The sequence below is a fragment of the Heteronotia binoei genome, chromosome 2 (assembly GCF_032191835.1).
Source record: "Heteronotia binoei isolate CCM8104 ecotype False Entrance Well chromosome 2, APGP_CSIRO_Hbin_v1, whole genome shotgun sequence".
Classification (NCBI taxonomy): Eukaryota; Metazoa; Chordata; class Lepidosauria; order Squamata; family Gekkonidae; genus Heteronotia; species Heteronotia binoei.
This window is the reverse complement of record NC_083224.1, coordinates 13,869,142-14,011,719: the sequence shown is the minus strand read 5'-3', so window position 1 is coordinate 14,011,719 and position 142,578 is coordinate 13,869,142. Positions and strand designations below refer to the sequence as shown.

The window sequence follows — 142,578 nt, the reverse complement described above, 5'->3', positions numbered from 1 at the left end:
GGCATCTCCAACTAAAAAGGGTCCAGGCAAGTAGGCGTGAAAAACCTCAGCTTGAGACCCTGGAGAGCCGCTGCCAGTCAGAGTAGACAATACTGACTTCGATGGACTCTGATTCAGTATAAGGCAGCTTCATATGTTCATACTATGGAGGTCCAGAGCTTTTTTTTTTAAGCAGGAACGCTGTTCCGGCTGGCTTAGAGCCAGGGGTGTGGCCTAATATGCAAATGAGATCCTGCCGGGCTTTTTCTACAAATGAACCGAGCCGAGGCCTCTCCCTTCCTTCAACCCCAGCTTCCCGAGGTCCGTCCCCAAATCTCCAGGTCTTCGCAAAGGCAACCTCCCCACATCGCGTGGCCGCGGACTTTGCCTTTTAGCAATGGTGTGGCTGGATGCTGGAATCCCCGCTGCGAAGGGCCTGCAAAGCAGCCTGCAGTCTTCTGCACGGGCCCTTCTCAGGCAGTCCCCCCCCCTGAACTCTCTCGAGATTACTCGGGAGCAAAATAGGGTTGCCGATCCCCAGGTGAGGCAGGGAAAAAGGTTACAAGAACCTTGGCAAAACCCAGCCTCCAATAATATACCTAATTAAACATAAGCACATAAGGGAAGCCATGTTGGATCAGGCCAACGGCCCATCCAGTCCAACACTCTGTGTCACACAGTGGCCAAAAAAATTATATATGTATATATATGTGTGTGTGTATATACACATATATATTTGTATATATATACACACACACTGTGGCTAATAGCCACTGATGGACCTGTGCTCCATATTTTTATCTAACCCCCTCTTGAAGCTGGCTATGCCTGTAGCCGCCGCCACCACATCCTGTGGCAGTGAATTCCACATGTTAATCACCCTTTGGGTGAAGAAGTACCTCCTTTTATCCGTTTTAACCCGACTGCTCAGCAATTTCATCGAATGCCCACGAGTTCTTGAATTGTGAGAAAGGGAGAAAAGGACTTCTTTCTTTGCTTTCTCCATCCCATGCATAATCTTGTAAACCTCTATCATGTCACCCCGCAGTCGACGTTTCTCCGTTTAAAACAATTTTATTGGTAACATATGGTAATAAATCTATTTCTTACATCTTTAATAACTTCTTTTATCTATCCCATATATCACTTTCTACTCCCCCCTCCCCCCATTACTTGACCCCCCCCCCCGCCGGTGTTATTTACTTAAAATGCTAATATTTAAAGGTACCGTTAACTATTAAAACAAAAATTTATATTCTTCTTCTTTCTAAAACTTAATCATTATCAAAAATTGTCCAATGTCCTTTTATTTTCCACTCTTTTTCTACATATCTTCTAAACTTCTTCCACTCCATCTTAAAAATTTCTAAATCATAGTCTCTTACTATTTTTGTTAATTTGTCCATTTCACTCCGTGTCATAACTTTTATAATCCAATCCTATTTCTGTGGTATTTTTTCTTGCTTCCACAACTGCGCATATAATGTCCTAGCAGCTGAAAGCAAGTACCAAATTACAGTTCTATCTTTTGGAAATTTTCCATTTGTAATCCCAACAGAAAAGTCTCTGCAACTTTCTTACATTCATATCCCAAGATCTTAGAAATTTCTTGCTGAATCATCTGCCAATACTTTTTTGCTCTTTCACAAGTCCACCACATATGGTAGAAAGAACCTTCATGTTTTTTACATTACGTTTCTCCAAGCTAAAGAGCCCCAAGCATTTATTTACTCCAAATGTTATTTTCAGAAACACTTCTAATATTAAACATTGAATTATGCAGAGATAAATGCAAAAGAAACGTTCAAATCTTCACCCAAAGTCATTCAAAAAAACAAGTCAATGTCCAAATTTTATACCAGGTGGGTGCAGGTAGAAATTCCAGTGGTGAAGTTTTCCACAGAGACCAGCGCGCCAGACGATTTCGTCTGTACAGCAAGGCACACTATGCGGCTGACCATACTGTTTGAAAGCAGTTACAAGCGTCAGCATTCGAATTGCAAAATACTTTTTTGGAAGCGCGAAGCAAATGCGAAACGTGGGATCAAGTACAACCGCATAGCGTATCATCTCTTGTGCCTTGCTGTATAGAGGAAATCGTCCGGGGCACTGGTCTCTGTGGAGAACTTCACCATTGGAGTTTCTACCTGCACCCATCTGATATAAGATTTGGACACTGACTGGTTTTTGGAATGACTTTGGGTGAAGGTTTTGAATGTTCCTTTTGTATTTATTTCTGTAAAATTCAGTGTTTGATATCAGAAGTGTTTTTTGTAAATAGCATTTGTGGTGAATGATTTTGCATATTATTGGAGGGTGGTTTTCGCGGAGGTTCTTGTAACCTTTTCCCCTGCTCCGTTATTCGTGTTGCTCTTTGTTGGTTGCACAATCCCCAAGTGGGGGCAGGGAATCCCCGGTTTGGAGACCCTCCACCCGTCAGAAAGCGGGGTGGGGGGAGGCCACTCCATTATTCCCTATGGAGACCAATTCCCACATAGGGTACAATGCAGAATTGATCTGTGAGTATCTGAGGCTCGGGGGGGGGGGGGAGGGCTGTTTTTCTTTGTAGAGGCGCCAAATTTTCAGCAGAGCATCGGGTGCCTCTCTTCAAAACACCCTCCATGTTTCCAAAAGATTGGGCCAGGGGGTCCAATTCTATGAGCCCCCAAAGAAGGCACCCTAGACTCCATTATTTCGAAATGGAGGGAAGGCATTTAAAAGCTGTGCGTTCCCTTTCCACGCGATAGCCAGAACTCCCCTTGGAGTTCAATCTGCTTGTCACGACCTGGCTCCACCCCCCAAGTCTCCTGGCTCCACCCCCCCCAGGTCCCCAGAGATTTCTTGCATTGGACTTGGCAACCCAAGTGCAAAGCAAACGTGCTCAGCCCGGCGCTGCGCACGTCCCAAGCGGCCCTTTGCTCCGGATTGTAGCAGCTTTGCTGGTGTTGGCCACCAGCCCAGCTCTCTCTCTCCTCCCCCGCCTTTCCCGGGTCCCTCCATTAGGTCCAGCGCCGGGGAGGCCTTGCAAAGAACAACCCGCCCCCGCCTGGCGCCCCTTTTGCAACAGCCTCGAGCCTTTCAGTTTCCTTTCCTTCCCTTCCCCGCTCTGCGATACCTCTTCCCCCACCAGCCTTTAGAAAGAACTACAACTCCCGGCGTGCCTAGCGCGGCAGAACTTCCCGGCCTTGTAGTTCTCTGGGCCGCTCGCCTCCCATTGGCTTGCGGGGCCGAGCTCCGGGCGGGGAACTACGCTTCCCGCCATGCCCCGCGGCGGGGCCCGGGCTTCTGCGAGTCGTCTTCGTTCCCGCACGGGGAACAGCTGATGGAGAAGCGGACAATGGCTGCAGGCGGCGGGGCGGCTGATGCGGGGCGGGGGGCGAAGGCGGGCGAGCTGGGAGGAGACGACAGGTAAGAGAGACCCACCCCGTCCAGTAGGGGAGGGGCAGTGGGGCTGGATCTCGCCCCTCACCGGTTGCAAAGAGGGAGAGAGAGAGGGAGGCGTGGGAATGCACTTGGCTAGCAACGCCTGAGAGGGCGAACGGGGATCGCGCATGTTGCGGCGCTTCTCCCGTGCACCGGAGGGCGACGCGTGCAAAAAAGCACTTCGGAAGAGTTCAGGGTCTCGAATGGGCCGCCCAAAGCTGGCCCGTCAAGCGTTTCGCGGGTAGACTGCTCCTGAGCGTGGAGGTACTACCGCTGATTGGGTTGCCAATCCCCAGGTGGGGGGGCAGCGGATCCCCCGGTTTGGAGGCCCTCCGCCCGCTCCAGGGTCGTCAGAAAGCGGGGTGGAGGGAGGGAAACGTCTGTTGTGCACTCCATGATTCCCTATGGAGATCGATTAGGTATAATGGAGAATTGATCTGCGGGTATCTGGGGCTCTAGGAGAGCTGTTTTTTGAGATAGGGGCACCGGATTTGCAGCATGGCATCCCGTGCCTCTCTCCAAAATACCTTCCAAGTTTCAAAAGGATCGGACCAGGGGGTCCAATTCTGTGAGCCCTCCAAGAAGATGCCCCTAGCCCTCATTATTTCCAAAGGAGGGAAGGCATTTGAAAGGGGTGCGGTCCCTTGCAATGTGAGGACCAGAACTCTCTTCCGAGTTCAATCCTGCTTATCACACCCTTGCTCCTGGCTCCACCCCCAAAGTCCCCAGATATTTCTTGAATTGGACTTGGCAACCCTAGCCACTGAGCTAACGTGGCTTGTTGTTCTTCGGCGTTTCGCATTCGGGGGTAGGCTGCACCTGAGCATAGAGGTTCCCATTGAGCTACTTGATGTTCCTCAGCATTTAGCATTTGGGGGTAAATTTGCTCCATGACTATCATGGTGGCTTGTTGTTCCTTGGTATTTAGCATTTGGGGGTAGACTGCTCCTGAGAGTGGAGGTTCCGTGGAGCTATCATGGCTTGCTGTCCCTCGGCATTTAGCATAGGGGTTGCCGGGTCTGTGTCGGAAAATACCTGGAGATTTGGGGGGGTGGAGCCGGGAGGGGAGGGGTCTCAGCATGACCCAATGCCCTGGAGCCCACCCTTCCAAGCAGCCAGTTTCTCCGGGGAAGCTGATCTCTGCCAGCTGGAGATCAGTTGTAAAAGCAGGTCTCCAGGCTCCACCTGGAGGTTGGTAACTGTAATTCAGCATTTGGGGGTAGATTGCTCCTGAGCCTGGAGGTTCCGCTGCGCTATCGTTGCTTGTTGTTCTTTGGCATTTAGCGTTTGATTTTGATGTATTCCACTTCTAGCCTGCGAACAGGCTCAGTTTGGGGGTAGATCGCTCCTGAGCGTGGAGGTTCCATTGAGCGGTTGATGCTGCACACCCAAGTTGTCCTTTTAAAAAGAAGCGCGGTGACTTTAAGATGGCGGCTGTCCCCCCACGTCGGTGGCGGTGAACTTTGGGTTGCCATCTGATCTGGAAAGAAGCGGCCTCGGTGACATCTGTCCCTTCGACAATAGTTTTGTTGGCTTATTTCATGCACTGTTTAAAATGAATATATGAAATGTGCGCTTGTTTATTTCTGTTCTAGTAGCATGGCAACCCAGGCTAGCCCGGTTTTGTCGGTTCTCAGGAGAGAAGCGGGGTTGGCGCGGGTTAGTCCACGGCTGAGCTTTTTATGTAGCAGGAACTCCTTTGCATATTAGGCCACACACCCCCTGATGTAGCCAATCCTCCAAGAGCTTACAGGGCTCTTCGTCCAGGGCCTCCTGTAAGCTCCAGGAGGATTGGCTACATCGGGGGGGTGTGGCCTAATATGCAAAGGAGTTCTTGCCTCAAAAAAAGCCCTGGTCATTGGATGGGGGATCACCAAGGAAGTCCAGGGTTGCTACGCAGAGGCAGGCAAGGGCAAAGCCACCTCTGTTTCCTCTCGCCTCGAATGCTTTGCTGATGAGGTCAGCATGACTCAATGGCAGTTATTATTATTTGTATTCTGGTTTCCTAAAATAAGCTCAAAGCTGGTTAATCTGTAGAAATATGCAAACAAGACTCTCGGGTGGATGCTGTATTTCCCTGAGCTAACAGCTGTTCTCTGGAGCAGGGGTGGCCAACGATAGCTCTCCAGATGTTTTTTTGCCTACAACTCCCATCAGCCCCAGCCATTGTAGGCAAAAAACATCTGGAGAGCTACCATTGGCCACCCCTGGTCTAGAGCATAGAAACAGAGACCAATTTAGAAGATGATGATGATGATATTGGATTTATATCCTGCTCTACACTCTGAATCTCAGAGCGGTCACAATCTCCTTTATCTCCCTCCCCCTCCCCCACAACAGACATCCTGTGAGGTGGGTGGGGCTGAGAGAGCTCTGACAGAAGCTGCCTTTTCAAGGACCACTCTGCAAGAGCTATGGCTGACCCAAGGCCATTGGGGCTGAGAGAGCTCTGACAGAAGCTGCCCTTTCAAGGACAACCTCTGCCAGAGCTATGGCTAACCCAAGGCTATTCCAGCAGCTGCAAGTGGAGGAGTGGGGAATCAAACCCGATAAGAGTCCGCCTACTTAACCGCTTAACCATTTAAAAGTTGTGAATCCCCAAATGTCTCCTATCCATGAACAATACGTTGTATGAAGGAGGGGGTCGTTTTTTCTCTTCCCTGCTTCTGATCGGTTTAATTCAGTGACCCCAAAATCTGAGATTGAGAAACAGGAGAGAAATCAGAGATGGCCGTCATGTCTTGGCAAGGCATCTTCTGGATAGGAGAGCCCCCCCCCCCCCCCCAGTCTGTTTGGGTGAAGGAAATTAGATCGATTCAAGGGTTGGAACACTTTCCCTATGGAGAAAGGTTAAAATGCTTGGGGCTCTTTAGCTTGGAGAAGCGTGGACTGCGTGTTGACATGATAGAGGTTTACAAGATTATGCATGGGACAGAGAAGGTACAGAAAGAAGGACTTTTCTCCCTTTCTCACAATATGAGAACTCGTGGGCATTCAATGAAATTGCTGAGCAGTCGAATTAGAATGGATAAAAGGAAGTCCTTCTTCACCCAAAGGGTGATTAATACGTGGAATTCACTGCCACGGGAGGTAGTGGCGGCTGCCAGCATAGACAGCTTCAAGAGGGGATTGGATCAACATCTGGAGCAGAGGTCCATCAATGGCTGTTAGCCACAGGGTATTGATGGAACTCTCTGTCTGGGGCAGGGATGCTCTGTATTCTTGGTCCTTGGGGGGGCACAGTGGGAGGGCTTATAGTGTCCTGGCCCCACTGATGGACCTCCTGATGGCACCTGGGTTTTTGGCCACTGTGTGACACAGAGTGTTGGACTGGATGGGCCATTGGCCTGATCCAACATGGCTTCTCTTATGTTCTTATGTGACTCAGAGTGTTGGACTGGATGGGCCATTGGCCTGATCCAACATGGCTTCTCTTATGTTCTTATGTGAGACAAGATACTAGACTAGATGGACCACTGGTCTAATCCAGCAGGTCTCTTCTTATGAAGGCCTTGGGCTCTGTGCCCTGTTGTTGGCCCTCCAGAGGAACTGGTTGGCCACTGTGTGAGGCAGGATGCTGGACTAGATGGACCTCACTGGTCTGATCCAGCAGGGCTCTTCTGAGGTTCTTAACTCTCTGTTTCTGTCTTTTTACTTTCTTATGCTCTTTCCACTCTGCCTATAGTCCACTTAAGGCCATTTTATTCTGCAGCTGGTACAGAGATTTCCAAAGCTCCGCACCCCGGTTCCTAATGCATCTGGGGTGAGTTCTATGTGCTTGTAGTTTTACAGGGGTCTGTCTGGGTTCCGTTGCTTTTGACTGGCTGAAGTTTGGGCGCTTTGTAGGGAGGTGACATCATCCTAACAACACGCAGAAGATTGTGTGCGTGTGAGTGATTTGTTATAACCTTTTATGTCTGACCTTCGGCCCTTGTCTACCTATGAAGCTCCTCATCTGTTGACTGAGGTGCTGAGGCGTCACGGAATGGTCACAAACATTCCAACTTCCTCAAAGGAACTGCTGAAATCCGTGCAGCTGCTGTGGTAGAGAGGAAGAGAGATTTAGTTCAGGGGCACCCTCTCTCACGTAGACCAGGGAGACGAGGGGAATCTCTGCTACTGACATGAAGGAATGCAGAACAGAACAGCTGAGAAGCCAGAATTGCACAGATGGCTTCAAAAGAACGGGGCAGTCTTTGGCTGTGAGCTTCTCTTGGCCGGTTGTCATTTTGTTTTAACTATCTATAAACAGCTGAGATAGGATGGGCTGGGAATCTGAATAAGCGAATTGGAATTCTCAGCGGGGTTCCCCCCCCCCCCCCCCGGCAGCTATCCAATGTTCCTCTTTCTTGGGCCGTGAGTTCCTTCTGTATCCATGCTTTTCATGCTAAAAACCAGGGCCCTTTTTGTAGCAGGAACTCTTTTGCATATTAGGCCACACCCCCTTGATGTAGCCAACCCTCCAAGAGCTTACAGGGCTCTTCGTATAGGACCTACTGTAAACTCCAGGAGGATTGGCTACATCGGGGGGACATGGCCTAATGTGCAAAAGAGTTCCTGCTACAAAAAAAAGCCTTGCTAAAAACAAAGTTCCATTCAAACCTTTGTGGGCTAAAATCGCTGCTTGCTTGCAGGGTGTCAAACTCATTTGTTGTGAGGGCTGGATCTGATATAAATGAGACCTTGTTGGGTCAGGCCGAGCCATGTATGTACCTATTTAAGATTAGGTATAAGTGATATAAACTTTATAAAGCACACAGAAAGACAGACAGACACACAGACACATATAAACTTAAAACATGTTTAAAACATTAGCACTCATTGGTCTTAAAAGTGCTTTCTTTGTATCTCTCCCGTGGGATCCAGGGAACTGGGCAAAGGAAGCTCTGGCTCTTTCCTTCCTCCTCCAGGAGACCGGGAGGGGGAGGAGCCTCAGCCAATAGACGGAAGAGAGGCTTGGCTCAGTAGCTCTGCTGTGCCATTGAGAGAGCCTGGAGAAACAAGCTGTGCCTCCCCCCCACCTTCCTCCCCAAGGGACGAGCCTCAGCCAATGGAAAAAAATAGAGGCTTTGCTCTGTCGCTCCTGGGCGATTGAGCAAGCCTTGCAAAGCAACTGTGATGCAGAAGGAAGCAAGAGAGAAGGAGAAGGAAGCAGATGAGAGCCAGTTGCTCGGGAGCCTGATAGTATCCCTCCGGGGGCCTGATTTGGCCCCTGGCCCACATGTTTGATGCCCCTGGTCTAGGGCCTACCCTGCTCTGGCAGTTAGCAAAAACTTCCCTGTGTCTTCTGAGGCAGCGCAAAGTAAAACAGCCGTCCCTTCTCACAGGCTGGGAATTTAATGCACAGCAGGAGGTTAGCCTTAGAGGAGGCATGGAAACCTGCCAATTCCTGCCTGACCTGTCTACCTTTTCACATGCGCACCAGCAGAATCTCTGCAGAGAATTTCAGTTTGCCTATTCAAATTCCCAGCCCATCCTATCTCAGCTGTTTATAGGCAGTTAAAACCAAAGAGAGCCAGTTTGGTGTAGTGGTTAAGTGTGCGGACTCCTATCTGGGAGAACCAGGTTTGATTCCCCACTCCTCTACTTGCAGCTGCGAGAATGGCCTTGGATCAGCCAGAGCTTTCACAGGAGTTGTCCTTGAAAGGGCAGCTTCTGTCAGAGCTCTCTCAGCCCCACCCACCTCACAGGGTGTCTGTGGGGGGGGGGAGGTAGAGGAGATTGTGACCTCTCTGAGCTTCAGAGTATAGGGCGGGATATAAATCCAATATCATCTTCTTCTTCTAAAGGTTGTGGGGGGAGAAGACATGGGAGATTTATGTCTGAACGATGCTCGTGAGCATGTGGTGAGTTTTCCCATCCCCTCAAAGGGCATAGACTTCACTTTGTGGCTTTATGGGAGAGAGGAGCCGAAATGGGGGCTGATTGGGACGCCAGCCACGCCCGGCTGATCCCCAAGTTCCCGTGTGCTGAAAGCGAGGGCATTGCTCCGCCTCCTTGTTCACATGCAAGGTGAAACGCATGGCTTTTTCTTTCTCTCCCCACCAGCACAAAAGAGCTTACCTCAAACAGCCCAGGGCCTTTTGTTGCAGCAGGAGCTCATTTGCATATTAGGCCACACCCCTCAGATGCAGCCAGTCCTCCAGGAGCTTACAGGGCTCTCAGTACAGGGCCTGCTGAAAGCTCCAGGAGGATTGGCTACATCAGGGGTGTGTGGCCTAATATGCAAAGGCGCTTCTGCTAGAATTCCACCCCTGGGCCACGCCTCTCTGATGTAGCCAATCCTGGAGCTTACAGGGCTTTTAGTACAGGGCCTGCTGAAAGCTCCAGGAGGATTGGCTACATCAGGGGGGTGTGGCCTAATATGCAAAGGCGCTTCTGCTAGAATTCCACCCCTGGGCCACGCCTCTCTGATGTAGCCAATCCTGGAGCTTGCAGGGCTTTTAGTACAGGGCCTGCTGAAAGCTCCAGGAGGATTGGCTACATCAGGGGGGTGTGGCCTAATATGCAAAGGCGCTTCTGCTAGAATTCCACCCCTGGGCCACGCCTCTCTGATGTAGCCAATCCTGGAGCTTGCAGGGCTTTTAGTACAGGGCCTGCTGAAAGCTCCAGGAGGATTGGCTACATCAGGGGGGTGTGGCCTAATATGCAAAGGCGCTTCTGCTAGAATTCCACCCCTGGGCCACACCTCTCTGATGTAGCCAATACTGGAGCTTGCAGGGCTTTTAGTACAGGGCCTGCTGAAAGCTCCAGGAGGATTGGCTACATCAGGGGGGCGTGGCCTAATATGCAAAGGCGCTTCTGCTAGAATTCCACCCCTGGGCCACACCTCTCTGATGTAGCCAATCCTGGAGCTTGCAGGGCTCTTAGTACAGGGCCTGCTGAAAGCTCCAGGAGGATTGGCTACATCAGGGGGGTGTGGCCTAATATGCAAAGGCGCTTCTGCTAGAATTCCACCCCTGGGCCACGCCTCTCTGATGTAGCCAATCCTGGAGCTTGCAGGGTTTTTAGTACAGGGCCTGCTGAAAGCTCCAGGAGGATTGGCTACATCAGGGGGGCGTGGCCTAATATGCAAAGGCGCTTCTGCTAGAATTCCACCCCTGGGCCACACCTCTCTGATGTAGCCAATCCTGGAGCTTGCAGGGCTTTTAGTACAGGGCCTGCTGAAAGCTCCAGGAGGATTGGCTACATCAGGGGGGTGTGGCCTAATATGCAAAGGCGCTTCTGCTAGAATTCCACCCCTGGGCCACACCTCTCTGATGTAGCCAATCCTGGAGCTTGCAGGGCTTTTAGTACAGGGCCTGCTGAAAGCTCCAGGAGGATTGGCTACATCAGGGGGGTGTGGCCTAATATGCAAAGGCGCTTCTGCTAGAATTCCACCCCTGGGCCACGCCTCTCTGATGTAGCCAATCCTGGAGCTTGCAGGGCTTTTAGTACAGGGCCTGCTGAAAGCTCCAGGAGGATTGGCTACATCAGGGGGGTGTGGCCTAATATGCAAAGGCGCTTCTGCTAGAATTCCACCCCTGGGCCACGCCTCTTTGATGTAGCCAATCCTGGAGCTTACAGGGCTTTTAGTACAGGGCCTGCTGAAAGCTCCAGGAGGATTGGCTACATCAGGGGGGTGTGGCCTGATATGCAAAGGCGCTTCTGCTAGAATTCCACCCCTGGGCCACACCTCTCTGATGTAGCCAATCCTGGAGCTTGCAGGGCTTTTAGTACAGGGCCTGCTGAAAGCTCCAGGAGGATTGGCTACATCAGGGGGGCGTGGCCTAATATGCAAAGGCGCTTCTGCTAGAATTCCACCCCTGGGCCACACCTCTCTGATGTAGCCAATCCTGGAGCTTGCAGGGCTTTTAGTACAGGGCCTGCTGAAAGCTCCAGGAGGATTGGCTACATCAGGGGGGTGTGGCCTAATATGCAAAGGCGCTTCTGCTAGAATTCCACCCCTGGTCCACGCCTCTCTGATGTAGCCAATCCTGGAGCTTGCAGGGCTTTTAGTACAGGGCCTGCTGAAAGCTCCAGGAGGATTGGCTACATCAGGGGGTGTGGCCTAATATGCAAAGGCGCTTCTGCTAGAATTCCACCCCTGGGCCACGCCTCTTTGATGTAGCCAATCCTGGAGCTTACAGGGCTTTTAGTACAGGGCCTGCTGAAAGCTCCAGGAGGATTGGCTACATCAGGGGTGTGTGGCCTGATATGCAAAGGCGCTTCTGCTAGAATTCCACCCCTGGGCCATGCCTCTCTGATGTAGCCAATCCTGGAGCTTGCAGGGCTTTTAGTACAGGGCCTGCCTAAAGCTCCAGGAGGATTGGCTACATCAGGGGGGTGTGGCCTAATATGCAAAGGCGCTTCTGCTAGAATTCCACCCCTGGGCCACGCCTCTCTGATGTAGCCAATCCTGGAGCTTGCAGGGCTTTTAGTACAGGGCCTGCTGAAAGCTCCAGGAGGATTGGCTACATCAGGGGGGTGTGGCCTAATATGCAAAGGTGCTTCTGCTAGAATTCCACCCCTGGGCCACGCCTCTTTGATGTAGCCAATCCTGGAGCTTACAGGGCTTTTAGTACAGGGCCTGCTGAAAGCTCCAGGAGGATTGGCTACATCAGGGGTGTGTGGCCTAATATGCAAAGGCGCTTCTGCTAGAATTCCAGCCCTGGGCCACACCTCTCTGATGTAGCCAATCCTGGAGCTTGCAGGGCTCTTAGTACAGGGCCTGCTGAAAGCTCCAGGAGGATGGGCTACATCAGGGGGGTGTGGCCTAATATGCAAAGGCGCTTCTGCTAGAATTCCACCCCTGGGCCACGCCTCTTTGATGTAGCCAATCCTGGAGCTTACAGGGCTTTTAGTACAGGGCCTGCTGAAAGCTCCAGGAGGATTGGCTACATCAGGGGTGTGTGGCCTAATATGCAAAGGCGCTTCTGCTAGAATTCCAGCCCTGGGCCACACCTCTCTGATGTAGCCAATCCTGGAGCTTGCAGGGCTCTTAGTACAGGGCCTGCTGAAAGCTCCAGGAGGATGGGCTACATCAGGGGGGTGTGGCCTAATATGCAAAGGCGCTTCTGCTAGAATTCCACCCCTGGGCCACGCCTCTTTGATGTAGCCAATCCTGGAGCTTACAGGGCTTTTAGTACAGGGCCTGCTGAAAGCTCCAGGAGGATTGGCTACATCAGGGGTGTGTGGCCTGATATGCAAAGGCGCTTCTGCTAGAATTCCACCCCTGGGCCATGCCTCTCTGATGTAGCCAATCCTGGAGCTTGCAGGGCTTTTAGTACAGGGCCTGCTGAAAGCTCCAGGAGGATTGGCTACATCAGGGGTGTGTGGCCTAATATGCAAAGGCGCTTCTGCTAGAATTCCACCCCTGGGCCACGCCTCTCTGATGTAGCCAATCCTGGAGCTTGCAGGGCTTTTAGTACAGGGCCTGCTGAAAGCTCCAGGAGGATTGGCTACATCAGGGGTGTGTGGCCTAATATGCAAAGGCGCTTCTGCTAGAATTCCACCCCTGGGCCACGCCTCTTTGATGTAGCCAATCCTGGAGCTTACAGGGCTTTTAGTACAGGGCCTGCTGAAAGCTCCAGGAGGATGGCTACATCAGGGGTGTGTGGCCTAATATGCAAAGGCGCTTCTGCTAGAATTCCACCCCTGGGCCACACCTCTCTGATGTAGCCAATCCTGGAGCTTGCAGGGCTCTTAGTACAGGGCCTGCTGAAAGCTCCAGGAGGATTGGCTACATCAGGGGGGTGTGGCCTAATATGCAAAGGCGCTTCTGCTAGAATTCCACCCCTGGGCCACGCCTCTTTGATGTAGCCAATCCTGGAGCTTACAGGGCTTTTAGTACAGGGCCTGCTGAAAGCTCCAGGAGGATTGGCTACATCAGGGGTGTGTGGCCTAATATGCAAAGGCGCTTCTGCTAGAATTCCACCCCTGGGCCACACCTCTCTGATGTAGCCAATCCTGGAGCTTGCAGGGCTCTTAGTACAGGGCCTGCTGAAAGCTCCAGGAGGATGGGCTACATCAGGGAGGTGTGACCTAATATGCAGGCCCGGCATGTGGGGTTCTGGCCCCTCAGGCAGAACCCCAACGTGCACTCCCCTCTCCCCAAAACCTTGGGAGCAAACTATTCACGCACCTGCGCAGCGTGATGATGTCACTTACAAATGACATCATCACACTGGGCGCCTTCCTCTGCCCAGTGTGCTCCGAGTTCGGACCACACTGGGCAGGGGACGCAGCGTTCTTTCTTCGCTCAGGGATCAGGGAGCTCCTCCAACCCTTCAGAGCTGTCGCCTAGTTCAGGGGTAGGGTTGCCAAGTCCAGTTCAAGAAATATCTGGGGACTTTGGGGGTAGGGCCAGGAGACTTTGGGGGTGGAGCCAGGAGACATTGGGGCGGAGCCAGAAGCACGGGTGTGACAAGCAGAATTGAACTCCAAGGGAGTTCTGGCCATCACATTTAAAGGGACAGCGCACCTTTTAGAATGCCTTCCTTCCATAGAAAATAATGAAGGATAGGGGCACCTTCTTTTGGGGCTCGTAGAATTGGACCTCCTGGTCCAATACTTTTGAAACTTGGGGGGTATTTTGGGAAGTGGCACTAGATGCTAAACTGAAGATTTGGCACCTCTACCTCAAAAAACAGCCCCCCCCCAGAGCCCCCGACACCCGCGGATCAATTCCCCATCCTTCCTTATGGGAATTGTTCATGGAGGTGCATAATGGCTGTGGGGGTGGGGCTCCCCCCGCCGGCCAGCTGGCTGGGGGAGGGGGGAAGCCTGTAAAACTGGGGGATCCCCCGCTGGGACCTGGGGATCGGGAAGCCGATTCAGGGGTGGCCAACGGTAGCTCTCCAGACGTTTTTTGCCTACAACTCCCATCAGCCCCAGCCAACATGGCCGATGGCTGGGGCTGATGGGAGTTGTAGGCAAAAAAAAAAGTATGGAGAGATGCCGTTGGCCACCCCTGGCCTAGTTCACCGACTCCCACGGGCTGGCCCTGCTAATATGCGAAAGAGTTCCTACTACAAAAAAAGCCCTGAGACCAACGAAAATTTAATTCCGGGTGTAAGCTCTCCCGTGCATGCACACTTCTGCAGATAATACTCACCTTGATGGACGAAGGGTCTGACAGAACATAAGGCAGCTTCATATGTTCGTGAGCAGGGGTCCCCAGCCCCAGGTCTGTGGACCGGTCCCGGTCCGTGACCTGTTAGCAACCGGTCCACGAGTTGTATAATTATTTCATTATATATTACAATGTAGTAGTAATAATAATAAGACGACGACATTGGATTTATATCCTGCCCTCCACTCTGAATTTCAGAGTCTCAGACCCGCTTACAATCACCTGTATCTTCTTCCCCCACAACAGAGACCCCGTGAGGAGGTTGGGTCTGAGAGAGCTCTCACGGCAGCTGCCCTTTCAAGGACAACTCCTACGAGAGCTATGGCTAACCCAAGGCCATTCCAGCAGCTGCAAGTGGAGGAGCGGGGAAGCAAACCCGGTTCTCCCAGATAAGAGTCGGCACACTTAACCACTACACCAAAATAAAGTGCAGAATTGTATCATCTCAAAACTGTCACCCCCCCCTTCCCTGGTCCCTCAGGCTGTGGAAAAATTGTCTTCTACAAAACCGGTCCCTGGTGCCAAAAAGGTTGAGGAGTGCCGTTCATGTGGACTTGGGGTGCTGGCTAGATTTTGAAGAGCTGCCCAGGTGCGTTTTTAAAAGAGACATGAAATAAAAGGATTTGATACGCAACAGGTCAGACTGGTGGTGCGTTTCTCCCCAGAAGGTTAATCCCCGAAAGTGGATCAAATTCCAGGCAAGGTGAAAAGAACTCAGAGGGGAGCAAATTATTGACTGTGGTTTCCACTCTCCTGTCCCTTGTAAGGAGGTTGCGGGTTACCCTCACAACGCTCCTGTGAGGCGGACAGGCTGGTGCGTGCCGCCAGGGTGCCGAAGAACGAGGCTAGCGAGTGCAGAATTCTTATCCTTGAGCGTTTCCGTCTCTGGTTTCTTTTTAAAAAAATAATAATCTGCAAGCGTTAACGAGGCTGCGTTCCAGGCAACGCTCCAAATCCCAGCTGCTCTGCACAATGGGGACAAATTTGCTATTCTTTGTTGTTGTTTGTTTCTCAGCAACAATGCAGGGCAGTTTGAATGGTGGGAAAAAATCGTACGGCGACAGAGAGCAGGTGGCCCCATCCCCTGGGCCAAGGACCGGGACCGGTCCGTAGCCTGTTAGCAGAAAGACTGCAGTTTTATACTCCGAATCAGAGTCTCAGAGCGGCTCAGAATCTCCTGTATCTTCTCCCCCAACAACAGACATCCTGTGAGGTGGGTGGGGCTGAGAGGGCTCTCACAGCAGCTGCCCTTTCAAGGACAGAGAGCGGCCTACAATCTCCTTTCCCTTCCTCCCCCACAACAGACACCCTGTGAGGTGGGTGGGGCTGAGAGGGCTCTCACAGCAGCTGCCCTTTCAAGGGCAACCTCTGCCACAGCTATGGGTGACCCAAGGCCATTCCAGCAGCTGCGAGTGGAGGAGTGGGGAATCAAACCCGGTTCTCCCAGATAAGAGTCGGCACACTTAACCACTACACCAACTGGCTCTCAAGATATTGGATTTATACCCCACCCTCCACTCTGAATCTCAGAGTCGTCACAATCTCCTTTACCTTCCCCCCACCACCACCACACACAACAGGCACCCTGTGATGTGGGTGGGGCTGAGAGGCCTCCGACAGAAGCTGCCCTTTCAAGGACAACTCCTACGAGAGCTGTGGCTGACCCAAGGCCATTCCAGCAGCTGCAAGTGGAGGAGCGGGGAAGCAAACTCGGTTCTCCCAGATAAGAGTCCACACACTTCACTACTACACCAAACTGGCTCTATTGAGTTGTATAATTATTTCATTATGTATTACAGTGTAGTAATAGTAATAAGAAGACGATGACATTGGATTTATATCCTGCCCTGCACCTCAAATCTCAGAGCAGCTCACAATCTCCTTTATCTTCCTCTCCCACAACAGACACACAGTGAGGTGGGTTGGGCTGAGAGAGCTCTGACAGAATCTGCCATTTCAAGAACAACTCCCGCGAGAGCTATGGCTGACCCAAGGCCATTCCAGCAGCAGGAGTGCGGAATCAAACCCATTATCCCTGAAAAGAGTCCGTGCGCTTCACCACTACACCAAACTGGCTTTCATCTAGTGGCTTACAGTCTCCTTTCCTTTCCCCTCCCCGCAACAGGACACCCTGTGAGGTAGGTGGGGCTGAGAGAGCTCTGACAGAAACCGCTCTTGAGAGGAACAGCTCTGTGAGAACTTGTGACTGACTCAAGGTCACATCAGCAGGTGCATGTGGAGGAGTGGGGAATCAAACCTGGTTCTCCCAGCTTAGAGTCCGTGCAATTAACCACTACACCAAACTGGCTCTCTGGAGGAGGGGAAAGAAGAGTTGGTTTTCATACCCCGCTTTCCTCTGCCCTGAGGAGTCTCAAATCAGTTTGCAATTGCTTTTCCTTAAGAACATAAGAGAAGCCCTGTTGGATCAGGCCAATGGCCCATCCAGTCCAACACTCCTGATCCAACAGGGCTTCTCTTATGTTCTTATGTGACACAGATTGTTGGACTGGAGGGGCCACTGGCCTGATCCAACAGGGCTTCTCTTATGTTCTTATGTGACACAGAGTGTTGGACTGGAGGGGCCACTGGCCTGATCCAACAGGGCTTCTCTGATGTTCTTATGTGACACAGAGTGTTGGACTGGAGGGGCCACTGGCCTGATCCAACAGGGCTTCTCTGATGTTCTCATGTGACACGGAGTGTTGGACTGGATGGGCCACTGGCCTGATCCAACAGGGCTTCTCTTATGTTCTTATGTGACACAGAGTGTTGGACTGGATGGGCCATTGGCCTGATCCAACAGGGCTTCTCTTATGTTCTTATGTGACACAGAGTGTTGGACTGGAGGGGCCACTGGCCTGATCCAACAGGGCTTCTCTTATGTTCTTATGTGACACAGAGTGTTGGACTGGAGGGGCCACTGGCCTGATCCAACAGGGCTTCTCTTATGTTCTCATGTGACACAGAGTGTTGGACTGGATGGGCCACTGGCCTGATCCAACAGGGCTTCTCTTATGTTCTTATGTGACACAGAGTGTTGGACTGGATGGGCCATTGGCCTGATCCAGCAGGGCTTCTCTTATGTTCTTATGTGACACAGAGTGTTGGACTGGAGGGTCCATTGGCCTGATCCAACATGGCTTCTCTTATGTTCTTATGTGACTCAGAGTGTTGGACTGGATGGGCCAGTGGCCTGATCCAACATGGCTTCTCTTATATTCTTTGCCCTAAAACAAAGAAATCCATACAGGTAGAAACCTAGATCCCAAGAAGAAAAGTTCTGGACTAGCTTTCTTCTTGACTTTTTTTTTTTTAATTTTGGTACTGGAGAAGCTTTCAGAGATATGTTACCCCTCCCTTTCATCTGTGATGGGACAGCCCAGATACTTCATGGGAGCCAGCTGCATCGCTAGTCTGTAGTGTTCAAAATGACAGCCTTCCTTTCTTTTCAACAGCAGGCCCTCTGTTGTCTTTCGTTCTAGATAAACCGCCTGCGCATTTGTCCCTTTCTTATCTATCGAGACTGAAGTTTCCTTCTTGTCAGGCTCCCGTAAGTCGCAATTTTTGTCTGCGAATGTAAAGTGAGTGGTTTAAACTGGCTTCTTTTTTTTTTGGCAGAAGAAAGGCTTGTTTGTGGTATAAAGTAGGAGTCAAATGGCACCTTGTAAGAGCAACAAAGTTTTATTCCGAATGTAAACTTTCGTGTGCTCCAAGCACACTTCATCAGATGAGGAATCTGGTACAGTGAGCAGAGCTACATATAGCTGGATAGCATGAGCATGGGAAACCAATAAAACAGTAATACGTCAGAATGTGAGAACGTCTGTTTATTGCATAGGAAAGGAAAGGTCCCCTGTGCAAGCACCAGTCGTATCAGACTCTGGGGCGACGTTGCTTTCACAATGTTTTCATAGCAGACTTTTTACGGGGTGGTTTGCCATTGCCTTCCCTAGTCATCTACGCTTTTCCCCCAGCAAGCTGGGTGCTCATTTCACTGACCTCGGAAGGATGGAAGGTTGAGTCAACCTCGAGCCGGCTACCTGAAAACCCAGCTTCCACTGAGGATCGAACTCAGGTCGTGAGCAGAGCTTAGGACTGCAGTACCGCAGCTTTAACGCTCTGCGCCACGCGGCTCTTGCATAAACTTGGGCCAAAAAAGAGGGCATTTCTTTCTCAGAGGTTTTTCCCATCCATCTAATTTGCCTTTTAACATGTAACATACGTATAGTTTGCCATTAGACGAAAAATACATTAAAATATAGTGGAAGATGGGTTTAGTATATGTAATGAGATAAACAGCCAGTATCCCTATCTGAGTACGTCAATACAGCTACAAGAGAAATACATTGGATAGTGTTCTTGTCTACCTAATTTACTATTTAACATGTAAACATCATTCTACTTTGCCATTAGTAAAAAAAGAATACAATAAAATATAGTGAAAATGGGTTAAGTACATGTAATGAGATAAACAGCCAATATCCCTGTTTTGAGTATGTTACTTCCATAAATTATTCTGATAAACACTCTTCTCCGAGTTCCGAGATATTTGAAGGTGGGAAGGGCGGGATATAAATTGAAATAAACTTGAAACTTGATTGCTGCTGGAGTTCTAAGCCACAAGAGGGCAGCATAAGCATCCCTTTGGGCTGAACTCAGAAGTCAGCTGGTTATAAATTCTTAAGGAGAAGACAGAGACAGACGATAACTTAAAACATTAAAGTTCCCATTTCAGTCTGCCCAAATAGTCCTTCGGTGCTCCAGAAAGTGACTGAATTTTGAAGGCAACCTTCCATCGCTCGATATGCGTGAGACTGGTTAGGGAGGGAGAGGGGGACAACCCCCAAAGTCACCTGCTACACTTTGTGGCAGAGTCGGGATTCAGACCTGGGTCTTCTAGACCCTAATCCACCCCTCTAACCCAGAAGTGTAAAGCTTATGGCTTGCGGGTGGGAGAGCTCTTATCCGTCTTTACTGGCCCAAGAGAAACATACAAAACATAAGTAATACACCTAATTAGGGTGTTTGGTGTACAGAAGTTTGGTGTCGTGGTGAAGTGTGCGGACTCTTATCTGGGAGAATTGGGTTTGATTCCCCACTCCTCCACTTGCAGCTGCTGGAATGGCCTTAGGTCAGCCATAGCTCTGGTAGGAGTTGTCCTTGAAAGGGCAGCTGCTGTGAGAGCTCTCTCAGCCCCACCCACCTCACAGGGTGTCTGTTGCGGGGGAAGGAGATAAAGGAGGTTGTGAACCACTCTGAGACTCTTGATTCAGAGAGAAGGGTGGGGTATTGATCTGCGGTCTTCTTTTAGAAAAAAGCCCAGCAGGAACTCTTTTGCATATTAGGCCACACCCTCTGATGTCACCCTTGTTTTTGCACAGGGCTTTTTTTTTTTGTAGGAAAAGCCCAGCAGGAGCTCATTTGCGTATTAGGCCAAACCCCCTGACACCAAGCCAGCCAGAACTGCGTTCCTGCTCAAAAAAGCCTTGTACTGAATTCTTCCCAAGTCTTATCAGCAATATCGTTCTTTCTCAGCCACCTTACTGTATTATCTAGCGAAGCCCTTCCTACGATGATCTGCTTTTCTGAAACCCCCTCCCCTGTTTCGTCTTTTCTCTGCTCAACTTCTCTGATAGAGATTGCTGCTCAGTTGCATCTTCATTGCTGGCTCTCCCTCTCCATCCATCACACAAAATCATTCCCCTTCTCTCTCGCACACGGACCTTTCCCCCCTCTGTCCCCAGCCCAGCCTCCTTGCCTTCTAAAACTGCCTGTCAAGAACTTCGTTTCACAGGGCAGCTGCATTGGGTCTGAAGTCGACCGCTTAGATTTCAGTCCCGTAGCTTGGACGAAGTAAGGTTTGACTCTCAAAAGCTTATCCCTGCAAAATCTTGTTGGTCCATAAATCGGAGTGGCTAAACTTGCTTAACGTAAGAGCCACATATGTTGAGAGCTGCACGACAGGATTGTCAGATGTTCAAGACCCCCAAGACAGGAAGGAAGGAAGATAGATGAGGAAGGAGAGGTGGAAAGAAAGTAACTAAATGCATTCTCCAAGCCACCAGCTGGCTTGGATTGGGGAAGTGTTTTAAAGAGAGAAATGGCTTCTCCAAGCTGGCCAATGGGACAACGGGGGCTCTGAGAGCTGCATAATATCTGTGGAAAAGCCACGTGTGGCTCCCGAGCTGGCGTTTGGCCACCCCTAGTCCGTAAGGTGCTTCTGGACTCAGATCTAGCTGTAAAGAACTACGTTTCCAGTTAACAGCATTTGAAGGCATTCTTTTAGATCCTAGAAACATATACTGCGTTATACTGAGCCATCCCCTTGACAAAATTAGCTAGCTGTCAGTGGCTTTCCAGGGGATCAGGTCTTCCGTATTACTTCCTGCCTGGCCCTTCTAACTGGCGAAGCTGGGGATTGAACCTGGGACTTTCTGCATGCCGAGCAGAGGCTCTTCCAATGAACCAAGGCCCCTCCTACAAGGCGCAACGTTCTGCACCTGAGCCCTAGCATCCGCTCCAAGCTTCCAGGGACAGCTTCACCCAGTGCCTAGCAGGCTGATTGCTCAACCCTGGGCTGGCTAGCCGTCACCCAGTAGCTCTTCGGTCTTGCTGGCCATGAGCCTCGTCTGACGAAGAGAGCTGTGTTTCTCGAGAGCTTATGCTACAATAAAACGCATCTGATGAAGAGAGCTGTGTTTCTCGAAAGGTGATTCTGCAATAAAACCTGTTAGTCTTAACGGCAGGCCTGTAGCTACAGGGAGCCTGGCTGCTCCACCCAAACCCCACTTCCACTTGTACGGCCCCTCCTTTATCTGCCTCTCTCGCTGCCGCCACTCTTCCCCATGCTCTTGCTTCCCCCGTTTCTGCCTCCCCTGCTCTCCCCACCGCCTGTTTTTGCCATCCCCTGCTCTCCCTGAACATAAGAGAAGCCGTGTTGGATCAGGCCAATGGCCCCTCCAGTCCAACACTCTGAGTCACAGAAGAACATAAGAGAAGCCATGTTGGATCAGGCCAATGGCCCATCCAGTCCAACACTCTGAGTCACAGAAGAACATAAGAGGAGCCCTGTTGGATTAGGCCAATGGCCCATCCAGTCCAACACTCTGTGTCACATAAGAACATAAGAGAAGCCATGTTGGATCAGGCCAATGGCCCATCCAGTCCAACACTCTGAGTCACAGAAGAACATAAGAGGAGCCCTGTTGGATTAGGCCAATGGCCCCTCCAGTCCAACGCTCTGTGTCACATAAGAACATAAGAGAAGCCCTGTTGGATCAGGCCAATGGCCCATCCAGTCCAACACTCTGAGTCACAGAAGAACATAAGAGAAGCCCTGTTGGATCAGGCCAATGGCCCATCCAGTCCAACACTCTGAGTCACAGAAGAACATAAGAGAAGCCATGTTGGATCAGGCCAATGGCCCATCCAGTCCAACACTCTGAGTCACAGAAGAACATAAGAGGAGCCCTGTTGGATTAGGCCAATGGCCCCTCCAGTCCAACACTCTGTGTCACATAAGAACATAAGAGAAGCCCTGTTGGATCAGGCCAATGGCCCCTCCAGTCCAACACTCTGTGTCACATAAGAACATAAGAGAAGCCATGTTGGATCAGGCCAGTGGCCCATCCAGTCCAACACTCTGAGTCACAGAAGAACATAAGAGAAGCCCTGTTGGATCAGGCCAATGGCCCATCCAGTCCAACACTCTGTGTCACATAAGAACATAAGAGAAGCCATGTTGGATCAGGCCAGTGGCCCATCCAGTCCAACACTCTGAGTCACAGAAGAACATAAGAGAAGCCCTGTTGGATCAGGCCAATGGCCCATCCAGTCCAACACTCTGTGTCACATAAGAACATAAGAGAAGCCATGTTGGATCAGGCCAATGGCCCATCCAGTCCAACACTCTGAGTCACAGAAGAACATAAGAGAAGCCATGTTGGATCAGGCCAATGGCCCATCCAGTCCAACACTCTGAGTCACAGAAGAACATAAGAGAAGCCCTGTTGGATCAGGCCAATGGCCCCTCCAGTCCAACACTCTGTGTCACATAAGAACAGAAGAGAAGCCATGTTTGATCAGGCCAATGGCCCATCCAGTCCAACACTCTGAGTCACAGAAGAACATAAGAGAAGCCATGTTGGATCAGGCCAATGGCCCATCCAGTCCAACACTCTGAGTCACAGAAGAACATAAGAGAAGCCCTGTTGGATCAGGCCAATGGCCCATCCAGTCCAACACTCTGAGTCACAGAAGAACATAAGAGAAGCCCTGTTGGATCAGGCCAATGGCCCATCCAGTCCAACACTCTGTGTCACATAAGAACATAAGAGAAGCCATGTTGGATCAGGCCAATGGCCCATCCAGTCCAACACTCTGTGTCACATAAGAACATAAGAGAAGCCCTGTTGGATCAGGCCAATGGCCCATCCAGTCCAACACTCTGTGTCACATAGTGGCCAACATTTTTATACACACACACACACACTGTGGCTAATAGCCAGTGATGGACCTCTGCTCCATATTTTTATCTAAACCCCTCTTGAAGGTGGCCATGCTTGTGGCCGCCACCACCTCCTATGGCAGTGAATTCCACATGTTAATCACCCAAAGGGTGAAGAATTTCCTTTTATCCGTTTTAACCTGTCTGCTCAGCAATTTCATCGAATGCCCACGAGTTCTTGTATTGTGGGAAAGGGAGAAAAGTACTTCTTTCTCTACTTTCTCCATCCCGTGCATTATCTTGTAAACCTCTATCATGTCACCCCGCAGTCGACAATACGCTGTGGATAGCCACAGATGGACTTCTGCTCCATATGTTCATCCAATCCCCTCTTGAAGCTGGCTATGCTTGCAGCTGCCGCCACCTCCTATGGCAGTGAATTCCACATGTTAATCACCCAAAGGGTGAAGAATTTCCTTTTATCTGTTTTAACCTGTCTGCTCAGCAATTTCATCGAATGCCCACGAGTTCTTGTATTGTGGGAAAGGGAGAAAAGTACTTCTTTCTCTACTTTCTCCATCCCGTGCATTATCTTGTAAACCTCTATCATGTCACCCCGCAGTCGACAATACGCTGTGGATAGCCACAGATGGACTTCTGCTCCATATGTTCATCCAATCCCCTCTTGAAGCTGGCTATGCTTGTAGCTGCCGCCACCTCCTATGGCAGTGAATTCCACATATTAATCACCCTTTGGGTGAAGAAGGACTTCCTTTTATCCGTTTTAACCTGTCTGCTCTGCTCTCTGCCCCGTTTTCGTTTTCCCCGCTCTCTCTGCTGCTCTCGCCGCCCTGTTTTTGCCTCCGCTGCTCTCGCTACCCTTGCTGCCACCACCTCACTCCTTTTAAATTTCTTTTTTAAACTGTGTGATGTCATTGTGGGCCCCGGGACCCCTCCACCTAAAGTATTATTCCCTGGGGGCCCCCCCACACCTAAAATTTTCTGGCTATGGGCCTGCCTAAAGGTGCTACTATTTTGCAGCAGCCGACTAACGCAGCTAACTCCTCTGAATCTGAGGTCTGGGGAAAGAACCCAAGCCCTTCTTTACGTAAAGGTTTCTTTTTTCCTTTGGGGAAAGCATTTCACGGGTTTTTTTAAAAGGCCGTAGGGAAAACTTATTGTGCTGTTTTTAAATTGGCAGCAGCTCTTTCTCCCTCCCCCCTCCCATTCCTTCTTTGGGTCCGCTGGGGGTTCCAGTGTTTGCAGAGGACGCTTGGATTTGTTTTCCATCACAAGCTTGGGTTCTAAGATTGTGTAACCTCCCCTAGAGGTAAGCACGCAGCTGAGAGAGCAGAGGCCGAGTGCTGGAGAACATATGAACATATGAAGCTGCCTTATACTGAATCAGACCCTGGGTCCATCAAAGTCAGTATTGTCTACTCAGACTGGCAGCGGCTCCCCAGGGTGTCAAGCTGAGGTTTTCCACACCTATTTGCCTGGACCCTTTTTAGTTGGAGATGCTGGGGACAGAACCTGGGACCTTCTGCTTCCCAAGCAGATGCTCTACCACTGAGCCACCGTCCCTCCCCTGCTCTCCAGGGTCTCAAAGCTGAGGTTTTTCACACTTATTTGCCTGGACCCTTTTTAGTTGGAGATGCCGGGGTTTGAACCTGGGACCTTCTGCTTACCAAGCAGATGCTCTACCACTGTTCTTACTTACTGGCATGAGAACGGTGAGCTAAAGTCTGTTGGCTTTTCTGGAGCGGACTCCTGCGGGCCCTTGGATACAGCGCCGTTCCCTCTAATGAGCTGAGCAGTCAGGTTAGAATGGATTAAAGGAAGTCCTTCCTCATCCAAAGGGTGATTAACATGTGGAATTCACTGCCATAGGGTGTGGCGGCTACAAGCATAGACAGCTTCAAGAGGGGATTGGATAAGCATCTGGAGCTGAGGTCCATCAGTGGCTATTAGCCACAGCGTATTGTTGGAACTCTCTGTCTGGGGCAAGTGATGCTCCGTATTCTTGGTGCTTGGGAGGGGCAACAGTGGGAGGGCTTCTGGAGTTCTGGCCCTGCTGGTGGACCTCCTGATGGTGCCTGGTTGTTTTGGCCACTGTGTGACACAGAGTGTTGGACTGGATGGGCCATTGGCCTGATCCAACATGGCTTCTCTTATGTTCTTATATCTGGAGCAGTGATGCTCTGTATTCTTGGTGCTTGGGGGGCACAGTGGGAGGGCTTCTAGTGTCCTGGCCCCAATGGTGGACCTCCTGATGGCACCTGTTTTTTTTAGCCACTGTGTGACACAGCGTGTTGGACTGGGTGGGCCACTGGCCTGATCCAACATGGCTTCTCTTATGTTCTGATGCCTAATTGAAAGAATGCTATTCCTTATCGCAAGCAGCCAGCTGAATCCTGCTTGCGGAAGGATGAGGGGGTTCTTTGTGCAGGAGAGATCTATATGCGTCTGACCCCCGTGAAGGGCACTGTGGAGAAGCGGTATATTAGAACAAAGGTGACGGCACAAGAGGAGGCGTCAAGACTCAGGGGGGGGGTCTTATCAATTGCTGCCACCACTCTAGGTTAAGGGTTCCCCTTGAGAAGGCCCAGAGTCCTGTAGCTTAGGCCAGATAACAGGCGTGAGGACCTGGCAGAGTGAACAACAACAGAAAGGTTTATTTTAAAGTCAGTGCATATCAACAAGGCGCATAAAACAGTAAAAGAGCGATGGGGAAAATAACCAAATGCCCTAACGCATCTGAACTTACTGTCCCTAACTGTCTCAGTCAGACTTGGGCCTACTCACCTTGCCTCACAGGGCAAGGGTCTCTCCCTGGCAGCAGCTCTTCCTCCTAGGAAAAGAACACCCACTTCCTGGGCTTGGCTTTTATATATTCTAGCCCCAGGCCCCACTCCTCTCTGGGCCTGTTTCCCTCCAAAACCCTCGCTACCCAATCAGAGGGACACAGGCTTTCCCCAGTAACTCCTAAGCAGGCTTCCCTGGGGCCTGCAGGCCTCGCTAGGCCCAGGATCATGACAGGAGGCGTTAGAGAGCAGCTCCCGTGTTAAGAACAAAGAGAGGCGTCCCATTCAAGGAGGTAACATGGAAACATGCTTCGAACAATGTGGATAGAGCAAGATGGGTCACCGTGTGAGTCTTTCTGTAGCAGCGGAACAGAGCAAGAGTTCAGGATCGCCTGAAAGGACTAACTTTTGCGAGTCACTGCTCACTTCTCCAGATACAGCAGGGGCTCACAAAAGCTCATCACCTGCCACAGATGTTATAGATTCATAGAATCATCGAGTTGGAAGGGAAGCCCGAGTTGCAAAGGAAGGCCGGTTGAAAACCACAAGGGACAGGGCCTTCTCTGTAATGGCCCCGTCCTGGTGGAACCAGCTGCCGGAAGAGGTAAGGGCCCTGCGGGACCTTGTTCAATTCCGCAGGGCCTGGAAGACAGTCCTCTTCCGGCTGGCTTACAACTAGCCAGCACTGAAACTGAAACTAAGTGGAGATGTAAGACCGCCGTATGTCTTGAATGTTTTAAATATAACTATGTGATTGTTTAGATTTTTAGTAGGTAAACTGTGAATGACTAATTTTTATCCATAATTTATATTTTTATGTTAGATTTTACATGTTGTAAGCCGCCCTGAGCCACCTAGTGGGAAGGGCGGGATATAAATCACAAATAAATAAATAAAAATCAATAAATAAACTTCCAGGGTCATCTCGCCCAACCCCCTGCACAAGGCAGGAAACTCACAGACGCCTCCCCCTAAATTCACAGGATCCTCATTGCTGTCAGATGGCCATCTAGCCTCTGTTTAAAAACCTCCAAGGAAGGAGAGCCCACCACCTCACGAGAAGGAAGCCTGTTCCACTGAGGAGCCGCTCTAACGGTCAGGAAGTTCTTCCTCATGTTGAGCCGGGAAGTCTTTTGATTTAATTTCAACCCACTGGTTCTGGTTCTACCTTCCGGGGTCACAGAAAACAATTCCACACCCTCCTCTATAGGACAGCCCTTCAAGTACTTGAAGATGGGGATCCTATCACCTCTCAGCCGCCTCCTCTCCAGGCTAAACATCCCCAGCTCCTTCAAACTTTCCTCATAGGACTTGGTCTCCAGACCCCTCACCATCTTCGTCGCCCTCCTCTGCACCCATTCCAGCTTGTCTATATCCTTCTGAAAATGTGGTGCCCAAAACTGAACACAAGATTCCAGGTGAGGTCTCACCAGAGCAGAGTAAAGCGAAACCATCACTTCACGTTGTTCATCTTTAAGGTACTACTGGACTCTTGCTCTTTGTAGAGCAGCATCGCACCCTCCCAATGTCTGGGCATGCTGAGTTCCTTGCTCTACATATGGTTCAGCAGTGTGTCATGCCGTAGCGCAGGGGTGGCTTAGAAGCCACCTGTGTCTCTTTCACACATACTGCGTAGCTCTCCAAGCCCCCACTGCGTCATAGGCCGACTTAGAGAAGTTATTTCTCTCTTTAAATCACTTCGCCAAGCCAAGCCAGCTGGCAGCTTGGAGAATGCATTTAACATTGTGTTTTTTAAAAAACAGAAGAGCCCCGTGGTGCAGAGTGCTAAAGCTGCAGTGCTGCAGTCCTAAGCTCTGCTCACGACCTGAGTTCGATCCCCGGCGGAAGCTGAGTTTTCAGGTAGCCGGCTCGAGGTTGACTCAGCCTTCCATCCTTCCGAGGTCGGTCACATGAGTCCCCAGCTTGCTGGGGAGAAAGTGTAGATGACAGGGGAAGGCAATGGCAAACTACCCCGTGGAAACTCTGCCGTGAAAACGTGAAAGCGATGTCACCCCAGAGTCGGAAACGACTGGTGCTTGCACAGGGGACCTTTCCTTTTCCTTTTTAAAAAATAAAAACAAGTTTATTTCAATAAACAGATTAACATTCAGGATCATAATCAAAATTATGATCCAACAAAGTCAGCAATAAACATCCAAATGAACCGCAAGTACAAACAGTGCATAACCAAATTAAAAACAAATTAATTCCAGACCAGTATATTATTTGCAGCTGAACCAAAATTCCCGCAAGAAAAATAATCCAGAAAAGGGGACCACTTAGCTAAAATCGTTGACCTTCGATGTGAAGTATGTCTTCCTTCTAAATTATATGTAATTATGTCCAAAACAAAAGACTCCCAGCATTTGCTTAACCAGGCCACCAATGAAGGAATTGAATTCTGTCTCCAGTGTAATGAAATAGTATACTTAGCCGCATTGAGCGCCAAAGAAATCAACTCCTCCTTTAATTCAGGAAGTCTAAAATCATCCCAAATGTTTAGGAGACAAATTTTAGGGGATAATGAAATCCTTACTCCTGTAATATAAAAAATTTCCATAATGACTTGTGACCAAAATGAAGAAATCAGTAGACATGTCCCCACATATGAAAGTAAACCTCCTTTTCACCACATCCCCTCCAGCACAGAGAAATGAAAACATTAGGAGTGAAGAAGAAGTTGACTGCAGATTTATACCCCGCCCTTTTCTCTGAATCAGAGTCTCAGAGTGGCTTGCAATCTCCTTTATCTTCTCCGCCCGCAACAGACATCCTGTGAGGTGGGTGGGGCTGAGAGAGTTCTCACAGCAGCTGCCCTTTCAATGACAGCTCCGCAAGAGCTATGGCTGACCCAAGGCCATTCCAGCAGCTGCAAGTGGAGGAGTGGGGAATCAAACTCGGTTCTCCCAGATAAGAATCCACACACTTAACCAAACTGACTCTCTGGAGTGGAGTGCGATAACTGGGCAGGTGTCAGATACCACCTAGACAAAACTTTAAAAGCTTGAGCTCTAATATTAAAAGACTTTGTAGAAAATAACATTTAAAGTTAAAGTTGCTTTCTTTCCAGCTGTCCCTTCTTCCCTGTCTATTTGCCTGCCTGCCTTGTGCCTCTCAAACATCTGATGTTTATTCTATGTGACTCTTATGTTAAACATGTTTGGCCACATCTGCCATAGATTCTGCTCTCCAAAGCAGCTGTTTTCTCCAGAGGACCTGATCTCTCTCATCCAGAGATCAGTTGCGATTCTGGGTGATCTCCGGGCCACCTCCTGGAGATTAAGCCAAGCAAGAAACCCCGTGATAAACTAAATCAAATTGTGCAAAGTGCAGTTCTATTAATTAATTCACAACATCCTTACAAAAGTCTCCATCCAAATTCTTAATGATGAAACGGCCTTCTAAAAGTTCGTCCGTTTTACAGAATGCCACATTCTGCCCAATACCGCATGAATTCCGTCCCATTCCACGTGAAGAGAGTCAGTTTGGCATAGTGGTGAAGTGTGCGGACTCTTATCTGGGAGAACTGGGTTTGATTCCCCACTCCTCCACTTGCAGCTGCTGGAATGGCCTTGGGTCAGCCATAGCTGTGGCAGAGGTTGTCCTTGAAATGGCAGCTTCTAGGAGGATTGTGAGGCACTCCAAAGGGATCTGTTGAGGCTGGGTGAATGGGTGTCATTGTGGCAGATGAGGTTCAATGCGGCCAAGTGCAAAGTAATGCACATTGGGGCGAAGAATCCCAGCTACAAATACAAGTTGATGGGGTGTGAACTGGCAGAGACACTGACCAAGAGAGAGATCTTGGGGTCGTGGTAGTTAACTCACTGAAAATGTCAAGACAGTGCGATTGCAATAAAAAAGGCCAACACCATGCTGGGAATTATTAGGAAGGGAACTGAAAACAAATCAGCCAGTATCATAATGCCCCTGTATAAATCGATGGTGCGGTCTCATTTGGAATATTGTGTACAATTCTGGTCACTGCACCTCAAAAAGGATATTATAGCATTGGAAAAAGTGCAGAAAAAGGCAACTAGAATGATTAAAGGTTTGGAACACTTTCCCTATGAAGAAAGGTTAAAACGCTTGGGGCTCTTTAGCTTGGAGAAACGTCGACTGCGGGGTGACATGATAGAGGTTTACAAGATTATGCGTGGGAAGGAGAAAGTAGAGAAAGAAGTCCTTTTTTCCCTTTCTCACAATACAAGAACTCGTGGGCATTCAATGAAATTTCTGAGCAGTCAGGTTAAAATGGATAAAAGGAAGTACTTCTTCACCCAAAGGGTGATTAACATGTGGAATTCACTGCCACAGGAGGTGGTGGCAGCTACAAGCATAGCCAGCTTTAAGAGGGGATTGGATAAAAATATGGAGCGAAGGTCCACCAGTGGCTATTAGCCACAATATATATGTGTATATATATATGTGTGTGTGTATGTGTGTATACACACACACATGTATTGGCCACTGTGTGACACAGAGCATTGGACTGGATGGGCCATTGGCCTGATCCAACATGACTTCTCTTATGTTCTTATGAGAGCTCTCTCAGCCCCACCCGCCTCACAGGGTGTCTGTTGTGGGGGCGGGGGGACATAAAGGAGATTGTGACTGCTCTGAGATTCAGAGTATGGCAGGATATAAATCCAATATGATCTCCTTCTCCTCCTCCTCCTGAGAGAGCCAGTTTGGTGTAGTGGTTAAGTGCACAGCCTCTTATCTGGGAGAACCGGGTTTGATTCCCCACTCCTCCACTTGCAGCTGCTGGAATGGCCTTGGGTCAGCCATAGCTCTCTTATCCGGGAGAACCGGGTTTGATTCCCCACTCCTCCACTTGCAGCTGCTGGAATGGCCTTGGGTCAGCCATAGCTCTCTTATCTGGGAGAACTGGGTTGATTCCCCACTCCTCCACTTGCACCTGCTGGAATGCCCTTGGGTCAGCCGTAGCTCTCTTATCCGGGAGAACCGGGTTTGATTCCCCACTCCTCCACTTGCAGCTGCTGGAATGGCCTTGGGTCAGCCATAGCTCTCTTATCTGGGAGAACTGGGTTGATTCCCCACTCCTCCACTTGCACCTGCTGGAATGCCCTTGGGTCAGCCATAGCTCTCTTATCTGGGAGAACCGGGTTTGATTCCCCACTCCTCCACTTGCACCTGCTGGAATGGCCTTGGGTCAGCCATAGCTATCACCTGGGCCGGATCTGGGGGGAGGGGAGGCATAGGGGGTTGTTTGCCCCGGGCGCCCCCGGAGGGGGGGCGCCAAATTGGGTATGGATTCCATTCTATTCTATGGGCTTATAAGGCAGAATGAGCCCATAAGGTGGTGCCATTTTTTAATTTTGCCCCCCCCCCTTCTAAAAACATGTAGATCCAGTCCTGGCTATCACAGAGGTTGTCCTTGAAAGGGCAGCTTCTGTCAGAGCTCTCTCAGCCCCACCCACCTCACAGGGTGTCTGTTGTGGAGGAAGAAGATAAAGGAGATTGTAAGCCGCTCTGAGTCTCTGATTCAGAGAGAAGGCCGGGGTATAAATCTGCACTCTTCTTCTCTGTGGCCCCTTCCAACTCTATGATTCCATGCCTCCATTGCACCCCGTATTTGAAGAGCCCCGTGGCTCAGTGGGGGAGCACCCCGTTTGCATACCAAAGGGTCGTTGGTTTAATCCCTGCATTCTCTCGTTAAAGGATCTCCGCTGTAGGTGAAGGAATTTTGCAGGTGACTCCGGAGAGCTGGGGAGGGGGTGCCCAGTTACACGGCTGAGAAAGCCCAGGGTGCCCCTTCTCACTTTTCCACTAAGCCCCAGATCCCGTCTGAATGTCAGAAGCAGCTGAGGGTGGCTTCTAGCCAGCTCGAGGGGCTGCTCCCCGGCTGGCTCGTCGCTGTCCAGAGTCGGTGCTATTAATATCAGGTAATGAACATAATCTCTGGGTTAAGCTCTCCTCTTAAGCGTGTTGACTACTCTGGTGTTTTGCGGTCGTGTCTCTTTTTTCCCCTTTCCCCAGGCCGTGGCTTTACACGCCGGCCTTTTCGGCTCTCCGAAACCTCTTGGTTTCCTCCTGGTTATCCGCAAAGAACCCCAGACATAATGGGGAATATTCACACTGGGTGTTCGCTAGAGACCCTGAATGCATCTAGGCAAAGTTGACACGCACACGAGAGTCTAAGCTTGCACCGAACAAAGCACATCCGAAGCCTTTTCCGGTTCCGTCCCAGCCCCCTTTTGCAGCCGGGGGTGGGGAGATGAGCAGATCGCCCCTCAGTTTGGGGGTCCGGATCTCCGGCTGTTGGAGCTTGGGGCCTGAAGGCAGGTGAGTCAATCTAGTGGCCTTTCTTTCTTTCTTTCTTTCTTTCTTTCTTTCTTTCTTTCTTTCTTTCTTTCTTTCTTTCTTTCCTTCCTTCCCTCCCTGTTTCCTTTTCTCTCTCTCTTTCTTTTTCTTTCTTTCTCTCTCTCTCTCCTTCCTTCCTTTCTTTCTTTCTTTCTTTCTTTCTTTCTTTCTTTCTTTCTTTCTTTCTTTCTTTCTTTCTCTCTCTCTCTCTCTTTCGCTCTCTCTCTCTCCCTTCCTTCCTTCCTTCCTTCCTTCCTTCCTTCCTTCCTTCCTTCCTTCCTTCCTTCCTTCCTCTCTCTCTCTCTCTCTCTCTCTCTCTTTTTCTTTCTCTCTCTCGCTCTCTGTCCCTCTTGCTTTTTGTAGGTGAATTCCCAGCTTCCTCACCCGGAGGGACAAAGGCTTAAAAAGCAGAGAGGGGAGCAAGGGCCAGCGATATAAAGGGCTTTCGTTGCACAGATAAAGAGGATTTTGTTTGGGTTGGAGACCTTGGTCTGCCCAGCTGGAGGGCAGAGAGAGCGGGATCCCGCATTATCCCAGAGATGCAGTGTCCTAGATACTGGCTGTTTTTGCAACTCCTGGGGGGGGGGAGTACATGAAGCGGGGGGGGGGGATTTAGAAACAGGAGATCAACTGGGGTCTCCTGAGGATTCCACCACCACCTCACCTTACGGGTTTTAGTTGGGACAGTCCTTTTTGTGATTTGTTTAGCGTTGTCCCGTGGGAATGCAGCTTGTCTGGTAGCGGTGGGAAGTTACAGCGACCCTCTGGTTTTCAAGGCAAGAGGCATTCAGAGCAGTGCCGGAATAGACCCTTTGGAGGCCCCTAGGCGGTCAAAATCTCAGGGCCCCCTCACATATTATCTCAGAGTTGGAGCACCTGACCCACTGATTGTGGCCCCCGCTGCAGGCGCCTTCTCAAAAGGCCCTTTGTCAAAGCTGCAGGGGAGTGGCAGAGAAGCCAACTTGGAGAAAAAAGGTAAAGGTGAAAGCACCAGTCGTTTTTCGACTCTGGGATGACGTTGCTTTCACAACGTTTTCACGGAGGATTGGCGCCCTTGCCAACTGCATGCCTTCCCCCTTCCCTGGACTCCCCTATTGCAGTAGTATAGTCTAAAGCGGTTGGGGAACCTATGTGGTACGGAGGGACTACCTTTTAAAAAGACAAAACATTTATTTAAAACATACACAGGGGTGGCCAACGGTAGCTCTCCAGATGCTTTTTGCCTACAACTCCCATCAGCCCCAGTCAGCATGGCCACCCCTGGCATACAACTATATACAGGCATTTTTTTAAAAAGGTGAACAGAAGACATAAATTAAAGTAGGGGGAAACGCTCCTTCTCTCCCTAATATACAGCTTGCCCTGACCATACCTTCCAAGACTATGGCAGTTTTCCCACTGACCTTACTCCGGAGCGACGTCCCTCTTCACCGCGCAGCGTCTGCGCGGATTTCCCACCAACTGCTGCGCACAACCAGGAAGTGCCGTGGCTTTTGCGTCGCAGATGTAAACCGCTAAAACCCAGTTTACATCTGCGACGCAAAAGCCGTGGCTCTTCCTGGTTGTGCGCAGCAGTTGGTGGGAAATCCGCGCAGATGCTGCGCGGTGAAGAGGGACATCGCTCCGGAGTAAGGTCTGTGGGAAAACGGCCTAAATTCCAACTCGAACTGAACTGACTGACTGTCAGCTTCCCCTGACAACTTTTAACTAAGGACTTCCATGCCCAAAATCTTCGATATAAAACCCAGTTCCCAGCCAGGAACTGGTTTTCCCTCCTGCAGCCTTCTGGGAGATCAGCCTGAAAGACTTCCTGTCTCTAGGAGGCCTCCTCAGAAGTGCTGCTTCCGGACTGGAGGGGTGGGAGGAGGAAGAGACTAGGCCGAAGCCTGACTCCAGTTTGATGGCCTCTTCATGCCAACTCCCAGATAACCATAGACTAAAATGGCGTTTCTCCATAGAGACAGCTCCAATAAAGTTTTACAACTTTCCAATGGAAGGCAACTCCAAACTCTTCTTCCTTCAATATTTTATAACAATCCTCTTGTATAATACATTCACAATGGACAAGAAGTCTCAGCATTTTTTGTAAACCGGCAACAGCTCTAAAAATGCATGTATTCAGGGCTTTTTTTTGAGCAAGAACGCGGTTCCGGCTGGCTTGGTGTCAGGTGTGGCCTAATATGCAAATAAGTTCCTGCTGGGCTTTTTCGACAAAAAGGCCCTATGTGAAACAATGGTGGCGTTAAGGGTGTGGCCTGATATGCAAATGAGTTCCTGTTGGGCTTTCTCTACCAAAAAAAAAAGCCTTGCATGGATTTTTTTATAGAAAGTTGAAATTTTTGCAGGGCTTTTTTTGTAGCAGGAAATCCTTTGCATATTAGGCCACACCCTCCTGATGTAGCCAGTCCTCCTTGAGCTTACAGTAGGCCTTGTAAGAAGAGCCCTGTAAGCTCCTAGAGGATTGGCTACATCAGGGGTGTGTGGCCTAATAGGCAAAGGAGTTCCGGCTAGAAAAAAAAAAGTTAAAAGGGTTGCCAAGTCCAATTCAAGAAATATCTGGGGACTTTGGGGGTGGAGCCAGGAGACTTTTGGGGGTGGAGCCATAAGCAAAGTTGTGACAAGCACAACTGAACTCCAAAGGGAGTTCTGGCCATCACATTTAAAGGATCTGCACACCTTTTAAATGCCTTCTCTACCTTAGAAATAATGAAGGATAGGGGCACCTTCTTTCGGGGCTCATAGAATTGGACCCCCTGGTCCAGTCATTTTGAAATGTGGAGAGCATCTTGAAGAGAGTCATCAGATGCTATGTGGAAAATTTGGTACCTCTACCTCAAAAAACAGTCTCTCCAGAGTCCCAGATACCCCCAGATCAAGTCCTCATTATACCCTATGAGAATCGATCTCCACATAGGGAATAATGAAGTGCCCAGCTGACATTTCCCTCCTTCCCCCCTCCCCTGTTTCTGACGACTCTGAAGGGAGGGATTGGCGTCTCTACTCACTAGCTGCTGAACTTCCAACTTCTTCAATGTAACAGAGCAACCATCCCAAGAGGAAGCCTTTCCAGCAAGCGGAGTCTGAAGCCTCTGGAGTTGGAAAGGCCCATGGGGGCCGTGGAGGCGGGGCTTCCCCCCACCGGCCAGCTGACTGGGAGCGGGAAGGAGCCTGGGAACGCGGAAGAACCCCCACTGGGACCTGGGGATTGGCAAGCCTAGTTAAAAGCATTTAAGGGGGCCCATCATTGGCATATAGCAGGGGTGGCCAGCGGTAGTTCTCCAGATGTTTTTTGCCTACAACTACCATCAGCCCCAGCCAGCATGGCCAATGGCTGGGGCCGATGGGAGTTGTAGGCAAAAAACTTCTGGAGAGCTACCGTTGGCCACCTCTGGCATATAGGGTTGCCAATCTCCACAGACCTCCTGCTATTGCATCTGATCCCCCAGCAACAGAGAGAAGTTCTCTTGGAGAAAATGGCCACTCTGTGAGGTGGGCTCTATCATATTATATCCCGTTGAGGCCCCTCCCTTCCCCACACCCCGCCTTTTCCTGGCTCCGCCCCTGACCGGGAGCAAGCAGCCTTAGCTGCAAAGAAACGTGGAGGATTGACAGAGCTCTGCTGTGCTCCAGCAACGAATACCTTTGGGAGAGAAACAACACCTGCAGCAAGTAAACCAACCCGGATGCAAATTTAAAAAATTTGCAGGTGTGCTTTGATTTTTGCATTGGTTGTTTACTCTGCTTGTATCCTGTTCTTCGTTCACAGAGTGTAGAGCACCTTCCCTTTTCTCTAACACAAAATGAAATGAACAAAGATATGTCTGATGATAAAAAATAAACATGTATATATAGCATTAAATTGGATAAACATACGGAGCAGCGGTTCCTCGATAGCTATTTATTTATTCATTAATCAAATTTCTATCCCACTAACAATAAGTAAAAACAATGTAAAATATTAAAAATCAGAATATGCAATAAAATTATTTCCATACATTTTGTAGTCATTAGCCACAGAGTAGCAGGAGCTCCATGGCGCAGAGTGGTAAAGCTGCAGTACTGCAGCCCGAACTCTCTGCTCATGACCTGAGTTCAATCCCGGTGGAAGCTGGGTTCAGGTAGCCGGCTCAAGGTTGACTCAGCCTTCCATTCTTCGGAGGTCGGTCAAAGGAGCACCCAGTTTGCTGGTGGGGGTGGAATGTAGATGACTGGGGAAGGCAATGGCAAACAACCCCGTAAAAAGTCTGCCGTGAAAACATTGTGATGTGACGTCACCCCAGAGTTGGAAATGACTGGTGCTTGCACGGGGGACTACCTTTACCTTTTTAGCCACAGAGTATTGATGGAACTCTCTGTCTGGGGCAGTGATGCTCTATAGTCTTGGTGCTTTGGGGGGGCAACAGAAGGAGGGTTTCTAGTGTCCTGGCCCCACTGATGGACCTCCTGATGGCACCTGGGTTTTTTGGCCACTGTGTGACAGAGTGTTGGATTGAATGGGCCATTGGCCTCATCCAACATGGCTTCTCTTGTGTTCCTTTGTTAACATAGAAGCAGGTTTGTATACAGCACAGGCTTGTATGCAGTTCATTTCGCTCGACCAGTTGACTTCCAGTTGTCATAGACATTTGCTTCTTTGGAGCCCAGCGATTGTAACTAAGAGAAAAGCCATTCCCAAAGTGGAAAAAATGTCTTGGCTTTCCATTATTTGCTCTAGACTAGGCTGGGAGCTGCAGCCTTAACCACAAAACTGACCCTGAGGTTGCCTGAATACAGTTGAACATAATTTTTAGTAAAAACAATGCTGGAGAAACAGCAGTAGTGACACCACAACCCACACTTAACAGATAAGCCATCTTAACCCAGTATTCCCTTCCGTTCCTTTTAGAGAGCCAGTTTGATGTAGTGGTTAAGTGCGTGAACTCTTACCTGGGAGAACCGGGTTTGATTCCCCACTCCTCCACTTGCACCTGCTGGAATGGCCTTGGGTCAGCCATAGCTCTCGTAGGAGTTGTCCTTGAAAGGGCAGTTGCTGTGAGAGCTCTCCCAACCCCACCCACCTCACAGGGTGTCTGTTGTGGGGGAGGAAGATATAGGAGATTTGGAGCCGCTCTGAGTGGAGGGCGGAATATAAATCCTATGCTGTTTTCTTCTTCCTTTCTTCTTCCTTCTTCCTCTTCCCAGTATCCCCCCCCCTTTTCCTTCTGATTCCTAAAAAGTCCACCAATCAAAGTAAAAAAACCAAAAAACTGAACAAGCCAGTCATATCTGCAATGGCCGATCCAAAACCTTGTTGGGCAAACATACCAACTTTGAGAAAACACTGGGTGGGTATCAAGAAAAGTGCCAGTGGGCATTGTGGTGCCCTTAAGCGTCTTGTGGGGAACCTCTGAATTATAGCTTCAACCTGATTAGCATTGGCTAGAAAAGAAAAGAACAAATAGCCCAAGAAAATGGGTGAAGCTTACGCTCTGTGTGATTGCTGGAGGCGACTGTATTCCGTCAAGAGACACTAACTGAGAAAGGATGGCGCTCTTGAAGAAGAAGACACAAAACTGCTTCTTTGAACATATGAAGCTGCCTTATACTGAATCAGACCTTTGGTCCATCAAAGTCAGTATTGTCTTCTCAGACTGCCAGCGGCTCTCCAGGGTCTCAAGCGGAGGTTTTTCACACCTATTTGCCTGGACCCTTTTTAGTTGGAGATGCATGGGATTGAACCTGGGACCTTCTGCTTCCCAAGTTGGGCTCAGGGATCAGAGCTTCTCCTATTGGGAAGCTTGTCTCTTGTTCAAGAGAAGTCCCATTGGCTAGTGGAAGAAAGGAGGAAAGCACTCTCTATGGGGACCATATTTGTAGAACGCCTGCTTTTGGACTGAAAAGGTTTTTCACCAGTCATGGACTGTAACCACTAATATTTTCTTACTGTTCTACATTATAATATACACATATGTATGTTGTCAATTGCATGGTCTTGTTGTCAATGGCGAGGCTTGCAAGACAATGTTATTTAAGAATATAAGAGGAAGCCATGTTGGACGAGGCCAGTGGCCCATCCAGTCCAACATTCTGTGTCACACAGTGACCCAAAACCCCCAGGTGCCATCAGGAGGTCCATAAGTGGGCCCAGGACACCAGAAGCCCTCCCACTTTGCCTCCTCCCAAGTACCAAGAATGCAGAGCATCACTGCCCCAGACAGAGAGTTCCAACAATACCCTGTGGGTAATAGCCACTGATGGACCTCTGCTCCATATAAGAACAGAAGAGAAGCTATGTTGGATCAGACCAATGGCCCATCCAGTCCAACAGTCTGTGTCACACAGTGGCGAAAAAACCCAGGTGCCATCAGGAGGTCCAGCAGTGGGGCCAGGACACTAGAAGCCCTCCCATTGTGCCCTCCAAGCACCAAGAATACAGAGCATCACTTGCCCCAGACAGAGAGTTCCAACAATAAGCTGTGGCTAATAGCCACTGAGGGACCTCAGCTCCAGATGTTGATCCAATCCCCTCTTGAAGCTGGCTATGTTTGTTTCCGTTAGCTTTTGACTGAATGACAGCCACCGCTGCAGCATTAGACCCAATTGAATGCCCAAGTACACTGAACGCCGTCCTCAGTCATACAGAATCAGCACCAAATTATTTCAGCTGTTTCATATGGTTTCTTTTAATGTTTAATTTCACTGTTTTTATTGTTATTCTGTGATGTCTGTGAGCCGCCCTGAGCCTCCTTTGGCAGGGAGGGGGGTGGGATAGAAATCTAGTAAACGCAACGAAACTGAACTGATCGTTGTTTTTCTCCTGGAAAAGAAAAAAGCAAAACCACGCTGCAAAAGCTGTGTCGAAATGACCCTGGCCGGCTTGGGTGGTGTTTGGAACAGACACCCTCGGGGTGCGTGCATGTGTCGTGCACTATTCCGGAAACGAAGCATTTGAGCATTTTCCTCAGCTGCCTTCTTCATCGGTGTGTGTTTGGGTGGGTGCTGGCCCTGGCGAGCCCTGGGATGCCACCTCGGGGAGATGATCCCTTTGATTGCTTTGGGCAGAGAGCCCGTGAGAACCGCAGCTCTGCTTCTGCAGCAGGTTTGGAAAGGTTACGGGCCGATGGGCCCCCTTCCTCGGGTTTCAAGAACTTGGCAGGGCTGTGCCCGCTTTGAATGGTGTGAGGTGTAGGCCCAGGACACCAGAAGCCCTCCCACTGTGCCTCCCCCCCCAAGTACCAAGAATACAGAGCATCACTGCTCCAGACGCCTAGGCAGGCTCGCCTTCCCATTTGAAAGCAGATTTGCAAGTCCGGGAATCGACTGGGCATAGAGTAAATAACCATTAGCGAACGTTTCAGGGGGTAGCTCTCGAACCGAGGCAAAGGCCTTCTTGTTTCTTTCGCTCACGGGATGTTTTAGAATCCTGTATCCTGAAAAACCCTGATTCGTGTGCAGTGCCGGGTTAAACCCTGCCGAGGCCCCTAGGCAGTCGAAATCTTGAAGAAGACGACGTTGGATTTTTATTCTGCCCTCCACTCAGCGTCTCAGAGTGGCTCATAATCTCCTTTATCTTCCTCCCCCACAACAGACACTCTGTGAGGTAGATGACGATATTGGATTTATATCCCGCCCTCCACTCCGAAGAGTCTCAGAGCGGCTCACAATCTCCTTTCCCTTCCTCCCACACAACAGACACCCTGTGAGGTAGATGAAGACATTGGATTTATATCCCGCCCTCCGCTCCAAAGAGTCTCAGAGCGGCTCACAATCTCCTTTCCCTTCCTCCCCCACAACAGACACCCTGTGAGGTAGATGAAGATATTGGATTTATATCCCGCCCTCCACTCCGAAGAGTCTCAGAGCGGCTCACAATCTCCTTTCCCTTCCTCCCCCACAACAGACACCCTGTGAGGTGGGTGGGGCTGGAGAGGGCTCTCACAGCAGCTGCCCTTTCAAGGACAACCTCTGCCAGAGCTATGGCTGACCCAAGGCCATTCCAGCAGGTGCAAGTGGAGGAGTGGGGAATCAAACCCAGTTCTCCCAGATAAGAGTCCGCACACTTAACCACACTTGGCCTAATTGTTAATCCAGCCCTGTTCATGTGGCTGCTGTCGCCGCAAACATGGCTGCAAACCAGGAGACGATATGTCCCGAAACTGGGAAATAAGAGGAAAAGCAGGAGGGGCGTTTTGGCATCGCAGAGGCAGGCTATAAATAACCTGATCCATGCTATCCTTTGGCATGTTAGCCTGGAGCTGTGCCCGAGAGCTTATCCCTCTGACCAGAAGGCACCCAGCGGTGCCGAGTTTCTGCCACGTGGTTGCCAGACGCGCAAGACCTCTTGGAGGAGGCTTATCTCCTCGGTTCCCAAAGCTGTGCTGGGAGCGATGACAGAGGGGTTGCGTAGCCGACCTTTGCCTGAGCCTCTGGGGACGTAGAGATAGCTGGTCTCCTGCAATGTTCCCCCTAAGCTGTAGAGTCTTGTGAGCAAAAATTCTACTTTGTGAGCTGCTGGTATTAAAGTTGTGAACTACTGACACGAAAGTTGTGAGCTACTGCATCAGTTATTGTGCTCTGGGGCCAATTTTCCTGAGCTAAGACAAAAATGTGTGTTGGAGGTTAAACATCTGTGAGCTATCTCACGATAACTCAGCTTAGAGGGAATATTGATCTCCAGGCTTACAGTTTCCTCTGCAGGGCACCGTGGCATTGCTACTGTTGTTAGCAGTGGATTAGGGTTGAGTAGAGATGTAAAATTTCTGAAAATTTTGAAGCTCGAAAAAAAACACCAGGGTTTTTCCGGGGGGGGGGGGGGACCGGAAATTTTTGGAAAAATTGCAAAAAAAAAAAATGCTGCTTTAGCACTTCTTTTTTCTTTTCCAGATTGAAAGTCATTCTGTTACTTTAGGAACATAAAATAGGACCGTGGACAATTTAACTTGGTGTATCCAAACCATTGTTACAAACAGAATTTACTTTTCAAAGAACATTTATTTGTAATTGTAAGAAACGGAGCAACAGTCTCCTAAACTGTTTGCTGTTTGAACACCTTGTCTTAAAATATTTTATTCATCATGTTAAGAGAAGACGTTCCATAATCAATTTCTTTTCTTTTTTCAATTTTTCCAATTTTTTTGGGGGGGGGGGACCAAAAAAAGGCTTCAACCCCCCCCCCCCCATTTTTTCCCAAATTTTTCCAGTTTTTTTCCAGACCTTCACATCTCTAGGGTTGAGTGTTGCCAAAAGCTATAAGATGATACACACTGTGTGTGTGGTGTGTGTGTATATGGGGGGAGGTGTGTGTGAACATATGAACATATGAAGCTGCCTTATACTGAATCAGACCCTTGGTCCATCAAAGTCAGTATTGTCTTCTCAGACTGGCAGCGGCTCTCCAGGGTCTCAAGCTGAGGTTTTCCATGCCAATTTGCCTGGACCCTTTTTTGGAGATGCCAGGGATTGAACCTGGGACCTTCCGCTTCCCAAGCAGATGATCTACCACTGAGCCACCGTCCCTCCCCATGTGTGTGTGTGAATCCCAACTTTAAGTAGCAGCTGATGGGCATCTATTCTTGTTGAGACTGATCAGGGTCAGCAGCCGGGACCAGGTGACGCTGATGCTACAGCAGCTACACCAGCTACCGATTTACTCCTGAGCCCAATCTGAGGCCTTGGCTTGACCTCGAAAGCCCTACATGGTTTGGGACAAGGATATATGGAGGGCTGTCTTCTCCCATGCGTTTCTGCCCAGGAATTAAGATTGCCCCCCCCCCCCGATCAAAGAGGCTTGTTTGGTGGGTACGCAAGACGGTGCCTTCTTGGTGGCAGCCCCATAATTCTAGAACAGCCTCCCCAGGGAGCTGTACCTGGCCCCCCTTCACTTCCCATCCTTAGGCGACTGTTGAAAACAGCTCTATTTAGAACTGCAGTTGGTTCTTAGCAGTCCTAAGTTGTGATTTTCATGGGGAGGGGCCATGGCTCAGTGGCAGAGCATCTGCTTGGCATGCAGAAGGTCCCAGGTTCAAATACTGGCTTTTCCAGTTAAAAGATCTAACAGGTGTGGCTGTCTGAGACCCCGGAGAGCAGCTGCCAGTCAGAGCAGACAATTGTGACTTTGACGGGCCGGTTTTCTGCTTCAGTATAAGGCAGCTTCACACATTCCTCTCTTCTCTCCTCTTCTTGTCTTGTAGCAACAGCAGCGCAGAATCCTTGGACAGGCTACTGCCCCGGGTGGGCACCACACAGTCGCCACGGAAACGAACCACCAGCCAATGCAAATCGGAGCCCCCCCTCCTGCGGACGAGCAAGAGGACGATCTACACCGCCGGCCGGCCGCCTTGGTACAATGAACACGGCACGCAGTCAAAGGAGGCCTTTGTCATCGGTGAGGGGGCTCGTTGGTGAGGGCACCATTGGGAATGTTCCTTTTTAATTTATATATATATATATATATATATATATATATATATATATATATATTTAATTTTTTTTAAAAAAAAATTGCAGCCCACAGGCAGAAGAAATTTTAAAACTGTAATAACAATGCTGGGAGGTCTACAGTTTGGTGTAGTGGTTAAGTGTGCAGACTCTTATCTGGGAGAACCGGGTTTGATTCCCCGCTCCTCCACTTGCACCTGCTGGCATGGCCTTGGGTCAGCCATAGCCCTGGCAGAGGTTGTCCTTGAAAGGGCAGCTGCTGTGAGAGCCCTCTCCAGCCCCACCCACCTCACAGGGTGTCTGTTGTGGGGGAGGAAGGGAAAGGAGATTGTAGGCCGCTCTCTGTCCTTGAAAGGGCAGCTGCTGGGAGAGCCCTCTCCAGTTCCACCCACCTCACAGGGTGTCTGGTGTGGGGGAGGAAGGGAAAGGAGATTGTAGGCCACTCTCTGTCCTTGAAAGGGCAGCTTCTGGGAGAGCCCTCTCAGCCCCACCCACCTCACAGGGTGCCTGTTGTGAGGGAGGAAGGGAAAGGAGATTTTTAGGCCGTTCTTTGTCCTTGAAAGGACAGCTGCTGCGAGAGCCTTCTCCAGCCCCACCCACCTCACAGGGTGTCTGTTGTGGGGGGCGGGGGGAGAGAAGATATAGGAGATTGTAAGCTGCTCTGAGTCTCTGATTCAGAGAGAAGGGCGGGGTATAAATCTCCAGTTCTTTTTGCTGCAGTTGAAAATCTGTAAAAGGTTTCCAAATATCTAAAATATGCCCATGCTCAATTAATTAATTAACTGTTGTCATGCCTCAGATTCAGCAGGATCTCCCAGGAGCACAGCTCCTGAACCTTTCGGAGGGTTCCCCCTCCTCCTCCCCACCCACCTTGTCCATTGAATAGGAGGTGCAGCTGCATAACAATCCCTGGATTAGGAGAGCGGGCAGCCAGCCAGCCAGCAACCAGGGGCTTTGCCACGCCCCCAGCAGCCCTCATTAACCCCTGGAGAAGCCCACGCCTTTCTATCTCCACTTTTTATGTGATTTTGGGCAGAGGGTGGCTTGCTGGCCTTTTGACTGGAGGGGGGACAACCCAGGAGAGCCCCAGGTGAGCGAGGCCTCCTTGAGCTGGCTGGCTGGATATCTAGCCAGCCCAAGCAGGCCTTGTTTGCCCAGGGCTCTCCTTTCTTGCATCGGGTTGCTTTTGGCTGGGGGGGGGGCATATGCTAATGAGCTCCACCGCCTGTTTTTCTACAAAACAACCCCTGGCTATGGTAGTGTGCGTAGCATAACCAGGAGATCCTAAGAGTGTCTGGCAGCCAGAAGCTCTAGCTCTTTTTGTGTTATGCACCGCTAGGGGGTGAGCTGGATTTGTTCATTGCTAAGGCAAGAGATGTTTCAAGGATGGTTTGCCATTGCTTGCCTTTGCGTCATGATTCATGATCCTGATATTCCATGGAGGTTGCCCATCCAAATACTAGCAAAGGTCTGATCCAGTGGGGCTCTTTTGAAGTTCTTTTCAGTGGAAGGCCTCAGCATCTCTGCCCTGTTGCTGGTCCTCCAGAGGAACTGGCTGTCTACTGTGTGAGAGAGGAGGCTGGACTAGATGGACCCTCGCTGGTCTGATCCAGCAGGGCTCTTTGGATGTTCTTACGAAGGCCTCGGTCTCTCTGCCCTGTTGTTGGCCCTTCAGAGGAACTGGCTGTCCACTGTGTGAGAGAGGAGGCTGGACTAGATGGACCCTCGCTGGTCTGACCCAGCAGGGCTCTTCTGATGTTCTTATGAAGGCCTCGGCCTCTCTGCCCTGTCGTTGGCCCTTCAGAGGAACTGGCTGGCCACTGTATAAGACAGAATGCTGGACTAGATGGACCCTCACTGGTCTGACCCAGCAGGGCTCTTCTGATGTTCTTATGAAGGCCTCGGCCTCTCTGCCCTGTCGTTGGCCCTTCAGAGGAACTGGTTGGCCACTGTGTGAGACAGGAGGCTTGGCTAGATGGACCCTCACTGGTCTGACCCAGCAGGGCTCTTCTGATGTTCTTATGAAGGCCTTGGCCTCTATGCCCTGTTGTTGGCCCTCCAGAGAAACTGGTTGGCCACTGTGTGAGATAGGAGGCTGGACTAGATGGACCCTCACTGGTCTGATCCAGCAGGGCTCTTCTGATGTTCTTATGAAGGCCTTGGCCTCTATGCCCTGTTGTTGGCCCTCCAGAGAAACTGGTTGGCCACTGTGTGAGATAGGCTGGACTAGATGGACCCTCACTGGTCTGATCCAGCAGGGCTCTTCTGATGTTCTTATGAAGGCCTTGGCCTCTATGCCCTGTTGTTGGCCCTCCAGAGAAACCGGTTGGCCACTGTGTGAGATAGGAGGCTGGACTAGATGGACCCTCACTGGTCTGACCCAGCAGGGCTCTTCTGATGTTCTTATGAAGGCCTCAGCCTCTATGCCCTGTTGTTGGCCCTCCAGAGAAACTGGTTGGCCACTGTGTGAGATAGGAGGCTGGACTAGATGGACCCTCACTGGTCTGATCCAGCAGGGCTCTTCTGATATTCTTATATAAGATCCTCAATCCATTGGTTTCCAGTAGCCGGCCACGTATTTCTCCAGCGTCGTAATTGAATGTTCTGTGATATGATGATGCCCCTGTTTAGATGTAGGTTGTGGGCACATTTGGAGTACTTCGTACTGTTCTGGTCAGCAGACCTCAAAAAGGGATGCTACAGAGCTAAAGACAATACAGAAGAGGACAAACGAGGTTGTCAAGCGTATTGGAGCACCTTTCCCTAAATCTTGTCTCCAGTGGTTTACAGCTTCCAGATGTGGAGGTTTCGTTTAGTCCCCGTAGCTAGCAGCCATTGGTAGACCTCTCCTCTCTAAATCCATCTAATTCCCTTTTAAAACCACCTATGCCCACATCAATCAGTACATCTTCTGGCAACAAATTCCTTAAGTTAGTCAAAGAAATACTTCCTTTTGTCTCTGCTGAATCTACTGTACATTTTCTTCCTCGGGTGCCGCTGAGTTCTAGTGTCACAGAAGAGAAAGAAAACTTTCTCTTATCCAGTCTCTCTAACCCCAGGGATGTCAAACATGTGGCCCAGGGGCCAAATGAGACCCCCCCCCCGGAGGGAGCAACTGGCCACCGTCTGCTTCCTTCTCCCTCTCTCTTGCTTCCTTCTGCATCACAGCTTGCTTTGCCAGGCTTGCTCAGTCGCACAGGAGCTACAGTTTCCTGGATCCTATGGGAATATACAGAGAAAGCACCTTTAAGACCAAGTGCTAATGTTTTAAGCATGTTTTAATTTTTTTTGTAAAAAAAAATTTAATTGTGTTCGTCTGTGTCCTTTATAAAGTTTATATCTCTGCTACCTAATCTTAAAAAGGGACACATAAGGCCCGGCCCGACAAGATCTCATTTATGTCAGATCCGGCCCTCATGACAAATGAGACCTCTTTAAGCTAATATGCTCTGCAGAGACTCTAATAGAAGACATTGTTCTTTGTTCCCCAGACTACTTTAGGCCTAGAAAATCCATAGAAAAGGGCACTACATACTTTAAGGCGAGTTATGCAGATATAATACTTTGAATGTAATGGTTTAGTTATAACTGTTAAGGCAAGTTAGTGCGAAGGAGTTTTATGATCAGGATTAGTGCAATTCTGTTTGGCACTCTGCCCATGTTCTAGAGCAGGGGTGGCCAACGGTAGCTCTCCAGAGGTTTTTTTTTTGCCTACAACTCCCATCAGCCCCAGCCAGCATGGCCACTGGCTGGGGCTGATGGGAGTTGTAGGCAAAAAAAAAAAATCTGGAGAGCTACCGCTGGCCACCCTTGTTCTAGAGCAATTCTGAATTGCTGCCCTAAAGGGTTCACCATAAATGAGCTGCAGCTTGTTGGCACTCTCTACCACCAGTGCTAAGGACTGTTATTGCTGGTTGTATCCTCAGAAGAAGGGAAAGGCATAAGAACATAAGAGAAGCCATGTTGGATCAGGCCAATGGCCTATCCAGTCCAACACTCTGTGTCACACAGTGGCATATATATATATATATATATATTTATAAAGAGAGAGAGAGAGTGAATTCCACATGTTAATCCCCCTTTGGGTGAAGAAGTACTTCCTTTTATCCGTTTTAACCCGACTGCTCAGCAATTTCATCGAATGCCCACGAGTTCTTGTATTGTGAGAAAGGGAGAAAAGGACTTCTTTCTCTACCTTCTCCATCCCATGCATTATCTTGTAAACCTCTATCATGCCACCCCGCAGTCGACGTTTCTCCAAGCTAAAGAACCCCAAGCGTTTTAACCTTTCTTCATAGGGAAGGTGTTCCAACCCTTTAATCATTCTAGCTGCCCTTTTCTGGACTTTTTCCAATGCTATAATATCCTTTTTGAGGTGCGGTGACCAGAATTGCACACAGTACTCCAAATGAGACCGCACCATCGGTTTATACAAGGCCAAGAAACGCTGACGTTTGTAGGGCCAATAAACCCCCAATCCAGAAGCAAACCTCTGGCTATGAACATCAGAACAAAGACATGAATTGCTCCCTGCCAGTGAAGAAATACGTAAAGATCAGCTGGATTCCCTGGTCTGAACTTTCTCCCCTGTTCCTTTTCAGGTCTCGGAGGAGGCAGCGCCTCTGGGAAGACCACTGTGGCCAGAATGATCATAGAGGCTCTGGATGTCCCCTGGGTGGTTCTCCTTTCTATGGACTCCTTCTACAAGGTGGGGGAAAGAGACGGGGCTTGGAATAAGGGCCTGGCATCCTACCCTTGAAGCATTCTTTTTTGTTGTTGTTCATTTGAAAGACTAAAATACAAAATGGGAGTCTCATCTAATAACGTTCCAGTCATGTCGGTTTAAGCAGAACATCAGTATAAGCAGAGATAGAAAGCCATGTTGCTTCTGGTCTGTAGCATGGAATTCACTACCACAGGAGGTGGTGGCGGCTACAAGCATAGCCAGCTTCAAGCGGGGATTGGATAAGCATATGGAGCAGAGGTCCATCAGTGACTATTAGCCACAGGGTATAGATAGAACTCTCTGTCTGGGTCAGTGATGCTGTGTTTTCTTGGTGCTTGGGGGGCCACAGTGGGAGGGCTTCTAGTGTCCTGGCCCCACTGGTGGACCTCCTGATGGCACCAAGAGTACAGAGCATTACTGCCCCCAGTGGGGCCAGGACTCTAGAAGCCCTCCCACTGTGGCCCCCCGCCCAAAGCACCAAGAATACAGAGCAGCACTGCCTCAGACATAAGGAGCAGTGATGCTCTGTATTCTTGGTGCTGGGGGGGGGGCACAGTGGGAGGGCTTCTGGTGTCCTGGCCCCACTGATGGACCTCCTGATGGCACGTGGGTTTTTTTGGCCACTGTGTGACACAGTGTTGGACTGGATGGGCGGTTGCCTTGATCCAACATGGCTTCTCTTATGTTCTTATGGAACTCTCCGTCTGGGGCAGTGGTGCTCTGTATTCTTGGTGCTGGGTGGGGCAACAGTGGGAGGGCTTCTAGTGTCCTGGCCCCACTGATTGACCTCCTGATGGCACCTGGATTTTTTTTGGCCACTGTGTGATACAGAGTGTTGGACTGGGTGGGCCATTGGCCTGATCCAACATGGCTTCTCTTATGTCCTTATGTCTGAGGCAGTGATGCTCTGTATTCTTGGTGCTTTGGGGGGGCACTGTGGGAGGGCTTCTAGTGTCCTGGCCCCACTGGTGAACCTCCTGATGGCACCAGGGGGTTTTTGGCCACTGTGTGACACAGAGTGTTGGACTGGATGGGCCATTGGCCTGACCCAACATGGCTTCTCTTATGTTATGTCTGGGGGCAGTGATGCTCTGTATTCTTGGTGCTGGGGGGGCCACAGTGGGAGGGCTTCTAGTGTTCTGGCCCCACTGGTGGACCTCCTAATGGCACCTGGGTTTTTTGGCCACTGTGAGACACAGAGTGTTGGACTGGATGAGACATTGGCCTGATCCAACATGGCTTCTCTCATGTTCTTATGTCTGGGGCAGTGATGCTCTGTATTCTTAGTGCTTGTGGGGGGGCAACAGTGGGAGGTCTTCTAGTGTCCTGGCCCCACTGGTGGACCTCCTGATGGCATCTGGGGTTTTTTGGCCACTGTGTGACACAGAGTGTTGGAGTGGATGGGCCATTGGCTTGATCCAGCATGGCTTCTTGTATGTTTTCTTATGTTCTTTATGTAGCTCCATGTGGTCATGTCTGTCTGTGTGTGTCTCTCTCTCTCAGGTGCTGACGAAAGAGCAGCAAGAACAAGCCGCCAGCAACGACTACAACTTCGACCACCCGGATGCCTTTGATTTTGACCTCATCATCTCCACTCTGAAGAAGCTCAAGCAGGGCAAAAGCATCAAGATCCCCATCTACGACTTCACCACCCACAGTCGCAAGAAAGAATGGGTGAGCGAACCGACCGAGCCCCGCTCGGAGGTTTCACAGGACTGGGAAAGGCCCCGCTGGGAGACGGAGTCCAGTGAGAAAAGGCTGAAGGAGCCCAACAGGGTTGGAGTCCAGGAATACCTTCAAGGCCAACAAAGTTTTATTGAGAATGGAAGCTTTTGTGTGCTAAAAGCACACTTTGTCGGACAATGAAATGGGGTACAGTGAGTCGAGTTACATATAGCTGAGGAGTGGTTGTTAAGCGCACAAAATAGTGTGAAGCAGGGCATTTTTTGTCGCAGGAACACCTTTGCATATTAGGCCACACCTCCCCGATGTAGCCAATCCTCCCAAGAGCTTACAGGGCTCTTCGTACAGGGCCTTATTGTAAGCTCTTGGAGGATTGGCTACATCAGGGGGGGGCGTGGCCTAATATGCAAAGGAGTTCCTGCTACAAAAAAAAAGTCTTGCCGATATCAAAACGACAGCGAGTCAGGCTGAGGGCATGAGTGCGAGGAATATCAAGCGACTCCTCCCCAAATCGTGTGGAAGAAATCCTTGCCCACTGGTACGTCACACCTAAAAAGTGATCGGTGGGGAAGTGGTTAGTTTTGTTCATTGTTGGTGGCACTGCCTTGAAGGTGACATCTTTTTAAAACCGTGACCAACCAAAAAATACTACCCATATAGTAGGACAATGAATCGGATATATTCAGACTTCCACACCTGTTTATAACCACAACTCCAATCCACAACTTCAGTATTTCAATTAAGCTGCTTCTTACTCTCCCTATATTGATATATTATGTATTGTTCGATCGCTTGTCTGACATAGATGTCAGCCGGGCTTTTCTGTGTAGCAGGAACTCCTTTGCAGATTAGGCCACACACCCCTGATGTAGCCACTCCTCCAAGAGCTTATAGGGTTCTTTGTACAGGGCCTATTGTAAGCTCCAGGAGGATTGGCTGCCTCGGCAAGGGGATGGCCTAATATGCAAAGGTAGTTCCTGCTACAAAGAAAGCCCTGGTGTGAAGTTAGAATCCAATGGCAAGATAGTGAAATTCGTTAAATTTCAGTTTGTTAATTTCACTATCTTGCCACTGGGTTCTAAGTTTATACTATTTGCCAAACTTAACCACTACTCACAAACTATATAGATATAACACTGCCAGTTTGGTGTAGTGGTTAAGTGTGTGGATTCTTATCTGGGAGAACTGGGTTTGATTCCCCACTCCTCCACTTGCAGCTGCTGGAATGGCCTTGGGTCAGCCATAGCTCTCTTATCTGGGAGAACCGGGTTTGATTCCCCACTCCTCCACTTGCACCTGCTGGAATGGCCTTGGGTCAGCCATAGCTCTCTTATCTGGGAGAACCGGGTTTGATTCCCCACTCCTCTACTTGCACCTCCTGGAATGGCCTTGGGTCAGCCATAGCTCTCTTATCTGGGAGAACCGGGTTTGATTCCCCACTCCTCCACTTGCACCTGCTGGAATGGCCTTGGGTCAGCCATAGCTCTCTTATCTGGGAGAACCGGGTTTGATCCCCCACTCCTCCACTTGCAGCTGCTGGAACGGCCTTGGGTCAGCCAGAGCTCTTGCAGGAGTTGTCCTTGAAAGGGCAGCTGCTGTGAGAGCCCTCTCCAGCCCCACCCACCTCACAGAATGTCTGTTGTGGGGGAGGAAGGTAAAGGAGATTGTGAGCCGCTCTGAGACTCTGATTCAGAAAGAAGGGCAGGGTATAAACCTGCTGTCTTCTTCTTCCCCACTGCCCCCACTTGCACCTGCTGGAATGGCCTTGGGTCAGCCGAAGATCTTGCAGGAGTTGTCCTCGAAAAGGCAGCTTCTGTCAGAGCTCTCTCAGCCCCACCTACCTCACAGGGTGTCTGTTGTGGGAGGAGGAAGATAAAGGAGATTTTAGGCCGCTCTCTGTCCTGGAAAGGGCAGATGCTGTGAGAGCCCTTTCCAGCCCCACCCACCTCACAGGGTGTTTGTTGTGGGGGGAGGAAGATAAAGGAGATTGTAGGCCGCTCTCTGTCCTTGAAAGGGCAGCTGCTGGGAGAGCACTCTCAGCCCCACCCACCTCACAGGGTGTCTGTTGTGGGGGAGGAAGGGAAAGGAGATTGTAGGCCGCTCTCTGTCCTTGAAAGGGCAGCTGCTGGGAGAGCCCTCTCAGCCCCACCCACCTCACAGGGTGTCTGTTGTGGGGGAGGAAGGGAAAGGAGATTGTAGGCCGCTCTCTGTCCTCGAAGGGCAGCTGCTGTGAGAGCCCTCTCCAGCCCCACCCACCTCACAGGGTGTCTGTTGTGGGGGAGGAAGGGAAAGGAGATTGTAGGCCGCTCTCTGTCCTCGAAGGGCAGCTGCTGTGAGAGCCCTCTCCAGCCCCACCCACCTCACAGGGTGTCTGTTGTGGGGGGAGAAGATATAGGAGATTGTAAACCGCTCTGAGTCTGATTCAGAGAGAAGGGCGGGGTATAAATCTGCAGTCTTCTTCTGCTGCTCACTGTACATTTCATTGTCTGAGGCAGTGTGCTTTTTACATTCTGAATAAAACTGTGCTGGTCTTCAAGGTGCCACCAGACTCCAGCTTTGTTCTGTTGCTTCCGCCCAACACGGCTGCGCACCTGGATCTGTCCGCATGCTGCAGGAGCTGCCTGTGTTTGGCCTGCAGAGAGGCCTGAGCAGGGACAGATCGAGATGGGGAGTCGCGTTAGGCTGTCTGTGGGAAACTCACAAAAGCTCCTACCCCAGCCCCAGATTTTGATAGACTTTCAGGTGTTAGTGGACTCTTGCTTTTTTTAAATTTGAAAAATCACAAATTAAAATCAAGAAAGCGGGAGTCCACCAACACCTGAAAGTCTAACAAAATTGGGGCCGGGTAAGGAACTTTCCTTAGTCATGGCTCACTTATTTCGATAGGTCAAAATGGGTCACCGTGTTAGTCTCTCTGTAGAAGCAGAAGAGAACAAAAGCCCAGTAGCACCTTCAGAGCCAGTTTGGTGTAGTGGTGAAGTGAGCGGACTCTTACCTGGGAGAACCGGGTTTGATTCCTCACTCTTCCACTTGCACCTGCTGGAAGGGCCTTGGGTCAGCCAGAGCTCTCGTAGGAGTTGTCCTCGAAAGGGCAGCTTCTGTCAGAGCTCTCTCAGCCCCACCCACCTCAAAGGGTGTCTGTTGTGGGGGAGGAAGATAAAGGAGATTGTGAGTCGCTCTGAGACTCTGTCCTCAAAAGGGCAGCTTCTGTCAGAGCTCTCTCAGTCCCACCCACCTCACAGGGTGTCTGTTGTGGGAGAGGAAGATAAAGGAGATTGTGAGTCGCTCTGAGACTCCGATTCAGAGAGAAGGGCAGGGTATAAACCTGCTGTCGTCTTCTTCCGCACTGCCCCACTTGCACCTGCTGGAATGGCCTTGGGTCAGCCATAGCTCTTGTAGGAGTTGACCTTGATAGTGCAGCTTGTAGAAGAGCTCTCTCAGCCCCACCCACCTCAAAGGGTGTCTGTTGTGGGGGAGGAAGATAAAGGAGATTGTGAGTCGCTCTGAGACTCTGTCCTCGAAAGGGCAGCTTCTGTCAGAGCTCTCTCAGCCCCACCCACCTCACAGGATGTCGGTTGTGGGGGAAGGAGATAAAGGAGATTGTAAGCCATTCTGAGACTCTGATTCAGAGAGAAGGGCGGGGTATAAATCTGCAGTCTTCTCCTTCAAAACTAACAACATTTGTGGCAGGGAGTAGCTTTTGTGAGTCACTGCCCACATCTTCAAATACAGCTGGAATGTCTCTTTCTCTCTCCCCCCCACCCCAACTTTTCTCTCTCGCTTCCAGAAAACTCTTTATGGCGCCAACGTAATTATCTTTGAAGGCATCATGGCATTTTCGGATAAGGAGCTTCTGAAGGTAAGAGAGGATTTCTGTCCTCGCTGGAGCAGCTGACACCCCAACAATGAAACGCAGAGTAGAATTCCCGCAAAGACGCGTCTCAGCTTCAGACCTAAGGAGCAGGGCTGTAGCTAGTCTAATGCAGCAAGGACCTCCTGGGTTCTTTAAAAACTCACACAAGACAGCCAGCATGGTATAGAGCAGGGGTGTCAAACATGAAATCCAGGGGGCTGAATCAGGCCCCCAAAGGGCTCCTATCAGGCCCCCGAGCAACTGGCTGTCATCTGCTTCCTTCTCCCTCTCTCTTGCTTCCTTCTGCTTCACAGCTTGCTTTGCAAGGCTTGCTCAATAGCACAGGAGCTACAGAGCAAAGCCTCTCTTTTCTCCATTGGCTGAGGCTCCTCCCCCTCTTGGTCCCCTGGGGAGGGAGGGAAAGAGCCAGAGCTTCCTTTGCCCAGCTCCCTGGATCCCAGGGGAGAAATACAATGAAATCACCTTTAAGACCAACAAGTGCTAATGGTTTAAGCATGTTTTATTTTTAGGGTTTTTTTTAAAAAAATCTTCAGTCGTGTTTCTCTGTGTCCTTTTAAAAGTTCATCTCTCTGCTAGCTAGTCTTAAATAGGTACACACATGACCTCCTTCTTATGTTCTGTTGTTGGTTGTTTGGAGGACTTGGCTGGTCACTGTGTGAGGCAGCATTGTGGACTAGATGCACCTCTGGTCTGATCCAGCAGGGCTCTTCTGATGTTCTTATGAAGGTCTCAGCCTCTCTGCCCTGTTGTGGGCCCTCCAGAGGAACTGGTTGGCCACTGTGTGAGACAGGAAGCTGGACTGGATGGACCCCCACTGGTCTGATCCAGCAAGGCTCTTCTGATGTTCTTATGAAGGCCTCAGCCTCTCTGCCCTGTTGTTGGCCCTTCAGAGGAACTGGCTGGCCACCGTGTGAGACAGGAGGCTGGACTAGATGGACCCTCCCTGGGCTGACCCAGCAGGGCTCTTCTGATGTTCTTATGAAGGCCTTGGCCTCAGTGCCCTGTTGTTGGCCCTCCAGAGGAACTGGTTGGCCACAGTGTGAGGAGGCTGGACTAGATGGACCCTCATTGGTCTGATCCAGCAGGGCTCTTCTGAGGTTCTCATGAAGGCCTCAGCCTCTCTGCCCTGTTGTTGGCCCTTCAGAGGAACTGGCTGGCCACCGTGTGAGACAGGAGGCTGGACTAGATGGACCCTCACTGGTCTGATCCAGCAGGGCTCTTCTGATGTTCTTATGACGACCACAGCCTCCATGCCCTGTTGTTGGGCCTCCTGAGGAACAGGCTGGCCAGTGCATTAGATAGGATGCCGGATTAGATGGACCCTCACTGGTCTGTTTCAGCAGGGCTCTTTATGTTCTTCATTTCTTATGTTCCTTTTTCAAATGGCGCAAGTGTGCCCTCCAGTGGCTATTGAAGGAACGTAAGATCTTGAGGAATTTTCAGTAGATCTGAAAAAGAGATCTTTGCTTCTCCCCCCAACCATCACCACACACTGGACAGCAAAGGGTGGGACGCCTGAACATTTTAGTCACAAGTCTACCCTTTCATGTATAATTTAGGGCAGTTTAAGTGTTTTGGGTGCAGTAGATGGAGAACAAAGACGTGTGGAGCGGAATCCTGCCCCACCTTACCTTATGCCTTATTGCCTTATTGTAATGCCTTATTGAATGTTGTTAGCCGCCCTGAGCCTGCCCAGGTGGGGAGGGCAGGATAAAAATTAAAATTTAATAATAATAATTACTGTGGCTCACTCCATGGTTCAGGCAGGCTGGCAAAACTTGTAGACTTTTCCAGGGCATGGAGGCCTTAATCCTTCAGGAGGACTTCATTCACGGCACAGGGAGCAGCCTTTTTGCGTTGCCGATGATGCTGCCGTTAGCTTAAAAACATAAGAGAAGCCATGTTGGATCAGGCCAGTGTCCCATCCAGTCCAACACTCTGTGTCACATAAGAACATAAGAGAAGCCATGTTGGATCAGGCCAGTGGCCCCTCCAGTCCAACACTCTGTGTCACATAAGAACATAAGAGAAGCTATGTTGGATCAGGCCAGTGGCCCCTCCAGTCCAACACTCTGTGTCACATAAGAACATAAGAGAAGCCATGTTGGATCAGGCCAGTGGCCCCTCCAGTCCAACGCTCTGTGTCACACAGGGGCCAAAACCCAGGTGCCTCAGGAGATCCACCAGGAGAGCCAGAACTCCAGAAGCTCTCCCACTCTTGTCCCCCCCCAGAAAAAACACCAAGAATACAGAGCATCACTGCCCCAGACATAAGAACATAAGAGAAGCCATGATGGATTAGGCCAATGGCCCATCCAGTCCACACTGTGTCACACAGTGGCCTCAATGCAGGGGCCATCAGGGCCGTAAGAACCTAAGAGAAGCCGTGTTGGATCAGGCCAGTGACCCATCCAGTCCAACACTTCGTGTCACACAGTGGCTGAAACCCAGGTGCCATCAGGAGGTCCACCAGCAGGGCTAGAACTCCAGAAGCTCTCCCACTGTGGCCCCCCAAGCACCAAGAATACAGAGCATCACTACCCAAGATGTAGTGTTCCATCTATATCTTGTGGCTAGGAGCCACTGATGGACCTCTGCTCCATATGTTTCTCCAATCCCCTCTTGAAGCTTTCTGTGCTTATAGCTGCCACCCCTTCTTGCCGTAGTGAATTCCGCCTGTTAGTTACTCTTGATTGACCGTCCAGTCACAAGAATTCCATTTCAGCATGGAATATTGTTGGAGACCAGCAATAATGTGTGGTGTATTTGTTGCTCAGGGGTCTGCCCTACATTATGGTTTCTTCTGGATATATTTTAAACACACTTTTTTTTTTCTTTTGCAAATTTAATTGCTGGCGTTGCTTTATCAAGCAGGGGAAGAGAGCGAGGCGGTTTCCTCCAGCCGGAAAACTGGCAGAGGAGGAAAGAGTTCAAACTTTTATGTTCTCTTCCTCGATAAAGGGATGCAGGGGGCTCAATTTGCAAAAGATGAAAATGGTTGCTTAAAATAACACACGGACAAACCCATATTCGCCACCAGAGGGCGTAGTGATGTCCGAAGGAATTAGCAGCTTTTAAAGGGAATTAGACAGTCATGGAGTCTACCAGTGGCTGCTAGCTGTGGTGACTGAGGGGAACTTCCTCATTCAGAGGCATTAATCCCCTGAATCCATAAGCAGGAGGCAACATCAGGGGAAGGCCTTGGGCTCTAGACCCTGTTGTTGGACCTTCAGAGGAACTGGTTGGCCACTGGGAGATGGGAGGCTGGATTAAATGGACTATTGGTCTGATCCAGCAGGGCTCTTCTGGTGTTCTTATGAAGGCCTCGGCCTCTCTGCCCTGTTGTTGGCCCTCCAGAGGAACTGGTTGGCCACTGTGTGAGACAGAATGCTGGACTAGATGGACCCTCACTGGTTTGACCCAGCAGGGCTCTTCTGATGTTCTTGTGAAGGCTTCAACCTCTCTGTGCTGTTGTGGCCCTGCAGAGAAACTGGTTTGCCACTTTGTAAGGTGGGATGCTGAACTAGATGGACCCTCACAGGTCTGATCCACCAAGGCTCTTCAGAAGTTCGTGGCCTTTCTGCCCTGTTGTGGGACCTCCAGAGGAACTGGTTGGCCACTGTGTAGGACAGGATGCTGGACTAGATGGACCACTGGTGTGATCCAGCAGGGCTCTTCTGATGTTCTTATGAAGGCCTCAGTCTCTGTGCCCTGTTGTTGGCCCTCCAGAGGAACTGGTTGGCTTCTGTGTGAGACATGAGGCTGGACTAGATGAATCCTCACTGGTCTGATCCAGCAAGGCTCTTCAGAAGTTCTTATGAAGGCCTCGGCCTCTGTGCCCTGTTGTTGGCCCTCCAGAGGAACTGGTTGGCTTCTGTGTGAGACATGAGGCTGGACTAGATGAATCCTCACTGGTCTGATCCAGCAAGGCTCTTCAGAAGTTCTTATGAAGGCCTCGGCCTCTGTGCCCTGTTGTTGGCCCTTCAGAGGAACTGGTTGGCCACTGTGTGAGACATGAGGCTGGACTAGATGAATCCTCACTGGTCTGATCCAGCAAGGCTCTTCAGAAGTTCTTATGAAGGCCTCTGCCTCTGTGCCCTGTTGTTGGTCCTCCGGAGGAACTGGACATCCACTGTGTGAGACAGGATGCTTGACTAGATGGACCACTGGTCTGATCCAACAGGGCTTTTCTGTGGATGTTCTGTTGAACAAGACACCTTTTAATCTGAACAGCCAATCAGAATCCCTGCAAGTCATATCTGTCCCTGCCTGTTTTCTAAAAACCCTTGGCAGGCACCAGGAAACGTATGGGCGGGGAGGGTCTCCATGTTGGAGATCCTGTAAGACGTTTTCTGGCTGTTTGTGTCCTGTTGCAGCTTCTGGATATGAAGATATTTGTCGACACCGATTCCGACATCCGTTTGGTTCGGCGCCTCCGTAGGGACATCAGCGAGCGCGGCCGGGAGATCGAAGGTGTCATCAAGCAGTACAACAAGTTTGTGAAGCCGGCCTTCGATCAGTACATCCAGCCCACCATGCGCCTGGCTGACATCGTCGTCCCGCGCGGTAGGTGCCAGGTTCGAGACCCGACCTGTTCGACAGCTGCCTGCTCAGGCTGGAAATCTCCGGCAAGTAACTTGCCAGGAGCACGGCTCTTAAAGGAATCGCTCGTCGCGTTGGACCAAGGTGCTGGCGGATGGTTTCAATTTAATTTAAATGACATTTTTTTCAATTTATAACCCGCCCTATCCAGCAAGCGGGCTCTGGGCAGTTGGCAACGTTACGACACCTTACAAAACATCAAACAAACCACATCCAAACTAGCTAATCTCATAATTACAGAATGAACAATAAAAAAAAACCTTGATCCACATCATTGGCAACAAGTCATAGACCACATATAAACTGGTAGCATTCAGCATAACGAGCATAAGGCTCGTTCCTTGTCCTGACCTGGGTGTCCCAGGCTAAACTCATCTCATCAGGTCTCAGAAGCTAAGCAGGGACAGTCCTGGTCAGTACTTGGATGGGAGGCCACCAAGGAAGTCCAGGCTTGCTTCGCAGAGGCAGGCAAGGACAAACCACCTCTGTTCCTTGTCCTGACCTGGGTGTCCCAGGCTAAACTCATCTCATCAGGTCTCAGAAGCTAAGCAGGGACAGTCCTGGTCAGTACTTGGATGGGAGGCCACCAAGGAAGTCCAGGCTTGCTTCGCAGAGGCAGGCAAGGACAAACCACCTCTGTTCCTTGTCCTGACCTGGGTGTCCCAGGCTAAACTCATCTCATCAGGTCTCAGAAGCTAAGCAGGGACAGTCCTGGTCAGTACTTGGATGGGAGGCCACCAAGGAAGTCCAGGCTTGCTTCGCAGAGGCAGGCAAGGACAAACCACCTCTGTTCCTTGTCCTGACCTGGGTGTCCCAGGCTAAACTCATCTCATCAGGTCTCAGAAGCTAAGCAGGGACAGTCCTGGTCAGTACTTGGATGGGAGGCCACCAACCAAGAAAGTCCAGGACAACTTGTTGTGCAGAGGCAGTCAATAGCAAACAACCTCTGTCCACCTGCCCTGACCTGGATGTCTTGGGCTGGCCTGATCTCATCACATCTCACGAGCTAAGCAGGGTTGACCCTGGTTAGTACTTGGACCACCAAGGTTACTACGCAGAGGCAGGCAAGGGTAAAAACCACCTGTTTGTCTCTTGCCTTCAAACGCCTATGGGATCGACAGAAGTCAATGGCAGCTTGGAGGCACTTTCCACCAAGGTTTGCACCGTTAATCTAAAAATTTCCTGCTAAACGGAGGACAGTGTTGGTTAGTTCCATATGGGAGACGTTGATGGAAACGTCAGGAGTGTGTCCTGCATAATGGGCTGAAGTTCAACAGATAAAGACACACACACACACACACACCCAGTTTGGCATAGTGGTTAAGTGCGCAGACTCTTATCTGGAAGAACTGGGTTTGGTTCCCCACGCCTCCACTAGCACCTGCTGGAATGGCCTTGGGTCAGCCATAACTCTCGTAGGAGTTGTTCTTGAAAGGGCAGCTGCTGTAAGAGCTCTCTCAGCCCCACCTACCTCACAGGCAACGTTCCCTCTAAGCTGCAGAGTCTTATGAGCAAGAATCCTACTTCGTGAGCTACTGGCATTAAAGTTGTGAGTTACTGCATAAATTATTGTGACCTGGGGCCATTTTTCCTGAGCTAAGACAAAAATGTGTGAGCTAGAGGCTAAAAATCTGTGAGCTAGCTCACGCTAACTCACCTTAGAGGGAACACTGCTCACAGGGTGTCTGTTGTGTGCATGGGTGGGGGGGGGGAAGGTAAAGGAGATTGTGACCACTCTGAGACTCTGAGATTCAGAGTATAGGGCGGGATATAAATCCAGTTGCTCAAATGCTTTTTAAATTATTAAATGTGTATATAAAGAACAGTTGCGGACAGAGAGCGCACATGCCCGCCAAGTTAAACAACATTAAACTCGGCGGCATGCATAAAAGATGAGTGACATCATTAATTCGTTTAAGCAACACCGGTCCCCAAAGAAATGCTTGTAGAGCAAAGGAAAAGGATCAAAAGACATTGTATCAAGCAAACAGCATTCGATCGTCCCGGTGAGGGGGGGGGGGGCAATAGTGTCTACTGGCCAAACATGCAAAGGGGGGGGGGTCTCTTTCCAGACCATCTGTCAGCTTCTCTGAATGGGTTTCCCCACCACCACCCCTCAGAAATTCAACAGGTGCAGCATTGCCGTTGAATGGAAGTACAGAAAAAGGAGTGTGAGAGAGCCAGTGGTCGTCCTTCACATGTGACTCAGTGATGTTATCAGTGCAGGAGGGGGGGGGGGTTGCCAGAAAGTTAGCCTCACCCAGGGGGTCAGACAGTAAGCCCTGCCTCCTTGGAAACGTCTTTGTGTCGTTAAAGGACAAAAAGGAAAGAAAAAAAACCCTGCAGTTGTCAATGCTTGTAACTTGAGGCATGAGCGGTTTTTGTTACCGCCTAAGAGCTGGATTCGAGTGCAGCAGCCTCTTAGAAACCAACTTTATTTTTGGGGGGCGTAAACTTTCCAGAATCAGAGCTCCCTTCATCAGATGTTGCGTGTATGTGTGTGGGGCAACCTCATCAGGTTTTCAAGGCAGGAGACCAACAGGTGGTTTGCCGTTGCCTGCCTCGGCATAGCAACCTTAGACTTCCAGAGAGCCAGTTTGGTGTAGTGGTGAAGTGTGCCGACTCTTATCTGGGAGAACTGGGTTTGATTCCCCACTCCTCCACTTGCACCTGCTGGAATGGCCTTGGGTCAGCCATAGCTCTGGCAGAGGTTGTCCTTGAAAGGGCAGCTGCTGTGAGAGCCCTCTCAGCCCCACCCACCTCACAGGGTTTCTGTTGTGGGGGAGGAAGGGAAAGGAGATTGTAGGCCGCTCTCTGTCCTTGAAAGGGCAGCTGCTGGGAGAGCCCTCTCCAGCCCCACCCACCTCACAGGGTGTCTGTTGTGGGGGAGGAAGGGAAAGGAGATTGTAGGCCACTCTCTGTCCTTGAAAGGGCAGCTGCTGGGAGAGCCCTCTCAGCCCCACCCAACTCACAGGGTGTCTGTTGTGGGGGAGGAAGGGAAAGGAGATTGTAGGCCGCTCTCTGTCCTTGAAAGGGCAGCTGCTGTGAGAGCCCTCTCCAGCCCCACCTACCTCACAGGGTGTCTGTTGTAGGGGAGGAAGGGAAAGGAGATTGTAGGCCGCTCTCTGTCCTTGAAAGGGCAGCTGCTGGGAGAGCCCTCTCCAGCCCCACCCACCTCACAGAGTGTCTGTTGTGGGGGAGGAAGGGAAAGGAGATTGTAGGCCATTCTGTGTCCTTGAAAGGGCAGCTTCCAGGAGAGCTCTCTCAGCCCCACCTACCTCACAGGGTGTCTGTTGTGGGGGAGGAAGGTGAAGGAGATTCAGAATATAGGGTGGGATATAAATCCAATATCATCATCATAATCATCTTCTTCATCATCTTCTTCTCCTCCTCCTCCTTTTCCTCCTCCTCTTACTCCTCCTTTTCCTCCTCCTCCTCCTCCTCCTCCTTTCCCGTCTCCTCCTCCTTCTCCTCCTTCTCCTCCTTTTCCGTCTCCTTCTCCTCCTCCTCTTTCTCCTCCTTTTCCTCCTTTCTCCTCCTCTTCCTCCTCCTCCGCCTCCTCAGTGGTCTCCCATCCAAATACTAATCAGGCCCAACCCTGCTTGGCTTCCAAAATATGATAAGATCAGGCTAGCCTGGGCTTTCTAGATCAGGGGCATTCCAGTGGTGCTTCCGGTCTCAGAGGCTGGCAGGGCGCACCCCAAATGGCTCTCTGGGTCCCTGTTAATTTTGCTCCATTCCAAAGAAGAAAGGTTTCCACCCGCATCCATGGAAATCCTGAGGCAATGGCAAACTGGAGCAGGCATCACCAGGGATGTATGTGGGGTGGGGGGGGAGTAGTTATGATTTTTCTGCGTTATGCAAGGGGTTGGACTAGATGACCCTGGAGGATCCCTTCCACCTCTTTGATTCTGTGAACACTTTTGAAACTGCAGAAGCAATAAAAACCAATAGAGTCATGCCTTAACTTGCAAATGCTGGGGAAGGATCTGGGCCCTGCATATTCATTCTGCTGCTTTGTATTCATTCTGCTGTCGGTGGGGCGAGGCCATGGCCCAGTGGTAGAGCATCTGCTTGGGACATCGAAGGTACCAGGTTCAATCCCTGGCATAAGTTACCTGGCCTCAGATATCGGGTTCAGTCCCTGGCATTCCCAGTTAAAAGACCCATTGGGTTATGGGCCCAGAGTGAATATACAAGATCTGGTAACAAGGTGATGCAAAAGAACCTCTACCCAAAACCCTGGAGAGCTGCTTGTACCCATTTCTGCTTGTATCTGATGAAGGGAGATTTCACTCTCGAAAGCGCATTCCCGGGAAATGTTGTGGGTCTTTAAGGTCCAGCTGGACACGAATCTGGCTCTTCTACCTGCAGACCAGCATGGGTACCCACCAGAAACACACGCATGTGTATGTCTACTACTACTAGCAGGAAAAAGGCATCAATTCTTCCATTTTCTCTTCCCCTCTCGCTGTCAGACCCAGAGCCAAGGAAAAGACAGTTGAAGTTCAAGATCTTTATTCCAGCTTCTTGGGCATACAAACGTGTTGTCGGAACTGACCTCTCTGTCAGTTCCCCCAACTTATAAACGTTTGCCTTGATTCAAGCCAAAGTGCGCCAAGCAAAAGCGGGGGTTTTGTGTGGGGTTTTTGCAAAGCTATCATCACTGCAGGTGCTCGCTATCAGTCCATGGTTTGCATCTCCTCCAGCTTGTGCCCTTGGTGACCTAGCAACTAGCCAATTCCCAGACATGCCATCCTCCCTCCAGATAAGCAACAAGTTACAGTTATATCAAAGGCATAACAAGTGCAGCATAGCATTTTGCAGCACAGCCTAGCATTGTACAATTGAATACACATGACAAGAGGAACAAGATGGAGTGACTCTTGACACTCACTCTCCTTTTTGCTGCAGGTAGTGGAAATACCGTCGCTATTGACTTGATCGTCCAGCATGTGCACAGCCAACTAGAAGAGGTGAGAGCGCCACTGGGGGTGGGGCCACCGTGCCTGGGAGACCACTTCGGTTGGGGCAGGGCGGGAGAGCTGAATTGCAAAAAGGAGCCTGACTTTTGTGCCTGGGGTGCGCTGAGCCTCATGAAACCCCTTTGCCTCCTTCCTGGGAGAGTGACTCTAGTTCCAGGACTTTTTTTGAGCAGGAATGCACAGGAACACAGTCCCGGCTGGCTTGGTGTCAGAGGGTGTGGCCTAATATGCAAATGAGTTCCTGCTGGGCTTTTTCTACAAAAAAAGCTCTGCGTGAAATAATGGTTTATGTCAGGGGTGTGGCCTATTATACAAATTAGTCTCTGCTGGGCTTTTTCTAACAAAAAAAGCTCTGTATGAAAAATGATGTCAGGGGCGTGGCCTAATATGCAAATAAGTTCCTGCTGGGCTTTTTCTACCAAAAAAAAAGCATCCTGTCTAGTTCCATTCATTGCTCTCCTGTGAGAAAGAAGCCAGCCTGCGTAGTGGGTAGAAAGTCAGCACCTGCGAGTACCACATTCAGGTCCCCAGCCTGCCAGGGAAGCTTGTTGGGTGACCTTGGGACTCTCAGCCCTGCCTACCTCACAGGGTTGTCGTGAGGATAAAGTGGAGGAAAGGAGAATGACGTTAGCCGCTTTGGTTCCCCATTAAGGAGAAAGGCAGGGTATAAATGGAGGCTAAGTCTACCAATGGCTCCTAGGCATGGACTGACATACCTGACTTGGCATGGAACCTCCAGAGCCAGGAGACAACATCAGGGAAGGACCCTGGCCCTCTATGCCTTGTTGCTGGCCCTTCGCAGGAACTGGTTGGCCACTTTGTGAGATGGAAGGCTGGACTAGATGGACCCTCATTGGTCTGATCCAGCAGGGCTCTTCTGATGTTCTTATGAAGGCCTCAACCTTTGTTCCCTGTTGTTGGCTCTTCAGAAGAACTGGCTCTCCATTGTGGTAGACAGGAGGCTGGACTAGATGGACCCTCACTGGTCTGCTCAAAAAGGGCTCTTCAGATGTTCTTATGAAGGCCTCGGCCTCTCTGCCCTGTTGTGGACCCTCCAGAGGAACTGGTTGGCCACTGTGTGAGACAGAATGCAAGACTAGGTGGTCCCTCTCTGGTCTGATCCAGCAGGGCTCTTCTGATGTTCTTATGAAGGCCTCAGCCTTTGTTCCCTGTTGTTGGCTCTTCAGAAGAACTGGCTCTCCACTGTGGGAGACAGGAGGCTGGACTAGATGGACCCTCACTGGTCTGATCAAAAAGGGCTCTTCAGATGTTCTTGTGAAGGCCTTGGCCTCTCTGCCCTGTTGTTGGCCCTCCAGAGGAACTGGCTGGCTGCTGTGTGAGACAGGATGCTGTACTGGATGGGATAGATGGTCTGATCCAAAAGGGCTTTTATCATGATCTTAAAGGGAACAGGGCACCCTGGGAGACCAAAGAAAACTATCCCTAATTGTTTTAGGTCCCTTCTGCAGCTAGTGTGGTGCATTCACAAGGTTCTGAGTTCAGGTCACTGCTCAGCTGCAAAGTTCTCCTGTGGTATGGGCATTAATGCTAAACTGATGTTGGGTCTTCTGCTTCTGCTTTGGTTTTGGTAAGATTGCCTCACCCCTCTCCCAGTTCCCAAACTTATTAGTCCTTGAGATCTTGCCAGATAATGTCTTAAGAAAAGAGAAATGCTTGAGAGAAGGGAGGGGCCGTGGCTCAGTGGTAGAGCATCTTCTTGGTATGCCAAAAGTCCCAGGTTCAATTCCCAACATCTCCAGTTAAAACAACCAGACAGTGAAGTGGAAGACCTCTGCCTGAGACCCTGGAGAGCCACTGCCAATTGAAGTAGACCAGGGGTGGCCATACATTGGCTCTTTCACACGTTGCCTGACTCTCAAAGCCCCCACTGCCCTGTTGGCTGGCTTGGAGAAGGCATTTGTCTCTTTAAATCACTTCTCCAAGCCAAGCCAGCCAGCAGCTTGGAGAATGCAGTTAAAGTTACTTTCTTTCCACTCCTTCCTTCCTTCCTTCCTTCCTTCCTTCCTTCCTTCCTTCCTTCCTTCCTTCCTTCCTTCCTTCCTTCCTTCCTTCCTTCCTTCCTTCCTTCTTTCCTTCCTTCCTTCCTTCCTTCCTTCCTTCCTTCCTTCCTTCCTTCCTTCCTTCCTTCCTTCCTTCCTTCCTTCCTTCCTTCCTTCCTTCCTTCCTTCTTTCCTTCCCTCCCTCCCTCCCTCCCTTCCTGTTTGGTGTAGCAGTTAAGTGCACGGACTCTTATCTGGGAAAACTGGGTTTGATTCCCCACTCCTGCACTTGCACCGGCTGGAATGGCCTTGGTTCAGCCATAGTTCTTGTAGGAGTTGTCCTTGAAAGGGCAGCTGCTGTAAGAACTCTCTCAGCCCCACCTATTTCATAAGGTGTCTGTTGTGGGGTGGGGAAGGTAAAGGAGATTGTGACCGCTCTGAGACTCTGAGATTCAGAGTATAAAAAGGTAAAGGTAGTCCTCTGTGCAAGCACCAGTCGTTTTCGACTCTGGGGTGACGTTGCTTTCACAACGTTTTCACGGCAAACTTTTTGCGGGGTGGTTTGCCATTGCCTTCCCCAGTCACCTACACTTTCCCCCCCAGCAAGCTTGGGACTCATTTGACCGACCTTGGAAGGATGGAAGGCTGAGTCAACCTGGAGCTGGCTACCTGAACCAGCTTCCACTGGGATCAAACCTAGGTCGTGAGCAGAGGGCTCCAACTGCAGTAACTGCAGATTTACCACTCTGCGCCACAGGGTATAGGGAGGCATGTACATCCAATATCATCATCTTCTCCTTCCTTCCTTCCCTCCCTCCCATCTTGTGGCTCTCAAACATCTGACATTTACTCTTTGTGGCTCTTACATTAAGCAAATTTGGCCATCCCTGGACGATGCTGACCTTAATTAACCAAGGGTCTGCTTCAGTGTTTAAAAAGGTCAAGGTAGTCCCCTGCGCAAGCACCAGTCGTTTCTGACTCTGGGGTGACGTTGCATCACAACGTTTTCACGGCAGACTTTTTACAGGGTGGTTTGCCCTTGCCTTCCCCAGTCATCTACACTTTCCCCCGAGCAAGCTGGGGACTCATTTTACCGACCTCGAAAGGATGGAAGGCTGAGTCAACCTTGAGCCGGTGACCTGAACCCAGCTTCCAGCAGAATGGAACTCAGGTCGTGAGCAGAGAGCTCGGATTGCAGTACTGCAGCTTTGCCGCTCTGCGCTACGGGGCTCTTTCAGTGTTAGGCAGCTTCATATTTCAAAGTGTAGCCTTGTGGTAGTTCTCAAAGCATACTGTGGTCCTGAAGAACTGTAGAAGACTCGAAAGGTGGAGTTTATAGCTCGTGGCGCATGATGCAGGGCCAGATCACACACTGCGAATAAGCTCCCCTCCAAAAAATTTTTGTTTCCATTTAAAAAAAAAAAAAACAAAACAGACATGCAAGGCCCTGATTCATCTTGGGACCACAATGTAGTGGTACAGGGGTTAACCACTTCTGTTCCTGATCTGAAATGTAATTGTGGCCTTTTCTGCATTCTCATTTCCCGTGTTTCTCTCTTTTTTGTGTGTGTTCTCTTCTGCACATGTTTTATGAACATATGAAGCTGCCTTCTACTGAATCAAACCCTCGGTCCATCAAAGTCAGTATTGTCTACTCAGACTGGCAGCGGCTCCCCAGGGTTTCAAGCTGCGGTTTTTCACGCCTACTTGCCTGGACCCTTTTTAGTTGGAGATGCCGGGGATTGAACCTGGGACCTTCTGCTTACCTAGCAGATGCTCTACCCCTGAGCCACCGTCCCTCCCCTGCTCTCCAGGGTCTCAAGCTGCGGTTTTTCACGCCTACTTGCCTGGACCCTTTTTAGTTGGAGATGCCGGGGATTGAACCTGGGACCTTCTGCTTACCTAGCAGATGCTCTACCCCTGAGCCACCGTCCCTCCCCTGCTCTCCAGGGTCTCAAGCTGAGGTTTTTCACACCCACTTGCCTGGACTCTTTTTAGTTGGAGATGCCGGGGATTGAACCTGGGACCTTCTGCTTACCAAGCAGATGCTCTACCACTGAGCCACCGTCCCTCCCCTGCCCTCCAGGGTCTCAAGCTGAGGTTTTTCACACCTACTTGCCTGGACTCTTTTTAGTTGGAGATGCCGGGGATTGAACCTGGGACCTTCTGCTTACCAAGCAGATGCTCTACCACTGAGCCACCGTCCCTCCCCTGCCCTCCAGGGTCTCAAGCTGCGGTTTTTCACGCCTACTTGCTTGGACTCTTTTTAGTTGGAGATGCTGGGGATTGAACCTGGGACCTTCTGGTTACCAAGCAGATGCTCTACCACTGAGCCACCATCCCTCCCCTGCTCTCCAGGGTCTCAAGCTGAGGTTTTTCACGCCTACTTGCCTGGACCCTTTTTAGTTGGAGATACTGGGGATTGAACCTGGGACCTTCTGCTTATCAAGCAGATGCTCTGCCACTGAGCCACCGTCTTTCCCCTGCTCTCCAGGGTCTCAAGCTGCGGTTTTTCACGCCTACTTGCTTGGACTCTTTTTAGTTGGAGATGCCGGGGATTGAACCTGGGACCTTCTGGTTACCTAGCAGATGCTCTACCACTGAGCCACCATCCCTCCCCTGCTCTCCAGGGTCTCAAGCTGAGGTTTTTCACGCCTACTTGCCTGGACCCTTTTTAGTTGGAGATGCCGGGGATTGAACCTGGGACCTTCTGCTTATCAAGCAGATGCTCTACCACTGAGCCACCTTCCCTCCCCTGCTCTCCAGGGTCTCAAGCTGAGGTTTATCACACCAATTTGCTTGGACCCCTTTTAGTTGGAGATGCCGGGGATTGAACCTGGGACCTTCTGGTTACCTAGCAGATGCTCTACCACTGAGCCACCGTCCCTCCCCTGCTCTCCAGGGTCTCAAGCTGAGGTTTTTCACGCCTACTTGCCTGGACCCTTTTTAGTTGGAGATGCCGGGGATTGAACCTGGGACCTTCTGCTTATCAAGCAGATGCTCTACCACTGAGCCACCATCTCTCCCCTGCTCTCCAGGGTCTCAAGCTGAGGTTTTTCACGCCTACTTGCCTGGACCCTTTTTAGTTGGAGATGCCGGGGATTGAACCTGGGACCTTCTGCTTATCAAGCAGATGCTCTACCACTGAGCCACCGTCTCTCCCCTGCTCTCTAGGGTCTCAACTGCGTTTTTTCACGCCTACTTGCTTGGACTCTTTTTAGTTGGAGATGCCGGGGATTGAACCTGGGACCTTCCTGCTTACCAAACAGGTCCTCTACCACTGAGCCATCATCCCTCTAGTCCCTCCCTCTAGTGGCTGCTTTGATATTACACTGTCCATGTCTTATATTCGGGGTGGAATTCTAGCAGGAGCTCCTTTGCATATTAGGCCACACACCCCTGATGTAGCCAATCCTTCAAGAGCTTATAAAAAAGAGCTTTGTAATCTCCAGGAGGATTGGCTACATCACGGGTGTGTGGCCTAATATGCAAAGGAGCTCCTGCTAGAATTCCACCCCTGCTGATATTAAAAAGCGCAATTCAAATCGGTTGGAGAAATGCCGGACATAAACCAGTGGGATATAAGATTGATTACTAGAGGGTGCAAACATGGTGCAGAACAGGGGAGGGGGAACTCTGGAGAAACAGGAACTTACAAGGGAGGAAAAAGGAGAATGCCGAAAAGCTCAATATAACTTCAAGTCTTGAAAAGGTACTTGCGTGCAGTGTTCCCTCTAAGCCGAGCTAGAGTGAGCTACCTCACAGATTTTTTTAGCCTCTGGCTCATGCATTTTTGTCTCAGCTCAAGAAAAACGGCCCCAGAGCAAACTAAGTAGAATTTTTGCTCACCAGACTCCACAGCTTAGAGGAAACATTGCTTGTACGCTACACGCACAAAACTTAGAAAGCAGTGGAAGAAAAGGTGCTAGCTCCATCCACTGGCTATGAATCCAGGGGGAAAAAATATCCTGTTGTTTTTTTTCCTCCCCCCCACCCCCACGTTTGCCTCTTGCTGCCTGCTGGTGTTGCCTCCTTTTTAATGCTGGCTGCACGGTGTCTTCGTGTTGCCGCGGCAGCGGTGAACTCAGTGTCAGGTAAGGGCCTAACTCTCTCCTCTCTCTGAGACATCCAAGGCATTTGGAACAACCGGGGCTGCTGTTGCAGGGAAGAAAACTATGGGGGTGCAGCAGGGGTTATTTTGTAGAAAAATAGGTAGTGGAGCTCGTTAGCACCAGCCAAAAGCAACCTGACACAAGAAAGGAGAGCCCCGGGCGAGCGAAGCCTGCTTGGGCTAGCTGGAGATCCAGCAGGGGCAGGGAACGTTGGCTCTCCAGATGTTTTTTGCCTACAACTCCCATCAGCCCCAGCGACTGGCCATGCTGGCTGGGGCTGATGGGAGTCGTAGGCAAAAAACATCTGGAGAGCCAACGTTCCTTACTCCTGAGCTAGCCCAAGCAGGCCATGCTCACCAGGGGGTCTCTTTGGCCGCCCCTCCCCCCCACAGTCAAAAGGCCAGCAAGCCACCCCACCTGCTGCCCAAAATCACATGTGGAGAAAGGGCGGTGTGGGCTTCTCCAGGGGTTAATGAGGGCTGCTGGGGGTGTGGCAAAGCTCCTGGTGGCTGGCTGGCTGCCCGATCTCCTAATCCAGGGATTGTTATGCAGCTGCACGTACTATTCAATGGACAAGGAAGGCGGGGGAACCCTCAGTAAGGTTCAGGAGCTGCGCTTCTGTGAGCTCCTGAATTCAAGGCCTGGGGTGCAATAATCAGCAGGGAGTTAGGGACCCATCGGGCAAAAGGAAAGAGACAAGCAATTCCACCCCCCCCCCCTCTGCTTATTGTGACTAAGAGCCAAGATACTCAGTAGTAACCAAAAGAAGAAAATAATTCAAAGTGTACACAAATACAAAAAGGGGATCTCTTTGGCTGTCATTTGGGGCTGTAATTGAACAGTCACCGAGTGACCCCAAACTATCAAAAGGTCAGCAGTATTTATACCCTATTGACACTACAGACTATATAGGAGGATGCAGAGGTAGAATCTAACAGTCTTAACGGTCAGGAAGTACTTCCTAAGGTTGAGCCGGAAACTCTTGATTTAATTTCAACCCATTAGGGCCAGAACCAAGGGGTTGAAATTAAATCAAAAGAGTTTCCGGCTCAACATTAGGAAGAACTTCCTGACCGTTAGAGCGGTTCCTCAGTGGAACAGGTTTCCTCGGGAGGTGGTGGGCTCTCCTTCCTTGGGGGGTTTTAAACAGAGGCTAGATGGCCCTCTGACAGTGATGAGGATCCTGTGAATTTAGGGGGAGGTCTTTGTGAGTTTCCTGCATTGTGCAGGGGGTTGGACTAGATCACCCTGGAGGTCCCTTCCAACACTAAGATTCTATGAATTCTAGCAGGAGCTCCTTTGCGTATTAGGCGACACACCCCTGATGTAGCCAATCCTCCAAGAGCTTACAAAAAAGAGCCTTGTAAGCTCCAGGAGGATTGGCTACATCGGGGCGGGGGGGGAGTGGCCTAATATGCAAAGGCGCTTCTGCTAGAATTCCATCCCTGGTTAGATGTCAAATGACAAAACAACAGAAGCAGATAAAAACCAGACCCCTCACCTTTTAACAGCATCGACAGGCCCCCCCCTAACAACGCACAAGGTCAGAAGGTCCCGGTCAGACTTATCGCAAGGTATAACTGTTGTGTCTTGGGAATGGTGCATGGTATCTCCTGGAATGCAGGGTGGAATTCTAGCAGGAGCTCCTTTGCATATTAGGCCACCCCCCCCAATGTAGCCAATCCGCCAAGAGCTTACAAAAAAGAGCCTTAGAACAAAGCAGTAGGCAAGTGGCACCTTTAAGACCAACAGTTTTATTCAGAATGTAAGCTTTTGTATGCTCTAAGCAGACTTCATCAGATGCTTACGTTCTGAATAAAACTTAGTTGGTCTTAAAGGTGCCACTTGTCTACTGCTGTGTTGTGTTGCTTCAGACCAACACGGCTGCCCGCTTGGATCAATCCAAAAAGAGCCCTGTAAACTCCAGGAGGATTGGCTACATCAGGGGGGTGTGGCCTAATATGCAAAGGCGCTTCTGCTAGAATTCCACCCCTGGGCCACGCCTCTCTGATGTAGCCAATCCTGGAGCTTGCAGGGCTTTTAGTACAGGGCCTGCTGAAAGCTCCAGGAGGATTGGCTACATCAGGGGGGGTGTGGCCTAATATGCAAAGGCGCTTCTGCTAGAATTCCACCCCTGGGCCACGCCTCTCTGATGTAGCCAATCCTGGAGCTTGCAGGGCTTTTAGTACAGGGCCTGCTGAAAGCTCCAGGAGGATTGGCTACATCAGGGGGGTGTGGCCTAATATGCAAAGGCGCTTCTGCTAGAATTCCACCCCTGGGCCACGCCTCTCTGATGTAGCCAATCCTGGAGCTTGCAAGGCTTTTAGTACAGGGCCTGCTGAAAGCTCCAGGAGGATTGGCTACATCAGGGGGGTGTGGCCTAATATGCAAAGGCGCTTCTGCTAGAATTCCACCCCTGGGCCACGCCTCTCTGATGTAGCCAATCCTGGAGCTTGCAGGGCTTTTAGTACAGGGCCTGCTGAAAGCTCCAGGAGGATTGGCTACATCAGGGGTGTGTGGCCTAATATGCAAAGGCGCTTCTGCTAGAATTCCACCCCTGGGCCACGCCTCTCTGATGTAGCCAATCCTGGAGCTTGCAGGGCTTTTAGTACAGGGCCTGCTGAAAGCTCCAGGAGGATTGGCTACATCAGGGGGGGTGTGGCCTAATATGCAAAGGCGCTTCTGCTAGAATTCCACCCCTGGGCCACGCCTCTCTGATGTAGCCAATCCTGGAGCTTGCAGGGCTTTTAGTACAGGGCCTGCTGAAAGCTCCAGGAGGATTGGCTACATCAGGGGGGTGTGGCCTAATATGCAAAGGCGCTTCTGCTAGAATTCCACCCCTGGGCCACGCCTCTCTGATGTAGCCAATCCTGGAGCTTGCAAGGCTTTTAGTACAGGGCCTGCTGAAAGCTCCAGGAGGATTGGCTACATCAGGGGGGTGTGGCCTAATATGCAAAGGCGCTTCTGCTAGAATTCCACCCCTGGGCCACGCCTCTCTGATGTAGCCAATCCTGGAGCTTGCAGGGCTTTTAGTACAGGGCCTGCTGAAAGCTCCAGGAGGATTGGCTACATCAGGGGGGTGTGGTCTAATATGCAAAGGCACTTCTGCTAGAATTCCACCCCTGGGCCACGCCTCTCTGATGTAGCCAGTCCTGGAGCTTGCAGGGCTTTTAGTACAGGGCCTGCTGAAAGCTCCAGGAGGATTGGCTACATCAGGGGTGTGTGGCCTAATATGCAAAGGCGCTTCTGCTAGAATTCCACCCCTGGGCCACGCCTCTCTGATGTAGCCAGTCCTGGAGCTTGCAGGGCTCTTAGTACAGGGCCTGCTGAAAGCTCCAGGAGGATTGGCTACATCAGGGGGGTGTGGCCTAATATGCAAAGGCGCTTCTGCTAGAATTCCACCCCTGGGCCACGCCTCTCTGATGTAGCCAATCCTGGAGCTTGCAGGGCTTTTAGTACAGGGCCTGCTGAAAGCTCCAGGAGGATTGGCTACATCAGGGGGTGTGTGGCCTAATATGCAAAGGAGCTCCTGTTAGAATTCCACCCCTGCTGGAATGTAAACTAAAGTTCAAGACCTGAGGCACTCATATACTGGAGACTCAACTCCGCATCTAGGCCGCAGGGGTTGATGGGAAAGAACCAGAGTCTTGCTTGTATACAAAGACACCTGTAATGTCAATAGGAATACGTGGGTTTCCCGTCTCCTTTCCAAATTCCGCCACAGCTGCTAAACCAATGAGAAACCTTGTGTTTCTCTTCCCTCCTGCTGCTGGCCGTTGAACCTCTCTGTCCAGCTTGCTGCTTCCTTTTACAAACGGCAGCTGATTTCCTTGGGGAGACGAGTTCTGTACCCAACGCCAGTGTTCTTTGCAGCAATGGAGGGCAGTAGAGAGTGGCACGCGGGACAGCGTTTGCACAAGGTCTCCATCTTATCCTCGGTTTAAGCCCTTTGCATACAATGGGGTGGTCTTGACCAATGAGCGTAAGAATACGGAATCATACTATGATAGAGGTTGAAGGGAATCCCCCCAAGGTCATCTAGTCCAACCCTCTGCGCAATGCAGGAAATTCACAAACACCTCCCCCTAAGTTCACCGGATCCGCATTGCTGTCAGATGCCCATCTAGCCTCTGTTTAAAAACCTCCAAGGAAGGAGAGCCCACCACCTCCCAAGGAGGAAGCCTGTTCCACTGAGGAACCGCTCTAACTGTCAGGAAGTTCTTCCTAATGTTGAACCGGAAACTCTTCTGATTTAACCTCAACCCATTGGTTCTGGTCCTACCTTCTGGGGTGACAGAAAACATTCTACACCATCCTCTATAGGACAGCCCTTCAAGGACTTGAAGGTGGTGATCATATCACCACTCAGCCACCTCCTCTCCAGGCTAAACATCCCCAGCTCCTTCAACCTTTCTTCATGGGACTCGGTCTCCAGACCCCTCACCATCTTCATCACCCTCCTCTGGACCCGTTTCAGCTTGTCTATATCCTTCTTAAAATGTGGTGCCCAAAACTGAGCACAGTGCTCCAGGTGAGGTCTTACCAGAGCAGAGTAAAGTGATACCATCACTTCACGTGATCCAGACACTATACTTCTGTTAATACAGACCACAATTGCACTTTGGGAGCTCAGTCCCTTTTGGTTTTGATTTGAATCAGGCCAGAATCAGAAAAATATTTCAGATTGCTTGGGCACTAGAATCACGTTGTGTCTGAAAGTGCCCCCGGTGCAGAGATCAAGAATGTATTTTTGATTCCTACCTTTGTAGCATGATCCAGACACTATACTTCTGTTAATACAGACCACAATTGCATTTTGGGAGCTCAGTCCCTTTTGGTTTTGATTTGAATCAGGCCAGAATCAGAAAAAATATTTCAGATTGCTTGGGCACTAGAATCACGTTCTGTCTGAAAGTGCCCCCGGTGCAGAGATCAAGAATGTATTTTTGATTCCTAGCTTTGTAGCATCATACTTTTAACTTTCGAACAACCAAAAGCCAGGGAAGATATTACAAGGGTAAATGTGAAGCAGAGGTCCAGCAGTGGCTATTAGCCACAGAGTATTGTTGGAATTCACTGTCCGGGGCAGTGATGCTCTGGGTTCTTGGTGCTTGGAGGGGCACAGTGGGAGGGCTTCTAGTGTCCTGGCCCCACTGATAGAGCTCCTGATGGCACCTGGGGTTTTTTTTGGCCACTGTGTGACACAGAGTGTTGGACTGAATGGGCCATTGGCCTGATCCAATATGGCTTCTCTTATGTTCTCCCACTTCCCCCCCCCCCCCCAGCCTGGTTCTAGAACCACAAAACAGTCCATATGGGTTAATGCCAGTCAGGAATAGGGCATTTGCAGGTTAAATCGGAGAGGAATTAAGCCCCCTTTTCCCAGCCAACCAGGGCTTTTTTGTAGCAGGAACTCCTTTGCATATTAGGCCACGCACCCCTGATGTAGCTAATCCTCCAAGAGCTTACAGGGCTCTTAATACAGGTCCTACTGTAAGCCCCTGGGGGATTGGCTACATCAGGGAGGATGTGGCCTAATATGCAAAGGAGTCCCTGCTCCAAAAAAAGACTTGCTGCCCACCAAGATCTCCTCATAGACAGCCCGCTGCTTCTATTCTCTTTGCAAATATGGGGTTAGGAACTCGATTCCTGCAGTGGGAAAAACGAACCAGTCGTTTAGGTTCTGGACTGTTACTCTTTTCTGCTGCCGCAGACAGACTAACACATCGACCCATCTTGATAGATCACTCGTTGAGCAGTAAGAGCTAGGGGGAAAGTGGGAGGGCTTCTAGCCCCACTTGTGGACCTAATGGCACTTGGAGGGTTTTTTGGCCACTGTGTGACACAGAGTGTTGGACTGGATGGGCCATTGGCCTGATCCAACATGGCTTCTCTTATGTTCTTATGTGGCACAGAGTGTTGGACTGGATGGGCCCTTGACCTGATCCAACATGGCTTCTTTTATGTTATGTCTGGGGGCAGCAATGCTCTGTATTCTTGGTCCTTGGAGGGGGCACAGTGGGAGGGCTTCTAGTGTCCTGTCCCCACTGGTGGACCTCCTGATGGCACCTGGTTGTTTTGGCCACTGTGAGACACAGAGTGTTGGACTGGATGGCCCATTGGCCTGATCCAACATGGCATCTCTTATGTTCTTATGAGGTGGGGGGGGGGGGCTTGCTTTCCAGGCCTTGTTTGGCGAAACAATTGAAAACTTCCAGTTTTATACTCGCAAGCCACCATATTTTAATCAACTATTGCCATTAAATTCTACAAACAATTTGTGACCTTTTGTGATTTCTTACAGTTCTGTCAGTCAAATTGTAAACCGTATCTATTCGTCCTTAATTACCTACAAGGTGAAAGAAGGAAAAGGAAAGGGAAAAAAATAGCAAGCGGAATAATTAGAAACAAGAAAAAAGAAAAATATAAGGGGGAAATTTTTTTAGTCTGTCATACTGGCTTATTTACTACCAAAAGCTAGGATAACTTCACAATGCCACCATGTAACTATCTATATGGATAAAAGTAAGTTCCGAGCTTAAACATAAAGAGCACATCTCTGAAGTTATAAAGCACAACAATTGAGAACTTCCAAGGGATTGGAGCCGATTGAACCAAAGAGACCTTTTTGAACCCGCTATGGAAACCCTTCAAAGTTGAGCCCGCCACATGCTAGAAATAGATCCCTTCCGGGTGTCTCTGGGACGTCTTTCCCCACCCCTCGCAAGCCTTGATGGTTTCAAGACACCCTCAAAATAGCTGAGCTCCTAGCCTGGCTTTGACAAGACCAGGCCTCATTCGAGGCAGCCTCTGTCTCCCGTTTGAAATGCCTTGGCTGGTATCTTGCTTTTGCACCTCCCATCTGCTTCCTGTCAGATTTTTTTTTATTATTATTAAAAAAAAAATCGGTGACATTTTGTCATACCTTTTTAAAGAGACTTCACCCTCTTTTTTTTCTTGCTTTCTCTTTGAAGCGTTTGGTTCACTGGGGGGAGAGGGGAGGAGGAGGGAAGAGCGAAATCGGGTTTGCAAAAGTGAGACTTTTGGAAACCAAAGAAAGGCGAGGACAGAATTTTCCACTGCTGGTCAACGTTAACAGGAAGCCTCATGTGGCTGCGATAGCTGGGGGGGAGGGGGTCGGGGGCCAGAGGACCGGAAGCGAAGACAGCAAGAAAGAGGTTCTGTCCACAATTGTGAAAGGGCGGTTTTCATTTCATTTTCAGAATGGTTGGTTTCCTCCCTCCTCCCGAGTGACGAAGGTTTCAGGCAGCTCGCAGAAACTTTTGTGGTTACGGGTTTTCAAAAGCTTTCGCCTCAGGAAATCTGCCTATAAATGACCAGGCTGTTCTGCCATTTAGAGAGCTCTGGAGCCTTGAAGAGGCTTTATCCAGGGATGGCTTTCAAAGGAGGACTGGACGCATTTGTGGGGCTTCTAGCCGCGGTGACTGAGGGGAACCTGCGCAGCGAGAGGCAGTCAACCTCTGAATCCTTGAGGCAGGAGGCAACATCAGGGGAAGGCCTAGCTCTCTATGCGCCAACATTGGCTTTCCAGAGGGACAGGTTGGGCGATGTGTAAGAAAGGATGCTGGACTAGATGAACCACTAGTCTGATCCAGCAGGGCTCTTCTGATGTTCTTAAGAAGGCCTCAGCTTCTATGCCCTGTTGTTGGCCCTCCAGGGGACCTAGTTGGCCACTGTGTGAGACAGGAGGCTGGACTAGATGGACCCTCACTGGTCTGATCCAGCAGGGCTCTTCTGATGTTCTTATGAAGGCCTCAGCCTCTCTGCCTTGCTGTTGGCCCTCCAGAGGAACTGACTGGCCATTGTGTGAGGCAGGATGCTGGACTAGATGGACCCTCACTGGCCTGATCCAGGAGGGCTCTTCTGACGTTCTTATGAAGGCCTCAGCCTCTGCCCTGTTGTAGGCCCTTCAGAGGAACTGGTTGGCCACTGTGTGAGACAGGATGCTGGACTAGATGGACCCTCACTGGTCTGATCCAGCAGAGCTCTTCTGATGTTCTTATGAAGGCCTCAGCCTCTCTGCCCTGCTGTTGGCCCTCCAGAGGAACTGACTGGCCATTGTGTGAGGCAGGATGCTGGACTAGATGGACCCTCACTGGCCTGATCCAGGAGGGCTCTTCTGTTGTTCTTATGAAGGCCTCAGCCTCTGCCCTGTTGTTGGCCCTCCAGAGGAACTGGTTGGCCGCTGAATGAGACAGGATGCTGGACTAGATGGACCCCTGGCCTGATCCAGCAGAGCTCTTCTATCTGACGAGGGGAAATTGCGTAAGATAATTTCTTCCCTCGCTGCAAATGAGAATTCTCTGTTCTGAGCAACTTTTCATAGCCCTCGCAGAGGCTGATAGAAAGTATTTTGCTCAAGACAGACTTCCTAGGAGGAGAGAAGAAAGGCGACAGCTCCAGATAACATTACCGAGGGAAGTGAGACATACCCAAGTGGCTTGTAGTAATACCCACGAGACAGTGAATTTCCCCCATCTCCTGTTGATTTTACTGGGGTTGTGCAGACCTGTGCCCATGTGTTATTTAGGAAAAGGGAGGGGGGAAATTGCCATCTGAATATCCCACCACCGGGGCTTGTTTTGTAGCAGGAACTCCTTTGCATATTAGGCCACACCCTCCCTGATGTAGCCAATCCTCCTGGAGTTTACAGTAGGCCCTGTACTCACAGCCCTGTAAGCTCTTGGAGGATTGGCTACATCAGGGTGTGTGTGGCCCAAGGATGGAATTCTAGCAGAAGCTCCTTTGCATATTAGGCCACACCTCCCTGATGTAGCCAATCCTCTTGGAGCTTACAGTAGGCCCTGTACTCACAGCCCTGTAAGCTCTTGGAGGATTGGCTACATCAGGGGCGTGTGGCCTAATATGCAAAGGAGTTCCTGCTACAAAAATAAGCCCTCCCCACCATTAGGGGTTGCCCAGCCTTCAGGTGGGGCCTGGAGATCTCTCGGGATTACAACTGTCACCTGGCAACAGTGAAGTCATTCCCAGTTTCTGCTCCCAAATTTCCAGGACTTTCCCAATCTGGAACTGTCAACCCTAGCGAGGTTCTAAAGTTCTCGGGCCACCTGTGGGATAGCCCCTCTCTTATAATTGTGCTCCAGGGTGCCTGTCTTTCTTCCTCTGTGTAACAAAACACATTTCATGTTCTGTTTTTTTTATTTCGATTTTTTTTCTCCCCCCTCCCCTCCTTGGATGCCTTTGTGTGGGTGTCTGTTTCCTGCCTGGCCTCATCCCCGACCGAACCCCCCACCCCGTCCCCATCCGGCGAACAGAGGAAGCTACGCTGGGATATGTGAGGAGAAACGGCGATCCCTTTTGGTTTGGCTTGCCTACTAAATCGTGTGAGCTTTTGCCAGGTGGCCGGCCTCCGGGTCGGGCCTCGAGATAGAAGTTCAGGCCTTTCTTTGTAACAGGAACTCCTTTGCATATTAGGCCACGCCTCTCTGATGTAGCCAATCCTCCGTGAGCTTACAGTAGGCCCTGCAATAAGAGCCCTGTAAACTCTTGGAGGATTGGCTATAGAAGAGGGGTGTGGCCTAATATGCAAAGGAGTTCCTGCTACGAAAAAAAAGACCTGCAGGAGGTTATAAGATTATGTGTGGGGTGGGGAGAGTTGACCAAGAGAACTTCTTCTTCCTCTCCCAATATACTAGAACTCGAGAATATTATATGAAGCTGATGGGCAGTTGGTTCAGGGTGGACAAAAGGAAATACCACTTTACACAGAGAGTGCGTAAAAAGTGGAATTCTCTGCCAGAGGATCTTGTGATGGCCACAGGAAAAAGCAGCTTTAAAAGGGGATTAGATAGATTCATGGAGGATGTCTATAAATGGCTATTAGCCATGGGGCCTAAGAAGAACGTCCACATTTAAAGGCACTGATCCTCTGAATTCCAGAGCCAGGAGGCAACATCAGGGGAAGGCCTCAGCTTCTGTGCCCTGTTGCTGGCCCTCCAGAGGAACTGGATGGCCACTGTGTGAGATGGAATACTGGACTAGAATCATAGAGTTGGAAGGGTCATTTAGTCCAACCCCCCCTGTAGAATGCAGGCAATTCACAAGTTCCTCCCTCCCAGACCCCCAGGGACCCCTGTCCCATGTCCGGAAGATGGCAAAAAGCTTCCAGGATCCCTGGCCAAGTTGGCCTGGAGAAAAATTGCTGACTGTAGCATTTCCTTGGGCGTGTAAGAAAGGGCCCTGAGATCGAAGCACTGATGCAGCCCTTCTTGCCCTCCTTCTCACGATCTGCCTAAGTTCACAGAATCAGCTGTCTTGGGCGTGACGTTCTCGTGTTCTTAACACTGCTTGAGTCCGAACACCAGAAGCTAGAAGGGACTTTCTCTGCCTGAAGGGGGTCTTCATTCTCCATTCTCTTGAGGGGTGGGGGGCGGAGCCCCAGCGAACAAGACGCTTCCAAGCTAGCAGGATGAGACCATCTTTTACCTGTCTCCAGGCCAACATGGGGCACCTTTCTCACCTCTAAGAAAGGGGTACGGATGGATTATTGAAAAAGAGGAAGACGAAATGCAGCATCCCTGTCTGGACCCTTTTTGGGGAGAGGGGGGGATCCTTGAAAATCTGGTTTATACATTAGAAACCTCCCAAGGCAGAGCAACCCCTTTGCCTTCACCGTGGGGAGGGGACCCAGTGTGGGGTAGCAATCAGTGCCAAGAGAGTGTTCAGGAGAACCAGGTTCGAATCCCTGCTCTGTCACCGAAGCTTGCTGAGCGAGCTTGGGCCAGTCCCGCAGCCTAACCTGCCTCACAGGGTTGTCGTGCAAGTAAGACGGAGGAGAGGAGAACGACCTTCCCAGGCTGGAGAAAGGCCAGGCTGAAACGGAGCAAACAAAGATACAAGAAGACCAATTTCCCACTCGCCTTAAGCCGCCCTCACGCTCCTCTTCTCTGTCGGATTTCACTACCTGCTCCGGGACCGCAACTCGCTCTGCCTCTTTTTTTTTTTTTTTTTTTTTACGTTTAACCATGTTTATTACACCCAAGTGCAGACACGAATACAGCAAGAAAAAACACAAATACTTACAAATACATACAATACATATACATACACATTCCATACATCCTGCAGCTACCTCCAAACTCCCTCCACCCCGCAAACATACTCCCAAACATCCCGGGTACGAACAGAGATTTATTTATAATGTTTCTATTATTCCAATATTAGTCCTTTACTTTTTACCCAACAGTATATTGGTTCCCAGGTCTCTTTACATTTTTGTAAGTTGCCTTCACGTAATCTTGTAGTCATTAAATCCGACTCCACAGCTTCCATAAGTTTAACAATAAATTCTTCCCTAGAAGGAATTTGAGGCGTCTTCCAGTATTTAGCAAATAATATTCTTGCAACAGTAACAATATACATTAGTACCTTAATCGTTTTTGGTGGGAAATTCTCTCTACAGACATTCAGAAGAAATAGTTCTGGAGAATGGTGTAACTTAATTTTTAAAATTTTTTGGGTCCAAATATTAATTGACACCCAGTATTTTTTAGCAAACTCACAATTCCACCAGATATGGAACAATGATCCTTTAGTCTTTTTACATTTCCAACATTTGTTGGAGTAGTTGGGATATATTTTCGCTAGGCGGTCAGGTGTTAAGTACCAACGGTAAATCATTTTGTATAAATTTTCCTTGAACAGAGCCGATGTAGTTAATTTTACATTTCTGCCTCTTTCGCGCAGCAAACAGGATCCTCTTAAAACCAGTTTCTCTTCGCCGCACGGAAAAGGCGAAGCGAGTTGCAGCCCTGGGGCAAACAGTGTGAAATCCGACGGAAGCCCCGCGGAGAAGAGGAGCGGCATAAGGCGAGGGGGAAATCGGTTGAAGTCTCCAAGCCTGCAGGCCGTGCTCTGCTTCGTTGTGGCTGCTGGCATAGCAGAACGGAAATCTCCTGCCCTCGCTCAAATGCCAACCGAGAAACAGCGTCGGCCTCTGAATCACGCGCTGTGTCTCCCACGCAGCTACAGCCCCGTAGCCAGGGCTTTTTATTGTAGCAGGAATTCCTTTGCCTATTAGGGCACAGCCCTCTGATGTAGCCAATCCTCCAAGTGCTTACAGGGCTCTTACCGCCGTGCCTACTGTAAGCTCCAGGGGGATTGGCTACGTCAGGGAGGTGTGGCCTAACATGCAAATGAATTCCTGCTACCAAAAAAAAGAGACCTGCCCGGAGCTATTTGGTGTGAGCGAATTTTAGGTCTACTGAGTTTAGGTCAAAGAGGGCAGAATCCAGCAGGCGCACCCGGCGCAATCCAATCAGGGCTTCCGGTTCTGCGCAGTCCCCGGATGAGATGGGGGCAGAAATAGGCAGAAACTGCCATCAAGTGGCGGCTGGCTCATGATCAACCCCGCAGGGATTTCAAGGCAAGAAGATATTGGATTTATATCCCACCCTCCACTCTGAAGAGTCTCAGAGCGGCTCCCTTCCTCCCCCACAACAGACACCCTGTGAGGTGGGTGGGGCTGAGAGGGCTCTCCCAGCAGCTGCCCTTTCAAGGACAGAGAGTGGCCTACAATCTCCTTTCCCTTCCTCCCCCACAACAGACACCCTGTGAGGTGGGTGGGGCTGAGAGGGCTCTCACAGCAGCTGCCCTTTCAAGGACAGTCTCAGTGCAGCTTACAATCTCCTTTCCCTTCATTCCCCACAACAGACACCCTGTGAGGTAGGTTTGGTTGAGAAAGCTCTCCCAGAAGCTGCCCTTTCATGGACAACCTCTGCGAGAGCTATGGCTGGCCCAAGGCCATTCCAGCAGTTGCAAGTGGAGGAGCGGGGAATCAAACCTGGTTCTCCCAGATAAGAGTCTGCCCTTTCCTGGACAACCTCTGCGAGAGCTATGGCTGACCCAAGGCCATTCCAGCAGCTGCAAGTGGAGGAGCGGGGAATCAAACCTGGTTTTCCCAAATAAGAGTCTGCCCTTTCCTGGACAACCTCTGCGAGAGCTATGGCTGACCCAAGGCCATTCCAGCAGCTGCAAGTGGAAGAGCGGGGAATCAAACCTGGTTCTCCCAGATAAGAGTCTGCCCTTTCCTGGACAACCTCTGTGAGAGCTATGGCTGACCCAAGGCCATTCCAGCAGCTGCAAGTGGAAGAGCGGGGAATCAAACCTGGTTCTCCCAGATAAGAGTCTGCCCTTTCATGGACAACCTCTGCGATAGCTATGGCTGACCCAAGGCCATTCCAGCAGCTGCAAGTGGAAGAGTGGGGAATCAAACCTGGTTCTCCCAGATAAGAGTCTGCCCTTTCATGGACAACCTCTGCGAGAGCTATGGCTGACCCAAGGCCATTCCAGCAGCTGCAAGTGGAGGAGCGGGGAATCAAACCCGGTTCTCCCAGATAAGAGTCCGTGCACTTAACCACTACACCAAGTGGAGCAGAGGTGGTTTCCCGTTGCCTGCCCCTGCGTAGCAATCCCAGACTTCCTGGATGGTCTCCCATCCAAGTACTGAGCCTGCTTAGCTTCCAAAACTTGGAGCCACAGAGATTGCAATCAGGAAACGACAAGGAAATACCCTCGGTGTACAAAACAATATCGAAATGTTATTCAAGCGATTCCCTTTTTCTTTTTTTTGCAATGCAATATTACAACGGAAAGGAAAGGTCCCCTGTGCGAGCACCAGTCGTTTCCGACTCTGGGGTGAGGTTGCTTTCACAACGTTTTCACGGCAGACTTTTTTAACGGGGTGGTTTGCCGTTGCCTTCCCCAGTCCTCTACGCTTTTCCCCTAGCAAGCTGGGGACTCATTTGACCGACCTCGGAAGGATGGAAGGCTGAGTCAACCTCAGGCCAGCTACCTGAATCCAGCTTCTGCCGGGATCGAACTCAGGTCGTGAGCAGAGAGTTCAGACCACAGTACTCGCAGTACTGCTGTTTTACCACTCTGTGCCACGGGGCCGCTGTAATATATTACAATGACTACAGTACAAATTTACAAAACGGCAAAAATACCGTCCTGAGCGCAGAACTCCGCTACTGTCCATAGAAGAATTTATGCAGTATTCCCTCAGAGTCCAACAATGATACCAGATACCATTTTTGCCTATAGGTGCAGTAGTTTGGCGGTCCAATCTCGTTTCGGAGCTAGATCATCCTCCTTCTGGGACCATCCTTTTTTGCCTATAGGTGCAGTAGTTTGGCGGTGCCTTAATGCATTCCAATCTGCTGCGTTCCAGGCTTTCTCGAATGTCTTTTCCTATTGTGGAACGCCGCTGCCATTTTCCCATCTGCCAGCTATTAGTCGCCTAACGAAAACCGAGATTGGACCACTGTTGTATTGCAGTCATTGTAATATTGTATCGTAAAAAAGGAATCACTTTAATAATATTTTTATATTGTTTTGTACGCAGGGAGTATTTTCTTGTCGTTTCCTGGTTTCCAAAACTGGCTGGTTTTGCCAAGATCAGACTGGGGTGGACCATTCACATCAGGGCGGATGAGCGGTGGCGATTTGCCCTTGCCTGGCTCTGCGTAGCAACCCTGAACTTCCTTGGTGGTCTCCCACCCGGGCTGGCCGTGCTTAGCTTCCAAGATCTGACAAGATCAGGCTAGCCTGGGATATCCAGGTCAGATAAGATAAGATTTTTTTAAAAAAAGGTATAGATAGTCCCCTGTGCAAGCACCAGCCGTTTCCGACTCTGGAGCGACGTTGCATCACGTTTTCACGGCAGACTTTTGACGGGGTGGTTTGCCATTGCCTTCCCCAGTCCTCTACACTTTCCCCCCAGCGAGCTGGGGACTCATTTGACCGACCTTGGAAGGATGGAAGGCTGAGTCAACCTCAAGCCGGCGACCTGAACCCAGCTTCCGCCGGGATCAAACTCAGGTCTTGAGCAGAGAGTTCAGACCGCAGTACTGCAGCTTTACCACTCTGCACCACGGGGCTCTTAAGATAAGATAGCAAAATTCAATTGGGGGTCCCACCTTCCCAGACCTCGCCCTGACTTCTCCACCCTGTGTATAGAATCACAGCGCTGCAGAAGGGTTTCCATGCAAGTCTTATTAGATGCAGGGATATGTGTATATAATATTCAGAGAGAGCTAGCTGCATTTCTAGAGTCTGATGGTCAAGGCTTTTTTTCGTAGCAGGGACTTATTTGCATATTAGGCCACACCTCCTTGATGCAGCCAATCATCCAAGAGCTTACAGTAGGCCCTGTAAGCTCTTGGAGGATTGGCTGCATAGGAGGGGGGTGGCCTAATATGCAAAGGAGTTCCTGCTTCGAAAAAAAGCCCTACTGACAGCCAATGGGGGAGCAGCATTGAGGGAGGGGAGTGTGACAGACAGGCGACAGAACAAACCAGCTTGTAGAGTTTCTGAGACCCGGATCCGGCTCAGTCACTCTTCCATAAGCGTAGGTCTTTCAAGCAAGGCTATGTGAGTTCCTGGCTAATCCACATTATTTTGATCTGCTTGTGTTCTCTCTCTCTCTCTCTCTCTCTCTTTTTTAGTGTGCGTATGTGTTTTTAACCACAGGCATAGCATACTAAGCTGGCTTTTGTCTTATTAACATTCCCCGTTTGCTCATCCCCTCGGCGTTTTCTTGCACGTGTGATTCGGGCCGCAGCGAAAAGTCTCTTCGAAGCTCTCCCTCCGTCCCAACCAACCACACAGAAACCTGACAAGGGAAGGTCTGGGCAGTTTTTATTTTTAACAAAACGCGTCATCGAGACGTGACTCATCCCCAAACTTTGTGGCCGTCAACTTTAGCCAGGCTAGGGAGGCCGTGCATGCGGGGGGGGGGCGGCCTGCCCTCTTTTATCTGAAGCCGTGAGCAGTGACGAAAACTACCCCGCCACAGATTTTGTTAGCCTTTCAGATGCTGCTGGAGTCTTGCTCTTTTCTACGGCTACAGACTTGACAACCCAGCTTGATCTGTCCTTTTTCAGAAAGAGATGTCTTCTGTCACACACACACCCCCCCCTCCAAGCCTGCCCCACTAGCTTTGAAGGATGGGCTCTAGGGCATTGGATTAGAGAGCCAGTTTGGTGTAGTGGTTAAGGGCGCAGACTCTTATCTGGGAGAACCGGGCTTGATTCCCCCCTCCTCCACTTGCACCTGCTGGAATGGCCTTGGGTCAGCCATAGCTCTGGCAGAGTTTGTCCTTGAAAGGGCAGCTTCTGTCAGAGCTCTCTTAGCCCCACCTTCCTCACAGGGTGTCTGTTGTGGGGGAAGGAGATGAAGGAGATTGTAAGCCGCTCTGAGTCTCTGATTCAGAGAGAAGGGCGGGGTATAAATCTGCAGTCGTCTCCTCCTCCTCACAGCCGAGATAGCACTACAGGTTATGAGCCACAGCCGCTGTGCAGGGGAGGCTATGGTGTTCTATCCTGCTTGCTCCCCTCTCCAAGCCCCGCCCTTCCCAAGCCCCGCCCTCTCCAGGCTCCACCCCCCCCCCAATCTCCAGGGAATCCTGATTTGGTGTGAGTTCGCCCGTCAAATGTTTTGAATATGATCAAAGGTCTGTGTGGTTTGTTTGGATGAGAAATCCACCCCACTGCCCCTGGGGGATCTTTGGTTTCTTTTCCTCGGTTGTGGGGGGTGGGGGAATGGCAGGGTCTCGATGAACTCTTAACCCAGGTTTGCTCTCCTGTTTCCCAGGGCTGCCTTGGCCTCTGCCCACCAGTGCCATCCCCTCCCCAAGACCCTCAGCGTGCTGAAGAACACCCCCCAGGTCAGGGGCATGCACACAATCATCAGGTGAGTTCCCCACTCCACAGCACTGTTGGGGGGGGGAGACCAGTGGCTTTATCAGCTCCCTGGTCCCCTGTCTTTTCAGCACTTGGAGCTGGGAGATAATTCTGTTATTAAATCATTTTTAACAGGCATTTTAACGACAGTGAGGCTGCGATCGCACATGCTAAGTAATGCAGATTCAATGCACTTTCCAGCTGGATTTTACTGTGCAAACTGGCAAAATCCAGTTTGAAAGTGCGTTGAAAATGGATTGAAACTGTATTATTTCGCACGTGTGATCGCAGCCAGGGTCTCTCTCAGCATCTATCTGCGCTATAGTTATGAATTTTCAACCAGGAATAAGTTAATTAAAGAACAGGCAAGCCACCCGAGGAGGCTGCCTACTACATCTCTGTATGACTTCCTGCTCGCAGCTCTTTAAAATCAATTTCTATTTGGTGATGGAAGAGATTCTGCCTTTTTTTCAGTTCACTGTGAGTGTGGACTCAACGCAGAGGCACAGGAGGAGGCTCCGTGTTGCCACTCTGCATGAGTCACTGCTCTGGGCTTGCCTCCTTAAAATCGACCTCCATTTGAGGGCGGGGAAAACTCTGCCTGCAGGAAGCGTGTTTGGGTCATTTGCTCACCTCAGAGTCCTGGGAGGAGGTTCCGTGTCACATGTACCACAGAACTTGTCTGTGGTACGTTACATGTATCACATGGCTAGACATTCATTAAAATTATAGAGGGCCCAGACTTTGGGGTCTGTACCGTTTCAGAATGCAAGGAAGCCGCACATTCTTGAATTATTCCCTATATTGGGGGGGGGGGGGGGTTAACCTCAGTACATAGAAGAGTAGCTCATCAGGGTGAGGACTAGGCGATATAGAGAGAGGAAGGAAGGAAGGAAGGAAGGAAGGAAGGAAGGAAGGAAGGAAGGAAGGAAGGAAGGAAGGAAGGAAGGAAGGAAGGAAGGAAGATGAACCTGAAATGTGATTCCCTCACAGTATGAACTTTGAAACGATGGAAGCCAAGAAGAACTTTAATATATCTTAAAGCTCAATTGTGGTCCAAATCTTTGGGAATCTTTCCTGTTGGGGAATTAAAAAACTATGGCTTTTCCATATTCTAATTTTCCTCGCTCATGTATTCCTGTCGCTTCAGGGTTTTGTTTTTCCCCCTGTTCCTCACATGTTTTGCTCCCTCTAGTGGCCAATCTAATATTACACCGCTTTGTGTCTGCCATATCTCTCTGCAGATTTTTGTTGTTGTATTTGTGTGTGGGTATATGCATGCATGGAAATCGTGGCTGACTTCTGACAACCCCCAGTGGGGCTTGGATGTTTTAGAGAGGTGGCTTGCTTGCCTGCCTCCACGTCCCAGCCCCGGTATTCCTTGAAGGTCTCCCATCCAAGTACTTGCCAGGGTCAGCCCAGTTTAGCTTCCAAGATCTGGTAAGATGGGGCTTGCCTGGGCTGTCTCCCTGTAAGTTTAAACTGCAAGTATTTATGACAGTTCAATATTGGAGAGCAGCGGTGCCCAACCTTTTTGGCACCAGGGACCGGTTTTGTGGAAGACAGTGTTTCCACGGACCGGGGGAGGGGGGATGGTTTCAGGATGATACAATTGTACACTTTATTTCTATTAATTTGAGGTTCGATCCTGGCGGAAGTTGGGTTCAGGTAGCTGGCTCAGGTTGACTCAGCCTTCCGTCCTTCCGAGGTCAGTCAAATGAGTCCCCAGCTTGCTGGGGGGAAAGTGTAGATAACTGGGGAAGGCAATGGCAAACCACCCCGTAAAAAGTGCCGTGAAAACGTTGTGAAAGCAACATCACCCCAGAGTTGGAAACAACTGGTGCTTGCACAGGGGACTACCTTAACCTTTTTAGTGGTTAAGTGTGCGGACTCTTATGTGGGAGAACCGGGTTTGATTCCCCCACTCCTCCACTTGCAGCTGCTGGAATGGGCTTGGGTCAGCCATAGCTCTCGCAGAGCTGTCCTTGAAAAGACAGTTTCTGTGAGAGCTCTCTCAACCCTGCTAATCTCACAGGGTGTCTGTTGTGGGGGAGGAAGGCAAAGGAGATTGTGAGCCACTCTGAGATTCAGAGCGAAGGGTGGGATATAAATCCAATGTCGTCGTCTTCTTACTGTTATTATTATTACAACATTGTAACATATAATGAAATAATTATACAACTCTCAGCCCAGTTGCTAGCAGGCTACGGACCGGTACCAGTCCACCAACCAGGGGTTGGGGACCCCTGCACTAGAGGGAATAAAGCATGTGTAGAATAGGAAAACCAAACAAACTGTAGCTCGGGAGCCACATGTGGCTCTTTCACACATATTGTGTGGCTCTCTAAGCCCTTACCGCCCCATCGGCCAGCTTGGAGAAGGTGCTTGTCTCTTTAAATCATTTCTCCGAGCGAAGCCAACTGGCAGCTCGGAGAATGCATCTAAAGTTAAAGTTGCTTTCTTTCCACCTCTTCCTCCCTCCCCCCGTCTTCCTTCCAGCTCCCAAACATCTGATGTTCATGACTTGCGGCTCTCAAACCTCTGATGTTTATTCTGTGTGGCTCTTAAGTTAAGCAAGTTTGGCCACCCTTGGTCTAGGCTCTTGCAAACCAATCTGGCTACAGTGGACAGATCCAAGATGGTTTGCTTGTCCTGGTGGGACAATTTGTGGATGTTATCAAAGGGGGGGGGGGGCTTCTGCAGTCCTCGTTTCTCTGTTGTGGCCTCAGACCCCTTTCTTCCATCCACCACCCCTAAGAGCTGTCATTTCTCCCTTGGGGGGAAAAAACCAGATCATGCACATTTCTCGCCCACCCCGTTTATCCTTTTCTAGGAACAAGGAGACCAGCCGAGACGAGTTTATCTTCTATTCCAAGCGCCTGATGCGACTGCTGATTGAACACGCCTTGTCGTTTCTGCCGTTCCAGGTCAGTTCTTTGAAGAGGGCTGAGCAGAAGGTTGTTTTTGCAGCTGTCTTAATCAGTGGACAGATCCAAGCGGTACTGTAGTACTGTGGTTTGAACTCTCTGCTCACGACCTGAGTTCGATTCCGGCGGAAGCTGGGTTTTCAGGTAGCCGGCTCAAGGTTGACTCAGCCTTCCATCCTTCTGAGGTCAGTAAAATGAGTACCCAGCTTGCTGAGGGGAAAGCGTAAAAGACTGGGGAAGGCAATGGCAAGGAAAGGAGAGGTCCCCTGTGCAAGTACCAGTCGTTTCCGACTCTGGGGTGACGTTGCTTTCATGTTTTCACGGCAGACTTTTTACAGGGTGGTTTGCCCTTGCCTTCCCCAGTCATCTACACTTCCCCCCCACCAGCAAGCTGGGTACTCATTTGACCGACCTCGGAAGGATGGAAGGCTGAGTCAACCTCGAGCTGGCTATCTGAAAACCCAGCTTCCACCAGGGATCGAACTCAGGTCGTGAGCAGAGCTTAGGACTGCAGTACTGCAGCTTTAACACTCTGCGCCATGGGGCAAACCACCCCGTAAAAAAGTCTGCTGTGAAGACATTGTGAAAGCAACGTCACCCCAGAGTCGGAAACGACTGGTGCTTGCACAGGGGTCCTTTCCTTTTCCTAATCAGGATTGGAAGAGCCCCCTCTGCTTCTTTGTAGCTGTGAATGGTCCTCGAAAAGAAAGAATTAAATGGGGGCTTTGCCATTCGTTATTCGCCCATTACGGTTTTTGAACTGAATATTCTCCTCAGCTCTAGCCGAATAGTGGAAGGAGTACAAGAGGCAGTGTTTTTTTTTTCTTAAAATTATGTTTAAGTGTTTGCGTTGAGTTATTTAATCATTTTAAATGCATTTTTTGTGATTAATTTCTAATTTTTTTAAAAAAAAAGATGGTGTACAGAAGGAAAAGAAAAGGAAAAGTATAAATTTATGAATAATTTTCAAATATTATGAACAGTCAGGGTGGAATTCTAACAATTAGGCCACACACCCCGATGTAGCCAATTCTCCAAGAGCTTACAAAAAAGACCCTTGTGAGCTCTTGGAGGATTGGCTACATCAGGGGGTGTGGCCTAATATGCAAAGGAGCTCCTTCTAAAATCCCACCCCCGTGAATAGTTATTTATAAGTAAAAGCAAGTAAAATCAAATTTCGTTGTGTGTAATTTAAAAAAAAATTCAAAAAATCTAAATGCATTTTTAATTGTTCATTTTGGTTCCTCGCCCTGGGGACCCTGATCAAGTGAAAAGGGGACATAATTTTTTTAAATAATAATAATAAGTGATTCCTGGATGGAGAGGCTGGGTTGCCTTTCTTGAATTTTCAGACTGGGAGAGGGAAAGGATTTGGTTGCTGTGCAGTAATGCTTTTCAAGGCCCAGGGCAAATATTCTGTATGCATCCTTTAGGCTGCAATCCTAAGAACGTTTTCTTGGGAGTAAGCCCCACTGAATAAAATAGGACTTCCTCCTGAGTAGACTCGCTTAAGATTGCTCCCTTAATGTGTCATGAAAGAGCCAAGTTGGAGTCCAGTGACACCTTTAAGACCAATAAAGTTGAATCGCGGCTATAAGCTTTTGTGTGCATGCACGCTTCTTCAGGGACCAAAAATGTGTATGCACATGAAAGCTTATACCTTGAATAAACTCTGTTGGTCTTAAAGGTGCCACTGGAATCCAACGTCGTTCTGTTCTTTCAGACCAACACGGCCACTCCACCTGAAACTCTCTTAATGCATCATGGCATAGGTTTAGCTTCAGTTCTGTTTTTAGATTTCTGGTTGGTTCTACAACCTGAATCCTCTTGGGTTGTTTAATGAACCCCCCCACCACCACCCCCGGTGATTGCATTGACCTGCTCTGTGTAATCCCTTTTGATTCCTAAATGCGAAAGGTGGATTATAAATGGCGTAAATCAGGGGTGGCCAACGGTAGATCTCCGGATGTCTTTTGCCTACAACTCCCATCAGCCCCAGCCATTGGCCATGCTGGCTGGAGCTGATGGGAGTTGTAGGCAAAAAAAACCTCTGGAGAGCTACCGTTGGCCACCCCCAGCATAAATAAATAAATAATCCCTGACGAATATCAAACAACACTGAGAAGAAGTGAATATTACAGAAGTGAATGGACTGGCATGCCTTCGTTCATTTTGCGTCATTTATTTGGTGCCTGCAAGTTATATCCCATATTGGCCCAACTTTTAGAGACTTCTGATGATTTTTAAGGTGCTTTTTTTTATTATTATTGATAATTCTGATTCGGAAATAACTGAATTAGTAGCAAAGTTTCTTTATGGCTCTATGGCTGCTCATCCCGATAAGTTTTTACTATGTTTTTTGCCTACAACTCCCATCAGCCCCAGCCATTGGCCATGCTGGCTGGGGCTGATGGGAGTTGTAGGCAAAAAAAACCCTAGTAAAACCGATCAGGTTTTACTATGTTGCGACTTTGTTTTTATCTTGTAATCCTAATTTTATTCTGTATGGATCTTCTACTCTCCTAATCTGTAACCTGGCCGACCCTCTATTTTCTATTTTTTATATATGCCAATAAAGGCTTAAGCTTAAGCCAACCTTTAATGGCATATAAAACAATAAAGGCTTGTCTTGCGGAAGCGCAGAGAGCTCTGGGGAGCAATAAAGTTTTACCCGCAGCAACACGTTCATGTTTGGACGATCTCTTGTGGCTTTCTCTCTCTAGAGCTGCACGGTTCAGACCCCGCAAGGCCATGACTACGAAGGGCGAACGTACAGTGGGAAGCAAGTAAGTCCAGAGGAGGGCAGCCAATACGATGAGGGGGCTGGAGCACCTTCCCTATGAAGGAAGGCTGAAGACTCTCTGGGACTTCTTAGTTTAGAAAAGACACGATAGAGGTTTATAAAATTATGCATGGGGCGGAGAGAGTTGACAAAGAGATTTTTCTCTCTCTCCCCCAGAATACTGAGAGCCAGTTTGGTGTAGCGGTGAAGTGTGCAGACTCTTACCTGGGAGAACCGGACTTGATTCCCCACTCCTCTGCTTGCAGCTTCTGGAATGGCCTTGGGTTAGCCATAGTCCTCGCAGAGTTGTCCTTGAAAGAGCAGCTTCTGTCAGAGCTCTCTCAGCCCCACCTACCTCACAGGGTTTCTGTTGTGGGGGGAGAAGATAAAGGAGATTGTAAGCCGCTCTCTCTGATTCAGAGATAAGGGCGGGATATAAATCTGCAGTCTTCTTCTCGCTCTCGAGGGTGTCCAACGAAGGTGATAAGTGGTAGATTTAGTACGGACGAAAGGAAGTACTTTTATGCAATTAGTGGAAAGGTACTGATTGGATATATAGGAAAAAAATTTACAATAAGAGTAGTCCATCAGAGGAATGGGCTGACTCTGGAAATGGTGAACTCCCTCCCACTGGCCATCTTCAAGCAGCAGCTGGACAAACAATTGTCAGGGATACTTCAGGCTGATTCTGCATTGAGGGCGGATGGTTTGGACTAGATGCCCTCTATGGTTTCTTCCAACTCTATGATTCCACGATTAACGTGTGGAATTCCCCGCCAGAGCGTGTTGTGATGGCGACAGTATATACAGCTTTAAAAGGGGGCTAGGCAGATTCATGGAGGACAGGTCCATCGATAGATACGAGGCAGAACTTCTTCACACACACACAAAAATGTTTCATTACATAGAATGTCGTGGCGGACCGGTCCTGCTTCTGTTAGCTGTCCCCGGCCCTGCCCACCCCTTCCTGGTATGCTGACCTGAGGGGGCAGTTCCACTCTGCTGCCTCAGGATATTCGCTGCCACCACTGTCCCTCTCTGGGCTCTGGTTAGGTGGGACAGCCTCCTAACCCTCTGGACTCAGTAGGAACCCTGCTCGGGGCTTCCAAGGGATCTTTGGGGCTCCCCTGGAGAGTTGGCAACCAGTGGCTGTGCCCTTTCTCTCCACCCTAGGGACTCCCCAACCCACTCCTAATGTTCCAAGCGATTGGGGGAGCTAGGTGGTACAGAGGGACTCTACTTTTAAACAGTCAAAATATTTATTTAAAGTATTTAACTATGTACAGGCATTTCAAAAAATGGACAGAAGGAATAAATCAAAGCAGGGAAAAAACGCTCCTTCTCTCCCTGACCTTCCTGTGACAGTTGCCAGAATGACTAACTGAACTGAACTCCTGACTTCCCGCCCAAAATTTCCTATATAAAAATTCAGTTCCTGCCCAGAAACTGGTTTACCTCTCTTGCAGCATTTTGGGAGACAGGCCTGAAGGACTTCCTGTCTCTCTAGGAGGCTCCCCCCAGAATTTCTGGTTCCAGACAGGAGGGGAGAGGGGGCCAAAGCCTGCCTAGAGTTTAATAGACTCCTCCAGCCAACTCCCAGTGAAATACAGTCCTATAATGGCGTTTTTCTACACGTTATTTTATTTTTATTGTTTAAAACACGTGTAATGATAACCCAATTTAATTTTTTTTAAAAAAATAGTTATAGTGAATTCACCTCTATATGGTGACATCTTCAAAGGCTTCTTCTACAGAACCGTGACCAAACTGGAGATGACTCGTTTAAGACAGATGGGCAAATACATCCATGGAATCAAACTGGAGAGCCAGTTTGGTGTAGTGGTTGTGTGTGGACTCTTATCTGGGAGAACTGGGTTTGATTCCCCACTCCTTCACTTGCAGCTGCTGGAATGGCCTTGGGTCAGCCAGAGCTCTGGCAGAGGTTGTCCTTGAAAGGGCAGCTGCTGTGAGAGCCCTCTCAGCCCCACTTACCTCACTGGGTGTCTGTTGTGGGGGAGGAAGAGAAAGGAGATTGTAGGCCGCTCTCTGTCCTTGAAAGGGCAGCTGCTGTGAGAGCCCTCTCCAGCCCACCCACCTTGCAGGGTGTCTGTTATGGGGGAGGAAGAGAAAGGAGATTGTAGGCCGCTCTCTGTCCTTGAAAGGGCAGCTGCTGTGAGAGCCCTCTCCAGCCCCACCCACCTCACAGGATGTCTGTTGTGGGGGAGGAAGAGAAAGGAGATTGTAGGCCGCTCTCTGTCCTTGAAAGGGCAGCTGCTGGGAGAGCCCTCTCCAGCCCACCCACCTTGCAGGGTGTCTGTTATGGGGGAGGAAGGTAAAAGAGATTGTGAGCCATTCTGAGACTCTTCGGAGTGGAGGGCGGGCTATAAATCCAATATCTATCAACTGATGGACAAAGATGTTTGGCAGCCCACTGCACGCATGAGTCTTGGACCCTCATTTAGAGTGCAAAAAACTCAAATTGGGACTTATTTCTCAGATTACAAAATCTGCCCTACCTGGTTGCTCAGAAACAGCTTTTACTCGCCCCAGGTGACCAGGCAGATGGAACGTTTGTAAGCCCTGTTTTAAGGCTTGAGAATGACAGGATGGGAGTAGATTGAACGAATCCGGATGTTGTTTCTCAGCGGCACGTTTTCTCTTCTAGATTACTGGCGTGTCCATCTTGAGGGCCGGAGAAACCATGGAGCCTGCCCTCAGAGCTGTCTGCAAGGACGTCCGGATCGGTACCATCCTAATCCAGACAAACCGTTACACAGGAGAGCCAGAGGTACTGGGGCAGAGACTTAAGAACATAAGAGAAGCCATGTTGGATCAGGCCAACGGCCCATCCAGTCCAACACTCTGTGTCACAGAAGAACATAAGAGAAGCCATGTTGGATCAGGCCAACGGCCCATCCAGTCCAACACTCTGTGTCACAGAAGAACATAAGAGAAGCCATGTTGGATCAGGCCAACGGCCCATCCAGTCCAACACTCTGTGTCACAGAAGAACATAAGAGGAGCCATGCTGGATCAGGCCAGTGGCCCATCCAGTCCAACACTCTGTGTCACAGAAGAACATAAGAGAAGCCATGTTGGATCAGGCCAACGGCCCATCCAGTCCAACACTCTGTGTCACAGAAGAACATAAGAGAAGCCATGTTGGATCAGGCCAACGGCCCATCCAGTCCAACACTCTGTGTCACATAAGAGAAGCCATGTTGGATCAGGCCAATGGCCCATCCAGTCCAACACTCTGAGTCACATAAGAGGAGCCCTGATGGATCAGGCCAATGGCCCATCCAGTCCAACACTCTGTGTCGCATAAGAACATAAGAGAAGCCCTGTTGGATCAGGCCAACGGCCCATACAGTCCAACACTCTGTGTCACAGAAGAACATAAGAGAAGCCATGTTGGATCAGGCCAACGGCCCATCCAGTCCAACACTCTGTGTCACATAAGGACATAAGAGAAGCCATGTTAGATCAGACCAGTGGCCCCTCCAGTCCAACACTCTATGTCACATAAGAACATAAGAGGAGCCATGCTGGATCAGGCCAGTGGCCCATCCAGTCCAACACTTTGTGTCACAGAAGAACATAAGAGAAGCCATGTTGGATCAGGCCAATGGCCCATCCAGTCCAACACTGGGTCACACAGTGGCCCCAAAAAATTTCCCCCTTTCTGGGTCTGCTGTAGTGATACTTAAGAGTGCAATATTGCAGAGCAGTTAGAGCCTTATTTCCTGATGTTTTCTGATAGTGGGAGGAGAGCAATACTATTTAATAGATATCGCTTAATGGGTTTTGCCAACCTGACCATTGTTTCCAACCAGGGAGCCAGTGTGGTGTAGTGGTTAAGTGCGCAGACTCTTATCTAGGAGAACTGGGTTTGATTCCCCACTCCTCCACTTGCAGCTGCTGGAATGGCCTTGGGTCAGCCATAGCTCTGGCAGAGGTTGTCCTCTCAGCCCCACCCACTTCACAGGGTGTCTGCTGTGGAGGAAGAAGGTAAAGGAGATTGTGAGCAGCTCTGAGACCTCGTTTTTTTGTGTCTTCCGAAAGCCATTGTGGTGTAGTGGCTAATAGTGTCGGAGCCGGTTTGGTGTAGTGGTTAAGAGCGGTGGATTCTAATCTGGAAGAACCAGGTTCGATTCCCCACTCCTCCACATGAAGCCAGCTGGGTGATCTTGGGTCCACTACAGTTCTCTCAGAGCTCTCTCAGCCCCATCTGCCTCACCAGGGTGTCTGTTGCGGGGAGAGGAAGGGAAAGGAGATTGTAAGTCACTCTGAGACTCCTTCGGGTAGTGAAGGACAGGGTATAAAACTAAATCCTTCTCTTCCTGGGAAACCCAGGTTTGAATCCCCACTTGTGCCATGGAATCTGTTGGGTGGCCTTGGGCCTGTCACAATCTCTCAGCCTGGCCTACCTTACAGGATTGCAGTGAGCAGAAAATGAAGGAGAGAACAGTGTCAATCTGCTTCAGGTCCCCACTGGGGAGAAAGACAGGTTAAAAATAAATTTAAAATAAATAAATCTCATTTATTTAGGACATTTATATGCCTGTCTTTTTCCTGAGCCTCCCAGAACCCAGGCAACGCTGGTCATCACCCAGTGGCCATGAGTTCTGCAGGTTAACTTCTATTCTGGGAATGAGCAGATTGGCAGGACGGTTTCCCCGCTAGCCGTTTTGCAAGCTCTCTTCTCTTTCTCGTCCAGCTCCACTACCTGAGGCTCCCGAAGGACATCAGCGAAGATCACGTGATCTTGATGGACTGCACCGTCTCCACGGGCGCAGCGGCCATGATGGCTGTGAGGGTGTTGTTGGTAAGAGGGGGAGCCAACGAGTCCCTTTCCCTTTGTCATGATCTGTGCTGTGTGGTGAGACAGAGGGAGCCTGTGAGGCCTGTGTCGCAGTAGAAAGAGACATCCTACAATCCCCAGAATGCTTGACACTGGTTTCAGCCAATCAGCATTCAAGTAGGCTCTGAGGGGAACTGTTTAAAAGCTCTCTCAGGAGACTAACACTGTTCTTTCCTCCTGAGAGGCCAAGCAGGAAGGAAGGCTGCTGTTAGGAGGAAAGACCCTCACTCTTAGGGAAAGAGTGAGCAGGCTGAGGCCTAGTGGCTTAATAGACTAAGGACAGTGAAGTCTAGTCATGTTAGGAACTTTATGTTTATTTTCCTTCACCCATGTAGTGCTGCCAAGCCCCTGGTCTGGGCGGGGAATCTCCTGCCTGGGAGGTTCTCAACCCGCCGGCCCCTGCGTTGCTGGCATGATGACGTCACCCAGAAGTGAAGTCATCAAAATGGCAGCGCCCGTGCAGGGCCGCTCTAGGCGTTTCCGAGAAAACTATGGTTTCTCCCGGACGCTCTAGCCATTTGGGAAGTAAAACTCCGTGGTAGGTACCATAAAGTTTTAACCTCCCAAATAGCTAGAGTGTCCGGGGAAAAACCATAGAGTTTTCCTGGAAACGCCTAGAGCGGCCCCTGCAGAGGCGCCACCATTTGTTGATGTCACTTCTGGGTGACATCATTCCGTCACATGCGCATTGCGCACGTGAATGTCCCCCGCCGAGGGATGAAGAGGACTTGGCAACTCTACACCCATGTTACTATAGTTTTAAAGCATGTTATCTGTTTACTTTCCCTTTATTGATTTTCCTGCTTAAAATAAACCTTTTTTGTTATTCTTTGTTACTCTGCCTGGTCTACATGCCTGTTTTCTTGGGCAAAGCAAGGGATCTGAAGGGCTTGGGAGGGGACTCTGAGCCTTCCCAGGGGACCCTCATTCCAGAGCGGTGGCAGCGTCAGGTGGCAGCGCTATCTGGATCATGACACCCTTACAGCTGGAGTCCTCAGCATGGCGCCCATGGGTGCAAGGGCATCCTCCATCTCTTTTCTTGGTGCTCATGGGTTTTTATAGGAAGTGGGTGGGGCCAGGTAGACCTCTGGCCCAGCAATGTTTTTTGATTGGCTGTGCAGATTTTAAAAAAATGTCGGTTTGGCAGCAACGGCCACCCCAGCACAAGGATCTTCACTGTGTGGCTGAAGGCAAGCTGCAGCAGCCAATATAGGGATTCTAAACTATCAGGAAATACCAACATTTTTCGGGTTTGGTGCGAGAGAACCAGTTTGGTGTAGTGGTTAAGTGCGCGGACTCTTATGTGGGAGAACAGGGTTTGATTCCCCACTCTTCCACTTGCAGATGCTGAAATGGCCTTGGGTTAGCCATTGCTATTGCAGGAGCTGTCCTTGAAAGGGCAGCTTCTGGGAGAGCTCTCTCAGCCCCACCCACCTCGCAGGGTGTCTGTTGTGGGGGGGGGGGAAGAAGGTAAAGGAGATTGTGAGCCGCTCTGAGACTCTGAGCGGCGGGCGGAATATAAATCCAATGTCGTCGTCTTTTTCTTCTTATTATTCCTCTTATTCTTCTTTTTCCTCTTCTTTTTTCTTCCTCTTCTTCCTTCTTCTACTTCTACTTAAGTGTTCCTTCTTCTACTTCTACTTAAGTGTGTGGACTCTTATCTGGGAGAACCGGGTTTGATTCCCCACTCCTCCACTTGCACCTGCTGGAATGGCCTTGGGTCAGCCATAGCTCTGGCAGAGGTTGTCCTTGAAAGGGCAGCTGCTGTGAGAGCCCTCTCCAGCCCCACCCACCTCACAGGGTGTCTGTTGTGGGGGAGGAAGGTAAAGGAGATTGTGAGCCGCTCTGAGACTCTTCGGAGTGGAGGGCGGGATATAAATCCAATATCTTCTTCTTCTTCTTCTTAAGTTCAAAATACCCAAACTCAAAAAGAATTTTTTGTTTGTGTGTGTGTGTGTATCCCCCTGCTTATATCCCTTCCTCCTCCTAGGACCATGATGTCCCAGAAGACAAGATCTTCCTTCTGTCCCTCCTGATGGCCGAGATGGGCGTCCATTCTGTGGCTTATGCTTTCCCTCAGGTGAAGATCATCACGACGGCTGTAGACAAGAAAGTGAACGATCTCTTCCGCATCATCCCTGGCATTGGTAAGTAACAGGCCTCCGGAGGACTTCCCTGGCCGAGATGGGAGGATTTTTTTTATTCATATTTCAAAGATGTTATTAAATAATAAAGGCATTTACAAAATAAATGGAAACATACAGGACCTGTGAAACTCATGCAAGAATAACACATCGCATCATGAAAAGCCGGTGGTCTAAACCAGGGGTGTCAAACATGCGGCCCGGAGGCCAAATCAGGCCCCCAGAGGGCTCCTATCGGGCCCTCGAGCAACTGTCTGTCATCTGCTTCCTTCTCCCTCTCTCTTGCTCCCTTCTGCATCACAGCTTGCTTTGCCAGGCTTGCTCAATCTCACAGAAGCTGCAGAGCAAAGCCTCTGTTTTCTTCGCTGGCTGAGGCTTCTCCCTTGGAGAGGAAGGGGCGGAGGGATAGCTTGCTTTGCCAGGCTCTCTCAATCGCACAGCAGAGCTACTGAGCCAAGCCTCTCTTCCTTCTATTGGCTGAGGCTCCTCCCCCTCCTGGTCCCCTGGGGAAGGAAGGAAAGAGCCACAGCTTCCTTTGCCCACTTCCCTGGATCCCATGGGAGAAAAACAAAGAAACCACCTTTAAGACCAATGAGTATTAATGTTTTAAGCATGTTTTTAAAAAAACCTTAAATTGTGTTTATCTGTGTCCTTTATACAGTTTATGTCTGCTACCTAATCTTAAATAGGTACATACAAGGCTTTTTTTTTTGTAGCAGGAACTCCTTTGCGTATTAGGCCACATATCCTTGATTTAGCCAATCCTTCAGGAGCTTACAGGGCTCTTAGTACAGGGCCAACTGTAAGCTCCAGGAGGATTGGCTACATCAGGGGTGCATGGCCTAATATGCAAAGGAGCTCCTGCTACAAAGAAAGCCCTGGGTACATACATGGCCCAGTCTGACATGACCTGGTCCGGCCCAGTATAGCCTCGCCCGACAAAGTCTCCGTTATGTCAGATTCAGCCCTCATAACAAATGAGTTTGACACCCCTGGTCTAAATGTTCAAAACGTTTATAATAGTGCTATTTTCCATAAAGACTTAAATATATGCTCAGTTGGCTTTACTGAATAGATAGAAAATTGATTTTAAAAAATAAAAGAATCAGCATCCTGAGTCATCCTAAGCCTGGAAAGACATAGAAACATAAGAGAAGCCATGTTGGATCAGGCCAATGGCCCCTCCAGTCCAACACTCTGTGTCACATAAGAACATAAGAGAAGCCATGTTGAATCAGGCCAGTGGCCCATCCAGTCCAACACTCTGTGTCACATAAGAACATAAGAGAAGCCATGTTGAATCAGGCCAGTGGCCCCTCCAGTCCAACACTTTGTGTCACATAAGAGAAGCCATGTTGGATCAGGCCAATGGCCCCTCCAGTCCAACACTCTGTGTCACATAAGAGAAGCCCTGTTGGATCAGGCCAATGGCCCATCCAGTCCAACACTCTGTGTCACATAAGAACATAAGAGAAACCCTGTTGGATCAGGCCAGTGGCCCATCTAGTCCAACACTCTGTGTCACATAAGAACATAAGAGGAGCCATGTTGGATCAGGCCAATGGCCCATCCAGTCCAACACTCTGTGTCACATAAGAACATAAGAGAAGCCATGTTGGATCGGGCCAATGGCACATCCAATCCAACACTCTGTCACATAAGAACATAAGAGAAGCCCTGTTGGATCAGGCCAATGGCCCCTCCAGTCCAACACTCTGTGTCACATAAGAGAAGCCCTGTTGGATCAGGCCAATGGCCCATCCAGTCCAACACTCTGTGTCACATAAGAACATAAGAGAAGCCCTGTTGGATCAGGCCAGTGGCCCATCCAGTCCAACACTCTGTGTCACATAAGAACATAAGAGGAGCCATGTTGGATCAGGCCAGTGGCCCCTCCAGTCCAACACTCTGTATCACAGAAGAACATAAGAGAAGCCATGTTGGATCAGGCCAATGGCCCATCCAGTCCAACACTGTGTCACATAAGAACATAAGAGAAGCCCTGTTGGATCAGGCCAGTGGCCCATCCAGTCCAACACTCTGTGTCACAGAAGAACATAAGAGAAGCCATGCTGGATCAGGCCAGTGGCCCCTCCAGTCCAACACTTTGTGTCACATAAGAACATAAGAGGAGCCATGTTGGATCAAGCCAGTGGCCCCTCCAGTCCAACACTCTGTGTCACATAAGAACATAAGTTAAGCCATGTTGGATCAGGTTAGTGTCCCATCCAGTCCAACATTCTGTATCACACAGTGGCCAATACAAACACACACACATATATATACACACACACATACACACGCACTGTGACTAACAGCCACTGATGGACCTCTGCTTCCATCCAATATGGAAACAAAAGGAAACAAAATTTAAAAGAAAAGAAGAAAAAGAAACAAGTAAAGGGAGTGAGAATGAAGTATGTTAAGAAGAGAAGAGAAAACAGGAAATTATCAGGAGAGAAACTTATGATACATCATGTCTGTGAGTGAAATGTCATGGGTTGCCATATCATTCAGAAGCGGATACAATTTTTCCATCAAAGAGGTAGTTCTTGGCAATACGCCCTCTGTAGAGTTTTGTGAGCAAAAATGCTGCTTTGTGAGCTCCTGGCTTGAAAGTTGTGAGCGACTTCATAAATTAGTGTGCTCCGGGGGTCATCCTTCCTGAGTGAAGACAAGAATGTGTGAGCCAGAGGCTAGAAAACTGAGCTAGCTCACACAACCTCAATGTAGAGGGAACACTGGTTCTGGGATAGATTTCAGTTGAAGCCTATTGGTCAGCAATCTTTTCTGCAAGAAATTGATCCCAGATTTAATGGGGCATTTTGAGTTGATCACACACGAACCACATGAAGTTGCCTTTTACTGAATCAGACCATTGGTCATCAAAGTCAATATTGTCTGCTCAGACTGGCAGCTGCTCTCCAGGGTCTCTGGCAGAGGTTTTTCCCATCACCCTCCTGCCTGGTCCTTTTAACCAGAGATGCCAGGAATTGAACCTGGGACCTTCTGCATGCCAAGCAGAGGCTCTACCAGTGAGCCACAGTTCCTGCCCACAGCTCTCCAGAGTCTAAGGCTGAGGTCTTTCCCATCACCTGTCTGGTCCGTTTTTAACTGGAGATGCCGGGGATTGAACCTGGGACCTCGTGCATGCCAAGCAGCTGCTCTCCCGCTGAGCCACAGTCCCTCCCCACTTGGGATGAGTATGAGGAAAGGGCAGATGCGGCTGTGATCAAGAACCAGGCTTCTGATGGGTTTTACTCACTCACTCTCTCTCCCAGAGCTCCAGTTTGGTGTAATGGTTAAGTGCGTGGACTCTTATCTGGGAGAACTGCGTTTGATTCCCCACTCCTCCACTCACACCTGCTGGAATGGCCTTGGGTTAGCCATAGCTTTCATAGAAGTTGTCCTTGAAAGGGCAGCTTCTGGGGTAGCTCTCTCAGCTCCACCCACCTCACGAGGTGTCTGTTGTGGGGGAGCCGCACTGCGACTCTGATTCAGAGAGAAGGATGGGGTAGAAATCTGCGGTCGTCTCTTTCCTCCTTCCCTCCCTCCCTGCTGGAATGGCCTTGGGTTTGCTGTAGCTCTTGTAGGAGTTGTCCTTGAAAGGGCAGCTTCTGGGAGAGCTCTCTCAGCCCCACCCACCTCACAGGGTGTCTGTTGTGGGGGGAGGAGATAAAGGAGATTGTGAGCCGCACTGAGACTCTGATTCAGAGAGAAGGATGGGGTAGAAATCTGCGGTCGTCTCTTTCCTCCTTCCCTCCCTCCCTGCTGGAATGGCCTTGGGTTTGCCATAGCTCTTGTAGGAGTTGTCCTTGAAAGGGCAGCTTCTGGGAGAGCTCTCTCAGCCCCACCCACCTCACAGGGTGTCTGTTGTGGGGGGAGGAGATTGTGAGCCGCACTGAGACTCTGATTCAGAGAGAAGGATGGGGTAGAAATCTGCGGTCGTCTCTTTCCTCCTTCCCTCCCTCCCTGCTGGAATGGCCTTGGGTTTGCTGTAGCTCTTGTAGGAGTTGTCCTTGAAAGGGCAGCTTCTGGGAGAGCTCTCTCAGCCCCACCCACCTCACAGGGTGTCTGTTGTGGGGGGAGGAGATAAAGGAGATTGTGAGCCGCACTGAGACTCTGATTCAGAGAGAAGGATGGGGTAGAAATCTGCGGTCGTCTCTTTCCTCCTTCCCTCCCTCCCTGCTGGAATGGCCTTGGGTTTGCCATAGCTCTTGTAGGAGTTGTCCTTGAAAGGGCAGCTTCTGGGAGAGCTCTCTCAGCCCCACCCACCTCACAGGGTGTCTGTTGTGGGGGGAGGAGATTGTGAGCCGCACTGAGACTCTGATTCAGAGAGAAGGATGGGGTAGAAATCTGCGGTCGTCTCTTTCCTCCTTCCCTCCCTCCCTGCTGGAATGGCCTTGGGTTTGCCATAGCTCTTGTAGGAGTTGTCCTTGAAAGGGCAGCTTCTGGGAGAGCTCTCTCAGCCCCACCCACCTCACAGGGTGTCTGTTGTGGGGGGAGGAGATAAAGGAGATTGTGAGCCGCACTGAGACTCTGATTCAGAGAGAAGGGGTGTAAATCTGCGGTCTTTTTCCTCACCCTTTTAGGAAACTTTGGAGACCGCTATTTTGGCACAGACGCCCCTCCGGACTGGAGCGACGAGGAAGACGTCTTGGATGCTTAGCCGCCTCCTCTTCTGTTGAGGAGCCACTGTGAAGGAAAGGATGCAACTGCGCCTGACCCCCACTCTCCCCGCAACCCCCCAAGCAAAGAGTCTCTCAGCAGAATCCTCGTTCTCTGATGCCCTTGAGGCCTAAGATGTATTTTGTAAGAGAGAAGGAGAGAGATTGTGTCCTCTCCGCCTTTGCACATGCACACGAGCGTTTCTGAGTCTAGAGCAAATTTTATTTTAATTTAAAAGTTTTACTATAACTTATTTTACTAAAAAAAAATAATAATAAAGTTTCAACTGAGTTTCATGTACACGGTGTGGAGTGCTTATCTTTTAGCCCCAAAGTGTTGTCAGCCTTGGTTGGCATGTGGCCGAAGCCACATCTTTCCCTCCTCCAGTTTAGTGTAGCAGAACAAAATAGGAGTCAAGCGGCACCTTTAAGACCAACCAAGTTTTATTGGGAACGTAAGCTTTCGTGTGCTCCTTAAGCGCACTTCGTCAGACGAGGAATCCGGTACAGTCATTGAATCTTAAATTTGTACCATTTTGCATTCTAAACCACTGCCTACCAGATAATTTTACTATACCGCCTTTGGATCTTAAATTTGTACCAGTTTGCATTCCGAGCCACTGATTACCAGCTATGTGTGGCTTTGCTCACTGTACCAGATTCCTCGTCTGATGAAGTGTGCTTAGAGAGCACATGAAAGCTTACGTTCTAAATAAAATTAAGTTGGTCTTAAAGGTGAAATTTGATTCCTGTTTTGTTCCACTACTTCAGACAGACACGGCTGCCCCCTTGAATAAAACTCTGTTGGTCTTAAAGGTGCCCTTGACTCCTGTTTTGTTCTGCTACTTCAGACCAACACGGCTGACTACTTGGATCAGTTTAGTGTAGTGGTGAAGTGTGCGGACTCTTACCAGGGAGAACCGGGTTTGATTCCCCACTCCTCCACATGGCACCTGCTGATGTGACCTTGAGTCAGCCACAAGTTCGCACAGAGCTGTTCTGCTCGAGTGTGCCTTAGAATGCAATCAAGCGCACACATGGCCCACACTTTGGGGCAGAGACTTTGTAGCAGGGCAGACGAGCTGTTTATCAGGGAAGTAAAAAAAGGGGAAGGTTGTCCCCTGTGCAAGCACCAAGGCATTACTGACCCCTGGAGTGGTGATGTTTTCTCGGCGGACATTTACGGGATGGATTGCCTTATTTATAATCTGATATTGCCCCTGCCTTCCCCAGTCAACTACACTTTCCCTGCAGCAAGCTGGATACTCATTTTACCAACTTCAGAAGGATGGAAGACAGAATCAACCTTGAGCCGGCTACCTGAACCCAGCTTCTGCTGGAATCGAACTTAGGTCGTGAGCAGAGCTTGGACTGCTATACTGCAGTTTACCACTCTGTACCACAGGGCCCCTGTCCGGGAGGTATGACCCCCTTACTCAGCAACATGATTTCTGCCATGCGCTGGAAGTGACATCATGTCAGGGTGACACTCTGGTATTGGAGTGAAAACTCTGTGGTAGATGCCATTTTTTTACCATGGAGTTTTTGCCACAGGACTGGATTAATAATTAGGCCACGTAGGCACCTTAGGTGAAACTTGACTCCTGTTTTGTTCCACTATTTCAGACCAACACGGCTGCCCACTTGAATAAAACTGTTGGTCTTAAAGGTGCCACTTGACTCCTGTTTTGTTCCACTACTTCAGACCACATGGCTGCCCACTTGCATAAAACTCTGTTGGTCTTAAAGGTCTTAACCGCTACACTAAAGCACCAGCTTTCCCCCCTGCTTGTAACCCTCCCAGCCCGCATGAGCATCCAGCAACTAAGCCGCTCTTTGCCCCATTTGCCCGGTGCAGCTGCTGCTGGCGTTGTCGCCAAGTTTGCCTCTCTCTGCCTCTCCCCCGGAACTTTGTCAAAGAGGCTTTTGTAGGCTTGCCAGTCCCCAGGTCCCAGCGGGGGTTCTCCCAGCTTTCCCAGGCTCCTTCCCGCCTCCAGTCAGCTGGCCGGCAGGGGGAAGCCCCGCCCCCACAGCGATCATGTGCCTTCCCCCCTCCGGAGGCTTCAGTCTCTACTTGAGAAAGCCTTCCTCTTGGGATGGTGTGTCTGCGTCTTTAAGGCTGAAGGGGAGCGGGGGGAGGAGGCAGAACAACATGGCTGTGAAAGGAGCCCAGACCCTCCGTTTGTTGCACAATCCTTGCAGAGGTCGTTTGCATAGTGTGAAGGTAAACTTGAACCTTTGGTTGGCCTGTTTGATTCCAAGTGAAAAACTTGGAAGTTCAGCAACTCATGAGTAGAGGTGCCAATCCCCAGGTGGAGGCAGGAGAGCCCCAGTTTGGAGGCCCTCCAAAGCTTCAGGGTCGTCAGAAAAGGGGGACCGTAGGGTATAATAGAGAATTAATCCTGAGGTATCTGCGGCTCTGGAGGGGCGGTTTTTTGAGTTAGAGGTACCAAATTTTCAGCGTAGCATCTGATGAGTCTCCTCAAAATGCTCTCCCAAGTTTCAAAAACATTGCACCAGGGGGTCCAATTCTATGAGCCCCAGAAGAAGGTGCCTCTATCCTTCATTGTTTCTAATGAAGGGAAGGCATTTTAAAGGTATGTGGTCCCCTTAAATGTGATGGCCAGAACTTCCTTTGGAGTTCAATAATTCTTGTCACACCCTTGTCTCCTGGCTTCACCCCCAAAGTCCCCAAATACTTCTTGAATTGGACTTGGCAACCCTAGGCTTTTGAGAAAGGGTCTGCTGGCTGCAGTGGGGGTCTCAGGCAGTGGGGTGGGCGCTGCAACTCAGATAATTTGCAAGGCCCCCCACCCCGAGATTTTGACTGCCTAGGGGCCTCCACAGGGTTTAATCCAGCACTGTTTTGCCCTAATACCAGAGCATCTCCATAAGAGTGCAACATAATGATGTCACTTTTTGGTACATGCTGGAAGTGATGTTGCCACATGACGGGTGACATAGCCTGAGCATCCCACCTGTTCCTGGTAAGCCCGCCCCCAACTCCTCCACCGATCACCAGGAGGAAACAAACAACCTTTGAACATAACATAAGAGAAGCCATGTTGGATCAGGCCAATGGCCCATCCAGTCCAACACTCTGTGTCACATAAGAACATAAGAGGAGCCCTGTTGGATCAGGCCAATGGCCCCTCCAGTCCAACGCTCTGTGTCACATAAGAACATAAGAGAAGCCCTGTTGGGTCAGGCCAATGGCCCCTCCAGTCCAACACTCTGTGTCACATAAGAACATAAGAGAAGCCCTGTTGGGTCAGGCCAGTGGCCCATCAAGTCCAACACTCTGAGTCACATAAGAACATAAGAGAAGCCCTGTTGGATCAGGCCAGTGGCCCCTCCAGTCCAACACTCTGTGTCACATAAGAACATAAGAGAAGCCCTGTTGGATCAGGCCAGTAGCCCATCCAGTCCAACACTCTGTGTCACACAGTAGCCAAAAATTTAGGTCCCTACCTAAGGGACCGCCTCTCCCCATATGTGCCCCAGAGAGCACTGAGATCTAGCTCTCAGAACTTACTAACAATCCCTGGGCCAAGAGATGCTAGGTTGAAGGCTACTAGGGAGCAGGCCTTCTCAGTGATGGCCCCTCGTTGGTGGAACCACCTTCCAGAGATGGTGCGAGCCCTGCGGGACCTGAACCAGTTCCGCAGGGCTTGCAAAACATTTCTTTTCCAGCTTGCCTTCGAGATGGAACCCGATTAATCTGACGTATGCACATCTAGCCATAAGAACATAAGAGAAGCCATGTTAGATCAGGCCAATGGCCCATCCAGTCCAACATTCTGTGTCACACAGCGGCCAAATATATATATATATATATATATATATATATATATATATATATATATATATATATATATATATATATATATATATACACACACACACACACACACACACACTGTGGCTAATAGCCACTGATGGACCTCTGCTCCATATTTTTATCTAACCCCTTCTTGAAGGTGGCTATGCTTGTGGACGCCACCACCTCCTGTGGCAGTGAATTCCACATGTTAATCACCCTTTGGGTGAAGAAGTACTTCCTTTTATCCGTTTTAACCTGTCTGCTCAGCAATTTCATCGAATGCCCACGAGTTCTTGTATTGTGAGAAAGGGAGAAAAGTACTTCTTTCTCTACTTTCTCCATCCCATGCATTATCTTGTAAACTTCTATCATGTCACCCCTCAGTCGACGTTTCTCCAAGCTAAAGAGCCCTAAGCGTTTCAACCTTTCTTCATAGGGAAGGTGTTCCAGCCCTTTAATCATTTTAGTTGCCCTTTTCTGAACTTTCTCCAATGCTATAATATCCTTTTTGAGGTGCGGCGACCAGAACTGCACACAGTACTCCAAATGAGACCGCACCATCGATTTATACAGAGGCATTATGATACTGGCTGATTTGTTTTCAATTCCCTTCCTAATAATTCCCAGCATGGCGTTGGCCTTTTTTATTGCAAACGCACACTGTCTTGACATTTTCAGTGAATTATCTACCATGACCCCAAGATCTCTCTCTTGGTCTGTCTCTGCCAGTTCACACCCCATCAACTTGTATTTGTAGCTGGGATTCTTGGCCCCAATGTGCATTACTTTGCACTTGGCCACATTGAACCGCATCTGCCACGTTGACGCCCACTCACCCAGCCTCAACAGATCCCTTTGGAGTTCCTCACAATCCTCTCTGGTTCTCACCACCCTGAACAATTTAGTGTCATCTGCAAATTTGGCCACTTCACTGCTCACTCCCAACTCTAAATCATTTATGAACAAGTTAAAGAGGATGGGACCCAGTACCGAGCCCTGCGGCACCCCACTGCTTACCGTCCTCCACTGCGAAGACTGCCCATTTATACTCACTCTCTGCTTCCTATTACTCAGCCAGTTTTTGATCCACAAGAGGACCTGTCCTTTTACTCCATGACTCTCAAGCTTTCTAAGGAGCCTTTGATGAGGAACTTTATCAAAAGCTTTCTGGAAGTCAAGGTAAACAACATCTATAGGGTCTCCTTTGTCCACATGTTTGTTCACCCCCTCAAAGAAATGTAACAGGTTAGTGAGGCAAGATCTTCCCTTGCAGAACCCATGCTGGGGAAGATCTTGCCTCACTAACCTGTTACATTTCTTTGAGGGGGTGAACAAACATGTGGACAAAGGAGACCCTATAGATGTTGTTTACCTTGACTTCCAGAAAGCTTTTGATAAAGTTCCTCATCAAAGGCTCCTTAGAAAGCTTGAGAGTCATGGAGTAAAAGGACAGGTCCTCTTGTGGATATTATGATCACAGTATTTTAGCACCCATTTTATATATTGTATCTATTTAATTAATTTATTATACAACTGATATATCAAAATTGTTTACATTGTTTTATATGAATCATGGGATTTCCATGTCTGTTAGCCGCCCTGAGCCCGCTTCGGCGGGGGAGGGCGGGATATAAAAATGAAGTTATTATTATTATTATACACACATATATATACATATATACACACTGTGGCTAATAGCCACTGATGGACCTCTCCTCCATATTTTTATCTAACCCCCTCTTGAAGCTGACTATGCCTGTAGCCGCCGCCACCTCCTGCGACAGTGAATTCCACTTGTTAACCCTTGCTTCCAATAAAAAAGGCCAACGTCATGCTGGGAATTATTAGGAAGGGAATTGAAAACAAATCAGCCAGTGTCATAATGCCCCTGTATAAATCGATGGTGCGGTCTCATTTGGAGTACTGTGTGCAATTCTGGTCACCGCACCTTAAAAAGGATATTACAGCATTAGGAAAAGTCCAGAAAAGGGATTCTAGAATGATTCAAGGTTTGGAACACTTTCCCTATGAAGAAAGGTTAAAACGCTTGGGGCTCTTTAGCTTGGAGAAATGTCAACTGCGGGGTGACATGATAGAGGGTTACAAGATTATGCATGGGATGGAGAAAGTGGAGAAAAAAGTCCTTTTCTCCCTTTCTCGCAATATAAGAACTCGTGAGCTTTCGATGAAATTGCTGAGCAGTCAGGTTAGAATGGATAAAGGGAAGTACTTCTTCACCCAAAGGGTGATTAACATGTGGAATTCACTGCCACAGGAGGTGGCGGCGGCTACAAGCATAGTCAGCTTCAAGAGGGAATTGGATAAAAATATGGAGCAGAGGTCCATCAGTGGCTATTAGTCACAGTATATTATTGGAACTGTCTGGGACAGTGATGCTCTGTATTCTTGGTGCTTTTGGGGGGCAAAATGGAAGGGCTTCTAGACTCCCTTGTGAACCTTCTGATGGCACTTGCGGGGGGGGGGGGTTGGCCATTGTGTGACACAGAGAGTTGGACTGGATGGGCCATTGGCCTGATCCAACATGGCTTCTCTTATGTTCTGTTGTCTTATGAATTCTGGACCAATTCAGCTATAGGAATGACGGCAGAAACACAGCTTGGTGTACAGCAGATCTTGCAGATAAACTGTAACAGACGTTTGAATGATTCATCCACCACCTCTAGCAAGACCCCAATTCCATACAATAATTGGGAAACTGCCTTTGAACTGAATACCTGAATGGCACCTGGTACATAATTGCCATCTCAGATGAAGAAGAATCGAGTAATTGCATTGCTGGTGAATCCAGCTTTTTTGATAGCGCTAAAAGATGGACCATCCAGCTTAAATTTGATTGGAAGATGACTCCCCCCCCCCCCCATCCATACCTGAATTGCTTTACTTGCTGCATTGGTTGTCCATTTATGTACCCCCGATATACTGATAGGGTATGGGATTTAGCAAACATTATACTATTTTGGTTTTGCATATTTATGACTAGACCTTCTTTAACACAGTATTTTGCAAATGCTTTTAATAGTTTACATAAACCAAGCAGAGTGTGTGATAATAGATGTATTATCATCTGCATACAGCAAAAAGTGGCAATTTCCTATCCCAGTTTAATCACAATGTAAAACTACCAATAGGGTTTTTTTTTAAGGGGGGGTACTAATTGAATCCTGTTTGGAATGAAAACATCTCAGCTGCCTCAAAGACTAAGAGTGAGGGAGGAAAAAACACCTCCATAGGAAGGTTGTTCCATAATTATGGGTGTGAAGAAAAGCATTTTTTATTAGTTATTGTAGATTTTACGGGCTGTATGGCTGTGGTCTTGGCATTGTAGAACCTGACGTTTCGCCAGCAGCTGTGACTGGCATCCTCAGAGCTCTAACACAGAGCTCTAGAGTTTTCTCTGTGTCAAAGTGAGAAGAAGATGGTAGGCAGGTAATTTATATCTACTCAGAAAGGTGGGGTAGGGTGGAATCATTATCTTGTAGGATTTTCCCAGGCTGTGATATGCTAAAAGAGTAACTTTCCTGAGGAGGTTCTTTTGCATATGGCTTGGCTGTTGAAATTCTAATCTTAGCAAAAAACCTTAAAGAACAAAGCAGATAATGACTCAGCCCTTCCCCAACTCTGGAAGTCATGGCGACCCCTGGTGACTGATCCCTACTGGGGGCATGGATGATATTCGGGGAGGTGGTTGAATAAAGCCTGCCCTGCCCTCCCAACTGCTGGTATTCCAAGGAGGTCTCCCATCCAACCACTTGCCAGAGTCAAACCTGCTTAGCTTCTGAGATCTGATGAGATCAGGCTTGCCTGGGCTATCCAAGTCGGTGCTGAAACCTAGAATTACAATTGATTTTCAGATGACAGAGATCTGGAAAAAATGGTTGCTTTGGAGGGTGACCTCTATGGCATTCTACCCTACTTGAGGTTCCAGTCTTCTCCAAGCTCTGCCTTTCTCAGGCTGCAGCCCCAAATCTCCAGGGATTTTCCAACCTGGAGGTTTACAAGATTATGCACGGGATAGAGAAGGTAGAGAAAGAAGTCTTTTTCTCCCTTTCTCACAATACAAGAACTCGTGGGCACTCAATGAAATTGCTGAGCAGTCAAGTTAGAATAGATAAAAGGAAGTCCTTCTTCACCCAAAGGGTGATTAGCATGTAGAATTCACTGTCACAGGAGGTGGCGGCGGCTACAGGCATAGCCAGCTTCAAGAAGGGAATTGCAGAAACATCTGGAGCAGAGGTCCATCACTGGCTATTAGCCACAAGGTATAGATGGAACACTGTCTGGGGGCAAGTGATGCTCTGTATTCTTGTTGCTTGAGGGGGGGTGGGGCACAGTGGGAGGGCTTCTAGTGTCCTGGCCCCACTGGTGGACCTCCTGACAGCATATTGTTGGAACTCCGTCTGGGAAATCTAAAGAAGAAGCAAGAAAATATTGGTTGAAACTACGTATTTGGCTAGATACTCAAGACTCTTAAGATCCTTTGGTGCGAACTTATATTTCCTTTCCCCTGTGCTTTTTTTATTATATGACTGCCTTTGCTGGAAATCTCAACTTGAATAGGCACTTCGACAAGAAGACTTACATTATGAATGTATTAAAATGTTGATGATCTAAAGTTAAGAGAGAATAATAGGTGACAATATACGTATGCTATGAAAGTACGTTAGATGCAGACCTGTATTTCTGAGGAAGTATATTACACGCAGACTAAGATATCTGTAACTATTACTTTCTGCTCCCTCTCACCCTTTATCCCCAACCTTTAGAAAACCAATAAAACTTTAAAAACAGGAACTCTGTCTGGGGCAAGTGATACTCTGTATACTTGGTGCTTGGAAGGGGCAACAGTGTGAGGACTTTTAGTGTCCTGGCCCCACTGATGGACCTCTTGATGCGTTTTTTGACCACTGTGTGACACAGACTGTTGGACTGGAGGAGCCATTGGCCTGATCCAACATGACTTCTCTTATGTTCTTATGTCTGGGGGCAGTGATGCTCAGTATTCTTGGTGCTTGCGAGGGGCAACTGTGGGAGAGCTTCTAGTATCCTGGCCCCATTGGTGGACCTCCTGATGGCACCTGGGTTTTTTGGCCACTGTGTGACACAGTGTTGGACTGGATGGACCATTGGCCTGATCCAACATGGCTTCTCTTATGTTCTTATGTGACTCAGAGTGTTGGACTGGAGGGGCCACTGGCCTGATCCAACATGGCTTCTCTTATGTTCTTATGTGACACAGAGTGTTGGACTGGATGGGCCACTGGCCTGATCCAACATGGCTTCTCTTATGTTCTTATGTGACTCAGAGTGTTGGACTGGAGGGGCCACTGGCCTGATCCAACATGGCTTCTCTTATGTTCTTCTGTGACACAGAGTGTTGGACTGGAGGAGCCATTGGCCTGATCCAACATGGCTTCTCTTATATTCTTATGTTCAGCCCAGCCTGCCAAAGCACGCGCTCGACCACTACGCAATGACAGCACAGAAGAGACAACTGCTTCTAGCGCCAAATTCACTCTGTGTTGCTTGCCCCGCTACCGCTGTCCGTTGCCGCCTTTCAACCTTGACATTTAGAACCTACCTGCAGCGGCTGCATTGCAAGAAGTGTGTGGGTGGACGGTTAACCCCGCCCAGTCTCTGGCCGCATGAGAGGAGCATGCCCTGGGTTTGCCCCACCAACCGGTGGCCAGAAAACAACGGTGTCTTGGCAATGAGATTAGCAACTAACCAAAGATAATAATCTGGGACCCAAGGAGCACAACTCTTCTATAAATAGCTCAAGAGAGAGAGAGAATTTTTCCTGAGTAAACACTTCTGAAGCACATCAGCCAGTATGGCAAGTAGCCCCGTAGTTAAGAGGCACAGGGGAAGGGGGCCACTGGGGGGCTGTAGAAGGGAGGGCCATGGAGGTGAGAGCCAGAAGCTGGAGAGGCTCCCTCCCCCCTCCAGTCTGATTTAAATTGCATGTAAGCTCCGATCTCCCTTCTACCTTTCCTGGAGCTCAGCTTGCAGTGATCAACTTCCAGTTCCAGAGTTCCAAAGAAGGCTGATTTGTATCTCTGCGCTCCCTCCCCTTTTCCCTGCTTTCCTGGGCCCTTCCCCAACCAGGAGCAGCAGGGAACAGGCGCGGCTTGTACATGCTGACTGGGGGAGACGTGAACTGGCCGCCCTCCTCCCTCCCTCCCCACCTTGCAGCCTGTGCAATCTAGGGGCCTCTCCTCCCACCCACCCAAGAACTTACTGTTCAGGCTCATGGTGGAAAACAAGGCAGCATATGGAACCCCCAGCTCTTCGTGGCCAGACTAAGGGCAGCTGGGAGCCGGGGGTGGGGCTGGCTGCCTACCCAGTTTTCAGAATCTGCCCACCCACTAGGATTGCCAAGTCTCCCGCATTCTCCAGAGGGGGACTTTCACAGGTGCTAGATGCAATGACATCACCCGGAAGTGACATCATCGCGCCGGTGACGTCACGCGCGGCCACTCTAGGCATTTCTTGGGAAACTGTATGGTTTTCCTGGACGCTCTAGTCATTAGGGAGGAGAAAACTCTATGGTACCTATTGTGCCATAGAGTTTTCCCTCCCAAATGATGGTCTGTTCTTAGGGTTGCCAAGTCCAATTCAAGAAATATCTGGGAACTTTGGGGGTAGAGCCAGGAGACTTTGGGGGTGGAGCCAGGAGCAAGGTTGTGACAAGCATAATTGAACTCCAAAGAGAGTTCTGGCCATCACATTTAAAGGGGCCGCACACCTTTAAATGCTGTCCCTCCACTGGAAATAATGAAGGATAGGGGCACCTTCTTTGGGGGCTCGTAGAATTGGACCCCTTCGTCCAATCTTTTGAAAATTGGAGGGTGATTTGAGGAGAGGCATTGGATGCTATGCTGCAAATTTGGTGCCTTTACCCCCAGAGCTTTGGGGTCATCAGAACACGGGGGGGGGGGGATGTCTGCTGAGCACTCCATTATTTCCTATGGAAGATTCCCATAGGGTAAAATGGAGAATTTATCTGCTTGTATCTGGGGCTCTAAGGGAGCTTTTTTTTGAGGTAGAGGCACCAAATTTTCCATATAGCATCCAGTGCTTCTCCACAAACTACCCTCCAGGTTTCAAAAGGATTGGACCAGGGGGTCCAATTCTATGATCCCCCAAAGGACCCTGTCCTTCATTATTTCCAGTGGAGGGAAGGCATTTAAAAGGTGTGCGGCCCCTCGAAATGTGATAGCCAGATTATGCTTGTCACAACCTTGCTCCTGACTCCATCCCCGACGTCTCCTGGCTCCACCCCCAAAGTTTCCTGGCTCCACCCTCAAAATCCCCAGATATTTCTTGAATTAGACTTGGCAACCCTTGGCTTGCTCCTTAATTTCACTCCAGGCCCTCCTGAGCTGCTACATCTCTGCACTGAGCAGGCCGACTTCCTGCCCAGCCAGCGCCAGGAAGAAATCTAGCCACAAGCGGCACAAGCCGCAGCTCGAAAGAGGGCCTCTGAGAGCCTAAAAATAGACCCACCCTGAGCCACAGGTCTGAAACCCGAGAACAATATCAGTTTGACCATCTCTATTGTTCACAGAGGTGAAAGCTGGAGTTTTTACAGTTGGGCCAAAAATATATTTTTGCGCTTCCCAGAAAATGGTCCTTTCATGATGGAGAACAGACCACTGGTTGTCTTCAAAGAGTTAGGGTTACCAAATCAAGGCTGCCAATCTCCAGGTGAGGGCAGGGGATCCCCCCGTTTGGAGGCCCTCCCCCTACTTCAGGGTCATCAGAAAGCGGGGGGGGGGATGTCTGATCCGTGGGTATCTGGGACTCTGGAGGGAGTTTTTCTTTGAGGTAGGGACACCAAATTTTCAGCATAGTATCTGGTACCTCTCCTCAAAACACCCTCCAAAGTTCCAAAAGATTGGACCAGGGAGTCCAATTCTATGAGCTCCCAAAGAAGGTGCCCCTATCTTTCATTATTTCCCATGGAAGGAAGGCATTTAAAAGGCGTGGAGCCCCTTTCAGTGTGACGGCCAGAACTCCCTTTGGAGTTAAGAACATAAGAACATAAGAGAAGCCATGTTGGATCAGGCCAATGGCCCATCCAGTCCAACACTCTGTGTCACAGAAGAACATAAGAGAAGCCATGTTGGATCAGGCCAACGGCCCATCCAGTCCAACACTCTGTGTCACAGAAGAACATAAGAGAAGCCATGTTGGATCAGGCCAACGGCCCATCCAGTCCAACACTCTGTGTCACAGAAGAACATAAGAGAAGCCATGTTGGATCTGGCCAACGGCCCATCCAGTCCAACACTCTGTATCACACAGTGGCCAATAATTTATATATATATATATATATATATATATATATATATATATATATATATATATATATATATACATATACATACACACACACTGAGGCTAATAGCTACTGATGGACCTCTGCTCCATATTTTTATCTAACTCCCTCTTGAAGCTGGCTATGCTTGTAGCTGCCATCACCTCTTGTGGCAGTGAATTCCACATGTTAATCACCCAAAGGGTGAAGTACCTCCTTTTATCTGTTCTAACCCGACTGCTCAGCAATTTCATTGAATGCCCACGAGTTCTTGTATTGGGAGAAAGGGAGAACAGTACCAATGATGCTTGTCACAACCTTGCTCCTGGCTCCACCCCCAATGTCTCCTGGCTCCACCCCCAAAGTCCCCAGATGTTTCTTGAAGTGGACTTGGCAACCCTAAGAACAGACCACCGGTTGTTTTCAAAGACTGAACTCGGGTTAGGGTTACCAAGGGGGAGCCGAGAGATCTCCTGGAATGACAGCTGATCTCCAGGAAGGGATGTCTATCTCCAGGTGGGGCTTTTTTTTCCGTAGCAGGAACTCCTTTGCATATTAGACCACACCTCCTTGATGTAGCCAATCCTCTAAAAGCTTAGAGGGCTCTTAGAAGAAGACCTACTGTAAGCTGCAGGAGGATTGGCTACATCAGGGGTGTGTGGTCTAATATTTGAAGGAGTTCCAGCTACAAAATAAAAGCCCTGGACCTGGGGATCCCCAGGAAGTACAGCACATTTCCAGGCTACAGAGACCAGTTTCCCTGGAGAAAATGGCTGCTTTGGAAGGTGGACTCTATGGCATTGAACTCCACTCAGGTCTTCCGAAGCCCTGCCTTTCCCAGACTCCACCCTCAAATCTCTGGGAATTTCCCAACCCAGAGTTGGCAACCCTAACTCAGCTGGTTGGGGACTCTCCAAGGAGGCAATGCATTATCCTTAGGTTGCCAACTTTTTTTCTGGAAGAGCTCCTCTGCACTTAGAAGCCCTGCAGGATGCAGTAAAAACACCAGCAGCCTTTCACCAAACTGCATTCTTACGGCAGGGAAAGCTCTTATCTGCTGAACTGAATTCCCCTCCAAAAGTTGTTGATGGGAGACAAACTGCACCAGAAATTGAGAGAAGGCCCTGATTTTCTTTCCAGCTTGGTTTCCACTTTCTAGGGCAGTCACTTTTTTTCTTTTAAATTGTTCTTGCTGCGCTGCATCTTTTAAAGCAGTGAAGTTAGTCCAAAGGGCAGAGAGACTGTGGATTCCAGACACGCTTCTTATTCCATATGTTCTTGTGCCTTTAATACATCTCTCCCTGAGAGTTTGAAGCAAGGAATGAGAAATAAATTAATTCACTAACCAAAGACTGTTCTGACTCCAAATATCCTTCCTTGAAGGAGGCTGCCTATCATATCTCTGTATGAGTCTGGGATCCTGGTTTTGGGGGGGGGGCGTTGTTTGTCATCTGGGCATGGAGCAGGGACCATTGTTGGTGGGGGGGATGTATTTGTGAAGTTCCTGCCTTGTGCAAGGGGTTGGATTAGATCGGGGGTGGCCAGCGGTAGCTCTCCAGATGTTTTTTGCCCACAACTCCCTCCAGCCCCAGCCAGCATGGCCAATGGCTGGGGCTGATGGGAGTTGCAGGCAAAAAATATCCGGAGAGCTACCGTTGGCCATCCCTAGACTAAATGACCCTAGAGGTCCCTATCAACTCTATAATTCTATCTCCTTGGTGACCTTAGAATCATTCTTTGCTTACCATCCCTGGCTTTTTCCAAAAGAAGATGGTTCCTTCTTGGGACCATTCTTATTATGACGGCTTTCTGTACTACCTCCTCTATGAGGTGTCGTGTTTTTGCCGTCCTTTTCCGTCAAACAAGCACTTTGTGCGTTGATATTCAGTTTTTTAAAAGGAGAACGGTCCCCGATGTCGAGGGAGTGAGTTGGCACCACCAGAGTTGAATAGCTGCCAACGAAGACTGAAATTATGAGGGTGGGTGAGTGTTTTCCCCTGAAACGGCATCCCTCAGTCAGTGAGAAAGGCTAAGTTCCTTTCAGTCATGCAAGGCCTCGGAGCCTTGCCAGCCCAACGGAAAAGAGAGCGGATGAGAACCCCGAGATTACGGAACAACTGCTTTGAAAGAGAGAGAGAGAGAGAGAGAGAGAGAGAGAGAGAGAGAGAAGACACACCTTTTTCAAAGTCAAAGGCCCTTCCGCAGCCTGGCTTGTCCAGGAGTGTCATGGAAATTTCACCACAGCCGTTTGTACGAGCAAACAGGAAACCCGTCGCTGTGGCGAGAGGCGAGAGTCGCTCTGAGTTCTTGAAGGCCCATAAAAACCAGTGAAATGGACTCAAGGGGAAGACGTCAGGAGAAGAATTGATCTGAGGAAGGAGCCCGTCAGGGACCTGTTGAGGGAGCTGGTGGTCTTTTCCACCCCAGGTAAGGAGCGCCAACCTTGAATTTAAACTGCTCTTTCTGCATGTGCTTCAAATGCCCCATATTTCCATTCGTTGTACGAAGTTTGCTCCGTAAAAGAAGAGTTCTGGTGGGCAGACCCCAAGATGGATCTAGCTCAATGTCCTGTTTCCAACAGCGAGCAGCCAGATGCCTCCCGGAACCTGCAACAGGCCTCTCCTGTGGCTTGCCTTCCAGCCAATTGGGTGGTATACTGCCCTTGGAGATGGAGGCTCCATTAAGCCATTGTGCCCAATAGCCATCCATAGACCTATCTGTCTAGTATATTTTATCCTGCCCCTTTTCCAGAGAACTCAGACTGGCATTTGTGGTTCATCCTTCCAGTGCTGGATTAAACCCTATGGAGGACTCTAGGTAGTCAAAATCTTGCGGGGGGGGGGGGGGTTCCCTTCCAAATTATCTCAGAGTCAGAGCACCTGCTCTGTATGGATCCCCCATCCCTATTCGGGGACTCTAACTACTTTCTCACTCTTAGCTTTCCCATTATCTATTAGGGGAGGGACGGTGGCTTAGCGGCAGAGCATCTGCTTGGTAAGCAGAAGGTCCCAGGTCCAATCCCCGGCATCTCCAACTAAAAAGGGTCCAGGCAAGTAGGTGTGAAAAACCTCAGCTTGAGACCCTGGAGAGCATGGGAGGGACGGTGGCTCAGTGGTGGAGCATCTGCTTGGTAAGCAGAAGGTCCCAGGTCCAATCCCCGGCATCTCCAACTAAAAAGGGTCCAGGCAAGTAGGAGTGAAAAACCTCAGCTTGAGACCCTGGAGAGCAGGGGAGGGACGGTGGCACAGTGGTGGAGCATCTGCTTGGTAAGCAGAAGGTCCCAGGTCCAATCCCCGGCATCTCCAACTAAAAAGGGTCCAGGCAAGTAGGTGTGAAAAACCTCAGCTCGAGACCCTGGAGGGCAGGGGAGGGACGGTGGCTCAGTGGTGGAGCATCTGCTTGGTAAGCAGAAGGTCCCAGGTTCAATCCCCGGCATCTCCAACTAAAAAGGGTCCAGGCAAGTAGGTGTGAAAAACCTCAGCTTGAGACCCTGGAGGGCAGGGGAGGGACGGTGGCTCAGTGGTGGAGCATCTGCAAGGTAAGCAGAAGGTCCCAGGTTCAATCTCCGGCAACTCCAACTGAAAAGGGTCCAAGCAAATAGGCTTGAAAAACCTCAGCCTGAGACCCTGGGGAGCCGCTGCCAGTCTGAGTAGACAATACTGACTTTGATGGACCAAGAGTCTGATTCAGTGCAAGGCAGCTTCATATGTTCAATGGGTTTTAAAAATAATATCCCACCTCTCTCAGCTAGAGACTTCCAGATAAGAAGATCTTGTGAGTCAATCCATTGTCTTGGAACCCGTCAACACTTTCCGCTGACGGAAGCGGGTGGAAGTTGAGCAGAACTTCTTTGCTTCTGTTTTCCATCCTTCTGCGACCCCTCCTTAAGTGTTGTTCTGGGGTACAGGGGATCCCCCCAGGACAATAGCGGGGGAGCTGGCCTGCAGCGAGAAAACGGAATCAGCAAAACCTTCTCCCCGCTTCCCGCAGTGGAAATCCTCCACGAGGTCTGACCCAAGAAAATCGAAGCAAATCATCAAAAGAAGACATAGCCCAGTAAGACAGGTGAAGGGGATCAATTCCCAAATTAGAAGAACAATAGGACTGTAGATTTATACCTTGCTCTTCTCTCTGAATCAGAGTCTCGGAGGGGCTTACAATTTCCTCACGGCTTGAATACCAGCAACTCACAAAGCAGAATTGCTGCCCACAAGACTCTGCAGCTTAGAGGGAACAGTGGATCAGAGCCAGGTTTTATTACGACAATTACAATTCAAGAAGCATTTGAAGGTAGATGCTGAGCTGATATAATTGAGGACACCTTCTGGTGATGTCAGGGGTGTGCCAATGAGCTCTGGCACCTCTTTTTCTACGAATTGATCCCTGCAGGCGGTTGATAACATCCTTGCGTTTTATTTGCTCACCTCTTTGAGAACAGCCTGACATACGGAAATGTAGCCGTTGAAGTTTTTCCATTCGCTTCATTCTCATTGCAGGAAAAGCTAAGTCAACCTTTTATGCTTCTTGCATGCCAGACTACTTACTACGAAATTATAGAATAAATAAATCTTGTGACCACCACTGCTATGTGTAAAGATTGGAAATGGCTACAAATTTTGCTATAATGTGAACCCAAGCAGTCCGTAGAAATCACAAGCAACGTTCCCTCTAAGCTGAGTTAGCATTAGTGTAAATAAATAAATGATTCAAAAGAGGTTGGATTTGAGACCATTAGCACCGTAGAGCAACAAATTTTTCAGGATATAAGCTTCTGAGACTATCTGATAAAGGGAATTTTGACTCTTGAAAGATTATGTTAGGCTCTAGGGTGGGACGGTGGCTCAGAGGTAGAACATCTGCTTGGTAAGCAGAAGGTCCCTCCCAGGTTCAATCCCCAGCAGCTTCAACTAAAAAGAGTCCAGGCAAGTAGGCGTGAAAAACCTCAGCTTGAGACCCTGGAGAGCAGGGGAGGGATGGTGGCTCAGTGGTGGAGCATCTGCTTGGTAAGCAGAAGGTCCCAGGTTCAGTCCCCGGCATCTCCAGCTAAAAAGGGTCCAGGCAAGTAGGCGTGAAAAACCTCAGCTTGAGACCCTGGAGAGCAGGGGAGGGATGGTGGCTCAGTGGTAGAGCATCTGCTAGGTAAGCAGAAGGTCCCAGGTTCAATCCCCGGCATCTCCAAAAAAGGTTCCATGCAAATAGGTGTGAAAAACCTCAGCTCGAGACCCTGGAGAGCCACTGCCAGTCTGAGTAGACAATACTGACTTTGATGGACTGAAGGTCTGGTTCAGTAGAAGGCAGCTTCACGAGCTCATGTGTACTGGACTGAAATGCAGCTCTATCTCTGTACAATAACACGACTAACCCCCAGGGGTTAATTATAAACAGGGGTAGAATTCTAGCAGGAGCGTCTTTGCATATTAGGCCACACACCCCTGATGTAGCCAATCCTCCAAGAGCTTACGAGGTTCTTTTTTGTAAGCTCTTGGAGGATTGGCTGCATCAGGGGTGTGTGGCCTAATATGCAAAGATGCACCTGCTAGAATTCCACCCCTGCTAACCTCTGAAACATTCAGAAGCAATGTACTAATTTAAGCTCAGTAATAAAGGGGAGGGGGGCGGAACCCAGTAAGAAAAAAAGCCCAGGAAAAAAACCCCCAGTAATAAAGGGAAAAAATCCATGAAGACTAATCAAGGCAGGGGAAATAACTCAGTAAATGGGAAATAACTCTGATTCAGAGGGAAGGGCAAGGTATAAACTCAGTAAACTCAGCATTGAGGGAGGGGGAATGTTTTTTTCCTTGGATGCCTAGAAGTTCAGCACTAGGGGAAGGGAATTCCAGAATCTTAGTCCAGTGATGGTAAAAGTCCCATTTCTGGTGCTGTTATATCAGAGCATGAGTAACAACCTAAAACGGCATTAAATTGCAGCTCCATTCCCCACCTTTGCAAAGTATCATGAATCACTCACTTTCTCAGTCCAGTTTTGAGTCCCTAAGTACTCTTATGAGAACTTGAGATCGATGCATGAGAAAGAACTGGCTGTTCACTGCACTGGGTGGAAATTCAGTTCTGGGTTTTGGCCAACGCTAACCTGGAAAGTTTCAGAGGACGTCAGTATTTCTGAAGGAAAAATGCAACAGGCAAAGCTATTGGGGGTACAACAGTACATTCTTATAAAGCTCCAATTCCTTGGATAGAATTGGGGAGTGGATTCAAGGGAACAATGTTACTACTAAGGAACAAGCAGAAGAGAAATTAGGAGCTAATATCAATTGGTATCAATACCTTAAAGTTCAGAATATGGTCCATAAGAACATAAGGGAAGCCATGCTGGATCAGGCCAGTGGCCCATCCAGTCCAACACTCTGTGTCACACAGTGGCCAATATATGTGTGCGCGTACACATACACACATATATATACTGTGGCTAATAGCCACTGATGGACCTCTGCTCCATATTTTTATCCAATCCCCTCTTAAAGCTGGCTATGCTTGCAACCGCCACCACCTCCTGTGGCAGTGAATTCCACATGTTAATCACCCTTTGGGTGAAGAAGTGCTTCCTTTTATCCATTCTAACCCGACTGCTCAGCAATTTCATGGAGTGCCCACGAGTTCTTGTATTGTGAGAAAGGGAGAAAAGGACTTCTTTCTCTACTTTCTCCATCCCATGCATAATCTTATAAACCTCTATCATGTCACCCCGCAGTCAACATTTCTCCAAGCTCAAGAGCCCCAAGCGTTCTAACCTTTCTTCATAGGGAAAGTGTTCCAAACCTTTAAACATTCTAGTTGCCCTTTTCTGCACTTTTTCCAATGCTATAATATCCTTTTTGAGGTGCGTTCTCTTCAGAGGAAAGAACTCTCTTCAGAGGAAAGAAAGTATTAGATATGAATTGACACCATTTGAGGTCCTTCTTAAAGAGGAGGGCATGGGCAAGAAAATATATAATTATTTAATTGACTCTTCATTCATATCCATCCTCTTATATTCAACACTGGAATTTAATGCTACCTCAAAGGCTAGAGGAAAGCAATTGGGAAATGATCTGGAACTCTCCTTCCATTAAGGGTAAAAGCACTGGTATTCAAATCCAATTTTTAAAGTTGTATTCACTTTGGTATTTATACCCTGTCGTGATGACTAAAATCTCTAGAGTCTCAAGTCCAGATTGTTGGAGGTATTGTAAAACTAAAGGCTCCCCGTATCATATGTGGTGGGAACATCCAACGGTGTCAAATTTTCGGAATAAAGTGGTAGAGCAGATAAAATTTATATTCAATCTAACCATTCCAATAGATTTTAAACTTCTCTTATTTGATATCTGGCCTGATAAATTGGTGAGTAAAGATCAGAAATCTTTAATCTCGACAATATTGGTGATAGCTCGTATGACGATTGCTAAAAATTGGAAACCCCCACATACCCCCACAATTGAAATGTGGTATGAAGTTATGGGACCAGTATGTAATGGGAAAGACAATGGATAACCCTTTCTTCAAAAATGATACTGATTTGGCTATAGATTATTATTTGCTTTGGGCCCCAGTTTTGCAATCCTTTGGGAATATTTCCTTTTTGCCTATTAGAATTAATTGTAGGTCATTTCTTCATTCTTAACACCTAGCATATTATGTATTCTTTTTGTAAATTGTTTGTTATATGTATCCAATGATCTAAATTGGATTCTTGTATGTTAGATTTATATTGTTATTATTTTTTTTCCCTAGGCTCCCTGTTTTTGGGGATTTGTATTGGGTTAGATTTGTATTGGATTAGATGCATAAAAAGGGATTTGTACTGGATTAGATAGTATAATAAAAAGTGGAGACATCACCCTGCCAACAAAAGTCCATATAGTCAAAGCGATGGTATTCCCAGTAGTAATGTATGGCTGCGAGAGCTGGACCATAAGGAAGGCCAAGCACAGAAGAATAGATGCTTTCGAGCTGTGGTGCTGGAGAAGACTCTTGAGAGTCCCTTGGACTGCAAGAAGATCCAATCAGTCAGTCCTAAGGGAAATCAACCCAGACTGTTCCCCGGAAGGTCAGATGCTGGAGCTGAAGCTCCAATACTTTGGCCACCCAATGAGAAGGGAGCACTCACTGGAGAAGACCCTGATGCTGGGAAAGACATCACCCTGCCAACAAAAGTCTGTATAGTCAAAGCGATGGTTTTCCCAGTAGTAATGTATGGCTGTGAGAGCTGGACCATAAGGAAGGCCAAGCACAGAAGAATAGATGCTTTCGAGCTGTGGTGCTGGAGAAGACTCTTGAGAGTCCCTTGGACTGCAAGAAGATCCAATCAGTCAGTCCTAAGGGAAATCAACCCAGACTGTTCCCTGGAAACAGGACTTGCGCTAAGGGTTCTGCCGCTAGAGGTAGACCCCTGCGCTGTGCCCCCCTACCCTCCCAGCTCCCTCTTTTTTTTTGTGCGTGCGCAATTGTGCGCGCCACAATGACGTCACAATGTGACGTCATTGAGAGTCCGCTTTCCCCCTCCACTGCACTCTTTGAAGGCTTCCTTGGAAGCACTCTTTGAAGGCTCCTCTTGGGGAACCCGGAGAGCAAACGCCAAACCCTGCTGCACCTCCCCGCAGTGCGAGGAGGCAAAACTGGGCGGATCTGGCCCCGTTTGCACACCGGGCTCCTCTCGGGGCCTAGGCATGAGGCAGCAGGCATGGGGAGGCGGCAATGGACGAGGGGAGGTGGTGACCGCGGGGGAGTAGGCAAGCGGTGGCAGGCAAGGGAAGGCAGGTGCGGGGAGGCATTGGGGAGGCAGCGGGGGAAGGAGGTGAGTGGCGGCAGGCGAGGGAAGGCGGGTGCAGGGAGGCAGCTGTGGCAAGCATAGCGAGGCGGACGGGCAGGGAGGCAGCAGGCGCTGGGAGTGGTCAAACTTGCTTAACACAAGGACCACATAGAATAAATGTCTGAGACATAAGGACGCCCAGGGGTGGAATTCTAGCAGGAGCTCCTTTGCATATTAGGCCGTACCCCCCTGATGTAGGCAATCCCCTTGGAGCTTACAGTAGGTCCTGTACTAAGAACCCTGTAAGCTCTTGGGGGATTGGCTACATCAGGGGGTGCAGCCTAATATGCAAAGGAGCTCCTGCTAGAATTCCACCCCTGAGGACGCCAATCCCCAGGTGGAGATTCAGAGTACAGAGCGGGGTTTAAATCCAATATCTTCTTCTTCTTCTTCATAGAACCATAGAGTTGGAAGGGACCTCCAATGTCATTGAGTCCAACCCCCTGCACAATGCAGGAAACTCACAAATGCCTCCCCCTAAATTCACAGGATCTTCATTGCTGTCAGAAGGCCATCTAGCCTCTGTTTAAAAACCTCCAAGGAAGGAGAGCCCAGTTAAAGCATAGAATCATAGAATCCTAGAGTTGGAAGGGACCTCCAGGGTCATCGAGTCCAACCCCCTGCACAATGCAGGAAACTCAGAAACACCTCCCCCTAAATTCACAGGATCTTCATTGCTGTCAGATGGCCATCTAGCCTCTGCTTAAAAACCTCCAAGGAAGGTCTCCTCTCCAGTTTGAGAGCCAGTTTGGTGAAGTGGTTAAGTGTGCGGACTCTTATCTGGGAGAACCAGGTTTGATTCCCCACTCCTCCACTTGCACCTGCTGGAATGGCCTTAGCTCTGGCAGAGGTTGTCCTTGAAAGGGCAGCTGCTGTGAGAGCCCTCTCCAGCCCCACCCACCTCACAGGCTGTCTGTTGTGGGGGAGGAAGGTAAAGGAGATTGTGAGCCGCTCTGAGACTCTTCAGAGTGGAGGGCGGGATATAAATCCAATATCTTCTTCTTCTCCTCCTCCTCCTTCTTCCTTTGAGTGTTATTTGGCTGATGGACTTTTCTTTCCTTCTCAGAGACGGCGCTGGAAAGAACGAAGTGGGACTGGCCCACTGGGGAGTGTTTCCTGGACTGTCTAACCTGAGAATGGTGAAACAGGAAGGTCAATCTCAGGTCCGTCAGCCCACGAGGCGCTCACCCCAAAACGCTTTGGGCGGTAGGAACCCTCGTCCCTTGGCAAGTCGAACAGGTGGCCAATCTGGTCTCCCAGCACCAGGTGAGAACACGTCAACAGATCATCTCTCTTGTGTGTGAACACAGTGCTGACAGAATGGAGCGAGTGCAGAGGAGGCTGGAGGGTGAGGACGATGGTCAAGGCCCTGGAGACCAAGGACTAGGAGGAAAGGCTGAGGGACTTGAAGAAGCTAACAACGTGAAACAGGAATAATAGTACAATCCTGTTGCCTTATGGATTGCTGACTGCATAATGTTATTTTAAGAAGAAGAAGGTATTGGATTTATATCCCGCCCTCCACTCCGAAGAGTCTCAGAGCGGCTCACAATCTCCTTTACCTTCCTCCCCCACAACAGACACCCTGTGAGGTGGGTGGGGCTGGAGAGGGCTCTCACAGCAGCTGTCCTTTCAAGGACAGAGAGTGGCCTACAATCTCCTTTCCCTTCCTCCCCCACAACAGACACCCTGTGAAGTGGGTGGGGCTGGAGAGGGCTCTCCCAGCAGCTGCCCTTTCAAGGACAGAGAGCGGCTCACAATCTCCTTTATCTTTCTCCCCCACAACAGACACCCTGTGAGGTGGCTGGGGCTGGAGAGGGCTCTCACAGCAGCTGCCCTTTCAAGGACAGAGAGCGGCCTACAATCTCCTTTCCCTTCCTCCCCCACAACAGACACCCTGTGAGGTGGGTGGGGCTGGAGAGGGCTCTCACAGCAGCTGCCCTTTCAAGGACAACCTCTGCCAGAGCTATGGCTGACCCAAGGCCATGCGGAGCAGGTGCAAGTGGAGGAGTGGGGAATCAAACCCGGTTCTCCCAGATAAGAGTCCACACACTTAACCACTACACCAAACTGGCTCTCCCCACACCAAACTACCATCAATTTTCTTGTATCTGGCATTCATTTGCTGGAGAAGAAGGAATTGGATTCCTGATGAAATGTCGTTCCTTGGAGCGATTGAAAGCGATTGCCTTCACTGGCTGTAAAACAATTCCATTTGGTGCTTTTGTATAATTTTGGGCTCTGGGTTTAATTTTTTGGAGGTTGAATATCACAGCAGCTTTACGCTTTGTTTTCCCTGCCCACCTGGGGATCAGCTGACGCTCCGTGGAAACAAGCCTCACAAAAGTTCACAAAAAGCAATCCTTCAGCTGAATTTTATAACAGTATCAATCTTAAATATTCAAAGAAAGCCACAGAAGATTCTAAAGAAAGCCGCAATGCTCTGTGAATATTCTTTGAATATTTAAGATTGATATCGGTATAAAATTCAACGGAAGGATTGCTTTTTGGAAACGTTGTGAGGCATTGTTCCATGGAGCTCCAGTTTTTCTCTGCTTCATCTTCTCTGTGGTTTCTCTTGGGTTGCTTTTCCCAACTGTGGATTGGCGACCTTCTGGGCTTTTTTTTTTGTAACAGGAACTCCTTTGCATATTAGGCCACACCCCTCTGATGTAGCCAATCCTCCAAGACCTTACAGGGCTCTTAGTACAGGGCCTACTGCAAGCTTCACAAGGATTGGCTACATCAGAGGGCGTGGCCCAGGGGGTGGATGCGTGGATAGGTCCTCAACAGGCTATGTCCCATGATCAAGCGTAAATAGGCTACGTTCCACAAACAGGGTCCCTAAAGACCCCAATCCACAGTTGAACTCGAGGCCAGCCCTTCCACTAGGCGAACTAGACATTTGTCTAGGGCGCTGACCCTGGGAGGGCGTAAAATTGGGCACCCCCCATGTGATCTGCAGAGGCTTTCCCCACTTGCTCGCTGCCATTTCCACTTGCCCACTGCCTTTCCCACTCACCCGCCGCCTTTCTCTCTAAGAGAGGCGGTTTGGTGTAGTGGTTAAGTGCGTGGACTCTTATCCGGGAGAACCGGGTTTGATTCCCCACTCCTCCACTTGCACCTGCTGGAATGGCCTCGGGTCAGCCATAGCTCTGGCAAGAGTTGTCCTTGACAGGGCAGCTGCTGTGAGAGCCCTCTCAGTCCCACCCACCTCACAGGGTGTCTGTTGTGGGGGAGGAAGGTAAAGGAGATTATAGGCCGTTCTGAGACTCTGTCCTTGAAAGGGCAGCTGCTGTGAGAGCCCTCTCAGTCCCACCCACCTCACAGGGTGTCTGTTGTGGGGGAGGAAGATAAAGGAGATTGTGAGCCGCTCTGAGACTCTGAGATTCAGGGTAAAGGGCGGAATATAAATCCAATGTCGTCGTCATCGTCTTCTTCTTCTTCTTCGGCAGTGTAGGAGAAAGATAAGCAGACGCGATCCTGTGCAGCTTAGAGGGAGATATTTGTGAATTTCTTGCATTGTGCAGCTGATTGGACTACATTACCCTGGAGGTCCTTTCCAACTCTGTAATTCTGTGTTCCTATGATGACTTGGAGATGCTCGGTTTTGGGGGTGAATTTGGTTATCAGTGCCTGGGGGGGTTGGCGCCAGGCTTTCCTAGAGCACCAGATAGGTTAGGGACAGCCCTGGTTGAGCTCCAAAGGGAGTTCTGGCGATCACATTGAAAGGGTGACAACTCCCTTCCCTAATGACTGATCACACGTTAAAGCTGCCGACTCCAGTTTGTGACATTCTTGGAGATTGGAGGGCAGCTCCAGGGAGGGAGGGACCTCGGAGGGGTGTAATCCCGCCCTCTGAAGCTTCCGTTGCCTACAGGGGAAACGAAGATGAAGAAAAAACAGTGGTGCAGGGGGAAGACAATTTTATTACAATATGTTATTTGTACAATATGTCAGGGGTGGCCAATGGTAGCTCTCCAGATGTTTTTTGCCTACAACTCCCATCAGCCCCAGCCAGCACGGCTGATGGCCGGAACTGATGGGAGTTGTAGGCAAAAAAACATCTGGAGAGCTACCGTTGGTCACCCCTGCAATATGTTATCCTATTATTCCATCTAAATTGTCCTCCCTGCACTGATTGCCTCAAATTGGGCTGATACAGCTGATACTTTTGGACACCTACACTGCGACAAGGATGCCTTCAGTCAGGGGTCCCAAACTCCTGAGCCGTAGACTGGTACCGATCCGTGGCCTGTTAGCAACGAGGCCCTGAGTTGTATAATTATTTCATTATATATTACGATGTAGTAGTAGTAGTAATAATAATAATAATAATACATTGGATTTATATCCCACCCTCCACTCGAATTTCAGAGTCTCAGAGCAGCTCACAATCTCCTTTACCTCCCCCCCCCTCCAACAACAGACACCCTGTGAGGTGGGTGGGGCTGAGAGGCCTCTCACAGCAGCTGCCCTTTCAAGGACAGAGAGCGGCCTACAATCTCCTTTCCCTTCCTCCACCACAACAGACACCCTGTGAGGTGGGTGGGGCTGGAGAGGGCTCTCCCAGCAGCTGCCCTTTCAAGGACAGAGAGCGGCCTACAATCTCCTTTCCCTTCCTCCCCCACAACAGACACCCTGTGAGGTGGATGGGGCTGCAGAGGGCTCTCCCAGCAGCTGCCCTTTCAAGGACAGAGAGCGGCCTACAATCTCCTTTCCCTTCCTCCCCCACAACAGACACCCTGTGAGGTGGGTGGGGCTGGAGAGGGCTCTCCCAGCAGCTGCCCTTTCAAGGACAGAGAGCGGCCTACAATCTCCTTTCCCTTCCTCCCCCACAACAGAAACCCTGTGAGTTGGGTGGGGCTGGAGAGGGCTCTCACAGCAGCTGCCCTTTCAAGGACAACCTCTGCCGGAGCTATGGCTGACCCGAGGCCATTCCAGCAGCTGCAAGTGGAAGAGTGGGGAATCAAACCTGGTTCTCCCAGATAAGAGTCTGCACACTTAACCACCACACCAAACTAAGAGAAATAAAGTGCACAATTGTTTCATCCCGAAACCATTGCCCCACCTCCCCGGTCCGCAGACAAATTGTCTTCCACAAAACTGGTCCCTGGTGCCAAAAAGGTTGGGGACTGCTGCCTTAAGAAGTGATATGTCCACACCTTCCATGACTGAATCGCTATCCATGCTGCCTTGAACTAACTCTTGAGTTGCAGCTTGACTGTTTCATTTTAATCTTTTAATCTGTTTTAACTGTTCGATGGTTTTTCTTTTTATCTGTTCGATTGCTTATTGTTAGTTTTAATGGTTTGTTATGTTGGAATCCGCCCTGAGCCTATCATGGGAAAGGGCGGACTACAAATTAAACAGAACTCACTCACTAACTAAATAAATAAAATGTTAAAAACAATCCCGATGCTTTTCGCAATGAGCCGCCTCAATGGAAAATCTATAATTTGTGTTTGTTTGTTTTTAAAGTCCATGTATCTTTTTAAAAAGTATCTTTTAACTATTTCTCTCAATGGTTTGTTAAAAACATACCGAAACGGTGATTTAAAATCTGTTTTAAAAGATAGAACTTCTGAGCCCGTACAAACAGTGCTGGATGGAGGCCCCTAGGAAGTCGAAATCTCGGGGGGGGGGGGGTGGGGCCTCGCAAATTATCTCAGAGTTGGAGCACCCACTCCACTGCCCGCTGCAGCCTGCAGGCACCTTCTCAAAAGCCCCTTTGATAAAGCTGCGGGGGAGAGGCAGAGAGAGGCAAACTTGGTGATAATATCAGCATGCAGCAGCCACACCAGGCAAGTCAGGCAAAAAGCAGCTCAGTTGCCGGCTGCACGTGGAGGCTGGGAGGGCTGCAAGCCGGGGGGAGGGGGAAACCAGGGGAAAAAGAAGATGAAGAAGATATTGGATTTATATCCCGCCCTCCACTCCAAAGAGTCTCAGAGCGGCTCACAATCTCCTTTCCCTTCCTCCCCAACAACAGACACCCTGTGAGGTAGATGAAGATATTGAATTTATATCCCGCCCTCCACTCCGAAGAGTCTCAGAGCAGCTCACAATCTCCTTTCCCTTCCTCCCCCACAACAGACACCCTGTGAGGTAGATGAAGATATTGGATTTATATCCTGCCCTCCACTCCGAAGAGTCTCAGAGCAGCTCACAATCTCCTTTACCTTCCCCCCTCCCACAACAGACACCCTGTGAGGTGGGTGGGGCTGGAGAGGGCTCTCACAGTAGCTGCCCTTTCAAGGACAGAGGGTCAGAGCGGCCTACAATCTCCTTTCCCTTCCTCCCCCACAACAGACACCCTGTGAGGTGGGTGAGACTGGAGAGGGCTCTCACAGCAGCTGCCCTTTCAAGGACAACCTCTGCCGGAGCTATGGCTGACCCAAGGCCATGCTAGCAGGTGCAAGTGGAGGAGTGGAGAATCAAACCCGGTTCTCCCAGATAAGAGTCCACACACTTAACCACTACACCAAACTGGCTCTCCAAAAAGCCGGCCCGGGGCCCGTAAAGGCATGTGGGCCCATAGTCTGGTGACTATTTGGCCTAATTGTTAATCCAGCCTGCCTTGCATACAAACAATGCTTAATTATCAATAGCCACCCAAAATACTGAGTTAGTGGATGTCATGAGGCTGTGCTCCAATCAGGGTCACTCTAATGTTACTTTATTTATTTTATGTTGGTGTTCTCGGTTGACATCTATTTATTTTTGCTTCATTAAGCCTTATTCTAACTGGTTATTTCGGGTCCCCCCACCCCACCCCGGTCTTGTTTTTAAAGAACTAAGCCCAGTTTTATTGAAAAGATTTAAAAAACCATACATAAAACAGACAGCAAAAAGAGAGAGACAAAAACATATAAACTAAAAAAAAAATTAAAGGTTTCCAATTTTCTCTACAACTAATATAAGTTTGATGCATAATGTCCCTTTGCTCTGTACATAAATATAAAACTCTCTTTTTCCTTTTGCCCATAAGTCTGCCCTTGGTCTCCTCCATCAAGTTGGCAATCAAGTCCTCCACCTGAATAGCTCATTTTGTGTTTTGTTTCTTGGTCACGTTATACTGTGGCAGAATGTCATACACTCGGTTTGGTGCAGTGGTTAAGCACGTGGACTCTTATCTGGGAGAAATGGGTTTGATTCCCCACTCCTCCACTTGCAGCTGCTGGAATGGCCTTGGGTCAGCCATAACTCTTTCAAAAGCCTTTTCCGCATCCACCAAAATAGCGGCAAATTCTTTGTCAGGATGGTTCCTGTAATATTCAATCACATTTAACAACAGTCTCACATTCTGGTTCATTAGGCGGCCTGGAACGAAACCCGAGCCATAACTCTTTCAGAGTGGTCCTTGAAAAGGCAGCTTCTGTCAGAGCTCTTTCAGCACCACCTACTTCACAGGGTGTCTGTTGTGGGTCGGGGGGAGGTAAAGGAGATTGTGAGCCACTTTGAGATTCGGAGTATGGGGCAGGATATAAATCCAGTATCTTCTTCTGCTGCTGCTGCTATGGCTCTTTTTTGTAGCAATTTGAGAGCATCACCATTATATTCACCTGTCTCGTTATAAATTCCTTAATCATCGAATCCATAAATAAGCGGATCATTATTTTCTTTTTCCTGCACAAAGTCCATAAAGAAATCTTGGAGGTTTCCCCCCTCACCACCACCTCCTCTTCTTTCTCTTGCTTTGTTACTGGAATCAGAGAGTAGGCTGAGCGGGGCTTGGTGTCTCCAGGCTGTGTGTTCCTGGTTTTGTCTGCCTGGCTCTGTTTTATCTGCCTCCTTCTGTTCCGGTTTGTTTTATCTTGGCTTTAGCTTTCTATCTGTCTATGTTTTTAGCTCCTTCTCTTCTTTTCAGCAGCTGGGAGGCGGAGAAGAACAGATCCCGTGGCTTTAATTCTGTGTCTTTTGCTTTGGGTTTAGCTCCATTGATCTTATTTTTATTATTTTATTCTCTATTTTAAGTTCTGCTGACTTTCTCTTTCTGATTGTCTCGTTCTGCCTTCCCACCGCTGTTATTGATTTATGTTTTGTTTTGTTTTGTCTTGTCAGGTTGTATCCAGTGCTTGTGGTTGGGTTGCCAGGTCGGACTCAAGAAATATCTGGGGACCTTGAGGGTGGATCCAGGAGACTTTGGGGGTGGAGCTAAGAGCAAGGGTGTGACTAGCACAGTTGAACTCCAAAGGGAGTTTTGGCCATCACATTTAAAGGAACCGCACACCTTTTAAAATACCTTCCCTCCATTTGAAAATAATGAAGGATAGGGGCACCTTCTTTTGGGGCTCATAGAATTGGACCCCCAGGTCCAATCTTCTTGACACTTGCGGGGGGGCGCGTTGAGGAGAGGCACCAGATGCTATACTGAAAATTTGGTGCCTCTGCTTAAGATAGGGTTGCCAAGTCCAATTTAAGAAATATCTGGGGACTTTGGGGGTGGAGCCAGGAGACTTTCGGGGTGGAGCCAGGAGACATTAGGGGTGGAGCCAAGATCAAGGCTGTGACAAGCATAATTCAACTCCAAAGGGAGTTCTGGCCCTCACATCTAAAGGGACCGCACACCTTTTCAATGCCTTCCTTCCATAGGAAATAATGAAGGATAGGGGTACCTTATTTTGGGGCTCATAAAATTGGACCCCCTGGTCCAATCATTTTGAAACTTGGGAGATACTTTGGGGAGAGGCACTAGATGCTGTCCTGAAAATTTGGTGCCTCTACCTCAAAACACAGCCCCCCCCAGAGCCCCAGATACCCGCGGATCAATTCTCCATTATTTCCTATGGGAATAAATCTCCATAGGGAATAACAGAGCTCCCAACAGACATTTCCCTCCCCCCCCCCTGCTTTCTGACGACCCTGAAGTGGGGGGAGGGCCTCCAAACCAGGGGATCCCCTGCCCCCACCTGGGGATTGGCAACCCTAGCTTAAGAAAACAGCCCCCCAGAGCCCCAGATACTCACAAATCAATTCTCCATTATACCCTATGGGAATCGATCGCCCAGCAGACATTTCCCTCCCCCGCCTGCTTTCTGATAACCCTGAAGTGGGTAGACGGCCTCCAAGCCGGGGAATCCCCTGCCCTTGACTGGGGATTGGCAACCCTAGCTTGCAGGAAGTGGTTGTAATAGCATTGCTTTCCTCTCTTGTTTTGCCCTTCCCCTCCTCATTTAACTAAGTTTGAAGAGGAAGAGAGATTTGATAGATAGGGGAGGGATGGTGGCTCAGTGGTAGAGCATCTGCTTGGGAAGCAGAAGGTCCCAGGTTCAATCCCCGGCATCTCCAACTAAAAAGGCTCCAGGCAAGTAGGCGTGAAAAACCTCCGCTTGAGACCCTGGAGAGCCGCTGCTAGTCTGAGTAGACAATACTGACTTTGATGGACCCAGGTCTGATTCAGTAGAAGGCAGCTTCATATGTTAAAGGGGAGGGATGGTGGCTCAGTGGCAGAGCATCTGCTTGGTAAGCAGAAGGTCCCAGGTTCAATCCCCGGCATCTCCAACTAAAAAGGGTCCAGGCAAGTAGGTGTGAAAACCTCAGTTCGAGACCCTGGAGAGCAGGGGAGGGATGGTGGCTCAGTGCTAGAGCATCTGCTTGGAAGCAGAAGGTCCTAGGTTCAATCCCCGGCATCTCCAACTAAAAAGGGTCCAGGCAAGTAGGCGTGAAAAATCTCAGCTTGAGACCCTGGAGAACCGCTGCCAGTCTGAGTAGACAATACTGACTTTGATGGACCCAGGGTCTGATTCAGTAGAAGGCAGCTTCATATGTTAAAGGGGAGGGATGGTGGCTCAGTGGCAGAGCATCTGCTTGGTAAGCAGAAGGTCCCAGGTTCAATCCCCGGCATCTCCAACTAAAAGGGTCCAGGCAAGTAGGTGTGAAAAACCTCAGTTCGAGACCCTGGAGAGCAGGGGAGGGATGGTGGCTCAGTGCTAGAGCATCTGCTTGGGAAGCAGAAGGTCCTAGGTTCAATCCCCGGCATCTCCAACTAAAAAGGGTCCAGGCAAGTAGGCGTGAAAAACCTCAGCTTGAGACCCTGGAGAACCGCTGCCAGTCTGAGTAGACAATACTGACTTTGATGGACCCAGGGTCTGATTCAGTATAAGGCAGCTTCATATGTTTCAACACTGTTGACAGCGCTGCCGATCCTATTAATTTAGGAGGAGGTATTTGTGAGTTTCCTGTATTGTGCAAGGGGGTTGGGCTAGATGACCTTGGCGGTCCCTTCCAACTCGATGATTCAATGATTCTAATCCATGGGTTAGTACAGTCATGAATATATGTGTAGAAACATGTACAACTACAGACAACAATCGTTATGGATATATGAATGCACTTTGGGAACTGGTTCTCCATCAGCAATGACAATACTATTAGGAAAACCAGCAAACTATTTCTAACCCACAAGTGTGAAATAAATCCTTGTCCAAGTCTTGTACCTGACACTAGGCGCTTAAGAACATAAGAGAAGCCATGTTGGATCAGGCCAATGGCCCTATCCATTTCAACGCTCTGTGTCACTCAGTGGCCAAAAAATAAATTATATATACACACACACACACACACATATATATATATATATACACACTGTGGCTAATAGCCACTGATGGACCTCTGCTCCATATTTTTATCTAACCCCCTCTTGAAGCTGGCTATGCTTGTAGCCGCCACCATCTCCTGTGGCAGTGAATTCCACATGTTAATCACCCTTTGGGTGAAGAAGTACCTCCTTGTTATCCGTTCTAAACCCGACTGCTCAGCAATTTCACTGAATGACCACGAGTTCTTGTATTGTGAGAAAGGGAGAAAAGTACTTCTTTCTCTACTTTCTCCATCCCATGTATTGCCTTATAAACCTCTATTATGTCACCCCTCAGTCGCCGTTTTTCCAAGCTTAAGAGGCCCAAGCGTTTTAACCTTTCTTGTTTTATATTAATAATTTTGTTTTAGTTGGAAGCCGCCTACAGCAGGACTCTGATTCCTTTTTGTACTTTGAACATTTTATGACCCGTGGTGCAGAGTGGTAAAGCTGCAGTACTGCAGTCTGAGCTCTTTACTCACGACCTGAGTTCAACCCCGGCGGAAGCTGGGTTCAGGTAGCTGGCTCCAGGTTGACTCAGCCTTCCATCCTTCCGAGATCGGTAAAATGAGTATCCAGCTTGCTGGGGGGGGGGGGGAAGTGTAGATGACTGGGAAAGGCAATGGAAAACCAACCCCGTAAAAAGTCTGCCGTGAAAACGTTGTGAAAGCAACGTCACCCCAGAGTTGAAATCGACTGGTGCTTGCACAGGGGACTACTTTTACCTTTTCTTTTCATTTTATGACAAAACCAACTTTTATTCAGATCAACCATATTTACATTAAGTAGAACTACAAATATTGCAGAAGAGGGGTGTGGCTTAATATGCAAAGGAGTTCTGCTACAAAAAAAAGAGCCCTTTGCATGATGCTCTGTTTTGCTGCCAATAATAGCCCAGCTGTGGGTTATCACTATTATATAAGCTCTCATATTCAGATTCTGTCTGTTTCTGTTGCAAGGGTATATTACTGCTTCTAATAACAGGAATTGATTCTTTCGCATTCCACTTGTTCTCTCAAGCTGCTAGGAAAGGAAAGGTCCCCTGTGCAAGCACCAGTCGTTTCCAACTCTGAGGTGATGTTGCTTTCACGTTTTCATGGCAGACTTCTTACGGGGTGGTTTGCTCTTTCCTTCCCCAGTCATCTACACTTCCCCCCCAGCAAGCTGGGTACTCATTTGACCAAACCTCGGAAGGATGGAAGGCTGAGTCAACCTCAAGCCGGCTACCTGAAAACCCAGCTTCTACTGGGGATTGAACTCAGGTTGTGAGCAGAGCTTAGGGACCTATTTTTCCTTCAGGCTCAAAATATCTTCTTTTTTTGCTTAACTAAGCTCTTATGATTTTTCTGTGATTTCAAGCTCATCAAGTTTCCTTTTATAGCTATTAAGAAGTTTGAGGGTCTTTTTATCCTTATTATTTGGATAACTAATTTCCTGTAGCTTCATTTGTACTAAAGAATATATATTTGCAATTCTCTCCTTTTCCTTTTTTTTTTTTTTAAATTCTGAAGCCTTCAGGCAGAACGATTCCTCTACATATAAGGCTTACCGGCCTGCCAAGCTATAATATCTGATGGTGCTTCCGGTATACTGATATTAAAAAACTCAATCAAATCAGTCTAGATTTCCCTTTTAAATTCACCAGTAAATCATTATTTGAATGCCAAACTTTTCCAGTCCTAGTAACAAATGTAAGCTGGTGCATCATCAGAGCGATGCCAGTCCTAAAACAGGAACTGTGCGGCTTTGGGAGAAAAAAAGAACATAAGAACATAAGAGAAGCCCTGTTGGATCAGGCCAGTGGCCCATCCAGTCCAACACTGTGTCACATAAGAACATAAGAGAAACCATGTTGGATCAGGCCAATGGCCCATCCAGTCCAACACTCTGTGTCACACAGTGGCCAATATATGTGTGTGTGTATATATACAAACATATACACATACACACACACACACACACTGATGGACCTCTGCTCCATATATTTATCCAATCCCCCTCTTGAAGCTGGCTATGCCTTGTAGCCACCACCACCTCCTGAGGCAGTGAATTCCACATGTTAATCACCCGTTGGGTGAAGAAGTACTTCCTTTATTTACCGTTTTAACCTGACTCCTCAGCAATTTCAACTGAATGCCCAGGAGTTCTTGTTTTGTGAGAAAGGAAGAAAAGTACTTCTTTCTCTACTTTCTCCATCCCATGCATAATCTTGTAAACCTCTATCATGTCACCCCGCAGTCGACGTTTCTCCAAGCTAAAACGAAAAACCTCTATCCCTAGGATGGAAATGGCACTGTATATCAATCAATGGATAGGTAACTAGGGTATGCTTAAATCATGGGCCCACAACATAGTGCTGGTGAGTGCTATGGCATTCACTGCCAACTTTTCTGGTGCCCACCCAAGTGTTTTTAGGAAGTGTATGTGGCCAAGTAGGCTTGTGTCCAGCATGGCTTCTAATTGACTAGGGCGTGGGGCACTGGAACCAACCATCTCCTGCATGCTAGGGTTTCCAATCACCAGTTGAGGGCAGGGGATCCCCCGGTTTGGAGGCCCTCCCCCCTCGCCAGTTTGGTGTAGTGGTTAAGTGTGCGAACTCTTATCTGGGAGAACCGGGTTTGATTCCCCAATCCTCCAGTTGCACCTGCTGGGATGGCCTTGGGTCAGCCATAGCTCTGGCAGAGTTGTCCTTGAAAGGGTAGCTTCTGTCAGAGCTCTCTCAGCCCCACCCACCTCACAGGGTGTCTGTTGTGGGGGAGGAAGGTAAAGGAGATTGTGAGCCGCTCTGAGACTCTTCGGAGTGGAGGGCGGGATATAAATCCAATATCTTCATCTACCTCACAGGGTGTCTGTTGTGGGGGGGAAGTTGAAGGAGATTGTGAGCCGCTCTGAGACTCTTCGGAGTGGAGGGCGGGATATAAATCCAATATCTTCATCTACCTCACAGGGTGTCTGTTGTGGGGGGGGGGGGAAGGTAAAGGAGATTGTGAGCCGCTCTGAGACTCTTCGGAGTGGAGGGCGGGATATAAAACCAATATCTTCATCTATCTCACAGGGTGTCTGTTGTGGGGGAGGAAGGGAAAGGAGATTGTGAGCCGCTCTGAGACTCTTTGGAGTGGAGGGCGGGATATAAATCCAATATCTTCTTCTTCTTCCTGCTTCAGAGTCATCAGAAAGCGGGGGGGGTGGGGGGGAAATGTCTGCTGGGCACTTAATTATTCCATATGGAGGCTGATTCCCATAGGCGGGTATAATTAGTTTCTCTGTGGGGGCTGTTTTTTGAGGTAGAGGCACCAAACCTTCGGCATAGCATCTGTTGCCTCTCGCCAGAATACCCTCCAAGATTCAAAAACATCGCATAGGGTTCCAATTGACAGAAGGCAAAAGAAGAAGGGGACGGCAAAAGATGAGATGGCTGAACAGCGTGACTGATGTAACAAACACGAATTTGAGCAGGCTTCGGAGGATGGTGGAAGACAGGAGGGCCTGGCGTGACTTTGTCAGTAGGGTCGCAAAGAGTCGGACTTGACTGTGCGACTGAGCAACAACAAAAATCCATTATTTCCAGTGGAGGGAAGGCATTTTAAAGGAGCACGGTCCCTTTAAATGTGATGGCCAGAACTCCCTTTGGAGTTCAATTATGCTGGTCACAAGGGCTTTTTTTGTAGCAGGAACTCCTTTGCATATTAGGCCAACCCCCCCTGGTGTAGCCAATCCTCTTGGAGCTTACAGTAGGCCCTGTGCTAAGAGCCCTGTAAGCTTCAGGAGGATTGGCTACATCAGAGAGGTGTGGCCCAGGGGTGGAATTCTAGCAGAAGTGCCTTTGCATATTAGGCCACACCCCCCCGATGTAGCCAATCCTCCAGGAGCTTACAGTAGGCCCTGTGCTAAGAGCCCTGTAAGCTTCAGGAGGATTGGCTACATCAGAGAGGTGTGGCCCACAAGTGGAATTCTAGCAGAAGCGCCTTTGCATATTAGGCCACACCCCCCCGATGTAGCCAATCCTCCTGGAGCTTACAGTAGGCCCTGTACGAAGAGTCCCGTAAGCTCTTGGAGGATTGGCTACATCAGGGGTGTGTGACCCAATCTGCAAAGAGTTCCTGTTACAAAAAAAAGCCCTGCTTGTCACATCCTTGCTCCTGGCTCCGCCCCAGTGTCTCCTGGCTCCACCCCCAAAGTCTCCCTCCATCCGCAAAGTCTGCAGATATTTCTTGAATTGGACTTGGCAACCCTCCAATGATGCCATTTTCACTGCGTATTTTATTGCATAGTATTTTATTGATAGTGTAAGTTTTATGTTCTGATGTTGCGTTTTCACCGGTGGTGAGCTGCCCTGAGCCTGCTACAGGGAGGGTGGGATATAGATCTAAATTAATAAACGAATACGATGAGAGTTTTAGAGGGTACCCATTTTGGCCTGCAGTAAAACAGCTAGATTCTGGACTTGCATCCAGGAGATCGGGTGAGATCGTGCTAGCCTGGGCCATGAATCATAGAATCGTAAAGTTGGAAGGGACCTCCGGGGTCATCCAGTCCAACCCCCTGCACAATGCAGGGAATTTATGTTATATTTATATCCCGTCCATTCTGGACAGACTCAAGGCGGCTAGCAGCATAAAGTAGACAGTAAACAAAACAATATTAAAACAATAAAGCAATCAGATAAATGACAATGGTGCTACTTCAGGCGGATCATGTCATGTTTTCTTTCTCACGCGCACAGATCCTAGGCAGTTAGCGATAAAAGCGCCTGGCTTTTGACCTTTACGTTTTGGCTGCGCCTTTTATTTAATTCTGATCAGAATTCTTTCACCTTTTTGATGCTGATGGACCATCATGCATCCAAATGGCTGACCCTGATCCAAAAGAAAATCACATCCATAGGAATTTCCTTGGATGCATTTTATCTATCCTCTGCTTCTGCGGTATTTCAATCCATCAAACGTAGACTACTAGATATCCAGTGGCACCGTCTAACTGAGGCAGCTCGGAAAACTTGCTCCCCAAGCTATCTGGGTTTATCCCAGATTCCTGGGCTTTTAGCTCCCTATTTCCTCTTTTTAACTGATCCTCCCCAAAGAAGAGCATTCATGCTGGCTAGATTTAATGCATTACCATCGGCCATCCTTTTCGGAAGATACCACAGAATCCCCCGCAATCTTAGACGATGCCCTTGTAGTCAAGGAGTCATTGAAACGGTCCCTCATGTTCTTTTGGACTGCCCTTTTTATAGCAGTCCACGTGCAAGATATCTAGATGCACTGCTTTCTGACCATCAAGACCTTTCTGACAATGCCAAGGTTCGTTTTTTACTCCACGGGAAACACAACTTTGTCACTACTCACGTTGCTTGCTTTTTACAGGTTGCGATCCAAATCAGAGAGGCTTTTACTCATGCATAGCCTACTGCTATTTTATGTCATTTAACTTTTGCTGGTTTTTTCTAAGGTTTTATTATATTCTATAGTGTCACTGTTGATTTTAAAGTATACTGTATTCTTGTATTAATGCCAATAAAGGTCTATGGTATGGCACGATGGATCCAGATGTGGTGGCAGCCCTCTCTCATTAGATGTCCTGTGCCATCCGAAACAGTTCAGTCTTGCAGGCTCTGCGGAACTGCGATCAATCCCGCAGGGCCCTGATGGCTTCTGGGAGGGTGTTCCAAAGTATTGGGGCCACAACCGAGAAGGCTCTTGCTCTGGTGGAGTTGACCCTAGCCTCCTTTAGCCCAGGGACAGCCAAAAGATTTTGAGAACTTGATCGCAGTGCTCTCTGGGGAACATGTGGGGCAAGGCGGTCCCACAAATAGGTAGGTCCTAGGCCACATAGGGCTTTGAAGGTTAATACCAGGACCTGGTAATTCACAAATAGTCAGGTCATAACAGTATAGCACACAAAATTGCAGCTTAAATGTGATCTGAATCACATCTTTTATTCTGTAAAAAAGGATTGTTCTGTTCTGATGCCTTTCTAGTTGCTTTTCGCTCTGGAGAATAATTGAGAATCGGTTGGTGTGGTTTGCCCCTTTTTGCGACCGTGTCATTCTAATTTTTTCCCCCCTCGTTGGGGAATTATTTCCCCCTTCAAAATCATGTCATTGTTGACTATTACTATTTTCTGTATGTGACTCTCTTTTCTGTGAAATTAACCCCCTTCCTTTAGGGCACGTTCGTCCTATGAAAGAATGACTCAGCCCTAGACGAGAAGTACAAACGTTTGGCCAAAGCTTTTTATAGAAACCGAACCTGCTGGGGGCAGCATGTCCCAGCAGCTATTTCGGATGCCTCGGTTTGAATAAGATACCTCTCGCTCTTTCACAGAGGTTCTGAATAAAGCCGCTCCTGGGTTAAGAGAGCTAAAAAGCAACAAGAGAATTGAGATGTTTCGGGGAGGTGTCCCGAGTTGACCTTTGGAGAGCACCTTTGGAGATAAATGTCTTTGGGCATCTTCATCCTCCGGTCTTGACTGCGGGATCCAATCCAGTATTGCACTGTGGGCTGAACATTAACATGTTAAACAAAGCAGGAGCCAAGTGGTGCCTTTAAGACCAACCAATTTTTATTCAGAACGTCAGCTTTCGTGTGCTCTTAAGCACGCTTCATCAGACGAGGAATCCAGCACAGTGAGCAAAGCCATACATAGCTGAGCAGAGCCATACTAGCTGGTAGGCAGTGGCCTACCACTATAGCGTACCTTGTTGCATTCTGGGCCACTGCCTACCAGCTACGTATGGCTCTGCTCAGCTTATGTATGGCTCTGCTCACTGTGCTGGATTCCTCTTCTGATGAAGTGTGCTTAAGAGCACACGAAAGCTTACCTTCTAAATAAAAATGGGTTGGTCTTAAAGGTGCCACTTGACTCCTGCTTTGTTCAACTGCTTCAGACCAACACGGCTGCCCGCTTGGATCTATTAAAATGTTAAGAAGGGGGATAGTGAAGAAGCCATTTAAAATAAAGCAGAAGCTCAGGAGCACTTAGGGTTGCCAAATCCAATTCAAGAAATATCTGGGGAGTTTGGGGGTGGAGCCAGGAGACTTTGGGGGGTGGAGCCAGGAACAAGGGTGTGACAAGCACAATCGAATTCCAAAGGGAGTCCTGGCCATCACATTTAAAGGGACCGGTCTGCACACCTTTGAAATGTCTTCCTTCCATAGGAAATAATGAAGGATAGGGGCACCTTCTTTTGGGCCTCATAGAATTGAACCCCCTTGTCCAATCTTTTCGAAACTCGGAGGGTGCTTTGAGGAGAGGCACTGGATGCTATGCTGAGAATTTGGTGCCTCTATCTCAAAAAACATGCCCCCAGAGCCCCGGATACCAAGGGATCAATTCTCCATTATATCCTATGGGAATTGGTCCCCACAGGGAATCATGGAGTGCCCAGCAGACGTTTCCCTCCCCCTGCTCGCTTTCTGATGACACAGTCTAGTGGGGTTGCCAGCTCCAGACGTGGAAATACCTGGAGATTTTTGGTGTGAAGTCAGAGTAGGACGGGGTTTGGAATGGGGTGTGATGTCAGCACAGTAAAATGCCATAGAGTCCACCTTCCCGAACAGCTATATTCTCCAGAGGTGCTGTTGCCTGGAGATCATCTCCTGCTGTACCTGGAGGTTGGCAGCTGTTGCGGGATTCATTTATGTACACCCCAGTAAGCAAACAACGTGCAGTCACCAGAAGGTTAATACATACACGCTAATAAGTTTCAAGACCATGCAGATAAAATTTATTAGACTCCAAGCTTCTCTTTCGGACAGAAGGCTTAAAATGCAGGCAGAAAGGCAGTGCAATTAGATGACATCAGTACATTTCAGAAAACAGTTACACGGCTAGAATTTAGTCACGCATAAAGCATAGTTCTACAATAAAGCAGAAAGTATAATGAACATAAGAACGTAAGAGAAGCCCTGTTGGATCAGGCCAATGGCCCCTCCAGTCCAACACTCTGTGTCACATAAGAACATAAGAGAAGCCAGGTTGGATCAGGCCAATGGCCCATCCAGTCCAACACTTTGTGACACATAAGAACATAAGAGAAGCCAGGTTGGATCAGGCCAGTGGCCCCTCCAGTCCAACACTTTGTGACACATAAGAACATAAGAGAAGCCAGGTTGGATCAGGCCAATGGCCCCTCCAGTCCAACACTCTGTGTCACATAAGAACAGAAGAGAAGCCCTGTTGGATCAGGCCAGTGGCCCATCCAGTCCAGCACTCTGTGTCACATAAGAACATAAAAGAAGCCATGTTGGATCAGGCCAATGGCCCCTCCAGTCCAACACTCTGCGTCACATAAGAACATAAGAGAAGCCCTGTTGGATCAGGCCAGTGGCCCATCCAGTCCAACACTCTGAGTCACATAAGAACATAAGAGAAGCCCTGCTGGATCAGGCCAGTGGCCCATCCAGTCCAACACTCTGCTTCACATAAGAACATA

At 49.3% G+C, this 142,578-nt stretch overlaps 1 protein-coding gene and 2 non-coding genes across 3 annotated transcripts; 1 reads left to right on the top strand and 2 right to left on the bottom strand.

The window, feature by feature from the left end:
- Positions 1–31,946: 31,946 nt before the first annotated feature.
- Positions 31,947–102,896, top strand: LOC132565979 (uridine-cytidine kinase-like 1). Its single transcript, XM_060230601.1, has 15 exons — positions 31,947–32,071; positions 42,259–42,452; positions 47,107–47,213; positions 48,735–48,905; positions 52,702–52,773; positions 57,165–57,358; positions 62,309–62,366; positions 77,784–77,803; positions 85,123–85,221; positions 88,045–88,138; positions 90,862–90,924; positions 93,586–93,708; positions 95,641–95,748; positions 97,775–97,931; positions 102,521–102,896. The coding sequence occupies exons 1-15, from the start codon at positions 32,004–32,006 to the stop codon at positions 102,595–102,597; spliced, it is 1,605 nt and encodes a 534-aa protein (XP_060086584.1). The 5' UTR covers positions 31,947–32,003; the 3' UTR covers positions 102,598–102,896.
- On the bottom strand, positions 67,055–67,126 carry TRNAI-GAU (transfer RNA isoleucine (anticodon GAU)). Its single transcript has one exon. It is a non-coding gene; the product is annotated as a tRNA-Ile (tRNA).
- On the bottom strand, positions 67,327–67,399 carry TRNAI-GAU (transfer RNA isoleucine (anticodon GAU)). The gene has a single exon. It is a non-coding gene; the product is annotated as a tRNA-Ile (tRNA).
- Positions 102,897–142,578: the final 39,682 nt, after the last annotated feature.

Coding starts and splice junctions, on each gene's coding strand:
- LOC132565979 (XM_060230601.1), top strand. CDS start 32,004: ATGAGCAGATCGCCCCTCAGTTTGGGGGTCCGGATCTCCGGCTGTTGG. Junction 57,359..62,308: donor ATCGTCGTCCCGCGCGGTAG/GTGCCAGGTTCG, acceptor TGCTGCAGGTAG/TGGAAATACCGTCGCTATTG. Junction 97,932..102,520: donor CCGCATCATCCCTGGCATTG/GTAAGTAACAGG, acceptor TCACCCTTTTAG/GAAACTTTGGAGACCGCTAT.